The 140,433-nt window shown below is 36.9% G+C and overlaps 16 protein-coding genes across 39 annotated transcripts in view; 9 read left to right on the forward strand and 7 right to left on the reverse strand.

The window, feature by feature from the left end:
• Positions 1-7,809: 7,809 nt before the first annotated feature.
• Positions 7,810-24,766, forward strand: tsl (membrane-attack complex domain containing protein torso-like). Of its 4 annotated transcripts, none has more exons than XM_046632550.2 (3): positions 7,810-7,869; positions 21,980-22,624; positions 23,064-24,766. In XM_046632550.2, exons 2-3 carry the CDS (start codon positions 21,998-22,000, stop codon positions 23,460-23,462), a joined length of 1,026 nt encoding a protein of 341 aa, XP_046488506.1. In that variant the 5' UTR covers positions 7,810-7,869; positions 21,980-21,997; the 3' UTR covers positions 23,463-24,766. The 4 variants fall into 4 exon arrangements, with proteins under 4 accessions (XP_046488506.1, XP_046488505.1, XP_046488507.1 ...); XM_046632549.2 differs by having other exon boundaries at positions 7,814-8,225; positions 23,064-24,765; XM_046632551.2 differs by lacking the exon at positions 7,810-7,869 and adding an exon at positions 8,254-9,313 and having other exon boundaries at positions 23,064-24,765.
• Positions 24,767-24,791: 25 nt separating this feature from the next.
• Positions 24,792-29,771, reverse strand: LOC124222012 (tetratricopeptide repeat protein 5). The gene is made up of 8 exons (XM_046632546.2): positions 29,483-29,771; positions 28,977-29,327; positions 28,664-28,906; positions 28,469-28,522; positions 28,214-28,399; positions 27,893-28,065; positions 27,668-27,812; positions 24,792-27,574 (listed from the first exon to the last, which is right to left on the reverse strand). Exons 1-8 carry the CDS (start codon positions 29,564-29,566, stop codon positions 27,455-27,457), a joined length of 1,356 nt encoding a protein of 451 aa, XP_046488502.1. The 5' UTR covers positions 29,567-29,771; the 3' UTR covers positions 24,792-27,454.
• Positions 29,772-31,133: 1,362 nt separating this feature from the next.
• On the forward strand, positions 31,134-62,019 carry UBL3 (ubiquitin like 3). Of its 2 annotated transcripts, none has more exons than XM_046630978.2 (4): positions 31,134-31,540; positions 53,668-53,776; positions 54,047-54,211; positions 55,753-56,051. In XM_046630978.2, exons 1-4 carry the CDS (start codon positions 31,511-31,513, stop codon positions 55,827-55,829), a joined length of 381 nt encoding a protein of 126 aa, XP_046486934.1. In that variant the 5' UTR covers positions 31,134-31,510; the 3' UTR covers positions 55,830-56,051. The 2 variants fall into 2 exon arrangements, with proteins under 2 accessions (XP_046486934.1, XP_046486935.1); XM_046630979.2 differs by lacking the exon at positions 55,753-56,051 and adding an exon at positions 56,099-62,019 and having other exon boundaries at positions 31,138-31,540.
• A 3,924-nt stretch (positions 62,020-65,943) lies between these two features.
• Positions 65,944-74,580, forward strand: Cpsf6 (cleavage and polyadenylation specificity factor subunit 6). 4 transcript variants are annotated; one of them, XM_046630856.2, is made up of 11 exons: positions 65,944-66,093; positions 66,332-66,556; positions 67,755-67,982; positions 68,222-68,713; positions 68,821-68,947; positions 69,022-69,135; positions 69,579-69,880; positions 70,531-70,828; positions 70,938-71,202; positions 72,381-72,461; positions 72,872-74,580. In XM_046630856.2, exons 1-11 carry the CDS (start codon positions 66,037-66,039, stop codon positions 73,041-73,043), a joined length of 2,361 nt encoding a protein of 786 aa, XP_046486812.1. In that variant the 5' UTR covers positions 65,944-66,036; the 3' UTR covers positions 73,044-74,580. The 4 variants fall into 4 exon arrangements, with proteins under 4 accessions (XP_046486812.1, XP_046486814.1, XP_046486813.1 ...); XM_046630858.2 differs by having other exon boundaries at positions 72,893-74,580; XM_046630857.2 differs by having other exon boundaries at positions 69,591-69,880.
• A 4,952-nt stretch (positions 74,581-79,532) lies between these two features.
• Positions 79,533-83,585, reverse strand: pink (WD40 repeat domain-containing protein pink). Of its 2 annotated transcripts, XM_046630854.2 has the most exons (6): positions 83,091-83,585; positions 82,875-82,985; positions 82,524-82,763; positions 80,571-82,441; positions 80,369-80,492; positions 79,533-80,186 (listed from the first exon to the last, which is right to left on the reverse strand). In XM_046630854.2, exons 1-6 carry the CDS (start codon positions 83,202-83,204, stop codon positions 79,929-79,931), a joined length of 2,718 nt encoding a protein of 905 aa, XP_046486810.1. In that variant the 5' UTR covers positions 83,205-83,585; the 3' UTR covers positions 79,533-79,928. The 2 variants fall into 2 exon arrangements, with proteins under 2 accessions (XP_046486810.1, XP_046486811.1); XM_046630855.1 differs by lacking the exon at positions 83,091-83,585 and having other exon boundaries at positions 82,524-82,678; positions 82,875-82,978.
• Positions 83,586-83,869: 284 nt separating this feature from the next.
• Cyp301a1 (Probable cytochrome P450 301a1, mitochondrial) lies at positions 83,870-88,533 on the forward strand. Of its 3 annotated transcripts, none has more exons than XM_046631410.2 (10): positions 83,870-83,921; positions 85,618-86,062; positions 86,324-86,440; positions 86,531-86,607; positions 86,701-86,902; positions 87,019-87,181; positions 87,257-87,426; positions 87,514-87,592; positions 87,687-87,890; positions 88,245-88,533. In XM_046631410.2, exons 2-10 carry the CDS (start codon positions 85,629-85,631, stop codon positions 88,350-88,352), a joined length of 1,554 nt encoding a protein of 517 aa, XP_046487366.1. In that variant the 5' UTR covers positions 83,870-83,921; positions 85,618-85,628; the 3' UTR covers positions 88,353-88,533. The 3 variants fall into 3 exon arrangements, with proteins under 3 accessions (XP_046487366.1, XP_046487364.1, XP_046487363.1); XM_046631408.2 differs by lacking the exon at positions 83,870-83,921 and adding an exon at positions 84,784-84,906; XM_046631407.1 differs by lacking the exon at positions 83,870-83,921 and adding an exon at positions 84,795-85,040.
• On the reverse strand, positions 88,131-94,879 carry LOC124221423 (probable cytochrome P450 301a1, mitochondrial). Of its 4 annotated transcripts, XM_046631404.2 has the most exons (13): positions 94,727-94,879; positions 94,575-94,641; positions 93,493-93,717; positions 93,000-93,107; positions 91,844-92,090; positions 90,726-90,842; positions 90,577-90,653; positions 90,262-90,457; positions 89,957-90,125; positions 89,623-89,792; positions 89,388-89,466; positions 88,952-89,161; positions 88,131-88,841 (listed from the first exon to the last, which is right to left on the reverse strand). In XM_046631404.2, the coding sequence occupies exons 2-13, from the start codon at positions 94,600-94,602 to the stop codon at positions 88,734-88,736; spliced, it is 1,734 nt and encodes a 577-aa protein (XP_046487360.1). In that variant the 5' UTR covers positions 94,603-94,641; positions 94,727-94,879; the 3' UTR covers positions 88,131-88,733. The 4 variants fall into 4 exon arrangements, with proteins under 4 accessions (XP_046487360.1, XP_046487359.1, XP_068992927.1 ...); XM_046631403.2 differs by having other exon boundaries at positions 94,575-94,879; XM_069136826.1 differs by having other exon boundaries at positions 93,493-93,808; positions 94,575-94,879.
• A 2,392-nt stretch (positions 94,880-97,271) lies between these two features.
• Positions 97,272-101,213, reverse strand: LOC124221808 (RNA-binding protein 28). The gene is made up of 11 exons (XM_046632130.2): positions 100,726-101,213; positions 100,467-100,618; positions 100,211-100,379; positions 99,829-100,082; positions 99,372-99,739; positions 98,946-99,309; positions 98,699-98,867; positions 98,372-98,589; positions 98,136-98,285; positions 97,616-98,074; positions 97,272-97,504 (listed from the first exon to the last, which is right to left on the reverse strand). Exons 1-11 carry the CDS (start codon positions 100,742-100,744, stop codon positions 97,382-97,384), a joined length of 2,445 nt encoding a protein of 814 aa, XP_046488086.1. The 5' UTR covers positions 100,745-101,213; the 3' UTR covers positions 97,272-97,381.
• Positions 101,014-111,904, forward strand: LOC124221807 (uro-adherence factor A). 2 transcript variants are annotated; one of them, XM_046632128.2, is made up of 7 exons: positions 101,025-101,578; positions 102,014-102,120; positions 102,397-102,545; positions 102,719-104,327; positions 104,444-104,653; positions 104,744-104,814; positions 104,958-109,450. In XM_046632128.2, exons 1-7 carry the CDS (start codon positions 101,451-101,453, stop codon positions 105,153-105,155), a joined length of 2,472 nt encoding a protein of 823 aa, XP_046488084.1. In that variant the 5' UTR covers positions 101,025-101,450; the 3' UTR covers positions 105,156-109,450. The 2 variants fall into 2 exon arrangements, with proteins under 2 accessions (XP_046488085.1, XP_046488084.1); XM_046632129.2 differs by lacking the exons at positions 104,744-104,814; positions 104,958-109,450 and adding an exon at positions 111,522-111,904 and having other exon boundaries at positions 101,014-101,578.
• Positions 109,621-112,818, reverse strand: ktub (Tub domain-containing protein ktub). 3 transcript variants are annotated; one of them, XM_046632139.2, is made up of 8 exons: positions 112,613-112,818; positions 112,100-112,235; positions 111,788-111,880; positions 111,526-111,701; positions 111,235-111,402; positions 110,815-111,160; positions 110,548-110,700; positions 109,621-110,372 (listed from the first exon to the last, which is right to left on the reverse strand). In XM_046632139.2, the coding sequence occupies exons 1-8, from the start codon at positions 112,652-112,654 to the stop codon at positions 110,239-110,241; spliced, it is 1,248 nt and encodes a 415-aa protein (XP_046488095.1). In that variant the 5' UTR covers positions 112,655-112,818; the 3' UTR covers positions 109,621-110,238. The 3 variants fall into 3 exon arrangements, with proteins under 3 accessions (XP_046488095.1, XP_046488096.1, XP_068993347.1); XM_046632140.2 differs by lacking the exon at positions 112,613-112,818 and adding an exon at positions 112,407-112,481; XM_069137246.1 differs by lacking the exon at positions 112,100-112,235 and having other exon boundaries at positions 111,788-111,884.
• A 288-nt stretch (positions 112,819-113,106) lies between these two features.
• Positions 113,107-116,939, forward strand: Fkbp59 (FK506-binding protein 59kD). Of its 3 annotated transcripts, none has more exons than XM_046632136.2 (6): positions 113,107-113,236; positions 113,716-114,052; positions 114,144-114,264; positions 114,686-114,933; positions 115,048-115,560; positions 115,708-116,939. In XM_046632136.2, the coding sequence occupies exons 2-6, from the start codon at positions 113,717-113,719 to the stop codon at positions 115,873-115,875; spliced, it is 1,386 nt and encodes a 461-aa protein (XP_046488092.1). In that variant the 5' UTR covers positions 113,107-113,236; position 113,716; the 3' UTR covers positions 115,876-116,939. The 3 variants fall into 3 exon arrangements, with proteins under 3 accessions (XP_046488092.1, XP_068993346.1, XP_046488093.1); XM_069137245.1 differs by having other exon boundaries at positions 113,123-113,329; XM_046632137.2 differs by having other exon boundaries at positions 113,123-113,329; positions 115,697-115,836.
• A 97-nt stretch (positions 116,940-117,036) lies between these two features.
• Positions 117,037-119,740, forward strand: LOC124221811 (WD repeat-containing protein 55 homolog). The gene is made up of 8 exons (XM_046632138.2): positions 117,037-117,354; positions 117,501-117,659; positions 117,739-117,931; positions 118,044-118,226; positions 118,324-118,397; positions 118,488-118,654; positions 118,763-118,980; positions 119,121-119,740. The coding sequence occupies exons 1-8, from the start codon at positions 117,327-117,329 to the stop codon at positions 119,380-119,382; spliced, it is 1,284 nt and encodes a 427-aa protein (XP_046488094.1). The 5' UTR covers positions 117,037-117,326; the 3' UTR covers positions 119,383-119,740.
• On the reverse strand, positions 118,538-128,315 carry Sra-1 (Cytoplasmic FMR1-interacting protein Sra-1). Of its 2 annotated transcripts, XM_046632120.2 has the most exons (18): positions 127,211-128,315; positions 126,604-126,832; positions 126,343-126,522; positions 126,055-126,236; positions 125,422-125,946; positions 125,113-125,317; positions 124,642-124,987; positions 124,370-124,540; positions 124,180-124,262; positions 123,870-123,938; positions 123,193-123,266; positions 122,697-123,102; positions 122,416-122,615; positions 121,815-122,344; positions 121,619-121,713; positions 121,218-121,456; positions 120,924-121,071; positions 118,538-120,779 (listed from the first exon to the last, which is right to left on the reverse strand). In XM_046632120.2, the coding sequence occupies exons 2-18, from the start codon at positions 126,811-126,813 to the stop codon at positions 120,567-120,569; spliced, it is 3,876 nt and encodes a 1,291-aa protein (XP_046488076.1). In that variant the 5' UTR covers positions 126,814-126,832; positions 127,211-128,315; the 3' UTR covers positions 118,538-120,566. The 2 variants fall into 2 exon arrangements, with proteins under 2 accessions (XP_046488076.1, XP_046488077.1); XM_046632121.2 differs by lacking the exon at positions 123,870-123,938.
• Positions 128,316-128,460: 145 nt separating this feature from the next.
• On the reverse strand, positions 128,461-136,789 carry LOC124221804 (FHIP family protein GI14169). Of its 4 annotated transcripts, none has more exons than XM_046632122.2 (12): positions 136,333-136,789; positions 135,930-136,146; positions 135,616-135,854; positions 135,285-135,536; positions 134,879-135,029; positions 134,163-134,408; positions 133,441-133,488; positions 132,226-132,393; positions 130,793-132,097; positions 130,521-130,719; positions 130,114-130,270; positions 128,461-129,968 (listed from the first exon to the last, which is right to left on the reverse strand). In XM_046632122.2, the coding sequence occupies exons 2-12, from the start codon at positions 136,077-136,079 to the stop codon at positions 129,806-129,808; spliced, it is 3,078 nt and encodes a 1,025-aa protein (XP_046488078.1). In that variant the 5' UTR covers positions 136,080-136,146; positions 136,333-136,789; the 3' UTR covers positions 128,461-129,805. The 4 variants fall into 4 exon arrangements, with proteins under 4 accessions (XP_046488078.1, XP_046488079.1, XP_046488080.1 ...); XM_046632123.2 differs by having other exon boundaries at positions 135,616-135,827; positions 136,333-136,788; XM_046632124.2 differs by lacking the exon at positions 133,441-133,488.
• On the forward strand, positions 135,471-139,000 carry LOC124221813 (adenosine kinase). Of its 2 annotated transcripts, none has more exons than XM_069137247.1 (5): positions 135,471-136,308; positions 137,416-137,589; positions 137,703-137,973; positions 138,180-138,449; positions 138,585-139,000. In XM_069137247.1, the coding sequence occupies exons 1-5, from the start codon at positions 136,256-136,258 to the stop codon at positions 138,783-138,785; spliced, it is 969 nt and encodes a 322-aa protein (XP_068993348.1). In that variant the 5' UTR covers positions 135,471-136,255; the 3' UTR covers positions 138,786-139,000. The 2 variants fall into 2 exon arrangements, with proteins under 2 accessions (XP_068993348.1, XP_046488100.1); XM_046632144.2 differs by lacking the exon at positions 135,471-136,308 and adding an exon at positions 136,802-137,140.
• A 19-nt stretch (positions 139,001-139,019) lies between these two features.
• The window catches only part of LOC124221815 (zinc finger matrin-type protein 2), a 1,861-nt gene continuing 447 nt past the window's right edge, over positions 139,020-140,433 (forward strand). Inside the window, exons 1-5 of the mRNA XM_046632147.2 lie at positions 139,020-139,161; positions 139,371-139,591; positions 139,679-139,752; positions 139,887-140,032; positions 140,091-140,433. The exon at positions 140,091-140,433 is cut by the window's right edge and continues 447 nt beyond it. Coding sequence (XP_046488103.1) covers positions 139,150-139,161; positions 139,371-139,591; positions 139,679-139,752; positions 139,887-140,032; positions 140,091-140,234 — 597 coding nt within the window. The 5' untranslated portion in view covers positions 139,020-139,149 and the 3' untranslated portion in view covers positions 140,235-140,433. The remainder of the gene's footprint in view (positions 139,162-139,370; positions 139,592-139,678; positions 139,753-139,886; positions 140,033-140,090) is intronic.

The raw sequence follows: 140,433 nt of genomic DNA on the forward strand, positions 1-140,433 counted from the left end.
GCAACCGGTACAAGCATCAAATCTCCGTATAAGTTGTCAGTGAGGTAAGATTTACACTGACAGAACTCCCTTACCGTTTGTTGGTAAGACTCATATTATTAACTTCGAATTCCAGGAGCAATAAACTCTTCAATGAGATCGCCTCCTCGTCATGCGTAAGAAAAAATTATTTTTAGTTACGCTATTATTATTATTCATAACGTACTTGATATTTTCTTTCAAAATGTATGTATGTACACACACAGAGCCGCGATCCAATAAAAATTTTCTCACTTTGCAACGGTTCTTGGAGTAACAATGTTGAAATCACGCGGTTCCGGGTTCTCCGATAGTTTTAGGATTATTGAATCAAACTGAAGTGAAAGAAAAATTTGATACTGAAACAGAAAACCTTTTACCCACAGAGAGTATAATGATAATGATCGTGACGGCCGTTAGCTATACAGTAGAAAGCGTATGCAGATCAGGCTGCCTTGCGGATCGAGTAAATCATTATCTCTGAACGAATTCAGCGAAAAAGAGATGGAAAGTAGAACGGGGATAAACCAAAAAAAAAAAGTCACGATCATGACCAAAGTGTATAGAATAAGATTCGTGTCAAATTTACACAAGGCTTAATACGTATCAAAAATAAAGATTTCACATTTTAATTGATTACATGGACTAAAATCTGGAGCGGAAAAAACGGTTTCAAAATTACGAGAAACAATGCCGTTTCGGAAAAGTCTTGGCACCGTTTGGGATAGAGAAAAATAGAAACATCCAAATTTCGTTCGAGTTATGTAGAAATTCCGAAAGTACATGGTTTTTACAAAGAATTAGATTAACTACAAACGAGAAAAAAAATGATCTCATACCACTTCAGCGTTCTTGACTAGCGAATCTTCAGCACTCGTTGACTGATATATTCTTCAGTCAACGCAGCACTACAAGTTCTGCAGGTTTTTCCGAATACAAAGTGGAATGGCAACGACAAGACGAGAGGGTTTTTTTCTTCGTCTCTCCATCTCTACCGATTTGCATGCATTGAGTTATTACAGAGAGAATTGAAAAATGATTATCATTATACTTTTTCAATGTCAATCACGTGACTTTGCTACTGCACATCTTCGTTTAGAGCAAACCTTGTTTCCTTGCACCATGATTTCGTCCATGCGTTAAAGAACTGCACTCGGGCTGCGTATCCGCAGAATAAATTTAAGAATTGTACGTCTGGTATACGAAATACATATCGGCTCAAAACGGGGGAGGATCGGTTCTATACGAGAGTATCAGTCTTTCTACAGTCAGTTCTACAAGTTCGTTCCAACAAGTAGTGGTTCTAAAAGCTGATTTTTCCAGATTCGTTTGCGAGGGGTTGGTTCCTGCGAGCAGCGATCTTACAAGTTCGTTTCGAAGAAGGAGGATCGATTCTACGGGAATATTGTTCTACAGACTGTGTTTGTGACACAACGCACATTCAGAGTAATCATCGAATCGTAAAATAATTCGTGCATGATCATTTCTGATGTGAATATCGAATTCCTTGCTGTAGAAAAATGTTCTGTAGAAAAGTATTTCTGTAGAAACGAATCTGCACAACGTATTCTGTAGAATATTTACCGTGTAGAACTGATTTACGTAGAATGGATTCTCCTTCTTCGAAACGAATTTGGACTTCGACGTTTGGAAATATATACGTCAACGCCGAAATCGACCAGGGCAACCCCATAAATCTTCGGCTTTGGCTTCGCCTTCGGCCAAAAACTGACTTTCGATTAGACCTCTTCCCTCTAGCCCTCTTGCACTCAGACTGCGTTGCATTGGAAACGGTTCACGAGGAAATAGTGGAATGCGGGTTGTATTCACATCGATTGAATGATTTAATGATACCTTCCCTGCATCGTCATCACGCTGGGTAATAAATTGATAATCAACGTACTACCGATGTTCACCATTTCTATTTTAAAGTACGAGCAAAAATGACCTGTATACCAATCATTATTTCTCAACTTATCTTTTATGAATGTTATTTCCATTCTTGATTCAATCCAACTTCTGGTTACATCGAAAATAAGTTAATGGTTGTCGAAATAAAGAATCAGAGGTCTTCACCTCGCTTGATAACCTCAAATATCAGATCTCTGTTATCTGTATCTATTTCAGATATAAACAAATGTCTCTGACGAACAGTTGGACCGATCGACATTTCGTAACAACTTTGTTGTTTCGTTTCCGATGATCATGAAACGTACAATGATATAGCAAAGCTAGCAAAACGTTCTTTGAGTACTCCGGTAGGACTTGAAACATATTTCTCTTTCTACGTTTGGAGCTCAATGAACGATTAAATGCTCGCATACGTATTCCTGGATCCACGAACCCTTTTTCTCTGTTTTGAAAAACGAGGTTTTCCCGCAAAAAGCATATTAGTTCTGAGCCCTAGTTTGTCATAAATTTTTACAGTAAGTAATGATTTTTTTATCGCAACAGGCGAGCTGACGATCCTAGCTTTGGGCCCGCTGACGAACATTGCTCTAGCGATAAGGATGTATCCTCGATTCCTTGACGACGTACAACAGCCGATCATGATGGGTGGAAACGAAGGCAGGGTAAATAATTTACCGCTGGCTGAATTCAACTTCGCTTCCGACCCGATCGCGAGCTTCATTGTCTTCGACTCGTCAACGTCTAAACCGCGACTCTCGTACCCTTTGCAACAACGAACAGAGCGAGTGTGTCGATGGTAAGTCAGCCGGAAATAAGAAATTTTCTTACGAATTTTCTCGTGGACTAACAGCGATTCCAAGATGCGTTTAAGAAGTCGGTTTAAGAATTGACAGATCTGAGAAACGTGATAACGAATAGAAAGTACCAAGTTTAGGTAGCATTGTACAATTGGCATCGGTTTCTGAGGATTCTAGTATATTCATATGCCAGATCCAACCCGTTTAGAGAAACCTCAGGAGTATCCGACTATGCTTGAAGGTTTATCACTACGTTCGCAGAATCTGAAAACGACTAATTTGTTATAATTAACAATAAGTCCACCTCAATATACACCACTGCTATAACCACATAATATAAAAAACTAATCTTTGTCGTCTCATGTGTTTTTCTTTTTATCTTCACGCGTACAGTAATGTTCATAAATACCTTCCTCTTTCGGCTACCTTGTTTTCGATCCGAAACAAAATAATATTCTCCATTCTCTACGAATTATGTGACAACGACACCCGTCGCCAGTCATTGTTACAAAATTCGTATAGACTCGAGACTCGCATTTCGTTTCGGACCGCAAGCAAGGTAGCCGAAAGGAGGAAAGCATTAACGAACATTACCGTGCAAAAGAACTTCCAGGGCTAACAAACTTGTAGAATTGTTCACTTCTAGGACGAATTAGTGTAGGACCGATACCCTCTCATAAAAAGCCCAACCACAGCCCCGCAAATGAACGAAGGTACGGATAATATTCATGTATAAGGTAGGTGAATATCTAACGTAACTTAGCAAGCGCTACCGTCCAAAGTATACGTGTTATAGCCTGCGGCCGAAGACTTTCAATTTATTACGAAATACTCATCACTCGACGGCTCTGCACACAGAGGCAAACAAATCAATTTCTACGGTGGTCATATGCTGGCGGGTAGACGTGCATGCCTACTGTTAAAATCATCGATAACCTTCGTGGGTGAGGATAAAATTTCAAGGTCGTTTATAAAACGTGCGCCAATTCTTTTATGGGTGACCAATTTATTGACAGTGCTGCAGGCGGTCGGTATTCACCGCAAGAAACTCGCACCTTGCATTATTTTTATCTCGCAGGTTATCGTATCGCCACTTCAATGCAAGTGTCAACTCTCTTTTGCAGCTGAAAAAATTTGGCACAGTTAGTAGTGCCTTACTCCTCCTCTCGCGATTGCAGACAAGAACCAACCTTGCACGGTACGAACGTACGTACGACTTTAAAATATCCATTATGAACTCTTTATTGCACCGAAGAATTCGGCAGTGATTCACCTGGTTAATTATTGCCGGAGGATAGTAAAATTTTCATAGTTTTTATAAACCTGAAACGGTGCTCGCACTGTGTCTTCAAGTATGAAATACAAACTGTGTTACAATCAGCGGTAAAGAGTTGCGGAGTATAATTTATTTCTAATTGATTTCCGGCACTCAATTCTTGTGGGAAGTACAGGATTCCACGAACTTCATATGTGTGTAATACCTACCCACAGACTTAAATCGGTGATCCAAGATTCTGATCGCGTCGATGTATTCCTCCTTCTGTACTCCAGGACTATAATCTTCACCGGAATCCTTTCAAACGTTTGTGCAAACCTTGCCTTGAACGTTTTTTCTCTTATTACATGGACGAGGCGATGAAAACATTACGCATACCTTCAAATGTCATAGTTACTTCACTATCATTTCACGTGGCTTGAATAAGAGGGATCTCCTTTACGTTCCTGAGAACCAAACTGCTGTAGCTACGTATACAAGTTTCCGCGTTGAAGATTACATCACTGTACGCGGTTAGTTCGCAATTGTAAACTTCAACATTTGCTGTTTGCTTATACTTTGAAAGTTGTTTAAATAATTTATGCGTCAATTGTGACTTTCAACAGATTTCAATCCAGCCGAAATCTCACCAGGGATAATAAGCTGCACCTCTTTGATGAGGGCACGGTAATGCAAGTATAAGTTATATTCTTTGGTGAGTTTCACAGAAGTGGGAAACTTAATCCTTGCGATTCTGCTCTGTGTACGCAGAGGATCAATGTCGGTGCAATCAGGATTTCAGAGGTATTAACTGTCTTCTTCTTCTCCGCTTCATTCTCTTATCAGATGGCTTGAAGAATTGTCTTGAAGTTCGGAACACAAGTTCGTAAGTGAGTTCATGCCATGGAAATCTTGTCGCCTATTGATTTAGAGCGAAATCAACTCATCTTAGAGCCACTGCAGTGCATGAAGTAAACTCCAAGATAAGCGACTCCACTTCGGAACTTACATTGGATTCACTATTGAATTGTAACGAAGTCAGTACAAGACTAATCGACGAGTCACTGCTAAATTAGCTTCGAGTCACCTAGCAATGATATCAATTTATCGTCAAGTCACTACACGAGAATACAACTCATTGTCAGAGCTATTCATCTTGGAGTCACGGTAAAGCGATGTACCAAAGCCTTTACCCGAGACTATAATCGTAACTCGGAATTGGAAATATCGTTGCGTGTGCGTTAATTTCGATAAAGTGCGGTTTCTTTTAGATTCCAGATGTTTCGACGCACGTCAGTCTTTCCGTCCAGCTATCGCAGTGAACCAGAATCAAAACATATTCGTTCCTGGCTCCCTGACACAAATTAGTCCTTGGAAAACGTTTGGCTAAGGTGGACAACTTCGGCGTAACTTCCAGTTTTCTTACAGTGACGTTCTTCACCCGTGACTTTCAAATAATTCGCTCTGAATGTGCCAGTGTTCGACCGAGTATGTATAAGTGATTTCGAAAAGTTCAAACTTTCAAACGGCGCCATACGAATGACCTTACGAATACCGATTAATCGATTGTCCCGGCGATTCTATTCTTCCGAATCGAGCTCTGTAGCAATGTTCAAATCCGCCACTCCTCAGCCGGCCAAATAAATTCTCACCTCGCCTCATCCGATCTCGAATTAACAGGTCACTGCTGGTTCAGAAATGTCGAACCTACAGCGAGATCGTTCCGAATAATAATAGCGCTGTTTTCGACGGCGTGCTGTTGCGCACGGCGAAGGGTCAACGGTCACGGACACGGCTCTGTAAAGCATAAAACATCGAGTCACTGGGGTACTTACGGTACGATATCGTACCAGTACCAGAAACGTTAACGTTCCATCTATCAACTGCTCGGTGATATTCGTGACGATTTCGTCATCTGCAAAATTTTCCTGCAATTTGGAACCATGCCACACGGACCGTTGATTAGTTGTACCTTGCAAAATAACACACATGTAATTCTGTATGATTGCGAACCTGATTTTTGAGGTGGCATACGGACTCGCTGAACGGGTTTCCGGCGTCTCGTTCCACGCATGCATAAGATGAAGTCGTCCGAGTCAAAGGCGACGTTACGCCGAGTCTAAATTACCGTGGGCCGAACTTTGCACCGATTATTCCTGTTCCCGCGGCAACGGCACAACGCTCAAAAATACCGACGCCCGTATACGCGGTCCGAAAAAATTGTGTGCGTGCTATGCAGGTACGGTAACAAGGATGCAGCGGCAAATCTCTGCACAGATTGGGTCGCTTCGTCATTTAAATGCATCGCGGGGCCTCGCTATAAGGAAGGCGCCCGCATCCTGCTTACAATCAACACGGACGATAGTCAGCCCGGGAAGTACTTTACTGCCGAATGTGTTGGCCAATGATCGCTACGGGTGAACAACGTTCTCAGTGTCGGACCGACGCCGTGCCAAGGTCTTTGTAAGTTTTGCCATACGAGTACAGGTATAACGCACGATGCCTGGCCTACAAGTATTCGGCCTTGAAATCTATAATTCACCTATGACAGCATCGCGTTGTACGGCAGGGATCACGATTTTGCAGGATCCAAAGGTCGCCGATGTCGACGTCGTGTGATTTTTCATTTGCATGATCGTATTGTTGCAGTATTTTTACAGGAGCACCGGACAGCCATTTCTCTACCACAATCAGAGTTATTGCTGTGGAAGTGTGATTTAAAAAGGACTCACTAACACGCTGCCGTAAGCATTAATGAACTCGCCACCACAAAATGACCTTCTAAATTGAAAGAGTTAATCGTTCGAACAAGTTTACGAAATGTCTTGTATATTATATTATTATACGCCGACCGAACTTGTTCCAGATCCGTTTTACAACAACGGTGAGGAAACTCGAATAACTGTAGGTACGTAGTCGTTTGCAGTTTCTTTGTTACGGGAGATAGAAAACCAAGCAAAAATGTTCGTACAATTTATCGGCTTCGAATTAGCCATATTGTCCGTGTGCAAAGTGTGCAAGGAAAGTAAGTCGGAAATTCGTCAAAACGTGTATTTCCTTATTCTTCTTATCTAATCGTAAGCAGGAAAATTAAAAATAGGAACGAAACTTCGCAGCTGATCGAACGATCCAACAGGCAGCAAAAACAAACGATTAATGACTCAAGCGACAATATACTTCTACAAAAATGACGAAGAAGAAGGTTCGTGAAAGTAAGAAACTCGACACAATACCAGCCCTCACATGCAGTTTGTCCCCTCATAACAATTCTGTCCTAAAACATATTATTATTTATCAAACATTAAGCGTATTAAAAACGTGCCTAATATATGTACCTGACTGCTGACTTTGTCAATATCGTTGCATTTGTGTAAACAAGGTAAAAGGTGTATAAGGTATCCCCGCATGAGAAGGGGGTAAAACGGGGATGTGCGCAACACCTTAATATACCTACGGTATACGGCGCGTGCATACAAAGTCGGCATGTATGTGCCAACGTGCACGCAAGTATGGGATGTAACCGGCATACAACAACAATAATTCTTATCTCGCGTGTATCTCAAGTTCGGAAAAAAAGAACTCCCACGCATTCAAAAACTCCCCACCACTCACTTACGGAAAACAACTCGACTGTTTGAGCTCACCTGCATATGTATATAAATATATGTATATATATATATACATATATACCTATATGCATACATGCCGCGCGATACAAACGATCGCGGCGCGTACAGACCGAGGTCCTCTCGTCGATTACATACGGCGTATAGGTACTTACACAAGCTTATAAGCCAGCACATTCACGTCAATGGCGAGTGGCGCGGGAGACTTCTTGTAGTTTCGAGTCGCTCGTGCTATGCAGTCGTAGCCGGTCTGGCTAGCTCGGTAAGTCGAAGTCGCGAACCCGCCGATAAATCGCAACTGGATGGTTATATGTGTACCATTACTCACCTCACGTGCAGTGTCAGTCGCTAATGATTTAATTGCAAGTCTCTCTCTCTCTCTCTCTCTCTCTCTCTCTCTCTCTTTTTCTTCGACTAAAAATTCATTTCGATTCAACGATTTTCTTTCACACCTATTCATTTTTCCGTTACCGATCGTGACAGTCAATTTAATAAAGTGAAAATAATTATGAGTGAGGCGAACGTGTGACGTCGAAGAAGATAAAAGTGACCGACAACACAATTGGGAATTTGAAATCATCATGGGAAGAGGATAGCTTACGTCGAGTTTAATCTTCGGTAATGAAACAAGGAGGAAAAAACGAAAAACAAAAATATTCAGAGATAATATAATTGCGTTTGAAATTAAATTTCAGATGAATATTCATCGGTTATTGTTGGATCGTGTACGTAATTGCGTTGAAATCACACACGATCATCCACCGCATCCCAATTAACGTTATGTCATTTCGAGGACGACGAATTACTTGTAATTAACCGTATTTTTTCGGGCATCGTATGACGGTATGAATTTTATCTCCTCGCGGTGATGCAGGTATACCATGTGCATGAGCCGATGGATTTTCTTTCGCAACTCGCGGCAGTAACTCGATCTCTGAATTTACGTAATGTGCACACACAGTATAAGATACATCGGTAGATCGATGTAATAATACCGTGTGATAATAATATCAGCTTGTGAGAAAACAGTGCTCGATCTTATTTACGATATAATTCGATCATTGGAATACGTAAAAGGGAAAACTAATACCAAGTCAATTAAATTTTATGAATAATGAATAAGAAAGTCGAAATTTTCACCATTCAAAGGATTACATCAGTTCACAGTGAAACCGCGAGACGTTTTTCGCAATTTGAAAAATCTTACACGGGCGACGATCGCGCAATATTATAACGCGTCCCATACGATCCTGATCGATCAGCTGCGAGGGAACATTTCTGCAATACATATACATATATAACTTATAATCTCTAATTATGTCGTATCGTATTTTGTAACGCGCTTTATTATACGTATACTTTATGCCTATACGACGATTACTGCCACAGCAGCCAGAGTGATATTTTGTGAAAGGAAACAGTAGTGCAGATTGCACGGAGAAACAAAAGTTTGCGTCGTTACACCGGTTGACTAACGGCAAACGCCTTTTCTCTCTCTCTCTCTCTCTCTGTCTCGCTCTATCTTCGTCTCTCTTCCTTTGGCATTATCATCAAGTAATCAGAGAATTCACATTTCGCATGATCAACACGCGTTGCATGTACTGCGTTATTATCGTCTACACGCGAAATATATTCTGGGTCAGTAAGACGATCAGTGGACATTAGAAAATACACGAGGATAGTTTTCGGCACAGTAAACGTCTGCGGTAAGAATTAAAATCTTTTCTCATTAAGGAAATTCTCTGATGTAAATTTTATTGAGAAAACCAAGGCGAACGATTACAACTGGAACGAACAGAAATGTGTCGCGAGATTTGTGACGGTTGTAATGAAACCGCGATAGCGTAATCAAACAAGGAAAAGGGCAGTCGCGATGCGTGAAGAGTAATATAGTCGTAACGCGTCGGCTCGAATAACGTTGCAAGACACATTTCTCGAATTATTCAAAAGAAGCACAAGCTAATAAATTACCGTCATATTATACCCTGCAATTAGGGAATAACGTTGCAAAATTTCTCCTACAATTCGTAATAATTACGCATTTTTTTCCCGTATTCATTGTAGCAATCGGGTAAGCTCAACAACACCTTTCGGCGAGAAGATTTTTAAAGCGTCGAAACGCAGCGACAAAAACAACGTGCCAATATAACATCGAACATGATTAATGTCGAATAATATCGAAAACTGTCGCGAATAATCTCATTTTGTCTTGAATTTTGTAAAAGTGCTGTGAATGTAATGTAAAAAGATAAGAAGTAACGAATCCGCGAACTGGACGTAAGACGAAAGCGAGAAATAACCAAATTAGCAGAGATCATAGCGCCAAACTAAGAGATGAACTCCGGCCGGCTGAAAGTTGGGTTGCGCACTACTCCGCACTCCGCAGCCTTGAGCTCATTGCGTTATTCCTAAGCCTGCACGCGGAGGAGCCTCCGACCTGCAAATGGATAATCGTTGCCAGTCCTGCAGACGGTCGGTATCACCTGCCATCCATGCACTGTGCCAGAGAAACCTTGGCGAATTATGCAAGTCCCTTGCGGGATATATCACGAGATGTCGGTGCTTTCGCAGAGGCCGACGAGATATCTCTTATCGTTGGCAAATCTCGCCGCGAACAGAGAACGTTGTACACATGTATATATATACATATATGTAATGTACCTACTCGTAACGAGTATAAAGTACAGGTTGAATAGCGATATTCAAACGCAGGAGCAAATTGCCGGAGTGTTTAATCTCTTTCTGCCAATATTTTCCATTAAATTTTATAACCTGTATAAAGGCTGTCGTATTTTTCATTATATGCTGGTATATGTCTATCGAATCCAATTACACGGTCGTGAACACACTACCGTCGTTTCACAATTTCAATAACAGGAGGAAAACATGTAACATTTAATGCAAAGTGAATGAACGAAGTGGAAAAGATGATGCACGTAAATTTGAATATCAGAACAGCGCGGCAAGTGACGTTCGCTTTCAAAACTATTAACGATCGGTATCACAAGAATTAAGGCAAAGATTAACGAGCGCGGCATCGCGATACCTGCCTGTACTGTGTAGCAACAGGTGGCCTTAACTACACCTACAGCGTATTTATCGAACAGTAGGTACTTCCAATTAGATATTTTCGACGATAAAAATTCTAATTTACACAACGGTCACGCGCGCATCTATAAGTAAAACTTTCGCCCTGCATACTGCAACACCCCTGACGTGTGCACGTGTCGTACGGACATAACCGACGGTCTGTAACGAAGCACCGATGCAATCGAAGGTGAAGATTTGGTCGCACGTCGCGTCTTTCGACTTCGATTGAATTAAAATTTGTCGTTTTTCACCCACGCTTAACCGTTAAAGGAAAACTATACAAAGGTGACGACCATTAAACATTTCTTACCGAAACATTCCTTCGACCAAGCTTACACAAGGTAAACATTAAGGTTCTATCCATAACAGTTTATACCCTTCTCGTCTCGTTGTTCTACCTTACACTCGACGACTAACCCGACTGGCGACATAAAGAACGATTAAAAAGAGTTAATAACGTATGCACAGAGCGTGCTGTAAATTCGATGTCTGCATCCTTATAGACTCTTTGCTGACGGATACCGATGTGTTACGATATAGAGAGAAAACGGCTCTTTAACTAATCTAACCGCACCGGCATACACGTACGTATGTAGGCATGTGCTTACGGCCGCACATCGGTTACGGCAATAGAGACACACGTGCCCGATCCTTGCGCACCGCTGCAACAGAAGCAGCGGCAGCGTGGAGGAAGACACAATGGAATTCCCCGAGACTCGAGGAGCCGGCTTTAAAGTTAGCCTGGATTGCATGACTACTTGTACAGTGTAGGTAGGTAGGTAGATACTCCAGTGGATTGTGCGCCGTCAGCACTTCAGGTTCAATGCCTCACGGTTCGAAACACATTTCCCTCAGCCCCACGCGATCGCCGTGTAACGTAAATGGGACTAAACTAAACCCCTCCGCATCGCTTCCGCGAGTAACAATTTATCGCTTTATCACCTACGCGACGTCCTCTCCGAAGCCGGCTTTACACGGACGACCGTCGCGGCGTCGCTGGTGGACGGTCAGGAGCTGATTAATTTCCTCTAATCAACTACGAGCTGTACGTTCGGGTATACTTTACGATCCGCATTTCGATATGCACGTTTTATGTAATAGGGGTGTGCCAAAGTTCTCGGCGTTGCACGTAAACGACGATATCTAACGTTGATTCTAATCGAGACTTTGCTTTTCTATCTCAAGCATTTCTGTATTGTATAATTCTGAATAGCTTGTTCTTGTCGTGAAAGTTTATGCAAAAAAATGGAAATCGACAAAGTGCATATTCGACATTGAATGTTGTTCCAATTTAATCTCGGTAAAACAGCTGTGGAAGCAAAAATACTAATTTATTCTGCATATGGAGAATCTGCCGTGAATGAAAGTAATACGTGTCCATGGACAATATTTTCAAAAAGAATAACTGTTTTGTATTTTGAAAACCGGTAAAGATTCTCTATAAAAAGAAAAAAAAAACAAAAAAACGCCGAGAACTTTGCACACCCCCAATACTTGCACCACTATACTTGAGCACGGTTCAGGATCGGATGCGTTTACGTTGTATTTTATCGCGACTGACGACCAGGTGACATCCCGGTGAACAATTAATTCCGTACCGTAACCGAATGACCACGGTACTACGATGCTCGTGATGCGACACCGAGTTTCCCCCGATTAGCCTGATTTTCCGACAACGGTAATTAACAGGGCTGAAAATCGATGCAGCGGTACTTCGTAAACCAGCTCTTAGCAGGCAGTAATCACGGCACGCAGCTGAAGGCACGTTTAAAACGGATGATAGAATCTCCGTCGCGAGTTGTACTCTGACTAAAAATCGACTGGCCTAAAAGAACAAGCACTGGAATTTCCCGCTAATCCCGTTTTTTCGTCTTTGCGTAAATAAGAATTTTACAAAACAATATTTATACTTGCGGAAAATACTCAGAGACGCAACTTCGGCCGATTTTACCGAATGTCGAATTATCTGATCTGTTCTTGTAAGTTCAATGAAGAGGAAATAAATATGGATCAAATTCTATCCGAATCGGTTCATCAATTTTTTAATTATTTTACACAGGAACAGCTTGGTTCATCTCGATAAAAATCTACTCAACTCTGAGTTCATGGAGAAACGCGTCAATTGAGATGGGCGTAGCAAAAATCAGTTGGTTGAAAAAATTGATCAGAAATGATTCCCCGGGTCTCAAGACTTCGAGACACAAGTGAAAGCTCTGAGATTTATACTTTCGGTGCGGTGACATTCTCGATAACTTCCCCTCTTCTCTGTCAAGTACAAAGATTTCTGGTAAATTGAAAACGACCGAAACGGCACCTTGATATATATTTCTGTTAAATTAATCTGACCGTGTCACGTTTACAACGCTTACAGCAATTACAACGATAGCCGAGTGATTATACAACCCACGAAGAAAGGCAAAATATCCCGCTTCGACGGGAGATTTTCTTACATGTATGTCTTTATTATTACATTATTATTATACCGTTGCAGGCGTAATGTGCATAAGAGAAAATCATATCTGAAGCCGTTCAGCGCGTCATTACAGACACACGATGCTTACCTAACAGACGCACAAATGGATTGTACGTGTACCTTTCACAGTTCACTTTATATCTCACCTCGCCTTCGGTATTTCGTCTAGCTACTGTTATTTTCAGTCTGCCGCATTTATTACGACGTTACATCCGCCATTGATTTGGTCGATTCTTTCAATCGTTTAAAATACTTTCTGCCAACTCGGGATACGCTAAACCGCACTTTCGTGTGTTATATACGACTCGACGAGGGATCCACACGGCGGTTGAGTATCGGATCTATAATGGTTAATGTGTAAAGCCGAAGCGGTCAAACGAAGTCGAGGAAAAGTCACCGGACGGGTTCTTCCTTGATCGTGATCGTTTTTGATACATCTATCGCGCACAAGCGGACCGACAACAACAGACGCTAAACGACGAGACTCCGACATTACCAGAAATTTTATATACATCAAATTTACGTATACACGTAAAAAAGGTTTCTTTTTAGTCGAAGAAAGTTCAAAAAAAGTTTCAAATCTTTCGAGAACGTAGTTTTTGAGAAAATCGATTTTTGTAGGTTGTTAGTTAAATACAATGACTTACGATTTCTAGAAAATCCTGAAAAATTACTTTCAACAAATTCAGAAAAAGACACAACTTTTTCCCAAAACGCACAGTTTTCGAGTTATAGAGAATGAGATATAAAACACCTAGTTCTGAACGGCAGGTGAGGAAAATCTGAAAAAGTTAGAAAATGTATATTTGGTGGATTAGAAGTAGGATATAAATCGGTGACTAACTCGATGGGGCTCGGGATCAAACCTTGTTCACGTTCATTTCAATTGCCCCATGTACATGTGAAAATACTGTCCGTAGCCATAAACGCGCGTGTTATTAATAAGGCTTCACTCGCGTAATTTCCCTGCATTGCACGTCTCACCAGGCCAAAGAGTAAAAAACAATCTTACCGTCGGATCACTTACCGCGACAAAGCTGTCTAAATATTTTCGTAAACGAAAAATCCAACACGACGCTGGCGGATAAACAACGCCACGGTGTCGCAAATAGAATACCATATCAATACCTTGTAAGAAACGGTTGCATTCCTCAGTAAAGACGAAACAAGAGTACAAGAGTACAAGAGTTCAAGTTCACAGATCATTTACCGCATCCTTTACTTTCCTCTCGATTTCATAGGCAAGTACGTTCAAGTTTAAATTTGTTCTTCGGCACCTGTCACTTCAAAAACGGCGAAGATAATGGGACGTTAACTCTGCACATGCGGTGTTGAAAAGCTGATCAATTCTTATCACCGCCTGTTATTATCCTCTGTTAGATTTAAATTACCCGGCAATCTTTGAGTCAGTGACCTTTGCTCGATGGTACATACGCGCCGCGTGAATTGTTATATGGGGGAGAAGATTCGAAGCGTTTTGTTTTACAGGCAAGGGGGAACCTGATCAGACGGTATTACAACGGAAATGCAATGAAGTGGCGATTCCGGTACGGCGCAACTGTGGAGCCGACCGAAACTTTCTTTGAACCGCACGATCAATCGTCGGGGTCGTTATTCATCGTTATCAGCCGGCGCGGTTCGAATCGTGCTCCATTCTTTCAGGGCAACGGATTAATTTTGTATCAGGCACTTATAAGTCGGCCACACGTGGCGGAGGATGTACAGAGGTTGAAATCTGGGACCTATGGCAGTTTGGACTAGAATTTTGTCCGATCTCTGCCCCGAAACTCGGGTCGTGATCCTCGCCGTACGTGAACGAAATCCGGCAGGCACATCCTGTTTGTAAAAACTAAACCAGCCGAATAAACTTGTTCCGCACCGTGATATATAGATATATACCTACATGTAATAGAGACGTGCGTAATGTACGCGAGATTCGAGACGTCGGTAAAAGCTAACACACGCCTGACTGTAACACTTGTGTATGTATACACGTCGTACATAAATTCCTCGGCAAAAGACGTCGCAGGCAGTAATTTCGCGGATACGTAACGCATTTGCGTTTCTCGTATGTACACAACGTGCGCATGTGCGAGCACGCTTATACCGAGTTTGTAAATTCGAGCGATATCATCCGCGTATTCAGGCAGCGAGAGATTTGCTGTCACGTTTTATCCGCGTTTTAGCGAACGTCGACGATCCTTATCCTTCGTTTGTGATCCGGTCATGTAACTTGAAGCGCCGGTGTACGGATAATTGCACGGATAGAAAGAGCGACGATAGCAATATTTTTTCCTCGAAACATTCAATTATATCGTACGATAATTACAAAATTATCATTTTTCAGTAAATTTCTCTGATTCTGATTTCTTGCGAAACGATACAACGTATTATGTGTAAATACGTATAATAAGCATATATTTAAAAAATAAATCACAAGATTCTTGGTAAAGCCTTGACCCTGTTGACTAATGGTGGAACGGTATCGTGGAACGATAAGTTCTCAAATCATCTCGGGAGGAAAAAACTTACAGACGTGATTCTGAAATGTATATCGTTGTACGAAAACTGTGCGCAGCTTCTGCGGCTGGATTGATACGAAACGGTTTACTTTCCCGGATTCTTTGATATCTCGATTCGTTTGCATCAAAGTGTGGAACGTCTGTGTCTGTCGTACGTCTTCTAACAGTTGTTCGACGGTCTTCCGGTTCTCGAAAGCAGACAGACATTTCCCGGGTGTATAAATTTAGCCCACACTTCGACGGTGGATAAAAAAAGAACCCCCGTTTGTGAGGGCAAAGAGCCGATTCGGGGGAACGTTAAAAGGTAAAATAATAATAGAACAAAATAAATAAAAAGACGGAAATAAAGGAATGTATTATTGACTCGATAATGGATCAGCCGAGTTAAGCTTCCGTCATCTTCGATCGGTCACTGGCACTGTCCCGAGCTTTTCGACGAGCGATTATCCCGACGACAATCGGCCGGGGAATTGAAACAGGCGTAACGTAAATACTTAATAATATATAATACGAGAAGCGATTTTGAATCTACCGCGTGGGGGATAAATCTACGCAACTTGTATACGTTATGTATATCGCACCGTGCACCACGTGCCCCATTCTGATTATTACTATAAAAGCTCTGAATCTCAGTGGAGGCTGCGACCTTTGCTACTGACTGTCACAACGGTTCATAGACCGATAATGGAGCACTGTGTGCCTTACGAGGGTTACACGTACTATACTACTGCGACATTCATGCGTATCCACAGGAGTGTTAGGTGAGATAATTTCACGTATCGCTATTACGGTATTAAGCGGGTGAACGTCATTTAACCGCGCGTAAATCGCTCTACATTTTATTTTTCCTCCATTAACTTATCTCGATTAATGTTGATATTATTATTCTCATTTAGTCCAGAAAGAAAATGCATTTGATATTATAAATATGTATACTCTCTCACATTTATTGCGCACAAGTTTTAAATCTACGCTGTTAACCGCAAGCAAAAAAAAAAAAAAACAGAAAAAACACTGGCGTGTTATTTTTGGGGGAGTATTTTTTCCCTCGAGGTTTTAGCCCTAAAGAAACACGGACGTGTGGCTTGGGGTAAAATTATTTTTGAAACCAGTCCCACGTCCCCCTTTATATTTCTGTTGCTACCGTGATTACGTGGCGTGGGGTGATAAGTTGTGATTATTTTTTTATGGAAAAACTCGGGTATCTAGACCGGCGAAAAAAAAAGTGTAAGATATCGACGCGAAGCTCATGATTCCGACTCCACGAAATTCATTTTGTTTAAATTCAACGGTTTATTTTCATTATTATCATTATAACTGTTGTTATTATTATTATTATTATTATTAATATGCATCTCTTCGAAGAATAAAAATAACCTTTGTCACTTGGTTATAGTTTGACAGAATTATTTCTAACAACCGAAATCTATTTGGCAGAGCTAAAATTTTCGATGATTTCCCAGAAAATAATCGCAATGTGACTGAATTTGTATTTCCTAATTAGTCAAAGTTGACTCATGTTTCGGTTTGTTTAATAATTACCGAAACGGCAGCACCAGCACCAGCACCACCGGCACACGTGTTAAAACACACTTTACCTATCTGTAATCGGTTTGTACGTTAAATACATGTTATAAAAAGTGAACGTTGGGAAAATAAACGAGTATCTAACGCAACTGTCACGCGATCGATCGTCGTCGAGAATCTATAACCAAGAGGAATTTAACGAACCAACAAATAGGTATAAAATTTGCCACGAGTGCGAAATAAGAAAAAAGGGAATAACATATGTAATAAACAAATTATTTAAGTACGTTTGATTTAGAATACGAAACTGGGTTGCTGACGCGTCGAGTTTTGTTTTTTTCTTCAACGCCTGCACGCGATTTATCCTTGAAAAGAATATTTTCCCTCGTCCGCACGAACCGTTGAACAAATTGTCGATCAGGTATGTACGTACGATACATGATGCAATATGGGCGAATCCCAAAGCCACAACTAATCGAGGATATTCCGGGTGAATCAAGGACTCGATATTTTTTCGTTCAGTTTATTAAGAATTTTTCGCCCTTTGAGAGCATTTATTAAATTATTGTACTCCTGGAATATGACGTGATGATTTTTCTCCGAAAAAAAACAAAGTGAAATTGTAAAATTCTAAGCAATAGCTTGTACAGGGTACCGATGTTGAATTTCAAATTGCTTAAAAATCATCAAAGACGTAGAATATTCGTTTCACGCTACGACGGTTTATTTTATTCAAGACCATTTTCTATCACCGTCAAAACCTATCACGCTACTTTTTTTCCATCACGTTGATATCGTTAACTAGTAATTTTATAACATAGCATCGACATTGACTCTGATAAAAACATGCATACAACGTTGAATTTGATATTGAGAAAAAAATGTGTTTGACCGAATTTAAAGCAATGCATCATGGAGTAAAATTGAGGGCGTCATTTAAGTTTTTTACAATTTCGTGAAGGTGATTTAATAAGTTTAGTTATGAAATTATACTTTTCGCCTCGATTTTCGTATTGAAAATCATTATACTCAGACTACATTATAATGTATCAGTTTGATAAATATTCAACGTGCGACTATCTCGTAATAAAATTACCGAAAAGTATTCAGACTCGTGAAAATGTTTCCTCGATAGTTTAGTATTCGAGCTCACAATTTCTCTATCTATAAAAAAAATGTCACGTAAAAATATGGGGAATTCGAATTCTTTTAGCGGGTGAAACGACGTCTGTAACCCTGTACAAAATGCGCGCGAATATCAGAGACACGTAACAGGTGCCGATTGTGCCTAACGCGAGTATAAGGTGTAGATAAATACATGTCGTATATGTTAGAGGCGTTGCGTAGTACGTACGCATTTACGTTACACGCATCTGCGTACGTACGAATTCACCTGCAGGCTGCAATCCCAGCTGAATGAAGCTGTCGCGTACGTCGCATTACAGAGCTGGGAATAGATACACTTGTAAACCAATCGGCGAAAGTGGATTCCCGTTTGTGCCAACCGCTTCCTTCATCGACTAACGGATTTATACAAATCGTCTTTTTGTCAAACTCACGATCGTTGCAAATTTTCTGCATCGGAAAAAATACGCGCAGTACCGACCTACTGTTAGTATGAGTTTCTTGTTCTCGCCAGTTTTGTACGAATTTATACGTATTAGACTGTATTAGAAAGAAATCGACTAATTTTTTTTTTTCCAAAATTCAAGTCGAAAATATTGTTTCAACCGGCGAAACAAGAATGCTGTTCAAGTTTGAGCTCTTAATAATAATATTTAGAGATGAATCGTCGCGATTTTCTATTTCCCATTTAAATAACATGGGAAAACTTTGTTTTAAACTTTGCAATTTTATAACTCGTCAACGCATTAGTGTACTGCTAAGGTCAGAAGATATTTTTATAGGGAATTGAACGTTCTACAAAAGAGATCTCTCATCGTTTTATGATAAATCTACTCTTTATTCAAGGTCCTTTGTTGACTTTTGACATTGAATAACTTTTGAAAGAGTAGATCTATCATAAAACGATAAGAGACCTTTTCTGTAGCGTGTTCAATTCCCTGTTCGACGAGTTATAAAATTGCAAAGTTTAAAACAAAATTCTCCCATATTATTTAAATGGGACATAGAAAGTCGAAATGACTCTAAATATTAATATTAAGAGCCGAAACTTGAACAGTGTCTTTTTTTCGTCATTTCGTACAATTTTTTCAACTTGAGTTTTGAATAAAAAATGGTCAATCTTTTTTATAAAGTCCCATACTCGTCACTTGGTGAATTTGTATAACCTGCAGGAAGGTAATGCAAAATCGGATCGTTCAGCTGGTCTTCCGAATGGGGTGAAAATTCGACTTTCCTTCCCTAGTCTATTCTTCTCTGGGATAAAACGAGTACCCGTGTCGCCGCAGCATCTTCACCGGCCGCACGACACGGCGTGAAAGTATTGTGTACAATCAGCATCCCACTTTTGGAACGGTTTCGTAACCGCGGATAACGTACAAGTGTTCGGTTGTGTGTGACACCGATTGCACAACGGTGGTATACTCGGAATGCAAAGTAGTGATTCGGTGCGAAACGATTTGATCTGTTTATAATGTATCGGGGCTGCGGAGCGTGCAGCTTAAATTTAGAGCACCGTGGATTATTGCCGTAGTTAATTTCCAAGCCTAATCTCGAGGATCTATCCGCTTCGTTTCAATTCCCCAAAAACGTCACGGTTCTTTGTATTTCTTATTTTTTTTTTATTATCAGTTTTTTTCCACTTAGTAACGACTGTGATTAACATTCTTTCAATAAACTCAAAGACGAATCGCAAGGCCAGAGAAAGTGCGGGGGATTCCAAATATCACCGCGATTATACCATAGTAGATTGATGAGCATAAATTACTTTTATTATGTATATATATATATACATTTTATCGACGACGGCCGCGTGTTTTCGATTTAACTGGTAACAAAAGGTATTGTTGAGAAATTTCCGACTAAGGTAAAACCCGAACATTCATATTCCATTGATTTATTTATATAACAATCGCAATTATATACATATATATATATATATATATACATATATATATGTATAGCACGTGTGCGTCCCTCGGTTAATTTCAAGAGTACGTAACTTTACGCTTACTGCTGTGTAAACACATATAACGAGCACTAAAAATTCCGCGAACACTTGTGAAAGAATTAAACATTTCGCGTGTACCGCGTGTGTATGTTAATAATAAAACCTGTACACGATTTCGATTTGATTCAGGAAGTAAAACCGCAATTTCTCCACTTCCTACTTATCAACTCGAAACCTGAAATCCATGTTAATTCACCCAAAGCGAGGTGGCAAGGCGTGATGTGGCGGTCGGCATTGTAAATAACCGAATTCCAAAACCACTTCCGCGAAGAATTTCACACGCCCGTTAAAAGTTCGCCGTATTCACTATTGCTAGTGATTTTCTTACCGCGGGAAAAAATTTGTGCAAAATTAATACCAGATTGAAAAGAAATTCAGCATTGCAGTTTGATGACGCGAGGAAAACCGCGCCAAGAATCACGACTCAAAGTCTTTCATCCGAAGCGACAACGTTGTTCTCTAATGACCGCAGAATTATATACACCTATATAGGTGTACGTGTACGTATCTCTGTTATATACACACGACGTGAAATCACGATTGCGGTGTAATTTGACTTGCACTTTAAATATACGTGCACTTATGTCACGTGCGCAATTCTTCATCGGCAATCTCGCAACCTGCGCACTCACGTATCGCTCAACAGGCACTGCAAATGTTAAACAAAGGATAAGAGTGCACCACTGCAAACGTTGAAAGGAACCCGCAAAGGTCAAACAAAAATATACATCGGTTAAGGGGTGCGTCCTGGAATGCAAGGATCGCCATCGCATCGGGTCACTTGAGCAACCGAATAGCGGGAGTGTCGGAATTCCGATTCCATTCGTGCCCTATTCCGTAAATCGGTTTCTTTTTCTTTCGCCGATCCTTAACGTTACACGTTTGATCGCTCGTTTTCTGCAGCAGCGACAGTCATTGCCTCTCTCTTCTTGATCATCGATTCTCCATTTTTCAACAGATCTCCGAGTCCCGAGGGTAAAATGTTTGGAAAAAGACTCCGTGATCGTTTTAATAGAAATCAGTGTATTTACAGTCGGCGTTGGTTTTTAAAATTCATCGAATAGATTCCACGCGAGAAAGATATTGAGAGAATAATTCTCCGAACCCATCCCAGATACGTATGCCCGTTCCAGTCGCATTGATCGTTTGTACAACCATCCGAAGGCTTTTGAGATCGTCCAACGATCCACGATTTATGGTCACGGTTTGAGCGTTTGCATTTAGCATCTCGACGATGATCGGGAATCCAGTATTACCTTAACGCGTGTCTCGCGAACAGCGGGGCGAAGGCCATGGCGCCACACACCAGGCCGTGATGTAAAGTGTGTAAAGTAGAGAGACAGATGCGGTATCAAGAGCAGTATCAGGGGACCGGTACCTAGACCTACATAAAAGGAATTCTTACAAAACTATGCAAGCACTGCACGGTTCGATCGAGATATGATACGAGTACCGCAGACAGCGAATGTAACGTCGTCGCGCGTTTAGCCGCAGGATTGTCCGAAGGTCCGCGAACCTTGGCTCGCGTCGTGAGGGGTATTCACGGTATCCAATGGTCCTGGAAACGATGTCCTTGAATTTTATTATCGTATCGTTGGATCGTACGACGTATGGAATATGCTTTCAGGTACCTTCCGCGTCCAGGATGCGAGTGCTAGGACGAGTGGTGGCGGTACTGGCGTGGATGGTGTTCAGGACGCACCTTGTATCGGCGCAGTCGCCGCACCTTGGTGGAGCCGTGAACGTCTTCAGCAGGTACGGTTACCTGAGCATAAGCATGAGGGTGGTGCCGAGGAACGACACGGAGAGTTGGATATTCCGCGAGCCGACGTTGGACGTCTTCCTGAACCCGGTTGCGGCGCCGCCGCGTCCGCAGGACAAAAACGCGGTGCTTAAGGGCGACTTTCACATGGAGTTTTGCGACAACATAAGACAGCTACTCCAGGCCTACTTCAGGGACTTTACGTTCGAGAGACTGGACAGACCCTGGCGAGCCTTCACCGCGAGTTGGTCGAGGACGGCGATAGCCAGGCACCTTGGTATAAACGCGTCGTTCGCGACCGGGGACCATTGTTACGTCCTCGTTCGCGTTGCCAGATTCAGGGAAAGCCAGCGGCTCAACGCACCCGTGGATTCTCTCAATCTCGACGAGGCGATAGCGCGGGAAGTCGAAAACGTCACGATCGGGGATTACGGAAGCGTAATTAGATTCGTGAGAAACTTCGGATCGCACTACGTGTCGTCCTACGTGACGGGAAATTCACTCTATCAGGCAAGTTGCACATTATCGTCGAAGGAGTAATATCCTCAGGCGTTTCTCTTTTCTTGTCGAGTTTCAATACACGCGTATACAATAAATAACGTACCTACCGCAACGAGGTGAGACCAATGACCGACCTTAGCGGCCTTCTGCCCTTTCGTATACCAATTTTTCACCAAGTCACACGCTTTCGCGATTTTACCAGCAGACGTTTATCGCCGAATACGAACCAGCCAAAGCTATAATAAGGTAGGTATAAGGTACACGTGTGTAGCGCGACGATCGTAGTGGAGCATGTAATTGCGTACCTTGGAATGGATAAAATTCCTCGGCAATTATGCCGCCACGCGTGTAACGGACGCAAACATAGACAGACGGACAGACGCGCGCGGTAGCCGAGAAATCATATCGGTTCTGTTGTCTCTAATTAAGGCCACGTGCATTGTTTCAGGTGTTCGTGTACACGCCGCAGGTGTATTCGCGTATAAAAGGAAGACTGAAGTCCCGTGGCGTTGGTGAACTCTCCACGTCCGAGCTGAACAATTTCTTTTCGCCATGGTACGCGGAGCACATGGGGGCCATACAATCGGCCAGTGGAAACAGATCTGTCGAGGCGTGGGCGGTCGACCGACTGCGAGTGCAATACTACATATTCACCTACGCGAGTTTGTTGAAACTTCACGGCGACGTGCCGCTGCTACGTCAGCTGGATTCCCTCCTCGGCAACGAGGCCCTGCTTCAGCTTCAGCTCCGGACCCTGGAGCCACTCTTCAAGAATCATCCGGCGCGACTCGCGTGGTTTCGCGAAATAATTGACAATTTTTTCAAACTCTGCGAAGTGAACGTGTGAACAGAGAGATTTTCTAGATCAATCGAATTACGACATGATAACATGATATGTAGGGAAGACAGTGATGTAAACTTTGTATGTACGATACGGATAGAGAGATGATCCGTAAAGAACGTTGGCGATGTACGTACGTACGCACACGTATGTATGTACGGACAGAAATCGACGTCAAGATCGTCAAGTGCCTTTTGCGATGTTTCATTATACACGTATTATATTATACAATGTACTGTACAGTTTCTATGAGAAATGGTCATTTTCGTTTCTTTTTTGGAAAATCGGTCGTTTCAACGATGCGATTGAGATATGTAACCATCTTCGGTGCATCGTGATATGAACATGTTCAACTTTCCGCATGTAATAACTTTTATAAGTATACATATTTATTAGGGTACTTCACCCGAGAAAATTAATTTTTTGTTTTATCAGAAAACTGTTGTTTATGATGAAAAACAAACTCCTTGCAAATTTGAGCTCGATCGGATAAGATTTAGAGGTCCCGCTTTCGAGCTTTCGTTTTTATATATTAAAATGACACGTAAAAAACTGCTTAGCTGAAAATATTCGACGAAAACGAAAAATAATAAAAACTTTTATTTTCTTTGAATTTAATACGATTATTTTTCATTATTCGTTTTTTTTCATTTTAATCGAATAAAATATCGACGTAGAAGCGTTTTTTGTACCAAATATTCTTGCCTACAAAAAAGGTCTCTTGATATTTTTCATTTTCGTCTATATTTTCACGCGATATCGACGGTGAGTTGAGTCGAGCTTTTTTTTACGTGTCATTTCAATGTAAAAACGAAAACTTAAAATCGCGAGCCCTAAATATTATCTAATCGAGCTCAAATTTGCAGGGGATTTGTTTTTCATAATAAACAACAGTTTTATGAAGAAGCAGCACAGAAGAGATATAATTTTTTTTTTTTGTGAACCACCCTAATAAATATGTATACCATCTATATCAGATTTACACGTATGTACGTACGATTGATATGAATTTGAGATAAAGAAACTGAAAAAACAAGCAACAACGTGTGTATACATACATAGGTGCTCAAAAGTGATCTTGAATTGACTATTGCGTTAATAACCGCTGTATAACGTTCCTCGCGATCGTGAGATCGTTCACATTTAAAAACAGACTGATTAATTATTTATACACACGCATTTGTCAACCTAAGCGAAGAGGTATACGTATGTATATGAATACATATTACACGTATGCATATGCATATACTGAAAACACGAAATATAATCACTGTTATTGTTATAAATAAGTATTTATTATATAATAGTTAATACAAAAACATTTTATACAAACGCTTCTTTTTATTTTTTTAATTATCGTTTTTTTTTTAAATTTTTTTTTTTTTTTTTTTTTATATTCTACCTATGTCACCGGCATTATTCTCACTGTTCTATTAGCCTAGATATACGGTATACGATTCGGTGACCTTGGAAGAAGATACCGATCGATATTACTGACGAACAATTCAATTCCAGTATTTCTTTAGCATTACAAAAAGAAGAGGTATTAATAAAAATTGAAATCAGTCTACTGTGATCGTGACAGTTTCATGAAACTGTACGTCCGTAAGCGAACGTTGATTCGTCAAGCCAGCTTGCCCATTAAAAAGTCTTTCGAATTTTTCCAAAAGACTTTGTAATAAAATTCATAAAGACTTTGTAAGAAACGATGTGACGGTAATATTGGCGATGAACAAATGCTGATCATTGGTAAAATTAGTAATTGAATAAAGCCGAATCGTGATCTGTTTACTTACATTGCATATGAGCAGTTAAGTGCTGAGAACAAGCTTAATAAGAGAGACATCGTTATTAAATATTGATAAGCGAACAATATTCGTACCAATGGTACGAAGGAGGCACACGCTCGTTTCAAATTGTAAAGGCCCGTAATTCTATCTTGTTGCTGGTTGCAGCCCACGATTGGTCTGCAGAACCATCGATATAATCCGCAAATCAAGAATCAAGTCAAAAATTAGCTGCACTAGTAACGATTTCCACACTTTTCGGATAGAATTCCTTCCTGTTGATTCTTCAAGTGATTCGTGTCGGTCGATATGGAATATATACCATTCGTGTCTCTTATTAGTCTTGTTGTACCAATAAACTCACCGTCTTCGGCCTGTTACCACTTAACGAGGACCTCACTGCATTATTTGAATTATGATTCTACTTCATTAAATAACTATTTTGATCAATGGTCAGGATTTGTTAAATCATGATATTGCCATTGCCTTTATTTATTTCTATTAAACTTCTCTTTCACAGTGTGAAGTTACGCTCAGTTGTGAGATTAGACAAATTTAAACCATTTAATGGTAACCTGACGCAATTACCAATATTCAGAGTTTACACTGAGGTTCAATAAGACAGCTGGACAAAAGATTTGGCACACGCGCAACTCGAGTGTATAGATTTTTTGGAGGATTTATATCTAGGAAATTTTATTTGAATGCCTGGCAAGAGGTATTTGTTTTGAAATTTAGCTCGATAGAAAAACGTGGATTCTTCAAATATCATTTTCATTCATTTAGGGAAAATTTGTATATTTTCGTTTTTTAATCCATATATTTTCAGGTGCTCTATACAACTAGAATATTCTCACTATACGAATTCGAGACACCCGGAACAATTGGGAAAATTTCTATTTGGGTTGGAATTATACTAAATATTTACACTTCTCGGCTTTTCAAATTGAGTGGTAATAATATTACAATAGGCAGCGGTATAAATTTTTACTACAGGCCTAACAATAATATTGTGATTTTTCGGCGTCGTAAGAATTAATCAGTCATATCTATGCCAAGGACCCATAAACATCGTTATTGTCAAAAATTAACAATGATAGTCACAGTACGTATTACGTATGCGTGCTACATATATGCAAGCACAATCGATGTGCGCCGCAAATTCCTTCCACTACGGTATGATTCGTTCGATTTAGTGTAAGACCTAAAACGATGCGTACATAGGTGACACGACGGAATATATTTCGCAATCGGAACACGGTGAGTATAAAAAAGAACAATTATGTGATGTTATTAGGTGAAAAAGAGTGAAAACAATGTTATAAACTAATTGAGTATTAATTAGTAACCAAGCATTACGGTTGAAATAAACATTTCACTTCTATTAACAAATCAATGCTTTCATCTATCGTATAATATTATGGCAATAGGCTGCCGCCAGCGGTATATTAGTCATTCTGTGATGCAACCAATCGTATATCAAATTTACGTACGAATGAAATTTTAATATTTCTCCTGTGGAAATAATTAAAAGTGAACTGAATTTCTTCTGCCTTGTTCTTAACCCCGTTCAATTTTTCTCAAGAATAATTTTATTCTTGGGTATAATGGAATAGGCTTGATATTTCAAAAAAAGCCGAGTAATTAGAACCCGACTTGAATAGCATGATCAGATTGTCTGAGTCGATAGAAATTAGACTATAATGCTGTAGGCAGTTCCGTTATAAGAATACCTGTTTCCAAATATCGGCAATCATTGTGTAACAGAAAATCCACATACTAAATGTGATAATGGTAAAAAAAAAAACGTATACTATTACCACGTGAGTCCTATGAAGCGATGCATAATATGTATGACACAAAAATGCAAGTGAGATTGCAAATACATTTTTGAGGTGAAAATAATTCCGTATGCCCATGGCGTTTGGGTAAGAAAAAAATCTTGTTGATAATCTCGACAAAATTTATGTCAAGGATTTATATTGAAACAGTGACGGGTTACTTGCAAGCGATGTGGTAATATGGTAATTTATGAATAGATGTTTCAATGTATGGACGCATTTCTTACATAAAGAACCTCGACATGATTGAATATCATGTATAAAGATAAAAGATAAATTCGCATTAGAAGTGGGGATTGCTTATTCGACACAAACAAAAAGTGGAATGGAAATCTTCGCGATTCCCTTTTACGAAGATTGAATGGAATACCTAATCCGTCTTCTTAAACGTTGATAATTTTGCACTAGCTTGTTGGTCACGGCCCAATTTCTTCCCATTGACGACTAATATGATAGGTGTTTCGACTCGTATTGATTTAAAATCAAAATTCTACAAGGACACAGAAAAAAAGTTACACATTAACTAGTTACAGCCACCAATTCGGAACAAATAATATTTCAATAAGAAGTGTGGGTAACTAACGTTTTCGAGGAAAGAGAAATTGTGATGCGTCAAAAAGGGTTCTGGAATAACGACCGTATCAGCAACAGTAACACCCCGTCCTCTTGCCAAATTATATACGGTGACAGAATAACAGCTTTTGTCAGCATCCATCAAGCAAAAAGTACTATTTGAAAAACAACATTTGGTTATAAAGAATGATATTCTTTACAAATACGCAAGTCGACTTGATTGCGCGTAACTTACAAAGGTACGCAGTCTGGATCTTGGATCCAGCAGACAACTTTCCCATAAACGACTTTTTCTACATTCACACCAGGCGTCAGATCTTTCATCGAAACTAAATCCAGTTTCACTGATTTATCCCCTAAGGTATAGGAGCCACCCTTGTATGGACCCAAATGTTTCGTATCCAGACCCTGAGCAATAAATACAAAGAGTTGAGTAGAAGCGATACTAGATCTTTCTCAGAAACACTGGAATAAGCGATACTTGATCGATGTGATCTAATTGTATTAGATTTTTTTATTGAGCACGTAACGTATCAATTTTGTAAATGCTTTATACCTGCACAAGCTGATGAAGTTTTTTGGCTTTTAATCGGCCCTTGGTGGTAGTCAAGTCTTGTACATCCTTGAGATACTTCAAAAGTTGTTGCTGCTTAATACGAGGAGTTTCCCAAATTGGATCTAACAGCATTGATTGATTAAATGCTTCCAAAGCTAGTTTGTATTCCTCCTCGTACTTTAGAGCCTGATCAACGAGAGGGGATTGAGTAACCAACAAAACTTTTTACGATTCAATTTGTATACTAATACTCACAATTGCTTTGTTGTAAAATAAATCAGGGTTGCTTCTCGCAATAATATCTTTTTCCTGGAGAAAAAAAGTAAATCACCCAACAATCTTTTTTATTCCCTGTCAAGGAGCCAAAATTCTATCAATCATAAAATAATGGAAACCAGAAAACTGAACAATCTCAACTCAAAAGTATCAAACAACAATGAGTTCACTTACGGCTTGTGAATAAGCGGACATACATTGCCGGAGAGTTTTTGGATTTTGATTGATTGCAAAGAACGAAGAGAGGTGTGCATTTCCAAGAATTGCCCACGAAGTACCGTCTGAAGTATCTAAGCTAACGGCTTCTTTTGCATATTCCAAGCCTAGCTGTACGTTGTTTATTCTCTGCTCGTAACTGGAGGTAGGTTCTTGTCTTAGAACCATGGACAAATTGCGAAGCGATATTTTATTTCTTCCCTGTGAACGAATCGTTTATACTTCAACTATGTAACCCATTTCTACAATACTAGATCGAATTGAAACGCACGTGAGGTAGAGCGCCGATGAAACAATTTTTAGCTTGTTGAATGTCGTCATTTTTCCAGTAGCACTCGCCAAGCTCATTCCAAGCTTCAACCAATTTTGGCTCCAGTTTAACCGCTTTACTCAATAACTCTTCGGCCTGAGGCATAAAGCGATCTACCACATTCAGACATCGTCCTTTGAGGTAGTAATATTTGGCCCGAGCCCCGTCGATTTCATAACCTTTATAATCGTCAAACTTACTCAGAGCATTTTTCATCTCTTTTTCAACATCGCCACTCTTTTCAATGGCACGATCGATTGAGTTGTTAACGAAGTAATGGTCTCTGAATAAGTAAAGCGATTGTACTCGTTCCTGAAGGAGAAGGAAAAACGACTTGTCAGAATTGGTAGTTGACTCGTTTGTATACAGAAGTTACGTGTCAAAAGATATTTTGGGTGTTCCGTTAACCGAAGGTAATCCGGATGCGTTAGTGGATATTAAAGCTTAAAAATTTATGGGATATTTACTGTCAATACGACGATGGGATCTTCCTTGACAGCAGCCGGACTTTTCGCCCCCGCAACGACTTTTTCATCGATTATTTCGGACATTATTTATTTTCATTTATTCATTCATATAAATTAGCCAACCCATGTCCTTCAATGTACTCGGCAATGCATATGAAACATTGAACCGGTTTTAGATTAGATTACTTCCTGTTGCTTGAAATCTACCAAATAATATGAATTCGAGGTTATGGATAACATCAAAACTGGTACCACACGGATGGAACTGTCAGCGAGATCGATTGCTAAAAGTCAACGATGGTTACAACAAATCTAGAGAAAGGCGAAGAGTACAAATATTCGAGAGTTACAGCTTGTGATGAAAATTATGAGACACGTGTATCCTCGGAATAAAGAAGTAGCAAGTCCACGCTCAAAATGCGCGGTCAGACTTGAAACACAATTTTGGGTGCAATAGTTTGGATGAAGATAAAAAATTATAATACCTATTTTAAAGTATCGTTTTTATAGCAAGCGCATAAAGGTGCTAAGCAAAAGCCGCCATTTTTACCCTAAAATCAAATGCGTGTAGTAATTGTTCGAGATTCATTTTATTTCGATCTGAGATATCTGTGGCCACCTATAGTACACACACAACTTTCACTTTGCATCATCAACCACGTCATTATTCACGAAGCCAAATAGCAAAGCGTTGAAAAAATACACAGCAATGAAGAGACTCACCCATAGCTGAAAGCTTGCAGGTTGTCAGGAAGGCGATCGTCGCAGCTTTTTGCCTGATCATGAACTGCGACATGCAGCGACGTAAAAATTATTTCACCACACTGTTCCATCTGGAAGATAAAAATAGTCTGATTTACTGCGTATATCACTATGGTTCAGGGATTATTAACCTCCGAGGTTGACTTAATTGTTTACTTTATATCTTGAAAAAACGGTTGAACACTCTATCTCGCCAACGAATATGTTTATTTGGTAAAAAAAGGAGATATACCGGTATATGACATCAGATACATTTATATCGTATTTACAAAAATGATAACGACGTAACTACGCAACAAATATTGAAACCGAAACATTTACCGATTAACCTTGTAATAATACGTTACAACCTCACGATACGCTGTCGTTGCTTCCCTGTACATCAACGGATTAAGCAACAATCATGTCTACTCACAACAGCCGAATAAGTTACTGACAAAACAGTTCAACGATTCAAAAACTTGAACACACCGTAAAACCCATAAGCCGCGTCAAACACGTCCGAACTCGTTGACCACTTCTGCACCACATTCCGTAGTGGTTGCACCACGAATTTGTATAAGAATCGATATTTATGTTCACACTGTTCACTGCAGTTCACACAGGATGCAAAACTCGCGCGCCATGAGAATACGTAACTTTTATTGGTTCACCCACGCCCAACGAAGGTAGGAAACTCCAGTAATCTCAGGCCATCGCAACAGTCGAACACGGCCCTTAGGCGATAGCGCCGTCTTTGTCGTCTTTGTCAATATGCCTTAATCGCGCAGGTTAGGAAGAGGGGGGCGTGTTCGCGGGCGTGACGTCAAGGTGGCTGAGAAGTGTCGGCACCAAGCGGAGGTCAGCCTAACTAATCGAGGAGAGAGATCACGGATCAAGTTTCCCAGGATGCAGTGCGAGGATTGACATCGCCATTTTATGTGTTTGGCTCTGACGCAGGTAGAGTGGAAGTGGTGCGTGGGGTGGTGAGAAAATCTGGCGAAGTATATAACGTTATTCGCAAAATGTTGCTCAAATACTTAATCCCCGACATGAGTAAGTAACGTTAATCGAGAACGGGTTGCGCGGGTGGTGTAATCCGGGTATCAGTATAATCTGGCCGAAATGGTGTAGTGGAGTTGTGCGTGCGTGTGTTTTCATCGAGTGTTTCAACACTAGTTTTAACTGCTGTCACACGCTCTGTTATTCTGTGCTATCGAGTTATTGGTGTTGGCTCATATCACGCGCAGCCTCCGGATTTTATTTACGATTTTCTCATCGGTTACAATGAGTTCGAGAAATATTCCCTCAGACAAGGTGAGTCTCATCAATTTTTCTTCACCCGACTTTCTTTTCTTTCCTCACCTCACCTTTCCTTTCCACCGCTTTCTCTCTCCCTCCCTCTTTCTCTCTCTCTCTCTCTCTCTCTCTTTCCTCTTTCTCGCTCTATTCTTTCGTCGGTTTCTGTTTTTTTTTTTTTTTCATAGCTTTTTTCTCTACCCGTTCGTAATACGTCTACCGCACCCTTCTTCGATTCCATCTCGCCTCCTTGTTTCCCCCCGACCTAGTTAGCCACCCAGTCATCTTCACTTCTGTCGCTTCCCTTAATATTTTATCACCTTTATATACCGTACGACATGTCGTGCGAACTTGACATCCAGGTTCCTCGCTGGTATAACTTCGATTAATAATCATACCGTCTTTGCCCCGCGTTATACCGTCGCAATTATCGCAAATAATTCATAACAATTATATCACCTACACGGAATTTATACATACTCACTTAACGACGAAGCGTCGATCTATACCCTCAGAAATTATGCATTGTTCTTTTAAAAAATTGGACGGTGTGTCGATGATTGTTTCATTGTCAAACAAAAGCCAACGTGCGAAACGTTGTATCATACTCGATGGGTATCTTATTCATTTAAACCGCAGGAATCGCTTTCTGCTGGAAGTTGGCCTTTTCCATTTAAATCGAAGAGAGAAATCGCTTTGGGGAAAGGAGCGACATAAAAATATAGACCAAGAAAAATGAAAACACCGTTCACTAGGAACGTCGCGACATTGTTCCGTAGACGAATTTCAGATATTTGATAATCCACTTTATTCGCGAGCGTCTTTGCAGAGCTAGGTTTTTCTTTCTTTTTCGTGTACGTACATGTGTTTTAAGGTACGTAAATCAGCAGTGTACAGGCAGCGGTTACCCGTGAAACTGTGCTTAGAGAAAATGAAAAAAGAAAAAAAAAGAAAAAAATAGGATCCATTTATTCGGTGAAAGTCATCGAGGAATTATAAATAAATATTATAATACATCTGCGTGAACCGATAGTCGGTCCTTAAGAGGAAAAAAGAAAAATAATGATGATTTTTTTGCTACGTGATACGTGGTAGAGAAACCACGAGTAGATGTGTCTTTTCTTTTTCTCCTGCCTGTTTTTTTTTATTATTTTGCTATACGGTATTACACTAATATAAAATAGAAAGCTGGGATCCCGCAGCTATCTATCGCTATAATTAGTTACACGTTAAATCGTGTGCATACTTGCGCTGATGGAAACAAATTTTCTGTGAATTGACGAGCAGGTAGATTTGATTTTTAAGTAAAATGTGTTATTGCAACGTTACACGTTTTTGGCAAAAATCCGTTATGTCGCAACTTCAGAACCGTCTGCAATTCAGTAAACCGCAATATTCAAACTAACTGAGTTACTAACTTGAACATCACCACGGAAAGTGATTCCACCATTCCGCGTTGAATATAGATTTGATTAATCATCGTGTCAAGGAACTTATACATATATCGTAAATTTCTACGGCGGCGAACGTTAATCCTGTTTATTTTCATTATCGTAAATTCATCAAGTTACGATCAGATTCGAGTTTACTGCAATAACAACAAATTCGGAAAACCATATCGATAATGAATTATTCATACCGCTTGTTCAAAGGTACGTGCTGTTATTCGATTGAAAAGAACGCTACCGTACAGAGAATAATTTGTTAACCGGATGAACTGTGCGAGAAAAAATGTAAATACCTTCGAAATAAATAATGTGGATAAAAGCTCTTTTTTATTTCCATATCACCGTTCTACTGAATTATTTGTATTCTCATAGAATAAGTTTAAATGTATACATTGAACCGTAACCTTTTGCTTTTTCCCACCATTTAGTCAATTATTCTAACTTATAGACAATTTTTATTTCACGTGAACAACATAATATTGTCGCTGCCAAAAACTAGCGGAAAACGTTTCCGCAATGTTGCTAAAAATATGAGAATAGAATAGAATATCTTTTATTATACAATGGTTTGGAGATGGGCCAAAGGGCAATGAGAAGGAAGGAGAGAGAGAGAGAGAGAGATAGAGAGAGAGCGTAACAGAAGTCGTATTAATAAGACACGTGTAAGGAAAGCATTCAAGTAGTCCAAGTCTGAAAGTACGAGATAGATCTATACAAATGTCAAAGCCGACCAATAAAAACAGAAAAGAAAAAAAGTATAATATGTATAATAATATAAAATAAATTAAAACAATACAAAACAAGAAACAAGCAGAGTACAGCAGAATGTAAAAAGTGAGTAGAAGCCGGCAAAATAGATTGTACAGAGTGGTAATGGCTAAAGAATCTGGAAACCGAAACTTGTAATCTTGTTGTTTTCACGGATTTATATTTATTCGTGGCATATAGCGATGATTTTTCTTACCTACTTATATATATGTATATTTGAATTAGAAGCTGGCCGTTTATTATCGGAATTTTAATTCGTAGATTCATGCAAGGGCCATACAGACCTTACGGACTGGCCGTATAATTTTCATCTCTCCCCGTCTAATTACGCTCCGAATTTCAATTGGACATCAAAGCGGAATTGTTGTTGTTTTTAAACATCCGTGCAATTTCTCAAAACTCGACGATCAATCAGCAATCTAACCGGTTTACGTAGAAGCGCCGCACCGCTAAACTATACCTTACGCAATCTCTGCTCGATTTGTACCTTGTATACCGCAATGCCGCCCAGGAACTTTTGTGTGCAGTCGGTATATAAATGTTCGTAATTACGAAATCCCATAGTTAACTCAGCAACAAAAGTCTCGCAATTTGAAAAACCGTGCTCGTAGTGTTACAACGACGAACGAATTGAAAGAACGATTTGCGGGCCAATTTGAATTTTAGACCATCATCATCATCATCATCATCATCATCATCATCATCATTATCATCAGGGACGATAAATCGATCGGATCGAGTCCCGTTTTACGTGCCACTTAATTATTGCAAAGGCAAAAATTAGATCTCGTTATTTCGCAGTCTGAGATCAACTCGCGATTTGCGTCATCGACTGATTCGTCTATACGACTATTAATAATCTAGGGAAAATTTTTTCTTCGTAAAGCGACAAAATAGATGGAGATAAATATTTGATGACGCAGAGAACGTGCGGAGACTCCGAATTTTCTTCCCGCAGGATTTAAAATCCTCCCCGATTTTATTACACTCCTATATATTTCTTCCTCTCCCAAGTATATAACACAGGTACATATACGTACATAAGGTTACACCTCGAGGCGAGCAGTCTGCAGGTAACCGAAATTAAGGAAATGAAAGAAGTCAATCTTTCAACCCCGCCAGCGACTTCCTTTTTCCTACGGACGGAGGGAGGCGATAAATTTCCGCGGAGCGGCTCGCAGGGAAAGGAAAGAATTATTTGATCGGTGACGCTCGATACTCGATACGTCGTTTCGACTGATCCAACGGCGTGCTAATCCGCGTGGCCTCTTAAAAAGAAGCCGCATAAAATTCAGAGAGCGGTTCCTTTGCAGGTCAGTTTGCGCGGTTAATTTCAGGAGCAATCATTCCGTGATTAAAAGTCGACCGTCGAGCAACCCGAGCTAAGCTTCGTTGAAGCGAATCTCGGGGCTTCAAGGTAATTGAATAAAAAAACGGAATTAAAAAAAGAGAAGGTTTTCGCACCGAATCGCTTCCGGGTCGCGGAAATGGCTTTTAAATTCACACGCTGAGAATAACAAATCTTACTTCGCTTATAAATTCGTATATTGTATTCGGGTACCGGATTCAACGACGATACGATCTTCACTTTCATGAAAATTTTATTTAATAGAAATTATTTGGTATCTTTACTTGTATTTTGTACCGTATGAAACGAAAATTTATTCATTAGGATTAGGAATATTTGAGTCGGTATAATGAAATGAATTATATTCATTACGGGCTGTCAATTTAATATTTGGTCCGTTTTGCCTTGTTATATTATTATGTACGTTGAATTCATAGAATTATATAATTCACCTAGTTTCAATAAGCGTTCATTGTTTCAAGTAAATTACATTTCGTTCCACTAAATTTACGATTCATTTCCTATGAAATGTTACGTTAACAAACTGCAATTATAATTCGTTTCTCAATTTTTTCATTCCTAATTGTACCAAATAATTTATTATCCCGTAGTTACGATTAGCATAAAAAATACTATTCGTAAAATAAAATAAGCCTTCTTATTTTAAAATTTATAACATTTCGTGAAATTAAATAAATATGAATTATTATATACTATTTCGTAGTTACAATGCGAAAATATTTCGTCATCGTGCATCCTTGGTTCGAAGTGTACTATAAATCACGTGAAATCAAGTAAAATAATAAATTTCAATGGTTAACTATTTCTCGAAATCTAACGAATTTATTTTCTCACTGAAACAGCGACGATTGCAGCTTCGTTAACGGAGTTTAGATTAACATCCGCAGTATCGCGGGTACTGTTGTCTATAACCCAGCTACAATAACGTGAGAGAAAGTCGCCTCCTATTTCCTAGCGGAGGCTAATCGTCGGTTGTTGTTCTCTTCTTATTGTGAAATCTAAATTCACTTTTGGCGCCCGGTTGATTACACGATAAGTTTCAGGGGCCGGAAGTGACGAGTCTCTCGATTTATTATTCCACGCGTGTAAAGACACGCATATGTATATCTTTCTCTCTCTCTCTCTCTCTCTGTATATATCGTGTACATACCGGCGGTTCCAGACACGTGAGGTCGAATTTCTGTAAAAGCGAGAGCATTCGAGGGGGAAAAAAAAACGTGCAGGTACCTTATACTCGACGACGGGGCGGCGTTCCCGTAAACAGAGACTCGTCGCTTTAATTTTCTTAATTGCGTGACTTCGGGACGAGGCAAGAAACGCCCGCACCGGCTAGCCGAGTTTAAATGAGGAGACCCGAGGACTCCGGAGAGAAAGAGAGAGAAAGAGAAAAGAGTCACTCGACTTATCCGCTAGACTACAATTAGCTGCGTCTACTCTCGTTGTTGCCTTTTACGCTTTTTGTTACTCGGTTATCTCGATGCTTCCTTTCTTTTTTTTTTCTCTCTTTCTTCCCCTATTTTCTCTTCTACCGCAGATTTTCTTCTTCGCATTGTTGCCGTTGTTGTTCTATCCTCCTTCAACTCTATGCGCGTATACATATGTTACATAATATCGTTCTGCATAATATACACAACAAACATGTCAAGCTGGACCACGAGATTAACAATATTAGTTGGTTGAATAAATTCATACGAATATCCGTGGTCGTCGTCTGCATACGACGAAAAGATATGGCGGAATACAAGAAACCAATAACCTCGGTCGGTGGTTTTTATCGCACCTATATGCATCTTCGATCGAGACCACGCTTCGATTACGCGTTACTTATGTATACGTATAATAAATACGTATACCTATTGGAAAATATTTCCAATAACGCGCGCGACGGTGATAACTTTTCCACACTCTGTATTATCACTCGTCATACCATTGAGAAACAATTTTACCCCACGTTTCTTATCAGATCTCTCTTACAATTAGTTTAACGCATTCTCGAAATATTCATATATCTGCGTGTAATTTGGTTTGCTTGAAACTCGTAAACACGAACAATAATACCGTTAATAATAATAAGTGCGTAATACAAAGAAAAAATAAATGAATAAATATCGAAAAAAAAAAAAAATAAAAAATTCTCAACAGATGGGCGAGGCGTTAATTAATATTATTATTGTGTCAACTCGTTTCATTAAAGTTTCAATTATAAACTCTCCCCCGTTCTGGTTCAGGCGGCTATACGTAATTCCGAGACACACGTCATAAACAAACTTGTTGAGCAGATCGTGTTAATACATGCGTATTGAATTACGTTCGCTCGATTCGAGGCAGCATTTATGCTATCTAAACGCATGCATATGTATATACATATATGCGAATATATGTGTGTGCGTATGTACGTATGGCAAACACAATAATGAAATCCGCAATGACGGAAAAGAGGAGAAGAATATCATCAATCTCTGTACGAGCTGCTGCTGCTGCTGCTGCCCTCCTCGTAAAAATACCGTTCACGTATCCGCCGTGACATGTGTATTATACGATTAAGATCTATTGTTTCCCGTTAGAATCGGCAAAACAGCGTGAAATCGTTCAATTGTGATTCACTGAACGGATGATGGGCGGATGGATAAGGCCTTTGAAACAAGGGCTACGTATACGTTATCACTTTGAAAAAAACAAATCAACATCGTCAGCGAATTATTGTTATTATTTATTTTGTAGTATTCTATATGTAATATTTCTACACGATATAAAGATTGACGTTGCGTTCTTTATTCGCCGTCGTTTCGGTCGATATACATGCGTCGTTAATTTTATTTTATCCGTTCTCGACCGCTTCCTTTTTCCGCCTTCAGCGACTGTAACAATTACTTTATATTTTTCTGATCATCGACGAATTCCGTGTACCTACTTAACTTTCCTTGTAATTTCCATTCCTTACTTCAAGGTAAATATTATAGCGTTGTGAAATATATATATATATATTTTTTTTACCCCCCCCCCCCCCCCGGTATTAGCGTATAATGTAGAACTTTTATTGTGTTGTACCAACAGAGCGAGAGAGAAGGAATAGAGTTTCGGTTACGAAATTTTCACCCGAGTCGACTGCTAATTAGATGTGTGTATACAAGTAGGCAGGCACGGTTTAATGCCATAAACTTAGAGTAGACTAAAAATGGCCCCATATATACGCGAGGGTGATGAAATTTTCAACACCACCTCGGACTGCAGTCCTCCTCCTTCTCCTCCCTCTCGTGAAGCCTATCTCGGAAATCAGGATTGCGAAAACGGGGATCGTCGTCGCTGTTCGTTACAAATTTACACGCGCAAATGTACGTGTAACAAAGCAATTCCACCGTACGTCTGTAATAACAACGCGCAACGCAACGCGACGCGATTGACTCTCTCGGTATGTACGTACATTGCATGCATATATGCATGCCGATAAACTGCAGGAAGAAAGAAGACAATGGAACGTTTATCCTCCTTGACTTTTTGTATCACGTGCGTAAGAAAAAGGGAAAAAACGCGGTATCCCGCAGATCGCATAGGATATCGCCGATGTACGAGGTTGATATCCTTTTTAAAAAAAACTCAACGATTTCAAGAAGGCTAACCATTGCACGGAAAGTGTGATAAGGAAATGTAGGAAGACACGGTTTACGTGAAAAATGTCTACGCGTATAGTACATAATACATTGTAATCCCAACCGTATTGCATACGTTTTTACACTTGTTCACATTTAACGAAATCTCATCATTCAGTTTTACTGTTTATTATATACATATATAATAGGTATTTGGACGGTGTACGCAATTATTTAATTATCAAACAAAGTTACACGTTCAAAATTTCATAAAATGTCGATTTTCGACAATTGATTTTGGTAATTGAATACGTTAGAAGGACGTCTAGTACGTACCCTGCGACCGGATGAGGTGGAAGTTGGTAACGTTAACGTAACGAAACGTCATTGCGAGGAGAAATCACTATTTTGCAAGTTTGTAGTGACTGATGTGGTTGAGTTTTCAAAATATGAATACATATGCCTTAGTATGATATTACCGAATTTTAAACATTCCTGCAATTGTGAAATAATGATTTTTTTCATATGTTAATAATCACAATAACGCTTCTAACCTCAGTCTCATGCAGCTGGTTAAACTTCTCTAAAATATCATGAGGCTAAAGTTAGCGACCCTATCGTGATGATTAACGGTTCGGACAAACCGTTGTTTCGCAATTGCGGTAATTAAAAAATAAAAATCCAGTGAATCGTAATAAGGCAGAAACATTGGGAAAGAAATCACAATTTTCCTTATTTTACAATGACTTTGAAGAAACTACGTTCTTGAAATATAAGTATGGTTTCTTTTATTACGGTTTAGTGAATTTTAGACAATTCCAAAATCGCTAAATAAAGGTTTTTCCTGAGCACGAATCGTTACGACAACCTTACCAACTTGAATACGATGAAAACACGAGCTTCAAAGTCACTATAAACTTGAAAAATAGTAATTTTTCATTACTTTAACGTAACTAACTTCTCGTAAGCCTTGTAAAATATCGCTAGGTGTACACACCGGTCTCATATATACGGATCGACCTGCAGTGCAGCATGCGTGTTTTGCGTTCATCCTCGCGCGGAGATCCCGAAACTCCGCGACAGTACGGTGAAAGTTTTCAGTTTTAATATAACAGGCGCGTTATACGTGTGTACATATACGTACAGAGCACACATCGACTAGATGCATGTACAACTGTATAAGTGTATGATACCTACACCTACATCTGTATTGCGTATACAGTAGATACCAAACGAACGCTAATGGCGTGACGTAGGACTGCGCAGTTTATCTCTATAATATTATAAATATTCCATTATACGGTATACATGCTTAGGGTGTTTCGAAACAGAAAATTTTACAGGAAACCGTCGCCGGGTACGACTTGTAAATCTCGAAATGAATATTCCCGACTTTCTCACATTTTCAAAATTGATATGCGGTAAATATGTCTACGAAATTCTGCAAGGTATCATTTTTCATCGTCGCTTTATCATTTCTTTTTCCCATACGTTGAATCGAACAATCATTTATCTATCAAAAATCGACGTCAGTCGAGAGTGTATCTGTCGACACTTGACTCGGGAAAAAGTTTGGTTCGCTCATTCGAACAAAGTTTATTCAATCGTGAATGAAATTTTCATTGAATTGGTATATAAAGAAAAAAAAAAAGAAAGAAAACTTTTCTCGATTATTCCGTGAGTGTTTTTCCAACATTTATCTCAAAATCTTACACGGATTTAAAAACGAACTTTATTCCGTTGAAATAATTCTCCCTTCTCGGAGGGTAAAGAAAAAATAAATCTACGCATACACGTATGTTTGTTTGGTTTTATGTATTATTACACATTCGTACGAGTGCGAGAAGAATAACCTAACGTATAACCTGAAAATTGTAACTTTCGGTAAACCCCAGTGCGAAGTTTACGAGTTGCCTGAGCGAGTGTATACGTACTACACGCACCTATAAATTACGTACAGATACTTTTTGTCCTTGAAAGGCAAAAGTCCCTGTACCCCGCGTAAGAAAGAAAAGAGAAAAGAAAATTCCCTGATCTCTACCCTCGGTAATATTCGGTTTCACCCGGTGTACGTATAACAATATTCCATGATATAAAAAAAAAAATGGGTCACGCATCTCCGCGGAAGTAAAACAAAACATCGCGGTGTAAACGGGGAATAATAAATTCCGAAATTCTATCCTCCTCGCATCCCCGTATCGAACGAGATCCGAAATTCGATTCTCTCCGTGTCTGTACACAAGTCTGCAATCAGACGGATTCCCGAATCCCATAAAAAAAAAAAAAATAATAGAATAGAATAAAATAAAATAAAAACAAACAAACAAATCCCCGCTCGGCAGATTCGCTCTCATCGACAGGAACGAAGAAGAAGAACCGAGATCCGGTGTTTAGAGGTGAGAAGCGAGGTAGAGTCGGATTCGGCATCTTTCTTCCCGTGCTGCCCTCTTTCTCTCTCATCCCTCGTCAGCGGCCGGGTACCGAATGGCGAATGACAAGGTTATCCTCATCGTCTCACCATCAGCCTCAGCCTCCGCGATCCGGAGTCTCGCTGCCTCCTCTTCGGCCAGACGACCCAACGAACGAAGCGCGCTGCATGCGGCTCAGAAAGAGCGAGAGAGAGAGAGGGAGGGAGTGGGAGAGAGAGATGTGGGGCGGGAGGGGGAGGAGGCATCAGCGAGTTACTCCCCGTAGACCGATCGATCGATCCCTCGCCCTGTAGGACTCGAGAGAGTCCCGACTGTTCCCGGCACCCGCGCACTGAATGGACGTCGACGACGACGACGCTCCCTCTACACGTATATCTACTCCTAGGCAGGCACTACGGGTATACCTATACTACATATGTATACCTACACACACGCCTATGCCTTCATACGTAGGTGTACGTATGCATACGCGCGCACCCCTGTAGAGGAGCTCCTCTCTCGCTGATAGATGCGAAAGCAAGGAAGGACGGAGATGCGAGGGGTGTACGCCCGACCTCGAATCCTCCCACCTCCTACTACGCCGAAACCCCCGCATATATCCACCCCCGCAATATCGCGTCCGTTGCTGCATGTACGTTGTACGCATGGGGTATTAATGCCTGGGTGCACTGGATTAACGCCGGATTAACGGATGTGTGCGTTCGGATTACGTGCCCCTGAACTTTTATAAATTTAAAATTTGTTTTTTTTTTTTCGTTTCGCATAGTTTCTTCACACCGTCTTTTCAAATTTACTCGTAATATATCGAATCGCTTGTATCAGATCAGTATTTTTTTTTTTGTTTTTTTTAATGGATATGTTATCGTAACTTTTAACGATTTGCGATGTAAATAATAAGGGTAAGTTTTTGCTAATTGAGAAAAGGAATTACCTTCGTTCTGGATTTCTTTACTTTCTGTTTTTGAATTACATTGTACACTGTACATTTATAGTATTGTATATGACTCGACGCGAGGATTTTTAATTAAATTCAATTTCAACAATTGATCATTATTTCTGTAAGCGATAATATATTCGTGTGATGTTATTAATTGATAAAAATATTTTCATTTCCGCCTTTAAATCGTGATGTATACAGTATAAAGGAACTTTTCCTAGATTAAAAAAAAAAATTTTTCTCTTTTACCTCGTCTCAACAATTTTTCATGCATTATCCGCTCCATTAGTTCGTTTTTAAAAATTTTCGGTGCATTTACTCGGAAACACTCTTCACTCATTAATTTTTTTTCTCATCGTGTACACCCGGGCTTTTATATTATATCTATGTAGAACATCGGTGTTATGTGGTATATTCTGAAAAAGTTAGGCTTCGCAAAGTGCTGTTAAAAATGTATTATATGTATATTATATAGGTAGGTGGTATACATGTATTACAAACGATTTATATAAAACTGCCGAATTTTCTGCAAATCTGCATTTGTACATCATCATCTTCGTCATATACACATATATACACACATTGCGATGAATAATTTTTCTCAGAATATACCTCGTGCGAAAAGTTGGCTTGAAACGCGAATACGAGATCGGGATAGGAAATATAAAGGCGAGTTGCCAAATGAGCTTCTTCGTTAGCAAAGCAGACCGACCTTGAGGCGTGACGTAGGTGCACAGAAGTAATCTCTGATCTTGGTGAGATACGAAACTTTCTCTGGTATATTGTAATAATACAGGTCGCAATGCGATTGCACGCAGTCGCCGTTTTTTACGTACAGTAGAACCTTGCTAATTCGAAATATGCCATGGACCGAATATAACAATAGATTTTCGCGTGAGAACGAGTATAAATGATTGTACTTATTTTCCGTCATTAACAAACTGACTTGTGTGTTTTCACGTAACACAAATGAGTCAAACAACGACTAAAAATACAATTATATATTATATTACCTATTTAGGAAAAACAGGAGGGCATAACAAAAGTAAAGTTTGACTGTAGCAGACGTAGGCTTGTATCGGGAGTTGAAAAGAGGAGATATTTTTGTCTGTCGCAGACGAGACGAGATCGAATGTTGTACGTACCGGCACAATATCCTCCGCAAGTATACGCGACTAGTTTTGAAATAATTTCTGTATCATACTGACATGACGGCGGATGTGTTTTGTAATTTTTTAAAGCACGATACTTAACTCCGTACTATTTTTCGTTCGTCTACCTGCAGGCAATGCTTTATATGTAATATTAATAACATATTTCGACGTTATGTATTTACGTCGGATAAATTTCAGCAGCAAACAACTCGCGCACTGCAGATTCGTTCCTTGTACAATATTGTATAACTATACATTCAGATTGCACATAACACGCTGCACTCGATATGATGCAAATCTCTCGGGAGAATCGCTCGCTTGTTCGTTCATTCGTGCTCCATTCCTCCGAAGAACCGATAATCGAGGATTTAGAACAAAGTGGATATATGTATAGGTCGGTACGAGAATTTAGTCGGTTGCCGGAGAAAGAAGGAGGGGGAGGGATTCCGTTCAACTAGGTCAGCAAAGTGATTTCAGAAGCAGCAGCAGCAGCTTGCAGAGTTGCGGCTTGCACTTTTTTTCCCTTATATCACTCGCTTCGGATGCAGCAAGCAGCCTTGACCCTCGTTTCGTTGGACCAGCTTTTCTCTCCCTTCGACCCGGCCAATATTGATTCGACATATCAGTTGTATGTACGCCGATAAAAATCTTTGAACTCTTCGAATAAATCTCTACGGAGCATTCCGCGTCAAATTTGCAACCCATGTACCTCACCCCCCTCGATTTTGATAATTTATTAGTTTCACGTTGCAACCAGCCCAAAACGGTCTCGGAATTTTTTTTTAGATTTTTTTTTTTTCAACCACCAGCGACATGTTACACAAAAATGTGAAAAAATCAAATGAGCCCGATCTTTCACACGTAACGTAGAACGCTTGTATTTTGACAGAATCTTTCTTTCGACCTAAAAAAAAACTTTTCAGGCGGTGCCACGGTGGAAAATCGCTGATTATTTTTTTCTGAAACACCCTAACGCAGTACATTTACACTGTACGTACCATCGCAGTCTGTAAATTATATGTGTATCGACCAATCCAATTAAACTATTAAATACAGTTCATATATTATCGAGTTCCGATGCACTTCCGTGGCTTCGACATCATATATATATATATATATATAGATATACAGAGTGCATGCATATACCTATGTACCGCTATATATAATGATACCTGTATATATATATATACATATACACACTCGAGTTACGTAAGCCTTTTGCTTTCTCCCGCATCTAGAGACACTGCAGCATTTTTTTCAACATTAAGATCATGTGTCGCCCATTTCCGGCCAGCGAAGATAATCATCGAAAATATACACTTACAAGGCGATCTTTTTGTTTGTTATACAAAACAGGCGGCTGTAATCTCGTTCTCACCTTTTTACACTCGAACGCATTGTTTCTTCATGTATCGTAATCATTATTATTATTATTATTGTTGTTTTAATTAGCATTTTCTTTCCCTTCCATGATTTCACGTAGCTGCCGCGTGATTCGTTGCATTTATACTTTATTCGAATAGTAACGCAGCGAGCGGCAGGATCGAAAGTACATCATACGTCTGCACTTGCATTATGCCAATCAAGAAGGACTCGCGCATATATCGGCACACGCGTGACCATCGTCTTATGTACGTATGCACATGTACATATGTAACGCCTGATAATGTCCGGAACTTTAATTAATTCGGAATTTAATTATTCTCGAACCTCGCGCATATTATGCGCCGGTGTAGCGTACAAAGGGAAGAAATTCTCAAATTTAATTTACATCGGAATACGACGTGCGGCCATTACTACCGGAGACCCATGGCTGTCTTGTCTTCTCCCTCCTCCTCCTCCTCCTCCTCCTCCTCCTCCTCCTCCTCCTTCGCTCGAAGAGCATGCACACTTGCCTCCTTGCAAAAGTCTCTTTCTCTTTCCGAACAGCGACGACCGGTATCGAGCTTTTCTCCCCCCCAAAGTCCAACCTCTTCTTCTTTCCACCCCGCATTCACCCGATCGCCATGCTCTACGTTCGAACATCCTGTCTGTAGATAAATCCTCCGGCGAATCTTTGCACTCGGAAGTCACGTATTGCCGTCCGTCGCGTCGTCTTTTCTCGCCTTCCAGCTTGTACCATGAAAATTCACATCGCGTATAGGCGCAGCGCAGGAATCTGCTTAGACGTTCACACACGACAGACACACACACACACCGTATATGGGTATTTACTAATATCTGCAGGAGGTTGCGTTATACATTATACATATAACACAACTACTCAAGCACCGTGTGCATTTCATATACTGCGGTATGCGAACGTATACCTAAGAGTGAAAAACAAATAATATTTTTCATCTCCAAGTAAGCGATCGCCATGACTATTGGCTGGGTATAATATTATACATGTATATTATATACCTATGTATAATATGCATAATGCAATGAATTGGATGTCAAATTTATGTAGCATTTACATTACGAAAATAAAGGCTACTCGATTCTACGCCGTACGTGTATGTAGTATAATATATACCTATGTTCGGATGAGTGAGAATTTATTCGATATCAATGAATTATCTTACATGTAATCGCTGATGCACGAAAAATTAATCGTTTTCTTGGATTGGATAAATTTTCTATTTCAGTTTATCGACACCCGTCGTGTGGGCGGTTTAAATAAGCACTATACGTTTGTGTATACGTATACGTATGCCGTTGGTATGCTTAATAGCATCAGTAGGAGGATGATAAAAATAAGACGTCTGCTATTTAACCCGTGGGGTCAGTTCATAATTGGACTAATTGTCACCACCATCACTGCGACGTGCGGTCTTCAACTAACAATAAGATGAAAATTAATACTGTCAAGATACTTTGTCGAGACACGTTATTGTACTCTAGATGTGAATGCCCTGTTGGATACGTGTTTATAGTTAGATATATGCGTCCAGGGTTCCTCGTGCAGACTTATCTGGACAGATTAGAAAACTGGAAAAAGTCGAGATATTTTCCGGGAAGTTTGGAATTTCTTACATGCAGGCTACACAGTGGCTCCCCTATTTTACCGGAAGTACTCTACTTTGTTGTTTCCCTATAAGCACTCTAAAACTGAAACTTGCCCCTAAATGTACCCTTAAGCAGTTAATTTTCTCCTTAAACCTCCCTAAGTATTTTTTCCAGTCAGTTACTTTTTTTTTCATAACTTGAAACGGACTGAAAAAGCCAATTCCATTCTTTAGAACAATGTTTATACTTTCAATTTAACGTAGGAACAAAAGAATACAAATTTTTATACTGACAGGGAATTACTTTTTCCTACAATACGAAGAAAATTTGGAATGCGATCGAAAAAAATTCAATACGACCAAAATAAGGGACACCGTAATGTGTTTCTAATTTTCCTCTATTTGGTCACTACTATAAAAAAAATATTTGATCCCTAATACTCAGCTATTTTCACAAAACTTTCCCCTAAAATAAGTTGGCTTGAACACTGTGAATCCTGTAAGTATATAATATAAAGGTTGTACTCGTTATACATTTTTTAAACTTTGCGCCTTAGGTATTGCTTTATCGTGCGATTTATAAATATCTTTTAGAACGGCGATGACGACGGGAACGTTAAATAAAAATGAACATTTTTATAGCAGCCCTGGACGCGGTTTTCGGAGTTCCTGTTATTTTATCGTTTATAAACGTGCAACATATCAGTTTTACCAGTGATAGAACAGACGGTTGGTCATCGAATGTCGCTGAACGCTCGATGCGATGTTTTCGCACCAAACGGAGGTGGAAACAGCTGAAATAACCTCCGGAGACGCGAGACGTGCTCAACAAAAAATTTTGGAATTTCAATCAGCTGTTGCACTTTCTGCGTTTCCTATCGAGCGCTTACTTAGTCGCGTGATAATTGTATCGTCGCTAAGGAAGTGAATCTCGTACACTGAGAGAAGGGTTTACTTACAGTTAAAAACGTTCATTTTAATATGGCGAAATGGATCATTCATTTGTAATTAGCAAATTTATATAGGTTGAGCTAAATATTGATGAGTCAACTCGTCTATTATTCGACTCAGCTCATATTTGTTGACATATCCAATGTTGTTGTTCAAATATTCAACGGTGAAATTGTAATTAAGACAATGTATATAAAGCGACTCGAAGTGTAATTTATAATCATAATTCAGCGATTGGTCCTGGATTCTACTCGTTTCGGTTCCTAAATTCGTGCCTTGTGTTCAACAGACCGATCGAAATATGTCAAAACAACTCGCAAAACAATGTTTCGTCGTCGTATAGTTAACCATCGGAAAGTTTCAATTGAAAACACTGCGATAGTGCATCCGTTACGTTAAAATACGTTCGGTCAGAAATTTTCACAGACAAGTCTGACTAGAATAAATAAATGAATAAGCAAACTAAAAATAAGGTATTTCACATTGCACGATGTTCAGGGAAAATCGTGAAAGGATTTTCGTTGGCAAATAACCAACTTGTACCGAGTATTATCGAGCTTAAATAGTATGATTCAGGTATTATATGTATTAAATACTAGTGTTTTTCTTCTTCTTGTTCTGATATTTGACAATATTCGTAGTAAAAATAGTTGAAATTTTTATAATTCACGAATCTCGCTAGAATTAAAGTTGATATATCTACTCATGGCCTCCGGTACGTACATCAATAATAATTTTTTGACGTTTCGAAGAGGCCGGAATAACGTCACCGGTCAACTTGGGTGGGTGTCATCGATCATACACGTCATGCCATTTTCTTGCCTCGAGAGTAATGCGCCTACATACCCGCCATACACGTATCTATACATCTTCCCGGCCTGCACCACCACCACCACCACCCCCCACGTTTCCACCACACACCGGTAATTGAAGTATACATACGGAGACGAGTTACTGTTAGTGCCGCACCGCACGTAAGTGTGATATACAACACACGTGGGCAGAGCCGTGCCTCCATCCATCCCTCTGGTATCGTACACCCAACATGCCTGCACCGTATTAGGTACACCGACGTTGTAGGAAATAGAGGCAAAAACGCGGCTAACAGGACTCGGGGATAGTGGAACGCCGCTCTCCGGTAATCTTGGCGTGGGTATGTGTATATATATATATACGGAGATATGCTGGATATGACTATAAATGTCGGAAGTTCTGCGGCCACTGCTTGCCGAGCGTAAGCCTTGCCTAACCGCTGCCTATGCCGGCTAGAAGAACCGTATGAGAATTAAGAACCGTAAATAACTGGCGCAGGAATAGAAACTACTACTCATCGTCAGGCTTCAGTCCGCCGCACCATCCTGCGATCTATGGATCTTTGACATCATCGCGCGCCTATGTATGCACGTAATTCCAAACATGCAGCGCCAACCCCCCCGAATTGTAACTATGTATACGCAAACTTATCTGTTTCCCTTTCCAGTAGGGAAGAAATGGGGGGAGAGATGTGAAAAGATCGGAAAACAGTACGCGATAACGATCGATTCTCAAGGACGCGAAGACTTTTTTTTTTTTTTTTTTATTATTTTACACAACTTTTAACATGTTTGGAAAGTCGAGGTAGGTATAATAATAGAAGAGTCAAAGTTGTAGAAAGTCGTAATATAGACATGGATGGATGTAAAAATGATGACAGATCAGAAAATAGAAGGGTCATAATATATAGAATTCTTAAAATGGAGAAAGTCGAAGTATAAAAAATTCAAACTGTAGAAAGGTCGAAGTATAGAAAGGCGTAGCACAGAAACGTCGGAATGGTTTAACCAGATGTAACAGAATCTCGACGATTCTGTTTTGTTTTTCTGTACTTTGTTATAACTTTCTAAATTTTATCTTTACTATATTTTGACAATCTGTAATTTGAAAATTGTTTAACATAAATTATCGACTATTTAATACAGTTCGATAATCTGATCCTTCTGTGTAAAATAAATTTTGATTACCCATCACTTCTCTCTGTCTCTCTCTTTCTCTTTTGCCGTCTCGCCTTGCTCGCTTTTCTACGACTTATGTGTACAAACGCTCAAAATCGTGGTGATTTTTTATGTTTTGTTTTTGTGTAATAAAGTCGTTTTAATGTAAAAAAAATTTTTTGTCGTCAGCGCACACGTATGACAAACAGAACACAATTTTCTTTATTTCAAGATTCGACTTTGTACATCGTTTGCAGCCCGTTTCTTGCGCAAATACTACGTTCATTGGCAACTAATGGAGTAACGATCCCAGGGTAAAATATCTATACATACATATAATAAAAGCCTGCGATGTGACACGAGAATCCCCAAATTACACATCGCTTGTGCCCCAAATGCCTGCCAATTATCCGTCTGGGTGTACACTCGGTATAATGTTTAGTTTTTACGACCAAAGTTTCGTTACCGTGGGTAAATTTTAAGGTTAATATACACGACTCACCCAAGTGAACGTTGCATGTCTACGCAACCAAAGAAACTACTCGAATTATTTTCCACAATAGGCATTCTCATAGTTTTTAAATCTACGAAAGATTCTGCTGAGTATACGAAATGATTCTTCGATTTTTTAATCAAAAAATTTTATCCTTTTAAAACGATTGCAATTAGTATCGAGTCGATATTGTCAATTCTTCGAAAGATATCACTTGAATAAATGTGGATAATTGTTGTATTTTTCTAGCTGTTGATACTGTGATGTTCGGGCTGTATTTTTTCAAATTCTGAAAGTCAAATTAGTCGAGAGAGGTGGCTACACACCAATTCTGAGACAAAAAGTTTGTCCATCGGAAAAAAAAAAAAAAAAACAATTGCAAAAATACCTGAACCTGACTAAAAATGAGGGATCGAACCACGTGACGTAAAATGCGTGTAGTTTGATGTGTGTGATAAATTTTTGTTTTCAACATCAAGCTTCAGAAAAACGAAAAACTTATAGGTACGTTACGCGTCGAAGAGTAGGTACGTTACATACGAGATTGAAGTCGGTAACGCGTTATCGTAACGAAGCATTCATGGAAAAAGATCACTGTTTTCTTATTTCTACAACGATTTTGAATTAACGAAGATTTCAAAATTTGATAAGCATCGTTCGGTGTACCGTACTATCAAACGATTCCAAAATCGCGAAGTAACGGTTTTTCCTCAGCACGAATCGCTACGATAACGTTACTGACTTCAACGCGGTGCTGCATGTATGAGGTTACAGTATGATATCTGCACTGCAGAACGGCGGCGCCGTGCCAAGCCGGCCGTGCCGGTGGTCGAGCAAAAGGCATTATTATACACGTTGCGGTGAAGGAAAGACGGCAAAAAACAAAGTAAATAAAAAAAAAAAAAAAGGAGGAGAGAAGGTGGAAGAACGCGGACGGGGTCTGCGATGAGATGTTCTCAGTTTCTCGTCCGCCGCTTACCATCCGCTCTACCACACGAGGTTCCAACAATGAAACTTGCAGGACTTCGGGAAGGCAACTTGCGTGTTATTACATACCTATAGCTGTACGGCAAAGAGAAGAAGCGAAGAAGCGGAGAAGCTAAGCGAACCGAAGCGAACCGAAGCGAAGCGTCTTGGAAAGGAAGAACCCCAAAAGTGCGATTTTGAATACACGCCCAGCTCCCGGCTTCTTCTCTTCTCTATAATGCTCTCCTCCACCTTCCGACCTTTATTTATTTATTTTTCTTCTCTCTATACCTGAGACCCGACCCACCGACGCCTCAGCTTCTCATTCTTCGCCTCGTTCAAATTACTCCGAAGCGATACTTTACGTCGGCGTAGCATATGGGCCGTCACTGTATGTATATGTACGGTTATTAACGTCACGGTACAATTTTATATAGAGAAAAAATGTTATTCCCATTTGTTTAAAATTAGTACTCGGTTTGAAAAGATTTTTCAGTCGCCAAATAGAACGAATTCATTTCGTGGAATCAAGGAATCTGCACGTTTATCAATACCGTTCGCGGTACGTATCGAAGAAATATTTTTTCACAACGCATCTACCCTATTGATAAAACGAATCTGAGTCTCGTCGACGTTTCGTTTCTTTGCGATTCTTCATTACTTTTATAATACACTACAGGGTCGCAATTTCGTAGCCACTTTATATCCTAATACCAACGGCGTATCAAAATACGCGCACTTGTGAGTTGGCTTGTGTATTATTACTTTTTGTTAATCACGAAAGAGACTGTTTTGCACGATGCACGCGAGTCGACTGTATGCAACATATACTGTACGTCATAAAACTTTCAAACGTTTATTATAGGTGTATTACGATAGTTTACTACGTAGCTGCGGAAGACTAATTATCGCGATACGTGTATAAAACCCTGTCAAAGAGTCGGGGGTGAGTATATTGCGTCACTGTTCCAACGCAGGATTTATACAGCCTATGATAATTTATATTGCACATGGATTATTCTTCGCCCAATGCCAATCAACTTTGTAAGACATTAAGCTTGGCGCTATTGCGAATTATCATTTCTTATGTTAATTATTATTATTTATTATATATATATATATACACGTAATGTAATGCAATGTAATACGAAAGACGAGGAGTAGGGTTGTAGGCGAGTTTCGAGAGCCAAGGGTGTGTGTGAGACACTAGACTGCAATAAGATCCGGTGTGATATTCGATAGCAAATTGCTATCGCATGATTTAACGCCCTAGAAAATCTTGCAGCGTCGCTTCGCTTCGGTGCAGGACGTGAAAATCGATGACATTACTGTTTATCATCTCGCCTTTCGTATTTGTATACGTTTGAGGCAATAAATCGCGAATCGCAAATCACATAAATTATTATACAGCGCGGCTTTCAGTCTTACTGCCATTTTTCCTATTTATTATTTGCGTATATGTATATAATATCGTGGGATATCTCCGGGAAAAATATGGGCAATGCTTATACGCACCCATTTTCGCATCAGAGGTCTTCGATTTATCTCCCACGCTCTGTATAAGATACGCAGGTCTCGGAGTATTGTGTAAATCAGTTGTCTGAGAATTTCAATATCGAAGATACTCGCACGGGTTTGAATATTGCAAAAATTGGTGAAAAAGTAGAATGTAGAAAATATTCAGTCGTGCAGCAATTATTTGTTTTTTTCAAATACTAAATTGTTTCGCGAGACGCACAAATCAGATCACCGATAGGTATAAACAAAGTCTCAAGCTTTGTTAATCTTGGATGAGTTTGTTGGTAGTTGTTAGAAAATAAGCTCTATGCATCGTATACGACGAAGTAAAAATTGCAGCAGGATTTTGTTTTTCTTGAAAATAAACTTAATTTTGTTGTCTAGGATAATATATAAAAGCTTATTTTCGGCAAACATCTGAATATAAACTATATCTATCCATGCTGAGTCGTTTGTTAATTTCAACGAAACTATATTCTTGATCAATAATTTCTGACGGTGATTACATAATAGTAAGTAAAAACGAGTTTCAGAAATCATTTAGCGGAAGAGCCGGATCTACGTGAATGATTTGTTTTATCGTTCTAAGAAGTTGTGTTGACAAAAAATGGTGGGTTTTTGTTTTTTTTTTTTTTTTTGTTTTTTTTAGTTTTTATCCCACCAACGAGCGAGTCCGTGTTTTTATCGTTTACCAAAGTTCACCCATTAAGTAGGTAGATTCAATTAATCGTAAGTGCCGCGGATAGACTGAATACATATTAGATTTAATCGCTATTATACTACTCGTGCCTCTCATGTCATCACATTACACTTGTACTATTTATACCCACGCATGTTCGCTCTACATAAATCGTTGAAACGCCACGACGTTTCAATATTAATTACAATTCCATCCTATAATAATGGGTCTTTTTTATTTTCACCGCGGCAAGCACGTGCAGGCAGACGTCATTGACATTCTCTTGCGCCAAAGTCGTCAATAATTATCATTGCCTCGTGTTAATAGAGGAGTGCGATAAGACGTTTAAACTTTCCTTTCAACCAAGGATCGTAAGTACGTCTCTGACTACTCTGACACGTGCACCTGTCTTCTCTATTCTCGCCTCGAAAACTCCGACGGAGTAACTTTAACGTCATGCAGCGGTAGCCCCTATTTGCTTCTGACTGATGACTATGATGACGATGATGACGATGATGACGATGATTATGCCAGAATATCTGGATGTGCCCGCTGTACGCACATATGCCTAGTTTGTCCTGGTTTCTGCCCTGGTAACCTGGTTAGCTATACTATAGCAAGGCTATTTAGAGCGCGTATTAGCGAAGTCAAGGTAAGAATCACTCGCTCTGGCGTTACAAGGTTCCCCGCGTATCTTACCGCTATCGTTGACCCTCTTATTTTTCGACAATTTTCGACGCACAAACTCCACGGCGAAACACGTGTAATATAAATTTCACCGCCTTTCGCATCGTCGATTGAAAATTTCACACGATTGTGTAATACACGTGCCTTGTACACTGCAGTCGCTTTTTTATAATATTTTCAATTTTTTACTTTGTTACAGATAAACCTACGCCTAATACTTGTCAGCGGTAAAACAAAAGAGTTCCTATTTAGTCCGAGCGATTCTGCTGGTGACATAGCACACCATGTGTTTGAAAACTGGCCTGAAGGTGAGAAATTTTTACACATGACACACATTTCTAGCCCGCATGAATACAGATCGATGAATTTTTATTCTCTTTTTTTTTTCTCGTCTCTTTCTCTCTCTCTCACTCTCTGTATCCGTACGCAAGAGGTCGAAGAAAAGTTTCGTAAAAAAAAGTCGTCCGGAACGGTGAAAGCAATTTGAATATACGGTAATTTTAATCAACGGTATATACCGTGTCAGCGTAGTATAGGTAGAAGATAAAGCGAAAAACTCAACGATGGATTGATTTCAGATTGGGCGGAAGAAGCGGTCGCGAAGGCGGAAATTTTACGACTAATTTACCAGGGTCGTTTTCTACACAGCAACGTTACCTTAGGTGCGCTCGGTCTCCCCTTCGGTAAAACAATAGTAATGCATCTTGTCCCACGCGAGAACCTCCCCGAGCCTAATTCTCAAGGTGAGTTTAATCGATGTGATTAATGATTCAATTACTCCTTATCGATATTTTTGTTACGATTGTACAAGTATTAATTGACGGTAATATTGTACCTGTGGAAGGTGAGTGTACCAATCATTGACCTTTTTTGGTTTAATCTGTTTGATCCTTAGTTACAAGTGTACCAAAAAAATGTATTTATAGTGTCTAAACTCTCTAGCAATTGGTCTTGGTAACCGAGAAATTCATAATTTGTGCCGTCAGTTTATAATTTTGGATAATAAAAAATAAAAGGTTCGATAATTGGGTCTAGACGTGTCGGTAACTGGTACACTTACCTTAGGTATACTTGATAAAATATATTTAATGAAAATACACGTATAAGTTATGAAAGAAATAATGTTATATCTACAACGGTGAATTCAACCGAGAATATCTTGTTTCTTTTTCAATTCACGGTCGTTCGCGGTTTGTGATGCTGTCGCTCCTGTTGGTCATGCTCTGATGATCAATGCGCTCAACGATTGCATAATTTAGTCCGAATGCCTCCGTATCCTGTCTAGGACAATGTCGTATTTCTAATTCAATTGACAATTGTGCAAAATACGTGAATGTCATGATCGTTTCCTACCCCCATCCCCTTCTCCATCCTTTCAGGCATTCTTCCTAACGGCGAATACATGTTCGTACAACAAGACGATGTTGATATAAGCTATAACGAAGATAGATAACCAAGTTCTTATCGCGATAAATAGGCAAAAGTAAGTTCTCTTCGATTCATCGCTTTCCCTACGTTAGGTGTATTCCATTGAAATTCCAACTTGCAACGTATCTTGGACTTTTTCTCCTATCTGTATCTTTTTCTTTTTCTCTTTCCCTTTAATTTTTGTCAGTCGCACTCTTTCGCTTCCTTTCACACTGTGTATATGTATATGTGTTTATATATATATCGAACAGCTCGTAACGTTTGGCGAGATTTTCACCGTATATTTAATCGCGTATTTAAAAACTAGAAATATCACATGTAGCAGCATGACCAAGAGCGGTAACAGGATGCAGGTATCAACAACTCATTCTTAATTCGCGTAATTGCATCAATGCATAGCATATGTGATGAGCGATAAGGTGTTACAAATATTCGTTATAAATTGTACTGGCAACGAAGAAGTCGGCGAGATATGTCAAAAGTCTCAAAGTATATGTTAACACAACGTCTACTGATTACTCGTATTTCGGGTTCAAATTATATATTCGAAACACCGCGAGATTGTAAAACTGCACGGATATCGTTATCCTTGAAAATTCTTTGCTGCGTAATTGATGCGTTGATATGGAAGTTTCCACGTGTTTCACCATTTGTAATTATCATGATACATACGGTACATATTGTCAGTAATTGATGATTCTAAACTTTCACTCTCCTATCGTGCAACAACGTCTTACTTCGTAAACATGTGTATGTATATTTTTTCCTTCCTTCCTTCTCGACAAGCGTAATACCCGGTGCAACTAATCATTTCCACACATCACGTGCTGCTTCACCTTACTCAATGTATTCGTAGGTCTTCAGCCGCATCGAAAAGCGGACAGCCCGCTGTTAGCCGGCCATGAAATCACGAGTTATACAAGTCTATTGTAATGCCTGTAACGTACAATAATCTACTTTTGATCGAGGACAATCTCACTGTTTTTCATACGTTATTATAAATTCACGCTTTGTATTCCTTTATAACTTCAATAATAAAGAAAGCCCTCCAAGTTTACACAAATTGAACTGCATTTGAACGTGAAGTTAATCAGAGTTGTAATTATTATTGTATATTTGTGTATATCATAGTTATAATATTATCGTATGCGTAAGTTATATTATACGCCCAGCAGTGGTTGAATAAAATGCTTCTGTTACAGACCAGAGACAAAAGAGTAAAGGCGGCGGAAGCAGTTGCTGCTCAGCCTCCTGTTGCATACTTTAAATATTGGCTACCCTGGATATAAGGGCTGCTTGAAGCGAGTCGACGCTACATCCAGGCTGGGCCATGGTTTCTAAGGTTTTATGCTGATGTATAATTGTTAGTGGCTGAGTTCGCAAGCAGCGTAGTGTAGTAAGAATGGTTACACGCAACGATTGTTAATGATTTTAATGAAATATAATCAACCTTTTATTTACCGCTATAAGGAAAGAAAGAAAGAAAGAAAAAAAAAAAAAAAAAGAACAGATACGGTGTTTGTGTATATTACAATTTGGTATTATTGTTTCATTTTATTTCTTAACAGTCTCAATTGTGTAACTGGAGCAAGACGATCTTCGCTATGAATTTTCTCACACTCGCCGGTATCGCTACGTTTAAAATAAAATTTACCAGCCAGAGTTAAAGCCGAACCGTAATCTGTGCCGACTCAATTTTACCATTTGTATAAGCAGGATTCAGAAAAGGTGGTAATAACAGAAGCGGAGGGTGGGCATATTAATTGCTTACGCAAAACCCAACCCCGAGTCAAGATTACATCAAGTATTTTGAGCCGACGCTACTGTGCTTTGAAGCTCAACCACTATCTTACACCACCGCAGCGTTTAAATTTCATAGACGGAGAATAAGTGTGCGAATGATATATATAATGATTAACTCGAGTGACTGTTTATGTTTGAGCAAATGCGAAAAGGAGTAAAAAATTTATGTTGTGATAATGCAGGTAGTGAATATATTATTATATATACATACTATTATTAAAATTATATATTATATATATATATATGGATATATATAATATGTTCTCATGTATTTGTGTATGTATATATATATATTATATACACGCGTGTGAAAGCAAGGTGAAAAAGAGAAATATATATGTACATAAATATATGTATACGTATGAAAAACAGTATGAGAAGAGTTGACCCAGAGTTGAAACTCTCATACCATAGACTTTATTATCACAAATTTAAAATAATAATAATATTATTAATAATAACGATAATATTACGACGCCACTTTGAGAGTTTAGTATCCACAATTTAAGATTACGAGACAACCTTGGATCTCTACTTAACGGTAGTTTTGACGGAACGGGATAACGAGGTTAAAAGAAAAAAAAAAAAAAAAAAAACAAAGTGATGAAAAAATAAACCGGAATAAAAAATTAAAATTGTCAAACAAAATCAAATATATTCTCTGTTTGCTCCTGCCCTTACACGAAGATCGTTAAAGGGCCCTTAGTCTAACTCCTAGATCCGATGACCCAGTGCTACGGGTTCAAACCCACACATAAATAGAATAATTATTATAGTTAGGTCCAACGAAACCGTAATAATATGTTGTAGCCCTATTCTATACATACTCTACCTATACTAACTGTACTGTACTGTATTACGATTCTTAAACGATACATAACAATGTGTATATATATATATTGTCTTCTTGTGTAGTGAGAAAAGAGAGAGAGAAAAAAAAAAAAAAAGTGTCGCGACACAAAGGAAAATTCATCAAAATTTCACGATTACGGACAGCATTGTTTCATATCAAAACTCAGTCCAGTCTTCATCCTTTATTTAAATTCATTACATACGCCGTATCATATGTATTACACCCCATAATAATTAGTACCCGTTGAATTTAGAAACTACCGCCACTGCACCATGACCTATCTATTGATTTACATTAAACGCTCAACACTAATCGCTCATAGTTTTATGAAATTTAATTATGTAAAGAGAAATTCAAGTACACTCCAGCTTTACATAAGAAAAATATGTAAATCGAAAGTTTGAAATATCGACATTCTTCGTCGCATGTATGTTGAACAAAAATTAACTTTATGTATTAAAGAAAGAAAGAAAGGAAGAAAGAAAGAAAAAAAAAAAAAAAACATAATCGAGATGAATTAATATTAATCGACAAAATTTAGCAGTCTCATCGCATATGGAATAAGTACAGAGTTTGTAACCGAAATGCTATATAACGTTGTTAAAGTGTCGTAGTGTTTAATTAACGAGTTATCTCAATTACCTGACTAATCGTTTATTGATCAGTTTGTTAGTCAAATATCTTACGGATCGTATCCATTCCCGAATTGTTCAGATCGAAACGCTTTCCTATAATACTGTATTCAACGTTACGTGTGTAATTGTTTGAAAAATGGAATCCTTTCGAAGGATTCAATTAGTTTTTGCTTCAAACACAAAGGTCCAGTGCAGTTCTTCATAGAGCACAATCGTGCAGTTATCAATTATTTTTTTAATTAAATTCAATGATTGTGACTTATGAACGACTCGGCTACAAACCCTGGCTACAATTATTACATTGGTTCTACAAGACTCGTAGAGTAGTCTGACACATGCGTGGTCACCACCCTGTGTTCACGACAGTTATTTATTTAGTCTGAATTTCGTTCGTTTTATTATTGTATTGAATTTTTCTTGTTTTTATTGCTTCTTCCTGTTAAATTCTTAATAATTGCAGCTGCTCAAGAATTAGATCAATTGATGCTCATTGTATTTTATTTATTCCGCATAATTTCTTTGATGCTCAAAGTAAACTTTGCCAATCCTGTAACAGTTATCGATATAAATTAAATCTGATTTTTTTTTTTTTTTATTTCTGTCGTGTCGCTTTACTTAAAACACCTATATAATTCATTGCTCCGGTAAATTACCTAAGCCTGTGTGCAACGGTGATTCAGTTCATTTTATTTCCTGACCTGGCTTTCAAAGTTTTTATCAGAATCAATGTGTAGCAGCAAAAAACGTAAAATAGCCTCATACATTTGCTATTAAACACGAATTGTTAACTAATTCCATATGTCATTGTATTTCATACTTTAGCCCTAATTTTGGCAGAAGCAACAAATCTTAAATATTGCGATTCTGAAACGATTTGGATGTTAATGAAACTACTAATTCTGTAAGAAGAATTCTTTTATTACTTAAATTTGTTTTTCGAGTTAATTTGAAGTATTGTAACTTGTACTAAAAATTAGGATACATTTTTGAATGTAGTCGTCTATTCTGGATGCAAGTACATCAATGATGCTTGTTGTTATTATTATTATTATTATTGGTTTTTTTAACAGATGTTAGGAGATGATCGTCGAGCTTGTTATACCCAGACTACGCGACGCAGGTGAAATGTTTCTTTTTTTTTTTTTTTCTTTGTTCGTTTTTATTTAACTCGACGTAGCATAATAATATTCAAGAGAGCAACAATATTTGACATATTACGAGCACAGTTCCGCTACTTACTCTGGTTGTAAAATATGTTTAATTAATGTCGAAGATATTGGATGTTTGATTATTTGCATAATTAAATTAATGTTACATATTAATAAAATAGCCTTAATCGATTTCTTGTACACGTTTTCTTTTCCTCTTTTTTTGTTTTTTTTTTCTCTATATTGTTTTGATTATATCGTTATAATTTAAGGTCGTTCACGAATTGAACACGCGAAAATAGAGATTCAATGTTTAATCTAGTTACGAATAACAACGATTACAGAGGCTTACGATGAATTTTGACATTCTGCAGATGCCATTTGATTTCGTTGACTAGCAACTATTTTATGAAAAAATTATGCAGAAAGTGCTAAGAGACTCTCGATAACTGCAACTACTACAAAGAGAATAAATAATCATTCGTTATTAGCAAAATAAGTGACTCTGAAGTGAAATGATTGATTGATATATATATATATATATATCGGGACTACGAAACACGTTGTAATGGCAAGCTTATTCATTCCATGCTATTTGAACTTATGTCAGTAATGGTGCTAGCGTAGAATGACATCTGAGCTTTAAGAATTCTGTAATATAGAATATTGTACCGTTTCATAAATCATTCGACGAGTCAGTTACGAATAGTTAAAATAATGTCAAATCATTTCAGCATATACAGCTAAGTTGTGCTTGATCTTATTGTACAATAAAATCGGAATAAAATATTGGTTCTTTTTTTTTTTCTTTATCTTCTCCATTCGATGATATTTTTTTATGAAGCAAAATTTTGTGAACGACCTATATCGATGCCCACGAACGCTGAACGATCTTGTAAATAGCTCAAAATTTTTGGCAAAATTAACGCGACTACATATCAATTGGATTGTAGAGCATTTAAATGTTTAAGTCTCAGATTTTTGTGAATGGTAACGAACATAGCAGAAGGTGTGCGTTGCTTATGCCTTGGCTTGTTCCAAATTCTGCAGTTATTCGAAATGACACCCTTACCTCAGGAATAATATTGAAATCATTTGAATAAGTTAATTCAGTTGGAATGTTGATGTAAATTATTGGATAGCAAAATTTTGTGCATTGATCTTGAGCATTTACAAAGATAATTGATAAAAATATAGATATACATAAATTACAGATGAACATAAGCATATTTTAGAAAAGCCTAATTATTATTGTTATCATCGTCATTTGAAAGAAGGGTCCTTTTTTTTTAAATATGATTTTATGAAAATTTGTAGCATGGCCTACATTCTAGCCATTTTAAGTACAGACTTAGAAAACATTATATCGCATGTGTGTAGAAAAATAATTAATGTATCATGAAACTATACAATACTATGAACTACTCGAGGCGTAATTAAAAATACACAAAAATAAGAATTGTCCATGGTGAAAATAGTTATTCGATGAAGAGATTATAAAATAATGAATATTGTATCAGATTATATGAATATATATTGTTAGGTGATTGTGCATAGGTATGAATAATTTTTTTAAAATTATCTTCTTTGGAAACGCGTTAGTGAAATTTTAAAAATTTTAAAAGTAAAATAAAAATATTAAGAATAATAATAATGATAATAACTATAAATCCACTACGAAAATTATTCTGCTTTCATATTACATTATTTTGTTTAGAATAATATGAAATCATTAATAATTTCTATGAAAAAAGTATATGTTTCTTAATTCCTACAATATACATACATTATGTTTCTCAATGCTACTAGATTTTAGATAATATTCATCTGTAAATAGAACAATTGATATTTCAAGTAATAGTAAATGTTTTAGAATATTTTCAAGGAAACTATCAATTCCAAAATAACAATAAACCAATTTGTTTGTTATTATTTTCAACACGGTATGCAAGTAAATGAAATTAGTTTATTGCAAATACGAACAAAAGAGATGATAACTGGGTTTTGCTAGTCCATCAATCTGGCTCCGATTGCTAAATACGTTGAACAAGTATTTGAGGCCATTGACGTTTGTTTGCCAAATTCGTGCATGGTTTCCTCTATTTTACATTTTGTTTCTACGATTTATACCCACTTGTTTATACGGGGTACACGTTTCGTTGAATGGCGAAATATGCGCAACTACAGTTTGTTAAGTTATCTTTGAAATGTTCCCTTATTTATTAAGACTAGTGGATTGTTACCATTGCCTCAAATTTTATAGTAAATGCTCGTTAATATATTCGAAGTAATCGCAGGGTAACCAGTAGTTACCAGTTCGTTTATTGTTACAATGCCGGATAAACAACAATTGACATCAACTTCGTCCGCCTATCAGTAATTACAGTGACAACAGATTTCCTTGAACTATTGCTGCATTTCACTGCCACTGGCCTAGTTTTTATTAAATAAAAATTGGTGTATAACAATACGTATTTTACGTTCTTAGCATTGATTTTGAGCCCTTTTTTTGAAACGTCATTCGACCCAATGGATGGAGGATTTCAATAATACGGTTCATCTAATATAAGTTATTTTTCGCTAAACCTGAATATCTAATCTATAATGTCACCAGGCAAACAATAAAAAAAAAAAAAAATGTAATATTTAAATGACATGCCTCTTCTGTGCGTATTTGCAATTAACATCCAGCAACTGATTTTTGCAGAGTTACGATTAAGCTTATGTTACACACCTAATTTGTAAATATTAGATCATATTTTTGTCTTTAATGTAAAATCAACGAGGAGCTCTTAGACTAAAGAAAATAAAGTTGAAAACGTAATGGGAAAACTTTTTGTCCGTTATTCTACTTCGGTCCCGTGAACAAATTTACAGTAATAAAATTGTTAATCATCCAACGTACACGAGTTTCAGCAGCAAAATTTGAATAAAACTAGCTAGTCTCCAAATTAGGCTGTGAAACTGATTGAAGAAAATTTCCATCCTCGCTGTACCCTCGATCTGTATTATAACTATCAAACTGCTTCCGAACTCATGAGAATGTAATTTATCATCGTTTTCAGTCAATTGGATTGGTGTGGCCGAACTATATATACATATTCTATTAAAATACTATCTGTTCTTATCAAATAGGTCACCCTACGAGTATTACAACCAGTAATTTGTAACACGTGAATACAGGTGGTTAGGCAATGCAAATTGAAAAGTTTCGACATTGAAAACTGTCTCTATGAATTGAACCATATCCAGCATGTATCAATATGGAGATTAACTGCTCTTTCATTGCGAACTTTTTAGCAGTGTCTCAATTATGCTGCTCCATCCGTTTGATGGAAATTGAGGCAATTCCACATTTTTAACAACATTGCATACGACTACGTGAACAGATCGTTGAAGAAAAGAGAAAATCACTATTTTGTTGCTCTACTGCAGTTGATTCGACATGGCGTTGGTTTAAAATTTTTTATATTATGCCCTTAACTACTAGATTACTGTAAACTTTAAATTCAGCTCGTCCAGACCAAATTTAACTCCCTGAACGTTAGTTTTCCGAAAGTACCGATTGTTACTTTTAACTAAAAACTTTTATAAACTTATCATTGCGCAATTTACAAGCCCGCTCGGATAGAATTGTGAATACGGTTGCCTATACTTAGGCGGATTATACCCAAAGTCTTATACCCGTATACATAGACCTTCCTTGAGGAACAAGGATTCCTTGTTCTCATTTCACGTTACATGAACAAGGAATCCTTGTTCCTCAAGGAAGGACTATGAATACGGGTGATGGTGTTGTAATTCACAATTCTGTGTATTTAGAAAGTATCGTATCGAATTATTGCCAATTAGAACGTCACAAGGTGAGTACCAAGCTATTTTTCATCACATATCAGGTTCGTTATGAATATGTTGATGAATACCATGTTCATTGGCTATACCTATAATACTCAGGTTCACCTAACAATAAGTTTTCAATACATTGCGTTATTATATTGTCATAACTGATCAAATTAAACGATTTCACTGAATCATTGGAATAAAATAATATGACATCTAATATCCCACCCTAACAACAGCTTCATTTGTTTTGAACTATTAGGCTCGTTTGGTCTATACTTTAGATGACTTATATTGAAATTGAGAGATAATAATCATTCGGAGGATGCAACAGTCGACTTTACGCCACCAGAGCGTCTTTAATCGTAAGCAATTCAGAGCACAAGACCACTCTGAGCAGATCCGAGTTTCGCATCGGGCTAGATTTTCACGGGCAGCAAAATATTGCGGCAGCATTTTGCACGGTCTAATTGTAAGAATGGGGGGAATGAATACTATTTAGTGAAAGGAAATTTTCTATGTCCGCGATCGTGATACCAGGGATGTCAAGTGAGATTACGAATGGAGGGACTAGTCAGGCACGTAGGGTCGTGTGTTTCAGTGGGAATTTAAAAAATAATCATAGGAATATGTTACATACCTGATAAAATTCAGCAACCAGTTCGGGCTAATCCAGAAGGCAGTCTCATCCCAATTGCGTATTTATTTTCACAGACACTTTGAACACTGCACGAAACTGTGAGAAATGAATCGTTTTATATTCCTTACACTTCCTGCTTCCATGAATGATTCAATTGCTTTTAAATTATTATTAATAATTTATAACCATGAAGAATAACAGTATTTTTATTTGGTCTCGTTGTGTCGGTCATTGAGACATCTTCTCTAGTCGATATTGTTCCAATTTGCGATCGCCGACGGGTAAGTGAAAATATTGATCGATGATTACTCGGTAGTGCTGCGTTCTCTATCCTTTTTTAACGCGCCGCGAACATGGAAAGACGAGAGTGACAGAGTATACAGAGTCGGTACGTCAGTTGACGATGATGACACTACCAAATGCAGAAAAACTGACTCATCGTACTGACGTCGATAAATCGCTATTCAATTTTTCTGATATGCGGACCTTAGTGAAATATGTAGAGGAACCTGGGGCAAAGTGAACCATCGCGGAAAAATGGACCGCCGTTGAAATAGTCGAAAATCGGGCGAAAATAACCCGCTCGGGCAAAATGGACCTTTGATACAAGGTGTGTTCCGAAATTAGGTGGCAGCGCTAAGAACTCCCTAGGACAGAGGCAGAGCTAATTCCGAACTTGGTAGCGCAAAAGAGATAAAAGATTGCTGACATCGCTGGGAGATAATATCGGAACGCACCTGTAGTAGGAGACCAGACCGGATATAGAGCACCTTAGGAATATTTATAAAATTATATTTCAACCTTCAGTGTACAAAGTGTGAACACACAATGCTGAAACTTGATACCGAGATGTCCATCATCATAATCTTGCAATATTGCTTTAATGAATTGTCAATTTGACCTGTTTCAATATGTGAAATAAAACCGATTTTTTTCAAATAATCTGCTAATCCTACCTTAACTTAGCGAGGTAAGCCTACCAAGGTTTTAGGACAAGAAGAAAAGACAAAATAAACGTAAATACGACATTTTTTCATGCGCTCCATTTTTCCCCGGATTTTAGGCAAATGACTACTCGTGGCCCAGTAAATTTCAATCAAATTGTTTTCTGCGTGAAAAATTAATAAAAAATCGTATATTGCAGACCTAGAAGGTATATTTCCTTAGGGGGTCCATTTTTCCCGGGCACTCTTGATAAAAATCGTGCGACTTAGTAACGCTGCATCGTGACAATCAGCTCAGCGTTGATATCCGGTAGAACTCCATTTCGAAATTACTGATGAAATTTTACTCGAGCTCAGGGTCGTAAGAAGCGAAACTTTAACCGATGGATTTTATTCGCTCAAACGCCTTCGCGATGTCACTTCAACGATTATAGCACACGAAGATTCGACCGTTAAATTAACATTCAATTGTTTAGATGGTAGCGCCTCGGTTGTTTGTCGATTGTTTATGCTACGCGGCCACCACCGCCCCCCGCCAAAATCCGTTGGCAAAAAATTGATGATGAATAGCTACTAACTGTTTCAGAAAAAAATTCCTTTGAAATCTTCCGAAAAGTTTGTCGACCCGATTTATATGTTAAACTAATGATTAATGAATACAAATTTACACTCCAATTATTATACCAATGGCGGAGAACTGCCAAACTGCGTAATTATACCAACTGATTTTTTCCTCAATTCCGTTGAGTTGCACTCGCGAAATGTCCGCAAATGCCGGTTTTACGTTCGGACCTCTATGATCCGAAGCTAACTTCTCATAGCTGCTAACGTCATACCGATCACTGATTATTGTCATCTCTTTTATAGAAATGATTTTGTCTTTGTACATGAATAATTAATGATTAAACGTATCTACTTGAAACATGCTCCTCTAATCGCTAAAACGTTCCTTTGATCGCCACAACTGATTAAAACGAACCGTTAAACTTTAATTTGCATCGTCGAGTCAAAGTATCGAACATACAATGTATAAACCGGAACATGAAATGCGATAAATCGAAAACGGAAACAATTGAATCTTACGACATTCCCATATACATATACATGTATTGCGCGGCTACTAGCGCCATCACTGAACGCCGTCAAGTCCAGATTCCGAAAAGCGGTACTACAGTCAGAGCGTCAGTAATGGCGGATAGTCGGCTATCTACAATACGATAGTCGGAAAGTTGGCGTGGGTCCTGTGTCGGCCGAAGCCAGCGTCGGTGTTCTGTAAAATGGCTGACGGTGACATTGATTTGTACGCCGACGATCTCGAGCAAGATTTCGCACAGGTAAGTCGAATTGTCATCGAAATCCCTAGACGTCGTCCCCCGCGTAATTACTTTACCTAAATCTCTCAAAAACTCTGTATTCGGCCTAGTATTTGGCCAGGAGAATGTTCTATTCGCTTCCGGCGTCATGGTCCGGATAACGATCGTGTATTATTCGATACCTAAGCGCTATCAAATTATCTGTAGATTTACCCCGATTCACGTGTAAACTACTATGCATACTCATTTTACAAACCAGGACGAATTTGCTGGGGAAGGTGTTGACCTGTACGACGACGTGATCGCAGCACCTCCAGGTGGGAATAGTGGAGGGGCAAATTCTGGTGGCGGAGCAGGCGATGGCGATACAACCTCAACTAACGAGGAGACTAACGGTAGCGCTCCTTATCATCAATTGGGCAATAACATTCAGCCCAACCAAATTGGAAGACGCCACCAACTTTACGTGGGAAACTTGACCTGGGTAAAGCATAATTATGACAATTATTTGTTCGAGCCATTCTTTGCTCATCTACGCTGATTGGAGTCTGAGTCCAATTCGTCGAGTTAGCTTTGCACGGTGATTCAATTGATCATGACAAATTGCTTCTTATCCTAAGGCTCAATACAAACTTCAATCAAGCTCCAGCTTTAGCTTACATTCAAGTTTGAAAGTTAGCATGCCAAAGTTTTTAGTGCTTTGCCAATTCGTGTTACACATCTGTTCTCATTATTTTTGTAGATTTTAAATAATTTCAATATATTTTAACATTGCCTGATTTATTAAAACATAAATTGTTCCAACAAATGGCTGCCTATAAGTTATGTGTTAGGTTGTTAATTCCAAAAATTTGTTGATTCTTTGAAAATTTAATTATTACACTAGTAATCGAATTCAGTATTAACAAAAAATTTATCAGATGCTTACTTCAATAGATCACTTAGCTCGCTCACAGAAGTGAACTGTGATTCTTCACAAACTTTTTATTTAAAACATCTGTTCTCGGTGTTTCATTACAGGTAACATATGAATCAATTGTTCACTATTATTACATTTTTTCTCGGTCCGCTCCCAATAAATGTCATGTACTGTAAAATGCTTTTCTGTTCTGTCAGAAACATACGTATACTTGATGTACTTACGGTATCCTTGTCTTATGAGGAAAAAGTGATGATTAAATATTTTGCATAAGTTTTTAGAATCTCTGAAATAAATTAATAAGGCTTTAAAAAGACAAAAGCTTTAGTGATTTCTACACTCACGTGGTTTTTATGTATCCATGTAAAATTTTTGAAGATGACTACGATACTCCCTCTGAGTCACTACACAGTTTTATTTATGAATTTCTTTTTAGGGAATGCTTTCTTATTCTGTACTTTAGTAACATACGCAATTGAAACACAGAGTGTGTTTGACATGAAGCACACTGATTCTCCATCATAAATTGTACTTTACATAATGCATGAACAAAAATAATTAATTCAAGTACTGGTAATAATATGCATAACAATGAAACACTCAAGTGTTTGGAATTTTTTGCCGCTTGATACTAATTAAAATAATCGAATTGTGTTTGGATAATGTTACAACGAAGCCATTCAAGGAGATTTTTCAACTGTCTTAGATAAAATTGACGAGGATCTGTATAAATATTAATTTATCGAATGATGTTATTTTCTAGTGGACGAGTGATCAGGATATAACTGATGCGGTTCAAAGTATCGGTGTTCCTGATTTTGTTGAAGTGAAATTTTTTGAAAATCGTGCTAACGGACAGTCAAAAGGCTTCTGTGTCATATCCCTCGGTTCTGAACAAAGTATGAGAATATGCATGGAACGGCTTCCTAAGAAAGAACTGCATGGACAGAGCCCAGTTGTGACATTTCCAACCAAGCAGGCACTTAATCAGGTAACACATTATTTTGATGATATTAAAAGTAACAGTAATTATTCCGGTCTTGGGAATTAAAAAATTTCAGATCACTAAGACAACAACCGTTATTGCCCTATCTGCACTGATATTTAAAACATCTTTGAATTCTCTCGGCAAGAAATTTGTGAAGATATATATGTTTGGAATTTTTGTGATTTTTTGACCGCAACACACGTTGAAATCTTCATGAGTTAAGTAACGGTATTTGTCCTTAGTTTGAGTCTCAATGTAAGACTCGACCAGCTCCAGCTCCTCAACAAAGTCAAAATCAACGCCCACACAATCCTCATCAGCATCAAACATCCTTACCTCCTCATCAACAACATCCCCAGCATTCACCACATCCCCAACATCCTCAACACCCGCAACAAAACCACGGCCCCAGAATGATGATGGGACCGCCGCAAGGCGTGCGGAATCAACGTATGCCTTTGCCTGGCATGGGACCTCCTGGGCCTGGAGGACCTGGACAACAGGGCCCTCCAAGAATGCACGGGCCACCCATGGGCCCTGGTGGGCCTCACCATCCTTTACCTGGTCATCCTAATCAGGGTCCACCACCACCAGGCTATCAGCAAGGTCCTTGGAACGGACCAAGACCCAATGGTCCACCCGGACCACCGCGAGGGCCTGGCGGACCTGGTGGCCCTCCACAGCAAGGACCACCAGGATCAGGACCTGGACCGCAACATCGGCCGCCCGGAATGGTACTTGCATGTACCTACTTAGACAAATCCTCGTGAACTTTCATTTTACACTGTCTCAATTTTACTTAACTTTCTACTTTATAAACCATAACTTTCTCAATGCACAGCAATTTCACGGCGGACCACCTGGACCTCCGGGACAAGGGCCGCCTCGTGGACCACCTGGTCATCCTGGAGGACCGCCTGGTGATCCTAGAGGAGCCCCACCTCGTCCAGACTGGAATAGACCTCCGGGTAAGTATTGATTTACATTGTTCTTTTCTCTTTCTGTCAATATACCTACTAAGGAGAGTATTCATTGTGCATAGGGATGCATCATGGACCTCAGGGACCACCAGGTTTCCCTCAACATCAACACATGCAAGGTCCGCAACCAGGTCAAGGCCCCCCGCAAAGAGGACCTCCTCCAGGTTCAATGGGTGGTGAGAGATTTAATACATTGATTAGCGTCGCGTTTTTGCGAACATAAAAAATATTGTTTTCTAAATACCAATGTAGGTACATATAGCTCGACAGTACTTTAATTTCTAATGAGTCAATAAAACGTTCATAGTAAATATTTCTTCACACATGTGGGTGCAGACATGTAATTTTTATGGGAATATGAAGCTTAATGAGATTTACTGCAAATCTAGATTTTGATAAGTTGATAACTACTCCAATTAACTGTATATTTCTGACAAAAATTAAGACTAGAATGTTCTCTTACAAGACAGATAGGAGAATCTGCGAAACATGGCCAGTAACTGAAAAATCTATCCAATTCGAAAATATGTCCTGATAATAACGTTTCTACTATTGGGATCTATATAAAATACCAGACCGCAAATTTGACTATGTGTATCCTAATGTGAAAAATGATCAGCAATGTTACCAGGTCCAGGTGGACCTCCACCAGGACATGGTGGGCCACCTCAAGGTCCACCACAAGGTCCGCCAGGGGGACCCGCTCCTCACGTGAATCCAGCATTCTTTCCGCAAGGTCCGCCACATCAACATCCCGGACAGCATCCTGGTGGGCCCCCGGGACCTCCTGGTCCACCTCATGGGCCACCTCACGGACCACCACACGGACCTCCGCATGGCCCACCTCATGGTCCACCGCATAATCAACCACATGGACCTCCACATGTACCTCCGCATCCCTATGGACCACCTGCTGTACAGGTATATGATTTAAAAAACGTATTTTTTTGAAGCTATATACCATCTAAGTTTTTCATCGTGGATTCATTACTTCGCTGATTTTTGCTACTTTCTGTTGAATATCAAAGTTTGATCGATTATTCAGAGAAGGTCACATCACAATTTATACCTTACAGTGAGGTATTGACGTATAAGTACATGAAACATGTTTATGACTCATGTGAGGAATTTCTAATATAGGTGGATTTACAAATTCTTTATGAATGACTAACGATCGAATTGGCTAGATTTTAAGTCTCTTGATAGCAACTAAATGTTTTTTTTTTTTTTTGCAAGTACTCGATTTGCTTTAACCAATAGATTAAATTTTACATATTTTTTTTCGCATATGAGCAAATTGTAATACCATCTTCAAAAGATTGTTGCGCATACTGGTGTCGATAAAATTCTTAACCAAACTGTACACTAGGTATTTCTCTCTGTTTATTACGTGATATAATGTCAATTTGATTACCTTCTAAAAATTAATTACACATACTTGGGTAATTGGAGATTGCTGTAATTATTTTATGGAGTACCGACAAAATGGGTCCATATAAATTTGGCTACTTAACAACAAGGAAAACAACTACTTATTCTCATATTGTGATAAATTAAAATTTGTTTTTTAGCCTCCATATGGAGCTCCAGGTCCGGATCACAGGCCTGAAGGACCACCGCCACTCACTGAACAAGAATTTGAAGAAATCATGGGTCGAAACCGCACGGTATCATCTTCGGCGATAGCTCGTGCTGTATCGGATGCAGCTGCAGGAGAATATGCTAGTGCCATTGAAACCTTGGTTACGGCTATATCCCTCATAAAACAATCAAAAGTGGCAGCTGATGATCGTTGCAAGATTTTGATAAGTTCACTGCAAGACACTCTACGTGGGGTGGAGACGAAAAGCTATGGATCCGCACGCAGAGGTGAATAATTTATTCTTATACGACTATGTCGTGATCTGTTTGATACACTAGTGCGTATGCATTAACGCTTTTCAAAACTTTGGTCAACAAAATCATCTTTTTGTTCTAGAACGGTCACGCTCGCGTGACCGCGAAAGGAGCCACCGAAGGCGAAGAGATCGTTCAAGGAGTCGCGATAGAGAATATAGAGAGCGTAGCAGGGACAGAGACCGGGACAGAGATAGGGAACGTGACCGTGAAAGGGAACGTGATCGTGATCGCGACAGGGAACGCTACTACAGCGAACCTTATCCTAGAGAGAGATCACGCAGCAGGGAGAGAGAGCGTGAACGTGAACGAGAACGTGAATACAGGGAACGTAGCAGAGAAGAAAGGTGAGCAGAATATTAACTTCTTGCATGAAGCTGGTTTGCTATAATTATGCAACTTTAAATCAGAATTGGAGAAAATCAAAAATGCTCATGTTTCAAAGTTTTACTTTGAAGTCATAAACGGCTTTTGTATGTCAAATGTTAACCAAATCATGAAGTATAGATGAAGAATTGGAAAATTAAAATGTCCACGAAATTGGCCTCAATGATCACATCGACTCATTGTAAATTTTAGGCACAAGCATGCGGGTGCACTGCACATTAGTATTTTTTTATTTTTTTATATAATTCAAAATTCTATCGGTATTTTATTTGTATTTCTATTCTGTGTATACGGTGAATTTATTAACTCGATATTGCGGAATAACACGTACTCTAAATGGTTTAGGCTGATTCTACGTTTACACTGTATTCTTATGGTTAAATTTGGGAAATTCTAATGTCACATTAACGTGCAATTTTGTAATGTAAATATCCAATGTACAATACCAAATTATTCTATGCATTATGAGAATGCAAACAAAAAGCTTGAATCTGTGTCCAGATGTATTTCATAGTTAGTTGCTTATTTTTTCAAAAAAAGGATAAGTGATCGACAGTTTTATTGCGCAATAGCCAACAGTCTCGCATTGAAGTACGGATGAAAATTTTCTCTGCAATAGTTTATCAAAGTCATAGTAATGTAATTAAATGAATGTACAGATCAGTTTTAGAAGCTTCAATTGGTGCATCGGAATTCAATCATGAATCAGTGACAAATAATTAGGACATAGGTGTAGTTTGTACCATTAGGCACGTATTAATGGGACTAATGTATAGTTGTTTCATGTTTCAACTAAAATTTAGAAACCAAAACATACGAAATTGGCTCACACATACTTAACAAAATTGAATGAAAATGAAGAACTAAGAGAAAGTATGAATATAATTTGTAAAAAATCTTAGCACATTTCTTTATGCTACTGCATTTGTATATTGGCTTCCAATATATTTTCAGAATCTATATACCTGAATCACATTGAGCTATCTCTTAGATTTTATGTTTTCTATTAGTTTCGTGCAAACTGCTTGTAAATTCGGATACAAACAGACCTGGTCCTAAAGAAATGATTTTTGTATCTAATTAACTTGGAAGTATTAAAACCGGTAAGTCATGTAACAATCCGTCCATTTTTCATTAGTACAACACGTCAGGCAGCCAGGCCGCGAGTTAAGGAAGAACCTCCAGAGGCGGCGCCTGTACCATCATCCAAGTCGTCTAGGTAATTTACTTTTGTACATTATAAGGAAACGTGAGTAGATGGAACAGGGTTGTGATCAGGACTTTGATTGGTCAGTCTATTCATTTATGTTACATGCGAACGAGTCTAAACCGAATGCATCAATTACTACTTATGTAAGATGTCACTATATTGTTCTTATATACTTATATAATCATGAATTTTTACTAAGATGAAATGAAACTAATTGACTACTAAGTACAATGGGAAATTTTTTTGTTGTATAAAATAGGAACAACTTAAAATGGTTTTTAAAATTAAGAAACCGTATAAAATACGCATATCATTGATAATTTGAATTAGTTTGTTCAGAATACAGCAATTGTGGTTAAATTCGTTATGCGTATAAATTCATATCAAAGTGAGACAATTGGCTGATATCTACTGCGTAGGTATTATGACGATCGCTACAGAGAACGTGGTGAACGTGAAAGGGAGCGAGAACGAGAATCGAGCAGAAGACCGGCGGAGCGTGAACGAGAGCCGGAACGTGAACGCGAGAGAGAACGGGAACGGGATCGGCGCGACGAGAGAGGCGACTCTTCACATCGTTCAAGACATTGAATAACCTCGGGACACGCCGATGCACCAGATTGACATCCGCAATACTATGCAGACCGTCGTCGTCCAGTTCGTCTTCTTCATCTTCTTCGAGTTGATGCTTATCATTATCATGGACATACTTCCTTTTACTCTCCATAGGATTTTATGACTGGGTGTTTAACATAAAGAATAATTACAGATGCAATCGAGTGATAAAGTTGTGGCAGATTGATACAATATTTTCTTCTTTTTTTTTCTTTTTTTTTTTAATCATGAATCGATTCTTATAACCGGTACAAAAAATATGTTGATAGCATACGCTCTTTCATGCTAGTTGGTTTTACAATGTAAACACATTCTATAGAGTTAACTAACATTTCCACATTTCAATGTTTCCTAACATATAAATATTGTGTAACGATAGCATAGGTATATTCATACACATATGTAAACAGCATAATCGTAATTAAGAAGATTTTACTTGTTTGAATATGCTGACACTTAGAGAGTAGGTACAAATGTTAGTTTCTAAAGTAATGTTCATGTAAAACGACACACTGTTTTTGACTTTTGCTGTAACTAATAGTAATTAAGACAGAAATATGACGAAGAAACGAATATGGATTAAATACTTGAAGAATCTTGAAAACGAACAATCACAATAACGGATATTACAACGTATTCAAGAGGAATGAAGACATCTATACAAAATTCAACAATCATCATACCTCCACAACGATGCCAAGATTGTATCTTAATCTAATACAAATATTCGCTTTCAAAATATACATGTAAAACATGATTTTACTTTATTCATCTGTGCAACACAATATCCTTGAATTGTTAATTTACTTTAATAGATATGAAATTTTATTTCATTCAGTCAATCGATTAGTATAAATTAATAGTTTAGTCCCAATGTTTAGTACGGTGAAGTCATTTTCACTTTAAACATTCAATAATTCCAAAATTAGACCTAGAGTTAAACATCTTTCCTAATGTTACAATCATTGTTCACTGTAATACTGCATTTCAATTGAAATTCGCATGGCGATACATGTGCCTGTGCATAAAGTGTTTCGATGTACTCTGAAATGACTTCGAACTGTTGTTTTCATCAAAGTTTTGATCAAAGTTTGAGTTATCACCTATTTGAAAACAGTAAATCGCGCAATCTTGTTTTGTATACGTTTCATTGTAGGTATGAAATATTGTTGACATTGATAAAAAATTTGATGAAATAACAGTAAACAAGTACATGATTGAAAACAATTTTTAAGAGAGATCTTAGTTCAATTTTATGTGAATGAATTATTTTTTCCCCAAGTTGATGCCTCGGCGAGAATTAACCGGTGGAAAGAATTTATGTAATGAACTCGAGACTTCAAAAATATCACATTTTTTTACAAAACGAAATTGTAGTCGACCAAGCAAACAATTCTCTAATATGACTTTAAAATTCGCCAATGGGAGACTAGCCAGCAATAACCATCATAAACTCAATTTGAGTGTTCCTGAAATTAAATCGCGTGTAAAAAAATATTGAGCGATGAACTGAGCTGTGTGAAATACTTCATTCTTTAATTTATGCCTAATACGTTCCTAATTAAAATTCATATAAATGTTTTGATTTCATTTACTCCAAATTGGGAATATTTTTATTTGAATATATTAACGTAGCATTATTATGCATATTCTCAAATGGTGTAGGAGTACTATCGTAAATCCCAAGCTTAAGTTCTACCTAATAATTCTCCCTTGCAAACTTTTACTACATCTGTACTTCACAGAGTAATCCTTTAGAAACTCCAAAATACCTTGACACTTATATTTTACGTTTACTTTAAGTGTAAATTATTGATTGCATGGTAGTTCTATGTTCACATATAAATTTCACAAAGAAATTACTGGTTCATAAGAACTTAAAGATATATCCCGGTATTCTTTGAATCGTACTTACTTTCTACTATGATAGTCTGTTACAAGACACTAGTTATCTTCATGGTAATACAATTGTTGGTGAACGAAATGTAAAAAACGTCTAAAGTGTTATTCATTATTCAAAAAACAAAAAAAAAATGGCAAGTTTATCGGAATATTTTTACGCTTCATAGTTATTGTTCTATTTCAATGTCTCAGTTCACCAGTTACTTGCTCACTGTACTGCACAGTTGATTTCCGATAACTATACATATGCATGAATAGCTTATATTGTTACCGTACACTGTCAAAAGATATTCATCAGCACAGCGTTAGGCTACAAGCATATTACTTCAAAATTCCTACTCACCATGTTTTTATATGAATGCCCCGAGACTTACATATCTGCTTTTTTGTAAAAACATATTGTCAAACAAATTGGTTACCTTTGAGCTGTAGGACATACATTACCGTCTAACAGCACATTTCGTACCATATATGTATGAATTATGGATATGCTAATCATTGAAATATTCTACAAATATCTCAGTTTGAGATGAAAATGATCGATCTTTCAAATCACTTTAAAGAGAGCATCAGAGAAATAATTTCTTTAATGAGATGGTGACACGAATAGAAAGCAATCTATCTCTGATTGTAAATAATTTTACCTTCGATATGGTATCTGTTTTTTAAACAGCTGTATATTTCAAGTACCTGATAGAATTTTTGTTACAGTCATATTTGATATTTTCATTACCTTATCTTGGGATTCGACGCTCACCAATCCAAGTGTTAGACTGTCATAATGGAAGTGACCCAAATATCACAAGCTGATTGGGAATATAATTATAAGTTTTTTTTGTACATCGACGATAGGGTTTGATCAACATGAATTTGACAACGTAAGGTACAGAATTCATGAATATACCAAAGTCACAGTAAACTTAATTTTTGCAAACTCGTGATTTCTCAACTTTTTCAGTTAATGTGAAACTGAAAATATTATTTAAGCCAAAGTTATCTAACAGTGTTTAGATTTTTTCAAAGTGCCACCAATGCGACAAGCCCTTTGTTATTTCAAAGAATTAGTTACCAGTGCAACAGATTAGCACAAATGAAAAGTAATGAATTAGTACATTGAATCAAAAAATATAACTCGCGATTTTTGCTACTGGTTATGAGAGGTGGCATCATGTGTAAATACAAATTATCTGTGCAATCATCGCCTCCTCTAATATTCCATTTTAACTGCCAACTAAAAATTAATTATAAGAGAATTCGTAGAATCATTATACTGGCGTAAATTATTTCGAAAAAGAAATTATTACATATTTTAACTTATGATGAAGATTTTACAAAGTATATAAACAATTTACTTTATAGCTGGTGATCTTTTGTATGAGTGAATGAATTTTACTAGTCAGTGATTTCGTCTTTGATACTATTTTCAAAGATTCGTTGATCTTTATTTTAATTTTACAACTGATAAATATCGTAATTTTACCCGTATCATAAGGCTTTACAAGTAACTAACTTGGGTGGAAGAACACGAGTTAAAATTTTAAAAAGTCTTCAACAAAACAGCGTTCGTTTGCAGTAGTCGTAAAAACTAGTTTAATTTGATTTTTTTTTTATCATTTTCATTCTATTTGGCGTTTAGTTTATTACATTATAAATAATTAATAATTTTAAAGGAACTTTAATTTATTTAATTTACTCTGCGTCATACGTATTACCTGATTACTGAAGTATTGCGCAAACTATGTCTTGGACATAATCATGTGATTTTACAGGGTAAGTGTTCATAATACACAGCTATATTTACATGTATAGCAGTAATGTACTTATATGGTAGTTTGTAAATGATGTGAATAGATAATCGGCCAAATAATCAACTTACATGTTACTGTAAATTATTATTTCTAATAATTTACGCAAAAAACTAAGCCTACAGTGCCAAAGAATTGAATTGAGTAATAGTTAAGTAATGCGAATAATTTTGCTCGAATGTTATTCTTTTTCATGCAGCCGATTTTAAAGTTAACATTCGCATGTAAATATCAGTAAGGAATTGCAATTTTCCTTACAGTATCAAAAATACTGATATATCTTTTTAAAATAGTGTATTTGCAACTATTATTTATGCATTTGATGAGAAAAAACACATTGGATATATCAATTAAATGGCAAAAATGATCAATATTTAACATTGTGTGAAACATCAACATTATATGTCGCCTCAGTATGCATGTTTATCGCACGGATTCTCACACTTGTAAACAATTATTTAATTTAATATTCAGAAATCTATATCACATCCAAAGTTATTCATGAATTTGTTGATTTTTCTTTATTCATCATCTGGCTAAAGCATCTAAAACTATTAAACGTGCAAAAGTGCTCACTCAAATCAAATAGGTAGTCATTAATATTTTCACTTCAATTTTTATTTATTACAAACTTTCGTTAAAAATAATGAACTCCATCGAATGAAACAGACATTTTTCAATAAGAACAGTTAACATATGCAATAACTACGTGTACAAATTCTTAGCAAACGTTTGTTTAACTGTACCAAAGTTAAACCACGAATTATTCGTATTTCAAAAAAGTAACAATAACAATGGGAACATGTGTTTTGTAATACAATTCATGTTTTTGTATCAAATTGAAACATTCCAACGTTAAACCTAGGGATGCAAAGGTACAATTTTGATCGATATTCCCAGCACATCAATGAAACAGTGACTGTTATTCTACTTATGTAAGCTTGCATGCTGCTCATCTCATGTTTTTAAGTTTTTTTTTTTTTTTTTCTTGAGCCGTATTTTTTAAAGTATTTCATTAGAAAAGTTTTTTAACGACCATACCATACTAAATTTCTATTGCTTATTGTTCGCCTTTCTTTTGTATTACATTTAAAAATGAGTTCAGTATTTACTTACAGAATTTCTCTTTTAACTGTAAACGTTACAACTTATCAGTCTTCAACGACCTTAGATCTAAAACAGTATTAAGAGAGGTGCTAAACTATGAAACTCATGCGGCAACAGAATTACAATTTTCATTTTTAGCTTAAACTGAGCTACATAATATTAGGCCATAATCTTGCCTGCCTATATATAATTTCATTATACCGTTAAGTATTGTATAAATATTTTATGTGTCATTAAATCTAATGCAAGCTCTGACAATTCGAAAATGCCCTTTAGCTATCTATGAAGAGTAAAAGATCTGCTAAACAGCGCTTGGTCTGTGATAGTAATTTTAAGGATACTTTGAGGCATACTATTCAAACAAATTTAATGTTTCGAATATAGAGGGTAAGGGACTAACAACGACCTTTTAGTTTTTTGTCATATTTTCTTACTTTTATATTTTTACTATCATAAACTTGATCATTAGGCTTTTATCAATCTTAGATCTGAAACTGTTACAATATAATGTGCATGGTGTAAGGTGAGTGTGAGTATAATAAGCCGTTGTAATCAAATTGCAGCTACATTCCTGCATATGTACCAAGTCAGAGTATCATACATCTCCGTGTAAGATAATTTAGTAAGAAAACTCAGTAGCAAGAAATAATTCTTGGAAGGTTCCACAAACAAGTTTACTTGCGTTGCACCATACTAGAGAAATGTGATAGCTATAAACTCTCATTTACCCTGGGTCTGAAATATACTTGTTAAATCAAATTTATTTTACATAAAATCGCGTCTATTATACTTGAAGTAACTCAATTGTATTATTTTAGAGATGTTCATTTTATTTCGAAATCTCCAGGCTCACTGGTGGATATACAATGCTACACAATGAACACAAAACATTCATACATAGCTGCACGTTATAATTGAAAACAAGTTCATATCCAAATGACCTATTCAAATATTCGTAAATACAAAATTATCCGTTACCAAACCTTAATTGTACACACTACACATTGCCAGCTGTTAAAAATATTGGAAGCGATAGATGATTTTTAATCCATTAGCCCTAAATGTGCTATTCTAAGACGATTGTCTCATATTAGGCATCATTCTTACGAAGACTGGAACCTACTCATAAGAATTTCAAGCACTTTCTGCAATATTGACCATAGTTGCTAACTCATCTATTTTTCGCCAATATCATAGCATCATAGAATATTTTATTTTTATGCCGCGCAATATTCATGCTAATTTAGCATGTATAATTTTCTAACGAAACTACTGAGATTCATGAAAGGGAATATCACTATTCTTTTCCTTCTCAATTACATTTCAACACTATACCATGTGATGATACTAATCAGCCGTAAAATTTTTACATGCACATGAAATTTGCAACCTTCTAAGTGTAGACGATGCTGATAAACTTGCTCTATAATTTTAGGAACTGTAATTCTGTAATTAGTATTCGATTTCTTTGAACCTATTACTACAATTGAGTTCGTATTTGTGGATTTTAAACAGGGAAGCTTTTGTTGAAAGCAATCTAAAAATTCCATTACTCTTATAAATTTGAAGAGAAGAAAAAAAATGTGAAGGCAGTTACTGTATTCCCTTTTGTAAATCTTGAGGTAAGAAGGTGAAATTAAAACGAATCATCTTTATATTAAATAGATTTTTATTTATTATTTCGAAATGCTCAAACACTTGAAAACTAGCTGTGATAAAACTACTGTAAAATTCATAATAAATATGATAATTAAAGATGTTCAACATACATTATTAACATAGGTATTCGTTTATAGTTTAAAGCCTATCTATAAATCTGATCAGCAAATTTTTATCTCAAAATTAGTGATTATCCACCGTGCATTAGTTCGCGTATAATATCAAAAACATTTCCTTATATCTTACATTCAATATTGTTCTTTTCAGGATTTTGAGTTTAATTCAATTTGCTCATTATCTCCATCGAAATTTATATGATCGTCACAATTACCGTCGTTACGGAATCATTTAAAAAAAAATAATTGACTTTACTTAATCCTAACAATGATCAATTATTATGCAAATTACATTTCAGGACTCTTTTCTGTATCAAGCAGTTGACATGATAAGAATGACCACATGGAAACAGCGATAAGCCGTTATTGTCTAGAAGTACTGGGGTTTTTAGAGGCAAGGTACAGCAGGGACATATTGATTTAGCTGGTTTATGGTGCATTCCCCAGTGATGAGCCTGAGTTCCAAACACGTGCCTATCCATTGGCCTCTGGAGGTCTTTCTGCAGGGTATGTAGTAATTGCGTTTGGATCTAAACAAAATAAAATTCATCACAGCATGTACAATTACGAATCGTACCTGCGAATCAGTTATAATTTAAATAATGGGTAATCAGGGATGAAAATTACAGCTATTCTTACAGCACTAAAAATATTTCACGATGCTCGAAAATTAAATGAAGTCAAAATGCCAAAGGATCAATTATACATTTACCTTTGGACAACACAGCAAACTATATGGGTCATAAGGAGTTTCATTGAGTATCTGATCGAAGTCCATAGGCTGTTCGAATTCATGATGTTTCAAAATTTTCGTAAAGATGAGAGATTGAAATAAACTGCGAACGGAGTAAATAAAATTAGTTATCAACTGTCTTAATCTTCTCTCTGAATACGTGAAAATTAACTTTTCATACTTTCTACTGAATGAGACAGACGGTAATATTGTTGCTATTGTTGTCAAAAAATTAACACTGACGTCAGGTCCTTCTCTCTTCATTATTTCATGAGCTATATTATTCCAATTTATAGACAAATCATTCTGCGTGTTTGTTGCAGTAATAGGCCCATTGCAACCGAGGCACTTTTTTAATTGCAGATTACTGATAGCTTTCATTGCAAACTTCCATTGTTCTCCATTTAGTGGTAGTAATAGAAACGAAAGAACTAGATCATCTCGCGTTTGTAAACAATGAACAAATGTTGTTTCTTCAAAAAAATCCTCTTGCTTAGAATAAATGTTAACATAAGGCCGCCACATATAAGGCACCTTTTTGCATAAATTAATGCAAGTCTCTTTGCTGATCTCGGAGTATTTTTGCAAAATAACAATTCCTATCTTAGAAAATTTTGGCTCTTCTGGCTGCTTGGTCAGGTAGGGAAAGCCACACTCGCATTCTACCTGATGTAATACATTAATTTCTAAGAAGGAACTCATCGCTTCATTGAGTATATTTTCATTTTTAGTCTCAATTAATCGGTCTTTGTTCAGTCTTGATAAAAAAATATGTCTATAATACTGCTCAATAGTGTTAATTGCTTTCAAAACACTTGGTTTTGGCTCAGTTAATTTCTCACACGATTCCTTTATGCACTTTATACTTTCTCGTACTGTGCATAAAATTTTATCAATTTCATCATCAGACATTATGCTATCTAAACTGTTTACTAGTGAGTAAATAACTTGCACATCATCCATTACATTTCTAATTTCATCTTTGGTAGTGCCTAGATTTTCTTCTATATTCATTGTTTCTTCAACTCCTACATGTTTTTGTGACGGACCATTTTTGAGTTCCTTATCGATATCTATGTACTCTGCATCGAGCCTTACTATGTCATTAAATTCATTTTTTTGATCTTCTTTCGTATTGCGTGCTATGAGATTCTGACTATTCAAAACACTTAATTCACATTTGTTCAACTCCTTCCTAAACTCAACTGGCAGTTTATTGTTGCTATCACATTTCTTCTCTACTTCAGATATTTCTTCATTTTTTGTATATTTCAGAAGCTTAGAGTTTTTATTATTCACAACTACTATACCCGAATCTAATTTACTGCCTTTTTCAATTTGATTTGACATGGACGAAGGAGTTGGCGTAAGTTCTAGGCAGTGAAAATCACCAGAATTTGTCATGACATAAATCTGATTATCTACAACATTTGCTGCAGCAACATCTGTGTACTCATTACACCATAAAATAACCGCGGAATTTACAGGGTCAAAAACATAGAGAGCATTCGAATTATATGTGAGTAAATATTTGCTGGCTATGATATGAAGAGGTGAAAATTTCAGCGATTGAGGTGACCAATCGCAGTTGGATGATTCTGCACAAGTCATCTTTGATCCGATCGACTTGTGTACAGTAGATGGGGGGATAGCTAAAGCCTCTTTAAAGTTATGAGTTTTAACAATCTTCCCATTTGACTCTGCTTCCCACAACCTAGAGCCAGGTCTAGCGCAATAAATTTTTGGATACTGTTGATTCTTTTTGTCAATCTTTGTGCTTTTGAACTCCTTATTGGTGGAAGGTGAATGCTTCTGTTGTGTTGCTGAAAAATCCGCTTCTCTTATGGTACTTGGATTATAAAAACAAGCACCAAATTCTCCCTGTCTTGTTCTCAATCCAACTTTCTCGTACTGTCCTTCAACAGTGTCGCATATGTAGCAGTTTGATATTGTCGATATGAGAAGAAGCGGCGAACAAAAGTCCATTTGAACAATTTTATAATTCAATCCCATAATAGGACAAGCAGGATCTTGGAAGATTCCTCTCTTGACCTGTTCGTACAGTTTAAGTCAAGTGTAAATATAAAATTTATATCTTTGCTGAAAGCGTGAACTTTGCTGATATATTACTTACAGTAAACATAGATAGACCCATAACATGAACCGTCCCATTTTCATCCCCGATGTACAACTCAGTGCTGTTGTCATTCCAACATAATGCCGTAACGCATTCGCCATTCCGTTCACTTTTTGTTGATATCATAGCCTCTTTCACAGTGGGTTTTAAAACTATAAGGCAGACATTTCCATCTACAGTTGATAGTGCTACTACCTTTTGATCTGGTGATATTAGGATGTGAGCTACAGCTCCATTCTGTTTTGTACAAAGATAAAGTTTAACATTGGTTTCTAACATGAAACTTAGTTTTGGAACATGTTCATGTTATTTTTTCTATACACATTCAGGGAGCGCAGATATACGTACTGAGAGGGGTATGAGCTGCTGAAAAATGCAGGTGTCTCTGGCAAACAAATATATGCTTCCGCTCGTCGAGCCAAGCGCGATAAAGTTTGATGAGACGTCAAAGCATGTGTACTGTAATTAATGACAACAGAAATTAATAGTGAGTCAATTTTCAGAAAGTTGTCAAATAGTATTGAGCATAGATACAATCAAAAGTTTAATGTCTTTTTTTTATACCTTTATACGTCTTTTATCCTTGATGGGTTTTTGTAAGAGCGTTGTTATTTCTTTATATTCGGAAAGCATCAGATCCTTGGCTTCAGTCATAACCCAAGTTACGTCTTGAGCCATCTTTTAGCTCGAATCGCTTTCACACTTTCTTAGATTTTGTAACTGTCATTCCTCCGCCAAATGGTTCTAAAATTCAAAACGTTTGTACAAACGAACTCTCGGGAAAGAATTGTCAGAACCTTCACTATATACACGATAACGGAGCGACAATAACAATAAAAAACTGCGCCGAAGCCGCTGATGGTGATTTAATTACTAAACAAGGGGGCGGTAGTGTCGACGTTGACTCTTAAAATACAACTCTGCTCTAAAGTATGTATATGTATATCTTCGGCCACTGAATCAGTCATTCAGTCAACGGTGAATCGAGCTACATAGGTATGTCTGATTCGAAAGAAGAATCATGACCACAGACAACTTATACTTTATAAGCCTATGATATTGTCTTCACTAATCTTCATTAACCCTTCAACCGTTGACAAACTATTCTTCAGTCAACGAGTGTATTCAGTAGTCAAGTTGATCTTTTCAAATCTGTTCGGCTGAACCTCCTCCCCCCCAGAGATGTGTCGCATCGTTTACGCTTCAGATAGCGGTTAGTGTATACCTTGTAGCATGCGTTTTCATGGATGCGCAACAGGTGACCCCTAATTATAGGCAATTCATGATACAATTCCACTCCGAGCACCTCCGAGTTTCGCATCAGCCGCGTGCTAACGAATTAATAGCGAAGTTGCTCAGAGTGGACCTCACGGTGCGCATCCACGAAAATTCGCGGTAGGTATATTTTATATTGAAAAAGAATTTCCACTTGGATAGACGGAATCCGCGATTGTTCAGAGCGTTCCTACCGACGACTTCGAAATTGAGTATATTCTTTTCTATTTTCGGCATCCGCAATTTCGCATTACACGTAATTTCAATTCCGTCGAGATGTCGTTTTGCATAATTACCTCTGCGTATCGAATTTCAATATAAAATCGACCGTAGACAGGCTAATTTTTGCAAAGCTCCTTTTGTTATTTTTACGTGACCCTGACGTTTGGGAATAATTCTGTAGGAAAAAAAACTGACACGGTTGTAAGAGAAACATTGGTTTTTCGATTTTGAAAATATACAACTAGTCATTATAACAACGTTGGATTCAAATTCTTTACGTTCAAAGGACGAAGCGTACAATATACATATTTGCGCTATAATCGAAAAATACGTTATCGGTTCGAGGGTTTCAGGATTATGTCGTTTGAGAGAAATTCATTCTGAGGAAAAATTATTCTTTTTCCTAGTTGCAGCTATCTTCAAAGTATTCGAATCGGTCGATACGTTTCAGTTTACGTGTAGATACGTATCTTTGATCTTTCACTATTCTTCAGTCAATCAAAATCATTTCTCAATCAATCAACGATCTCAAAACATACGAAAATGTAATAATGCAAAAAACGAAGAATGTAGAATATGTTCCTCAGGCTACTGCGTGATGGATCAATGGATTCGTTCGTATCATAGTTGTACGCAGAGTTGAGCAGGATGTGATATGTGTACAAACATTTACAGTTGGCTATAGACACGTTCGGATTCACGTAATGTGAACAGTGTTTTACTGGAGGTGGAGGACATTCTTTGCTGCGAGTAATCGTGCTACTTCCGTCGAGTCTCGAGTGGGAGACCAACCGCGAAACAGGAGAGAGCTTGATCGTCGAGCTTATACACGTAGTGTCTGCTACTTCGAAGTGCCAGTTTTAAACCCAGTGTGTCAGCTTAGGTCAGTGTATTCGCTAAAAAGATTCATCCGTGAATTATAACAGTAAATTATTAAACGTATGAAGATTAGGCAAAGCTGACTTGATTACTGTCCGTTATTTTAACTCATCATTATACGCTGATCTTTAAAAAAAAGTACGTCAAATTACGGGTATAGAATTCTAATGACTTTGGCAATCATAATTTTACCTGTAGCATGTAAAGAATCGCAGTGTAACATTCCGTACGGTGCTTCACAACTGACTTAGTTTCATGATATTGTAGTACATTTGCGTGAACTGTTTTGCGTATACCCGGCAGGGTACGTCTCCTGTGACGGAAATTGTGAAAAAACAGTTCTGCAACGAGATTGTCACAGTCAAGTGTCCGTTTGAAGTGAAAGTAGCTCGCGTATCATCTCGCGGTAGCCGACGCAACCGTTGACATAGTTAGGATTGTTAGGATTGATCCGACTCATTTTGAGCACTGGTCTCATGTCTGATTCTCCACGTAGTATGGAATTCGTGCTTTTTTGGCCATTAGCTAATACTAATAATTCGTAAGGAACATGCTGCTAGGTCACAATGATTCATGACATCAAATTTACCGTAATGTCAAATATCGACTGATACACAATGCCATACGATGTAATACTTTCACTCACTCCGCAATCTGCTTCATCGTATTTCTCGTTAAATGCAATATACAATGATCAGTTTTCATTTTTTATTAGCCGCACTCGATATGGGAAGGCTCTTCAGATGGAAGCCGATGGTTCTTCGAACGTTATGCACCGACGCAACCAGCATTAGCAAAACTGTCGCAGCATCCCAATCTCCGGATATAAGCGATGCTTTACCTTACGAGACAATTCCGGGACCCAAGCCGCTGCCAATACTCGGAAACACATGGAGACTCTTACCAGTTATCGGCCAGTACAAAATATCGGACGTTGCAAAAATTTCCGAATTATTTCACCAACATTACGGAAAGATTGTGAGGCTGACTGGCCTCATTGGGAGACCGGATCTTCTTTTCGTCTACGACGCTGATGAGATAGAAAAAGTCTATCGCCACGAGGGACCGACTCCCTTCAGACCCTCCATGCCCTGTCTCGTCCACTATAAAGGCACTGTACGCAAGGAATTCTTTGGTGACTTACCAGGAGTCGTTGGCGTGTAAGGAACAGCTTTCTTGATCAATAACTACGTAATCGTTACGTAAATTACGCAGAATCACACCCACTTACATAACTGCCACAGTTGAATTTGTATTCCTTCGGCATTGACATTCGTTTACAGGCGTCTTACGATATCGATAAAATTATTACGAACTCGTTGAATCATCGATTAATATCGTTATAAATTAAACTTAAGTGTCAAAATTCTTGGGAAAATCATCAGATTGTAAACTAACGGATTTTTATTCTGATATTGAAGACATGGTGAACCTTGGAGAGAATTTCGCACACGTGTGCAGAAGCCAGTTTTACAACCCTTAACGGTCAGAAAGTACATTCAACCCATTGGAGTCGTGACTGATGACTTCATCCAGAGGTAGACGGCCCTATGCGCTATACAATGCGGTAAACGAAACTGAAGTCTATACGAAGCAAGAGCGGTAATCTAATCACGCTCAAATTTCAGAATGGATGAAATCAAGAGAGACGATGGAGAATTACCAGCTGACTTCGATAATGAAATTCACAAATGGGCTCTTGAATGTAGGTATAGCTTTCAAAAAAAAAAAAAACATTGCGAATTCATTTGGCTCTTTGAATACCGCATTTCTTCACATTGATCTTCCTCGTCTATAGGCATCGGGAGAGTTGCCCTTGACGTAAGGTTGGGCTGCCTTGGAGCAAATTTGGCGCCCGATTCCGAGCCTCAAAAAATAATTGACGCAGCTAAATATGCGCTGAGGAATGTGGCTGTCTTGGAGTTGAAAGCACCCTTCTGGAGGTACATTCCAACTCCGCTCTGGACTCGCTATGTTCGTAACATGGACTATTTCATAAAGTAAGCATTGTCACAAACCGTCCGTAATCATTAACCGATACCGTATTGGTACGTGGACTATAAGCGAACCACACTTGCAACCACGAAAGTAACGTAAAGTCTTTTCGTCCCATCAGGATATGCATGAAGCACATCGACGAAGCAATGGAAAGGCTGAAAACTAAAACATCTGTTAGCGAGACCGACTTGTCACTAGTGGAAAGAATCTTGGCCAAAGAAACTGATCCGAAAATGGCGTATATTCTTGCCTTGGATCTTATTCTAGTCGGCATTGATACGGTAAGTTCTTAAACGTAAAGGATGGAAACACCGCTTGACAGATTTTTAAATACTATGGGATGTTTCATAATCCAGATCTCGATGGCAGTTTGCTCGATTCTCTATCAACTAGCGACGAGACCTGAAATACAGGAAAAAATGTATCAAGAACTGTTGAAAATCCTGCCGGATCCTAATGTACCCATCACTACTCAACATCTGGACCAGGCTGTCTACATGAAGGCATTCATCCGTGAAGTGTTTCGGTGAGTTGAAGATCGACAGCAAGGGTAAAATGTACTCGTTTACAATTTAAGGAATCATATGCAAGTTTGTCGGCTTCCTTGTTACAGAGTTTATTCTACAGTGATTGGAAACGGAAGAACACTCCAAAACGACACTGTGATCTGCGGTTACAAAGTACCCAAGGGGGTGAGTTCTGTCTCCAAAAGTTTTTGGATAAAACAAGTTTGAAGAATATCGACGAATAAAATATTCGGAAATATTTTCCCTGCTTCTCGTCCAGGTTCAAGTAGTATTTCCCACTCTGGTCACGGGCAACATGGAGGAATATGTGGCTGACGCAAAATCGTTCAAACCTGAAAGATGGCTGAAGGAATCCGCTACTGAAAAATTGCACCCATTCGCGTCGCTTCCCTACGGTTACGGGGCTCGCATGTGTCTCGGAAGAAGATTTGCTGACTTGGAAATGCAGGTTCTTCTAACGAAGGTATGTTGAATTCGTCAAACGTCTCTCGTTTTCTAGGAACTTTCGGCAGAAGTTACTTAACATTCGTTGAGAGACTACAAAAACGTCTATATGTTAAAATATGTAAATCAGCGAGGTCATTGCCCGAGAAGCCACGAAATACTTTTTCGATTTCCAGAGAAACATCAGAATTGTTCCCGGTGATTATCATAATATTTATCCTGTGATTAATTTTCTAATACGAGAAACTTGCTGAAAAAATTCTACGGACATATCCATATTTATTGTTTTCACAGATAATTGAAATCCAAGCGAAAAGTGGTTACAGCATAAACATTTATAAAATTAACACTTCATACTCGTTTTATCTTCCAGCTTATTCGCTCTTATAAATTAGAGTATCATCACGAGCCTTTGAAGTACAAAGTAACCTTTATGTACGCACCTGATGGTGAACTCAAGTTCAAGATGCTGAAGAGATAAAACGATGCGGGTGATTGAAAGGGCTGGAATGGATCCCATACAAAGTGAAATGAATTTCCAGTATTCATAGGCGAAATTAATGTTTTATATTTAATTTGTACATATAAATAACGAGATCATTATTAATCTCGACGATTATCTAAACGTTGTACCAGTAAAGAATCACTCCTATTTAATCTCACTTTATTTTCCACTGCAGTGAACACCCTTAATCTACAACTTGTCATTTAAATAACTAAATGTGTTCCAAATACAAAAGCTCTATTCTTTGTTGAACTCTTAATCAGTAGGAAATTTCAACTTTCTACATATGTATAGCCGCACTTTTTTCGTTCAAAGTAGGTTGAACGCTACCTACTTAGTACAGGCATAATTTATTGATTACCTGTCGATCATCTTAATTCTAAGTGGCCCGTTCGGTGTGTACATTGGATCAATGTGATAATCTAGTTTATCGTAGTGGTATTCAAGCTTGAATGATTGGATGACCTGGAAGAAAAAATTGGATTTAAATTTATACTCGGGTGCCAAAGTTTCATTCGAGAAATTCTAACTATATTTCCTATTAAATATTGAGAATGAAACTTTTTTTTACGCACCTTAGCAAGAACAATAATCATTTCCAACTCCGCAAATCGCCTTCCCAAACACATTCGACGTCCGTAACCAAACGGCAAAGAAGCGAAGGCGTGTTTTACTCCGTGATTAAAATCACGTCCTGTCATCCATCTCTCAGGAAGAAATTCTTCACTTCCGGGAAAATATTTATCCTGATTGCTGATCACGTAATGTTGAAATACTATTTGGACCTGAAAGTATACCAATACGGTAACTGTCGAGTCTGGGATGTTGGGCGAACCGTTTATTTAATGAGTCGTCATAATGTGTGTTACGTACGAACTTCGGATTGCAACGGTGGCGGACCGATATTAAGGATCGATATCGATCTTACGCATTCATGGAATGCGTAACACAGATATCTATCCGAATTGGATCGAGACCATAAATACAGCGCTCGAATTTATGTAAACTTACACCTTCTGGTATTTGGTAACCCCCGATCACGGTATCTTTTGTCATGCATCGTCCGTTCCCGATAACAACTGGATACATTCTGCAGAAAAAAATGTCGTGAAAAATAGTATTACAATTATTTAGATCCTTTGCGAAATTATCTGTACAATCGTACATCCATTATTAAGAAGAAGGTGATTTCCAATCACCGTAAGAAAATTACATCGACAGGATTATTCCTATGATATGCGTATACCTCAGGGTTTCTTTGATGCAGGCCTTCAGGTATTTCATCTCTTCCACGTGTTTAGCCTCAATTGGTTTTCCCGGGGGAGGCAGAACCGTTGAAACTTCTTCATAAAGTTTTCTCTGCTTCTCCGGGTGTAATGCGAGCTGGTAAATAACGGATGCGACCGCGTTTGAAGTCTGCGAAGAAACGTCGGGTGATCGTTAGCATTTCTCATTACAGTTACGATGTATGAATTGACTTTTTTCTCTTTTTTTTTCAAACTAATGGTATAAAAATTACTGGTTAGGAAAAGTCAGGCTACCAGAGTCCGACTTCACGACCTATCATCAAAACCACTCACCGTGTCTATTCCTACTAAGAATAGATCCAGAGCTAGAATGGTCGCGATTTTAACCCCCGTATCCATGGCCAGCAATCTTTCCAGTAACGAAGGTTCACTTTTCGCATCCCTCGTGATTTCTTTCGTTTTCGTTCTTGCCAGCGCGGCATTGGTGTGCTTCGAGGTAATTCTGCAACATGGAAACACGATGAATTCACGAAGGTTTGAAGAAACAAATTTATATTCGTGACAAAAAAGAGTATGTCAGTCTAAAATTTTATTCGGTTGCGGAAAAGGAATCGAATGGGGATGTTAATGTTTCGCACTCGACTATCGTATCCAGGGCTTTTACGTATTTTAGCCAGGTAGGAGTGTTGAATAGTTTCCAAAATGGGACCTTCAGCTCGAGAACACCGACGTTTTTGAAAAATACATTCACCGCGTCGATCAGCTCCTGCGTCTCCAGGGGCGCGTCGTCGTCCAGGCACCCCAATCTTACGTCCAAAGCCACACGAGCTATAGCTGCAACGAATAAAGTTATTGAGATTTCCAAAAAATTCACGACAATGAATATGCCCTAGCATACATAATAAATGAAAGTCATGCGACATTCCCTCGAGTTATAATAATCCAATACTCACACTCCAAGGACCATTTGTGAATTTCGTTTAGAAAATGGTCGGGCGTTTCATCCTTGTAATTTCGTACTTTTTTCACTCTGAAAGGGGATAGAAAATATGATTTATAATTCCTTGATGGTTTTGAATAATTGGTACGGTCGGAATTGAACCTTTGAACAAAAGCTTCGCTTGCTTCTTGGACTGCACCGATGTAAAGTTTAGCAGTTCGCGGCTGTAGCATAACCTGCTGCACCTTGCTCCGAAAATTATACCAACTCTCGCCGTGCCTGAAACGTTATGGATACATTAATTCACGAATTTTTTAATTCAGGTCATAATTTGCAAGGTAGTTAAATTAGTCATCCTGATTCGGCCGACCTTGCCGGGGAATCGTGGCCGTTCGAATGTCTTCAGCGTAATATATTCGAATGTTTCTATAATCTTAACTGTGTCTGCAATCAATTTGAATTAATTGAATTCGTAGTCACAGTATAACAAATCCTGCCTAGGTGTGTATCATTATGAATACGAATACGTAATGCAGACTTTCGAATGATACGTGTAATCGGAAATGTGATAAAATCGTAAATTGAGCTATAAAACTTTCTAATCATTCGAAATGATTGTTGTGTATGTGAAGGAGAATTGAATACCGTTGGCAAATTGTTCGGATCTCAAGTTCGTTGAGACAGCCGCCGAAGATTCAACCGCGGAATTGTGTCTAATTTCAAAAGACACAAAGAAGAGTTTCAACATCGATGGGTTGGCTTCTATTCGTGCACTCTCTCCGTAAAGAACGTCACAAGAACCCGTTATAATTATATGTATCAGTAACAATCTCGTACACATATATGACCGCACTAATTTTTAACTGAGAAAGTACGTGTGGTAAATGCGGTAGTTCAAAAGCCACAGTGAAACAGTTGCTCTAGAATAATTTCGAAGCTTTCATATTACCTCAGTTCGATACATCGGTGAAATACGCAATTTCACCCCTCGTGTTCTTTAATCTTTTACTGTCTAGAATCAAGCTTTGAATCGAATCAGTAATTTTCCGTTTATACTCCATGCAGGACACGCGTGATGAAATGACATTGAAAGTAGAACAAAAGATCAGAGAAAACACCGGCCACTTATCTTGAACGTCGCTGCGAAATCATTAGTTGCGGTTGGGAGGAGTCTAATTAATGTTCGCGAAGCGGAAAGTGCTCCGCGTTATTGCATCGAACATCAGAATACAGGTGAAATGACACTCTCGAGTATAATCGGAGGAAAGTTTCTTGCTCACACTGCAATGACCCCGGCATCTTCGCCGAAGAAATCCTTGCGCAAGACGTGTTTGTAGTAGTTTAAGGAAGGCATGGACGGGCGATGAGGCATTTTTTCCTCGCTGCGAAAAACCCGCTCAATTTCATCAGCGTCGTACAAAAAAACCATGTCCGGCCGACCCAGAAGACCCCCGATTTTTACCACATTACCGTATTTTTTATGCAGGCGTTTCGAAACCTTGTCGACCTCCTCGATTTTAAAATCGCCTGCGGGGCCCAAAATACATGCGTTATTAATGATTTTGCGATTCCGCTTGGTCGAAGAAATTCACTGCACTGCCGGAGTGAAAGTAGGTAACTATCTAATTACTCTAAATTCGGGTATCTACGTCAAGTATATAAATTTCCGTGCATGATTATTGTACTTTAATTAGGGTGAAGTATTAAGATAAGATGCATTTATTGGAAGAATATCGTAACATTTTTAACAATTTCTATGAGAGAATAAACTTGGTTGTGAATATTCCTTGAACTCTGGATTATATAACTTAGTATCAAAAACGATTTGAAAAACTTTCATTTTCATGTAAAATATGCGGAAACAAAAACTGTCGAAAAGCAGCATCTCTTCCTCACTCGGTGATACTTCACGATTTCGAACCCATTTTTACGGCTTCCGTGCGGCCACGATCGGTTTACAATGCAAAAGGATGCTAAATCGATTTTTGTCGATTGATAGAATTGGGTTTATACCTTTGCTTTTAAAGTATTCAGCTGAAGATACTTTTTTTTGCTACAGTTATCAAACTTACAGTCAATATAAGTACATTAATTTAGTTTGATCATTTTTTCGTTTTCGATTATTCCGTTTACTTTGGAGCACTGCTTTTTTTTTTAAAAAAAAAGAGTGTTTCTAAATTGTTGAAAATTGCAGCTGATTGTTTTTCTCTTGTGTTGGGTATTGTGATGCGGGGAACAAGGGACGATTCATGCAGAGATTTAGAAGGACTAAAAGTTGAATCGATCATTTCTTCCGATCAACATATTAATACGTCATTTACTGTTGATGAAATTAAAAAAACACTATTGACGTATGAAAAAAAAATGGTATTTCACCATAGTGAGCGATTCTCAGTATTATAACACAATAAGTTATTTTATTATTGTCAACCGTACCAATACACTGCGGTATCTTTCCAAAAGTGTAGTTGTCAGTGGTTTTACATGGTGGCCAGAGGTCAAGGAAAACCCGGGAAGTCAGAGAAAAGTCATTTAATCTTGTGGCTATATGGAAAGAGAAAGTATAAATTGTCCCTCGCGAGACACTGAAATTATAAGAGTAATTTTTATTCACGTCCTCGGTTCCATGACCGTCAAATAAATCATAAGCATATTTTTGAATATAGATATTGATTCGGAGCTTTACTTATTAGATGCTCGAATCGACACTATGAATCCGGATTTTAGTTAGTGAATAATTACAATTTGGTAAAGCCCGGGGGATTTCTTCCAACTATTTTTAATATCTCTCTCTATTTCACTGTTCATTATTAGTGAAATATATATATATATCGCCACTCGCTTAATCGTTCAACTCAACCTCCAGCATTATTTAAAACGACTTTCCAAAATTAATTCTAATATTAATTACAGCTGCACCATCACTCACCTATGTAAGGTAAAAATCGCCATGTATTGCCAAGAAACGGCACAGGCTTTGGCCCAGGAATTTCCGTGTAAGGCTTGGCATCGTTCCATTCAAAGTCCGGCGTAACATCCGCAAAATTTTCTAACGATCTGGTAAGGATTTGGGTTGCTTCTGTCGAAAATCTACATAGAATTTTCGACACACCAAATATTCCGCCATGCCTCAAGTGTGCCATCGCAGTTTCACCTACCACGAAAAATATCGGTCAGCCTGTAGCATCTGTATCTGTATACATGTGATGCATAACAGTTCACACTCTACCGTACGCAGTATCAATCTATCCAGAAACAATTCATCTCTCAATTTATTTTGCGCCATTCAATTCCGCAGAGGATGGTCACCATGTTATAATTCCCGTAATTACCCTTGTCTCCTTGTGTGTACTTTGTACTCCATGTTCTATATTTTTTACATATCGTTCCACGTAACGCACCTGTGATTGTCTGACATTTTTTTTTTTTTTAGCGACATAATGTCAGCGTACTTTACAGGTATACATATAGTCGACAGGAAGTGAGTTTCGTTATTATGAAAAGCAAGTTACGCTGTCAGCTATTGTACAAACTCACACTGAATGAATGTCGTCCAGAGATGTTTATTTCAAGTTTATCACAACGATTTTTTTTTTTTTTAGTTCGTTGAACATTGGAGTTTTTAGTTCTGGAACATGACGGGGCTGTATCCAAAGTTCAAAATGTCACGACTTCATTATTTGATTGTCCCGTCCTTAGCGATTTGAATCGAATTAATATCAACGGCTCACGTCATGTCAAAAAGCGAAAGTTATGGAGAGCCTTAAATTACTCTATGGGTATAGCTATAGGCTGCAGGCGAAATTTGGTCCATCGGAGATTAAGGAACGGCTTAGGATACAACTTAGGCTCCGTAACCCACTTATCCCTGAAGGCACGTGTGTTTCTATTCTCTCGCATCCCACGCATCTCAAAATTATTACAATACTATCCCACATGATTTATTACCATCATATTTGAAGTTGCAAAACTATAACGTAGGTGTGAAAAATTCAATGGTGAAATATTTACCCAAAGTTGTGCGGTACAAGTCAAGCATTCATCTTGAAGACAGGATTTAATTTTTATTTCACAAAACCTGTAGACCGAAAAATCACCTGCTGATTAATAACACGGCTGCTACTCAAAGTACGAATGAATCACTGAATTTTGTCCGAAAATACCTCACTCCACTGTTTCAATTTTCTAAATTAAATTGCAAATAAAATGCTCGAAAATTGAGTATTTTATCACGGGAGGAATAACAAAAATCTTTCTTGTTGTCAGCGCGATTCTGTTTCGTATCCATACAGACAGTACACTGAATGCGATATTAGGCAGGAGTTGTACTCGAGACCCTCGATCGTGACCGAGGAAGCTACATGGGGATAGCGATAGAAGGGGTTTTGGAACTCGGGACCACTTTTATAAAACATACGCCGCCATCAAGCGTAGCTTTAGAATTATATATGCAGCGACCCTTATCGGTCATGCGACGAGACGTGTAGCGAAATTTAAAGCTATTGTAGTGTTTCGGTCGCGCAGAAATATGTGGTATTTAGATATTTGATGATGTGAAGTTTGTAAAAATAATATACGTGCACTTGCTGATAATGTCAACTGAATTTGAAAAATATCGTATTAAATTCTTTAATCATAGTCGTTTGTTAAAAGACTTTCGGAGTTTTTTGTAGATGATTGTTGCTCTTTCACGCTCTGGCACGTTGTACCTGTAGTATATGTAATTAACGATAATCAGAAATAGTCATTGAAATCAAATCAAGATATTAAATGACTATGCTCACTTCCTCGTTGTCAGAATCATGAATAATAAAGTAGATCAGTACCTTATTCTATTATAGTCATATAACGCGGTTATTTTGTAATCAAATTATATTTTCTTTTATTTCCACCATTTGCTATAAAGATTACGAAGTTGTATAATCGTATTGAAATAAGCAAATCGAAAATATAAAAGCAAAAGATCAAGATTTTACCCCCCGTTAATTTATTTATTTTTTTTCTTAGGAAGTTTCGAAATAATATCGTATATGTTACACTGCAATTAAAAACTTTTACTTATAATTTTCTTCAATTTTAGATTCAAACATTTTCCTACGTAGTACCACGTTCATCGTGTAAACAGAAAGCCAAAGAAAGTGTATGATCATTCAACTTTTTACATGACAAAAGGTCGTATATTATCGCTCGTAAATAAAATGCTCCAATTTCTCTACTACAGGTTCATTTTCCTTATATAACTGGGGAAACTGTGACCCTTTACTAAGTGGATAAGAAATAAGGGAAGGAAAAAGAAGGATGCGGCATAGCGAGTGGAATGGTAACTTTTTATTATTTCATTGTTGCACAATGAGTTGCTAAGGCAATTTACCAACATCGCAAGTCGCTCAACCTGTGCAGCGCCCACGTTATACGATCGCAGAAACTAGTTCTGGGATTTTTGCAACCGATCCTCTTGTCATTCGCATCTCCGTTGGTCATGGTTACTTTGCAAGTAAATCTATGCCGTTCGGCACATCAGTATTATTCGAGCGCTCGGCGTCGTCTTATATGCCGATTCCTGTAACCGGGCGATCATATTTATTGGCGGTGCCTAAGTTTCACGTTGATATTCACCGAAGTAAGTAAACTAATTGGCGTGGCTATTTCCACTCAAGGATACTACTAGACAGATATATGTATTCTCACATCCGCTCTTATACATTTTATTTTTATACCGGTTATTGACGTAACCCACCTGTACCTACAATCTCTCGCATGTTTGACCATTGACCTTTGAAACTGGTGCTCCTTGACGACTAAAACGGCCGCGGCTTCGTAGCATAAAGCGTGTGAATTTTATTCCGGGTTTTTGACGAGACCGCAAAAAGCGGCATCAAGACTATCATCGCCGTCAGTCGAACCGACTTTCGGAATTCATCTGCCTAGAGCCGTGTTCCGTCTTATCTGATGCCCCCTTATCCGCGCTCCCTCATCTCAATACTAGACATTTTTTCACCAGTGATGTTCTCACTGCCCAATCCAGTTTAAAGTATTCGCATGCATACGTCCAATTAGGTTCACCGCTGGTTATTCGAAACCCCTTTCTCGACTCTCAAACTGGATGTCCTAATTCTCCTAACCAGTTACAACGCAACAGTATTATGAACCCGGACTTCGAATGAATTTTTGACCTTTCGCAAAGATTTCTTTTATTTAGTTTTTATTAGTTCGGTTATAGATTCTGTTAACGGAACTTTCGAGGATTTTTTTCGTTCATTTGTTATCACTTCTTAAACAATGGTTTGACTGTAGTATCCGTAATAATGGGGCTTACGCGGCGACGATTTCAGATGTCATAGAATAAAAAGGGTCAACATAATGTTCGCTTTTTAACGTATAAAAATTTGAACAATACTGGTACGCGTACACCAAATATTATAATGGTTCAAATTTATTGTGACGTTTTAAGGGAAAAAATCTGTCACCTACGAATCAAAGGCGATCATTTCCTGGCGTTTTAAATACAGTAAATTCAAACTGGCGCGGCGCCGTGAACATGAAAAATGAAAAGTAGATTGCCCATAATAAGGCGCGCTGGATCATTAATTTGGCTGGGCAATTGGATTATTTTACATAAATAAGCGGTATTATTGATCTATATAATTGTTGTTTGGGAGCGTCAAGGTTGTCGAATTAATTACATAAGCACAATACACTTCCGTGAAATAAAAGTCTTTAATTTTCAATTTAAAAAAAATTTACAATTCAAAGTCTAACGCAAAAAAAAAAAATACTTTATATACATGGCGCAATCCTAATTTTTCAAATATAAGTTATTATGTTTCGTACCACTTGGATTTTTCCTTAGACGTTGCCATTAATTTATTCTTATAATTGTTCACCAATTTGCTGAAATTTATATCTTCTTTGTTCACTTTTTTCTTTGAACCCTGTTTCGGCTGTTGATGAAATTAATAAAATTAGAGTTAGCCAACGATTAATCTAATAAGGTCGTTTAAAAAACAAAGTCACAAATTTTATGTGAATGGGGAGGTATAATTAAGACTTACCCTTATTTCTTTTTGAGAGATCCGTTGTTCCTTTTTCGTCTGCTGAATTTTCGCTTTAGACTTTTTATTTTTTAATTCTCGTTTCATAGTTTGTTTATGTAAAATAGCTTGAGACTTGAGATTGAATCTTGATCGCATTTTTCTCTCTCCTGGTTTACTCGTTACACCAGAATATGGCTGAACATCACCCTCGTCATTACCATTTTCCAATCTAGGATGCTTCGCAGGCCGACGATCCTTGTTTCTATTATTGACAGTCGGCCTACCAATACTGTTCGTTTTCTTGTCATCCGAATATTTGCCATCTTCGTGTTTTCTCTTATTTGTCATGGGCCGGTCATTCTTAGTTTTTAGATTACTTCCTGTCCACAGAGGATTGCGCTCTCGACTTTTTTCTACTCGTTTTTTAATGGCATTCACCATTACTCTGTTTTCGATTGAAAACGCGACAATAGGCCTCTGAAAATAAGAAGTTTGGATAATTATTTATTCAAGATCCTGTCAGATATAAATTAATTACCTTGGTGGTGCCGAAGATTTTTGGATTGTTATTTATACTTCTCAACGCTTTCAGCGCATCTTCGTGGCTTGTAAAGGCAACGAAACCGTATTCTTTAGACCTGCCAATTCCATTGGCCTCAATGTTTCGTAAATCCCGCATCACTCGGGCCTGAAAGAAATAAAACCAATATGAACATGCGTCATAAGTAAATAGAGATATTTAAAATTAACTCCTGACCGAAAAGTGGTTATAACCTCTCTTATAACTGCTTTTGGCCCAGAATGGTTCTGGAAAATTTCTCGCAGCTTTTTGTCATCCACTGAAACGGGTAAATTATGCACAACCAGACGGACCCTTGAAACGAACATATTTAAATTTCGTAGCATTTGCGATTTCCATTGTTCTAATTGCAAACGACGAGCCATGTCCCCTGCAGATACTCCTACTGCAGCTGGACTACCAGCCAGTATCACTGTAAGGAATTAATCCATCGTTCACGTGTTGTTACGCACAAACCAAATAACAAATGAATGACCATGTAGCACAACAATCCAATCTATATAAATTTCATATTATCTTACCTCCTTCTTTGACAAGGTACAAGTTTCTAGAATCAGTTGCTTTTTGTTTTTTCAGCTCTGATTTATCTTGCACTTCATTTCTGTTCAGTGCTTTATGAGGATCTAGAGTTTGATCATGTATACGTAGCTCAGTTCCAGCGGATAAACATTTCTCTGCATCCTCCACGTGCTGTAAACGGTATTAAACCGGTTTATTTATGAACATCAATTTTCATCACTTAATAAAATATTACAGTGTACAACTTACTTGAAATTTAACAAATGCTGTTCCTTTTGAATGCTCTGTAAGGGGGTCCATACAAACAAGAGCATAATAGACTGGACCAAACTGTTCCATGCATTTCCTAAGATCGTCATTGGTCGCAGAAAAGGGAATATTTTTAAGGAACACTGTTTTTCCCTCGTTAACGTCATTCGAAATTCGGCGTGGTCGAGAAGCCTCATTCTCGTCAAATTTTTCATTCTTGACTTCATCTGGTGAGATCTTAACTTCCACTTTATCCTCATATTCGTCTTCGTCTTCGTCTTCGTCCTCATCATCATCTTCATCTTCTTTGTCATCAATTTCATCCTCGATACTTGCACCAATAGGTTTTTCATCCTTACTCTCCCTGCAAAAAAAAAAGATATGATTAATGGAACTTGGTCATGATTAATAAAAGCTTGAACTTGCCTGTCATTAGATTGATCCTCTTCCAGTTTTAAAGATGAGTCACTTTGGTCTGGGTCTTCATCCAAGCCTGAATCATCTCCATCGGGTTCTTCCTTTTTTAATTCAACTTCTTCTATTGCCGCTTCATTTGGGTCCTTCTGTTCATCGGCCTTACCAAACTTTGTTTTTGGTACAGCCCAATCAACCACTATTGGTCGACCCAACAGAGGTTTTAAATTTAAATGATGTATCGCCTTAGCTGCACTCTGAACATTATTGTATTGAACAAATCCACAACCAACAAGTTTTCCATCTGGTCTAGTTAGGATCGTGACTTCTTCTACATTGCCAAACGGTGCAAAGTGTTCTTTCAATAAATCATCAGTTATCTAAAATCATGAAATTTCATTAAGACTTAATACGAAAATGTCTTCCTAACAATCAATAAAATCAAATAAGAGTATATTTTCATCCTCACATTAAATGATAGATTTCGAACTATAATCCTTGCTCGTTTCTGAATGTGTTTCAGCCTATCTTTGTCTTTTTTTTTCCTCTTTAGATTTTTTTTCAACTGAGTTTTTGACAGACAGGTAGACTCTTCATTTTGGGTATCAACTTCTATGTTGCTTTCTGTTTTATCAGTTAGATCCTCAGTCTTGTCAACATCGTCCTTAATACCTTCGGCAAATTTGTATTTTGGTATTGCCCAATCTGAAGTGATGATTCTTCCTAAAATTTGATTAAAAATAATGTAAATGTACAATTCATATTCATTGATAGTGCAATTGGTTGGAGGACTTAAATTTACTGAACAATGAAACCAGAAAAACACTGTCCTTTTTTTTGTTCAGTCTTACCGAGCAATTCTTTTTTATTTGTGTTGAATATCGCCTTTGAAGCTTGTTCTACTTTTTTAAATTGAACGAAACCACAACCCACCAGTTTACCACCTGGGTGACGTAGTAGATTTATTTCTTCAATTTCACCATACGGTGCATAATGTTTTTTAATGTCATCCTCAGTAACCTGAAAATATCCATTTAGTGATAAGTTATTACACATTGATGACTTTTTTATCTTAAATGAAAAAAACTTTACCAAAGAGAGTTTTACCTTGAATGGAAGATTACGAAGCACAATTCGAGCCTTTTTATTTTGGACTTGTACGTTTGTGGTATCCTCAGGAGCTTCTTCAGCACGTTTGTTTTTCAAAATTCTTTTTTTGTTCCGATAAGCCCAGGATAATTTTTTTTCTCGTCCATTACCTGAAATTGATAGATCGAGTATTATGAATATTAATCGAGGCAATTTAGTTAATTTTAATCGATTAATATACAAAAAAAATTAATTAATTTAACAACAAATTCCTCACCACGATCTGATTTCTGCATAGTGGTTGATATGACTGTCCAAGTATAATAGAAGCAGCTGAATTAAATAAATTTCAATGAAATCAAAGACGTTAATCTCATAAACAATCTCAATCTGTAATATCTTTAAGACGTCCACATTCTTTCATATGACTGTTTATATTGTGAGCAGAGAGAAACCTTTGTGAGGTTATATTGCAGCGTGTCCGACACTCACGTAAAAATGTCAATGGCGACGGTTGAGAACCACTTTGAGAACTGAATTTCTATATTTCCCTGTAGAGCCTGAAGATGTCGTTAAAAAGAAAGATTTTTCCTATCTTTGTCTACTTCGGGTACTTTGTGAATGGATCCGCGAAATAAGTAGATTGGTATTACTGGTTAAGACTTAAGATTTCCAATTTCACGTTGGACAGTTTTCTTTATTTACTTAACAGGGTGCAAGGTTCTGTTGTGTTGGTGGAATTATTTCTTTATATCCCGCCCGTGGTTATGTTTTTTGTCTTTTGTATCGTCTCCTCGGAATCTCTTTTCAAAGGCATCAAAGACTTTATTAATAAACAGATAATAATTGTCAATTAAAGGTTTTGTTGATCATTTTGTGCGCGAGTGCCTGCAGACACATTCCATTCGGGGCTTCACACCATCCGTCGTATCGCTTATGTATCATTTACAACGGTAGAATGAAGTGTCTTGTATCTACGTGTTATTAAAACGTTAAACGTACATGTCGGAGCGACAGATTAATACGGCAGAAAATATGTCGAACTCTTATTGTGTCGATGAAGTGCAACCTCTTGATGTAAGCGATATCATCGATGTTTCGGCCTTTGACTTCTCGGACGATGAGAGATGGTAAGTTTATTAATCCCTGTTGTTAACAACTTTTTGGTTTTCGAACACCATATCCCGTTTATAAAAACCCAACAAAATACATCAACATCATTATCAAATTAAGCGTAGTAAACAGGTTATTCCATCTTTCGCTTTTACGAAACAGAACGTATGTATGTGTACATGCTAGTTGAATCACCTCATCACTGATGTGTATACTCATTTCTGTCAATGACTCACAGCTTGTGTATTATTGTATATTTACTGTTTACCCAAGTTTGAAAATCAATGGCATCTTACGCCTAACTAAAGTACAGTTGTTTAAACAAAAAGGTTTTTCTGATTAGAAACTGATCATAACTGTCCCAGTGTCTGACTATTATAACAAAACATTTATGAAGACTTATAGGTTTTATGCTTTTTGTTACGGATACTATAAATAACACCTTGTTTCAGGCTTCATGTATGTGCAAATTGTTCGACGGAGGGCAATGTCCAAGATCTAAACAGCTGGTTAGGAGATGGACCGGAATTGGATTTAGAGGAAAATGAAGCTCTGAATGGTTTGTCTTCTTTTCATTCCTACTTACCCACGCACACAGTTCCCGGTTAAACCTTATAGTAGGAAAGATGATCTCATTTTATGAGGTGAAGCAATATAGTTGCCTTTTCATACATAACCATTTATGTATTTCCTAATATAGTCTGATAAATTAAACACCAGTCTGACTATTTTGCTGGTTTCACTTGTTGAATAATGTAAAGTATCATCTTTCATTTTTTCTATTTTTTTTTTTTCTTGAACTTTAACGAGTTTCGTGATTTTTATGTTTTTTCAGGCACAAGGCGCTCTATCGATACGAGAACGTTCACAAGACACAAAAAGCGTAACAACAGACTGAGTTTTGAATCTATAATAGAAGCATTGTCGCCACCAGCTTCCAATGTATGGAAGAGGTCTCCAGCACTAGCAGGCACTAATGTCAATGTAAGTATTCTTTGGAAATCAAACTTAAATAGACTTGACACAAATTTTGATAGGCTTCTCCTTGAACCAGTTATTAGTTTTTAATGCTACGTTAACACCGACCTTTTGCTATTTTAAAATTGTGAACTAACGAAAAGTATTCACACCTGAGATATTATAAAATTTTGAAATAGATGGACAAAGAAAATAGTTTCACAAATAGCGAAAAGGAATCCGTACCAGCTATGTTAAATCCAACATCAAACCAAGTTAGATCAGGTATCCTTGGTTCATCTGGACAAGAAAGTATGGAAGCATTCCTGAATTTGTCACAATCTAAAGGAATTGATTCGTTCATAAATTTAACCGAACCAGAGTTTGCGGATCCATTGATGAATGTGTCGCAGCCTTCTGAATTGGGCTGTTCCCTGATGAACATGTCGAAAGAATCTCTATCACACCAAGAAAGTATTGTAGATTCACAGATACTGACGAATTCAATGATGAAGACAAGCATGTTTGGCGACATATCGGATATAAATGATTTTAATGATGAAACATTTTTAAAAGAATTCGAGAACAATGTCACGATAAAAAATCGTAATGCATGTGGAGACAATACTTTTACCACCAACTACCAATCACTGGAAAAAGAAAACGAAAAAAGTTTATTCAACACATTTACACGAAGATCTGCAACATCGTTACCTAGGCATTCGTTACCTATAGAAATAAACAAACAGACAATAAATACAATTTTCACGTCATCACCCGTTGAGAATATTGATTTGGACGAAACGTTGACCAACATTCAAAGTCATGATAGTAAATTACCAAATGGATTGAACAGTACTTTTTTGTCTCAAAAACAAACGTTAGAAACGGTTAATATTACCCTTAATTTAAACCATGATTTTACCAATCATACGTCCAGTGGTGATCAAGATTTAAGGAGTGATTTTTCGTCGGATGATAATATCCATTGCAACAGAGCATTATCTCTGGGAACAATAAATTCAACATTTAATGGACCAACTGATTTAAGAAGAGAACTATTAGAACAAGTTCAACGTAGTACCGAGCAGAATTTAGATTCTACATACAGCCACATCACAGAAGTTCCTAGCGAAGATATATCTGCTATTAATCATAACAACACCTACAGAAAAAAATCTCCTAAACTTTGTGTAAGCCAAAATGAATCAGCAAGTCCGGATATACCCACTCGTCAAAATAGTGACAAAAAATATTACACCTTCACTAAAAAGACGAATATGGCTGATTTAAAAGCAAAAATTGAAAATGAACCATCCCCCGAAAGGTTGGACAGTACGTTTGCTAAACCTCCAATTTCAAATTACCAAAAAAAATTACAAGCTCCTCGAGTCTTATCAAAACTACCACAATTGTTTCAAAAATCAAATCCAAACTTGGCTACAAATAGTATGAGAACTTTTGATATGCATAGATATTCTAACGTACCAAATTCAAAGCACGCAAGACCATGTCAACCAAGTATTCCAAGAAACGTCGAGGGATCTCTGGTAAATAAATTAATGCCTTTGGGCAGATTGAAAAGTGGATCAGAACAAAGATTGCTGGAAGTAGGTGGAAATGTAAAGGAATTCCGAAGCAAAGGTGCTTCCGGATCCACTGAAAGCATTGAGAGTACGCAAAGTGCTCACAGCGCTCCCGATCTTGATGACCGACTAAGCATCTGTTCTGATAGCAGTCATACTTCTTATAATTTGCAGCTCATAAATTCTGCGCAATTACATTACATTGCTGGGTTGCAAGAGCAAAGTAAGTAATCTGATATTGAAATTGCTTATGATTAGTCTTTAGAATGAAATCTCAAATAAATACTGTTCAATTTCGTTTACGTCTGAATTTCTTTAAATAAAGCATGATTTTCCTAGGCTTAAAGCAAATATCGACACCAAAACCGAACAGAAGAGTATTGGAAAATAATTGGATGGAGGCCGAAAAGGACTTACCGTCTCCAATATTGAAGGGTGCATGTCAGGAAAATGAGCACAGCTCCTCACAAACCGTAACTCGTGCCGTTAAAAATAGTTCCCCATTGTTGGAGCCTGTCGGTTCATCACTCGAAGCAATAGGAACAAGTGGTGAGTTTAATGCGTGTAAACTGGTAGGCATCTTTAGAGGCGCTTGCTTTCCATGCTTTGCTCATTCGTTTTCTGTCCTGCTTTCCTCAGAAAATCATATCAACGATGTACCATGTGTTACAACATATCAAGGACAAAATAATTTATCAAAAAAACCAGAGGTGAGCCATATAATTCTCTTAGTACAATGTAGGTTTTTATTACGAACTGTTGACTCAATATATTGTACATTCAAAATTAGGTCTTCTACCTCCAACTTCGAATTACATATCTATCGGCCAATCAATTTGTAACCCCATTTCAGATGCTGGTTAGGCCAATGAAACATGCAGCAATAGAAAATAAAACAAGGTTAAGAGCCCCGACTAATTGGGGTGCCCCTAACAGAACATCTAGCGTTGGAAGTGGAATACCACGTCCAGCATCGCGTATTCCAGCGCCAAGATTTTCTCGACCAAGTTATGCAAATAATCAGACAGAGTGGAAGAAAGGATGTTCGTAGAGTCATTTGATGCTGAACAATATTACAATACACTTGTGTTGTAAATACAATATTGTAATAAACTTCCGCTAAACAGAGGTGACTTAATCTCGATGCTTGATAGTTATTTTATATTATACTACGTAATATGTATATACAATTCTTGCTGCAGTTCTCATCAGTATCATATAGCTATAACTTGAATTATAAGTCAGTATTAAAAATTATTCTGAAATATCAATGCTCGTTACTGTAACGAACCACGTTCGCTCATTTTTTGATTACCTGCAATAAATATCATCAGTATTTTTATTTATTTATTTTTTTTTTTTTCAAATTGAACACTGTGTCTCAAGAAAATTAACCATTCAAATTTCATATCAACTTCCGATTATAAATATATATATTCGAAACTAATGAGAACTTATTGGATCTGAAATTATTGTAAATAAATTGGAATTAGGTATTGTCATATCGATAATGCATCGTTAATATATTAGAATTTGACATGTAGTCTTAAAAGATATTCAATTAAATTATGTAGTGGTCACAACCAACCGATATAAGAGTATTACCCAAGTGCACTAGAGACCATTATTTCGTTACTATTTTAAAAGCATTTGAATACAGATATTATCAAATCTGGCTGAACTCTCACAATAGTTCGAATATTGAATTTTACCATCGAGTTATTTACAGGTAGACTAGATTCAAATGATGTACAAAAATTTTGATATGTATTTTCCCTACAAACTGAATTCACAGAAAGTTTTCACACAAAGAATTCACACTTCACAAATAGTAAAGTAAACAATAATATCACTGGAAAATAATTGTCATAAAAAAAACTTATAATAATAATTTCGAAGGTTTTGCACTAGTATGTGTCTCTCGAATTTGTAAATTTTTTATAAAGTTCTTCTCTAGGCTCAAAAATTATATAAAACGAAACTTGTGAATCCGAATCTATACGTGTCAAAATAAAAAGACTGAAACCATAATAACGGTGGTATTGAAAATATTAAAGCAATTTCTTTGCTTGTTTATATATCAATTGTTATGTCATATTTATGTGTCCGTCCATTTGTGGCGTCATCCCGAAATCACACTAAGCATACGCATCATTAAAAAATTCAGTGAACAGCTTATTAAACTCTTTACAGCTTATAATTTGTGCAGTTTAAATTCAAATGATAATAGAAATATCGTGTTAGGTTGTGTAAACTATAAAAAATAATTTTAGCTATACTGGTTCTCTTTGTTAATATTGAACAGTAAAAAATTGTTCATCACAGCCTTATATTTCGAGATTTTGAGAATGAAATAAATAAATAAATAAAATTAGCTAATATTGAAGTAATTGGGTGAGCCTTTAAATAATGAGGAAAAGCAACTTATGTTGGTCAATTGGTACTACTATAAAGGTTTTCAAGTTTGATTTCCCTATTCTTTAATTTTTAGTCGTATTCGAAATATCATGATTAGTATGTGTTACAAAAAGTGCTTTTCCAGACTACCACTAGAATTCAAACCCAACAGATTTTATTTTTTCCATTGAATAATTGTCAATGAACGCATTCTTGTTACTGTATGTTATTTAGCGAATATTTAATATGTTATTCGTATAAAACTGCTAACGTTATTCATAATTTTGTACTCCTTCAAATTATAGGTGGATGGAATTGTACGTACGTTTAGTTCAATATATATAACACTCATCCGTGTTAAAACTTTTTATACACCGTTTACTAATACTATTGTACTATGCTCTTTACCTTGAGTGCCTTCAGCTGTATTTCATCAAGACTTACTCCTAGGTATATAATTATTACCAAGAATGGTGTATTTATATAATTATGTGTACACTACTAACTACTGCCATTTATTGTGCGAAAAATATTGTCTCAATATACACATATTATAATTATATTATAAATTATTATCATGATTTCTACTGACTGATTAATCACCATCACTTTTCAAACGTCTTGCAATTCAAATACATACCTGCTTGATATTCCTAATGATGGGATAGTGAAAATGCTAAATAAATTGCAAATTACGTGACAATGACAAATTACAAATCACTATTAGAAGTATTTTTCTGCCTTTAGCTATAGTTATGGTAAAATAATATAATTCCGATACATCGTAGGCTACACATATCACAGTACTTCTGTATGTTGTAAATGAAATCAATTACTGTGCCAAAAGTTAGAAAAAAAATTAAATTATCGCTTTTCATTCATTTTTGATGTGAAAACATAGGTAGTGAAGATATTCTCCAACACAATTTCTTTATTTTTTACTTAGGATATAAGGTCGATACATTGACATTTCCAGTCACTATAGTGAACATGAAAACTAACACGACGGTAGACTAGACAATATTCTTTATGGAAAGTAAGTATATTTAAAGTAATACCTTTGGAAACTTTATATTAAGTTGTGGAGTGTAGAATGAACCATTATACTTATATGCACACGTGATCAAACAGCCTGTTGTATGTAATACTGTGTATTTATCAATTGAAATGTACAGAATAATCAGCTTATCAATAATAGAATTAGTTTGACACATGCAGGGTCATTTATGCATTGCTGAACAAGAGTGTAGCTGGCGCAGCTTTTTGACCCAGCACCTGCATACGCGGCTCTCCCTTCCTCGAGTCGCACTCAGCAACGAATGAATGACTGTAGGTCAACTGCTTAGGAAATTTTTGTATACAGTTATTTTTCATTACACAAGTAATTCATGCAAGTAATGGAAACACTTTAGCTCAAGGAATAGTATAACAAATATAAGTAATAAAAATCACATTCTTTAAGTAATTATTCACTCAGAGGAGAGTTTCTTGTCAAAGAAAGTGATGCGTATGATATTGCTTTTATTAATTGATATTTCAACAGGTACAAAGTTATTGATACCTCATTTACGATAAATGTTAGTTCAGAATGTCACAATGATTTAGTTTTAGAATCTTGAAACTTAGTTTGGTGAAAATTTACAATCCACGCAACATATTTGTGGTCTGTTTGTATTGCATCCTACATTTATTACCGTATTCATAGTATCCACTTTTCTAATGTGGGCACAAAAAGTAGACAATGTATCGTTATAGTCTATCCCGAAACAAATATGTTATGAAAAATATTCAGTAAATGAATACCTGCAGTGAATACATATGTCATGTGTGAGGAAATCATGTACATAACACACTACTTAATACAGACATAGAATCGTTGAGATATTATATATTTTTCGATTACCTATATTCATAAAAAAAAAAAGTATATCATTTAGTTTTAAAGTTGAATTATGGTGTATATTATCCTAAAGCACCCTTGGTTTGATTATTATTAGGTATACTACAGCATACATGCAGAAGACGAGTGCATACAATACAAATAGATCTACAATAAATTATACTTCGATAGAAAATTCTATACGCCTGTACAACTTGCTGAAATATATTTAAAACATACATACACATATATATTGTTGTACAACCATCAAGGCATAGTAATAAATATATCGTGAAATCTTCAATTGTGAGAAAAATTAGCCTCTTAAAACAGGTTCGTCAAGATAATTATACAAGCCACCGATGTTATGAATATTTAAATATTTAATACAAAGTACATGAAAGTCCTTCACAAAGGCACATATTAAAATCATCTAGAGACACGGATTATAGTTCAACCTTGGGTTCAAATAATTCATACAATTAATAGAAATTCCTCAGATGCCCTTATCATGATTTCAACTCTTCATAATCCAGGACAATTTCTGGTTACTTGATCCCACAGTACATCAAGGCAAGCAGGTTTCACTTGTCCTTTTTGACCAGTGTTAATGAACATACTGTATTACCGTAACAAATGTGCCGAACCTTACATTTCATACTATAATTACCTACAAAAAATCACTCCGAAAATTGATAGCTAGATCTTGGTGCAAGTATAAAATATGAGAACTAAAGTAATCGTTAGAAATGAAAAAATGTTACATTAACTCTATAAGAATGTTAGTAAAATAATATAACTAGAAATCTCTATCCTAAACGATAATAATAAATTCATCTTTCGTAAGACTCCTTACTTTCAACTGAAATTCTATACAACTCTGCAAACTATTATACGGGCAGTTTTTCGATAAATCTTTATTCAGACCCTGTTTTAATCTATGCTAACATTATTTTGACTTTTATACAATAAGTTACTCGCTTCCTTATAATATAATATGCGCACCAATAAGTACAATATAATAATTAATAGTCTCTCATGAGGATAATTTCAATCATTAAATAGATCGATACACGCTGAAAAATATTTACACTGGGTCCCTATAATTCCAACTCTGGACAAGAATTGCCTGCTCAGATAATAAAAACAGTGTAAAAGTTATGAAACGAGACACTAACAATTGTTTTCATTAGCTTTTTCGTACGGAATTCATAATCTTTTTTTTCACCTCATTAGATGCGTATGATACGACTTTGATATGAGTGTTGTTTTTTTTTTTTTTTTTTTCATATACATATAATTGTAGCTGCAATTTTATTTCGTATCATGTAACATTGAAGTCTAATCCAAAATCTGACGTGCAATTACTAGTTCAAACTTGACAAACTTGATGAATGTTAGCAATTTGATACGTGTATCAAAATGCATTCTACAATAATCTAAAAATTATCATTCAACGTGGTAGTATGCGTATAACTGCAGTAACATCCGGCTGGCATTTTTTTTTTTTCGAAAACTTCATCAAATTTTGTAAAGCACTCGGAATGAAAGATAAATAATCGATTTTTACAGAACGTACACGAGTCTGAAACTTATTCGTCTCAGCTTTCTAAAAGTTTATACTAAAGATAGGAATTATGTAAATATTATCTCTATTGGAATGTGAACACATATTATTATAGTTATTATTGTGGCTCTAAGGTTTAACGAGAGTGAACATTCTAAAAATTTCATCTCATTACTCAGTAAATCGTTTTATACTTAAATTGGAATTGATTGTCCGTTTCCTAGCCTTTTGATTATATGTGAGCAGTGGCATTGCAATATACAGTTCCTATAATTTATACGTACAAACAAATCACTCACAGGCTAATTTGTTATCAAAACTGCTTAATGCAATTGCAAAAGCTTGGAGTGCGCATAGTGGAAAACGGTAATCCATTGTGAAAACGTCCTCAGCTACGCGACCAAATTGCATCACAACGTAATCCACTGCAATATACACAGATAATATAATCAATTATTAATTCGAAAGGTTTAGCACTGTGAAAACGGTAAGCATGTTTAAAATCGTTTCATCGTAAAATCAAAAAATTGCATGCAAAATAACTTTGGATTTTTGATTTACAATAATGTGATTATATATAGGTATGTAAATTGTGATTACCATCACTGTCGTGAACAACTTGGAAATTTTTCACTGAAGCCTGTGTAACACGTCCATGGAAATTTAGTACATAGGACTGTGTGTCATCGTTCCAAGCTGGTGTTTTGTTATGCAATTCTATCAAGTTATCCATATTCTTCATTTTCCAACACTCTGTAATTCAGACCTTACATTGAACTAAAGTAAACGCATTAATCATAAAAAAAAAATATAGGAATTTACAAGCGATAACCGAAGACTCAAAAAATCAATTACTAGTTTACCCACCTAACAATGTTTCTGTATCATCTCGAGGACAAATCTGTACTCTTTGCTGATCTGAAGTCATTCCAGGTATGATTACAGTCATTTTTCGTGGCCCTTTGAAACCCAAAACATTAGTATCGTAAACAACTGCGGCTAGTTCTTGCCTGGGATTAGTTCGCTCTTCTCTCTTTTCACTCTTCATCAAGGAATATCCATTATCATATACGGTAAACTGAGTGCCCAATAGATTAGATCTTAATTTTCCAACATAAGATTCGGCTCCTCTTGAAAGATCGGTTGGGTCAGACGAAATTAAATAATTACTTGTAGTGCTCTTTTTTCGTTTCCGTCCAGCTAGTAAAAAAACCTTTCCGAATAGGAAACTGATTATTATCAACTGAATAATTATAAAGAGATTCAACTAAGAGAATTTGAGCGAACCTTTTTTCCATAGTCACGTTCTAGATGCAAAAAGTAAGTTGGATATAAACCACGATCCATGCCTTTTCTATCACGTGTTATTCTACACTTATAATGCATTTTTTTATTGGCTGGTTGCAGAACAAATTGTTCTATATTACCCTCAACATTTCCCTCCAATTCCGGGCTCTGCAAATGAATAATGATTAGTAATTTGTTTGCACATCTGTATCATGTGAATTTGGCTAATTATTGAACTGAAACAATTGAATGTCATTTATACATGTAAATGTTTACTCAAATTACAGTTACCGAGGAATGATTTTCGCCATTGATCGCATTAATTGACCCATCAACAGGAGCTACTCTAAGAGGTGATTGACTGTGAAGTGCTTCAGATGGTGATCTCAAATCCACCGGGGATGATTCTTCATCTGCGCCGTCACCACGTTCAGTCCCATCATAAAATCCACTTTCTGTTCTGATGTCTGAAAGAAAAATGACTAAATGTTTCAACGAAATTCATTCATAATCGTAACAGATTGCATTTGATATCCATCGAAATTCTGGTTACCTGTTACTTCTGACTCTATAGTTTTATTTTCCTGTGATACTCCCATGTCAGGATTACTGGGTGACATTGTGAACTGCATAGGTCCGTCATAGCCTACCTCAGAATTAAAGCAAAAGTGAAGAAACTTTATTGATCTGAGTTGATTAAATAAAAATAATTAAAACTGAAATCCAAGAATAGTATTCTAATATTTGAGAATAATATGTGAATTTCAATGAAAGAGTTCAAGATATTTTATGGCTGATTCATTATGAGGTTATTGATTATATTATATCAGATGATAAGAATGTAGAGGCAGTCACACCACTTTACCATGAAGCTCTCTGTTTGGATTTAACCATTTTGTAGAATGGCTGCTATATTGCGAACTAGAGATATTTGATGCCTGTACCATGCCGCCAGCGCCGCTTTGTCGTTTCTGTTTCATTTTCTGCGCTATTATTTGCCTCTGGAATATTAGATGATATACGCATGATGAATTACTCAAGCGTTAGGAGCAAATATTTGATTGGGAAATAATGTTGGACCTAGCCATCATAGGTTGAGAAGAAATAAAATGCCGAAAAAATTGTTTAATTCAAGCAATGAATCTAAATTCTAATTTAAAAAGAGTGAATACCTATAATTACATGTAACGTGCACTCGTCGCGCAATGATAGTGTAAGATAAGTATCAACACGTGTATTCTGGGAGACTACGCTGATGTATGAAACGAATTAAGTATTAAAAGGTCCGATAATTAAAAAGGTTAGACTCAACTCAACGTTCAACGCCCAAACATTCATTTTCGTTAACATATAATAAATAACTGTTGGTCTTGCTAACCTGTTGCTCGAGTTTCTGTTGTCTCAGATCTAAAGATGTCATTTTTAATGTATTTATTTTTATTTATTATAAGAGCGACTAACCGTGGCTGTCAAATTATTACAAAATGGATTTGTTTACATCACGTACAAATTCCCCGTTGCCTGGGCTGCCTAGGCAACCGTTTTGCACTTTCGTAATATAAGGGATGTTGAACTGGGATATGGCGACAGCGTCTACATACTTTTCTTCTACCACTGCCATTACAAATTCCCTAGAAGATTCAATCGAGGAATAGACAACTCGATCAATTCGAATTTATAATATGCAAGTATTTCATTTTAGATAGCACGTAATATATACGGCGACTTATATGATATTGCACTTCAATCAATGCTAAGAATTTAAATCAAATTATAAAATTTAATGCTCACATTCCGTTAGACGATTGAAATTGTACAGTAAACGTTCAGGAAGCGCCAGAGATAACAGCACTTGTCCATCTAGGTAGCTTTTTCATGCCCCAAGTTCTTGGATGAAATTTGCATGATCTTTTGGACGCTGGCTGCAAAACGTTCTAGCAAATTCTACGGAATCGATTGAACTCACAGTAGTTATAAAGGAATACTTGACATATAAGCGAAAGTTAGTACATTCAGCTCTCGAAACGATCCGTGATATCTCAACGCTTAATTTTCTTTTTCAATTCAACGTTATAATTCATTTATAGGTACCAATGTAAGTTCCAATAACCTATAATTATTGACGGATATTTGAATTTTTTATTTGGGCTGTGAGGACTAACGTATTTTTTTTACGGTTATCCTTCCGTTATAATTTCAAAATAATTATATACAAGTTTTGTTGCCTTTAGCGATTCTAAAAACCCCAAATCGAATACATAAACGTTGACATAAATTACTATATCATTCTAGTTTAATATATTCTCAACGTACGTATTCTTTTTTAATTCACACACAAACTGCATTCTATTTCTTTCATTGTATGCCTTCTAAGCTTTCCAACAGCTAGTCACCTTAATGAGATAGATTAGGGCAAAGTTAATTCGATTAAGGTGCTCAATATTTTCCCTCATTGGTATGAAACTTTATTTTCCTGTTAAGAATGGCTGCAGTTGATATTTCCCCAAAGAAGGATGGTGGAGTATTGAAAGAGATCATCAAGGAAGGAATTGGTGAGGAAACTCCAGCTGCAGGATGCAAAGTCAAAGTACATTATACCGGGACTCTTATGGATGGCACAAAGTTCGACTCAAGCAAAGATCGAAATGAACCATTTGAGTTTGACTTGGGTAAAAAGAGTGTTATCAAGGCTTGGGACATTGGTGTTGCTACCATGAAGCGAGGAGAAGTTGCTATTTTGACTTGTGCACCTGACTATGCCTATCGTGCTGCTGGTAGCCCTCCCACGATCCCTCCAAATGCCACATTAAAGTTTGAGGTATAGCGCTTAAGTACAGTACTTATTTTCCTTGCCATAGAATATTTTGTTTATAAAATGCGACGATAATCAGAACATACTTTATTAATAGATTGAAATGATTGACTGGAAAGGGGCAGATTTAAGCCCAGAACAAGACAATAGCATTGAGAAATTCCAAATAGTCACTGGATCTGGATATATTACTCCAAATGAAGGAGCTCTGGTTGATGGTAAGTGCTGCATCATCAGGAATTTTATGCATGTAATAAGTGCTTCACAGGAGAAATTTAATGTACAAATTTTACTTCGTTCAAGAGTACACGATAGATTATCTCCCACATATATGCGAATATTTTCTGAGAATATGAATTTGAATGCAAAATTAAAATTGGTTTATCTTATATCATTCAAAACTTTTTAATGTTTTAAATAGTTATCATTACTTTGACTGCATTTCAGCGTGACAGGCAAAATGCCACTTACTTCATCGCTTGTCCTATTCTGTAATTTTATTTTATATTCAGATAGTAGTGGAAAAATAACTTTTCAGAAATTGCTCCAGGTACCCTAATCAGCAAAAAAAATATCTGTTACAATCCAACAAACTTCATTTGTTGTTGTAATGTAAAATTTGTTCGTATTTTATTTCAGTACATTTGGTTGGCTCTTATGACGGTAAAGTATTTGAAGAAAAGGATGTTCAGTTCAATTTAGGTGAAGGAGAAGATGTGGGTATTATTGATGGAGTTGAAATAGCCTTAAGAACTTTCAAAATGGGTGAAAAATCAAGACTGAAAATAAAGAGTAAACATGCGTACAAAAACATTGGTGAGCCGAAGTTCGGAATTCCGCCAAATGCAGACCTAGAGTATACTGTTGAGTTGAAGAACTTTGAGAAGGTATATTATTAAATTTTTCTGATAATTATATTTTTAAATATTATTTCCACGTGTTAATTCCCTTAATTGCATATGCAAAGTCGATTATATTTAACTATTGTATTTGGCTTAAAGGCTTCTGAAAGCTGGATGATACCTGGTCCAGACCAGATAAAGCAGTTGACACTGTTTAAAGAAAAGGGAACTGCCTACTTTAAAGAAGGGAAACTTGGACTTGCCACAAAATTCTACAACAAGATTATTACTGCTTTTAAAGACTCTCCCAGCAGTGATGAGGAAGAAGAGGAAACTGAGGCAAAAGATCTCCGTTTGTCAGTAAACTTGAATCTTGCTTTGTGCTATCTAAAATCGAACAAAAGTATAGAAGCCAGAGATGCCTGCACAGAAGCTTTAGCGATTAATCCAAATAATGAAAAGGCACTGTTTAGAAGAGGTCAAGCAAACATTTTACTTGCTGCTCCTGAACTTGCACTGAAAGACTTTGAAGAAGTTCTGAAAATCAATCCAAAGAACACAGCTGCTGCCAATCAAATAATAGCATGTAAGAAACTGCACAAAGAACAACTAGCCAGGGAGAAGAAAATTTATGCAAATATGTTTGACAAGTTTGCTCTGCAGGACAAGCAGGTTAGTAAGAAATTACGTGCAGGCATTACAACTGTTTCTTCCTAAAGCGTCGTACATGAAATTTTTATGGTGAAGGCAGGCAATAACATTCAAAACCTGAAAGAATAGCACCTTACTTTTGACCTTAAACTGTTAGTAATGTTACAGAAGGAAGAAGAGAAGCTGCGCGGGCAACCAGACGTGATGCGTGGCGTTCTAGGAGAGTGGGGGCAAGAAGAAAGACCTGGTGGTAGGGACGCCACAGCGTTTGAGAAAGAAAATCCAAATATTCTCATGCTTAATGCGAATGGTACCGGTGAATTTAAAAATATGTGAAATGATCTACTTGTCAATGAATCTTTTTTTACGACACCGCTGGTATTGGTGCAATAAATTCTTAGATCACAGTGAGACAAAATTCACCTTAATACCACACTCAGGCAAATTTCATAGCCATTTGTGACAAAAATGACGGTTCTGAATTCCTGTAAGTTGAGTCTGATTATTACGCACAGGTGTGATGTGAATGTTGTTGTTTTAATGAACAATGAACGTCTTTCACCTTCATAAAGCAGATGAAAAATTATTTTCACCATGGCAGTGGTGATCCTAATTTCTAGCTAAATTTTTATTCTAAATCTTATGATAGTCTCAGGTTATACTGTGATACTTTTAACTCTTGAAATGTTATAAAAAATTTTTAGTACCGTCTGTATTAAAATCTTGAAGATCTATAAAATAATTGAGCCCAATATTATATTTGTACAAGAATTACATCAGCTGTGAATCACCACTGCAATTATGACGATGAGTTATTGTTACAATGGTTTCATCGAAATATTTATTCTATTGAATTGTGCTGAATCAATATATTGACTGCCATAAACATTTCATTATCTTATATACATGTAAATTTAACGTTTGTGTATAGATTTTTAGTAACTATCAGCTAATTATTATATTATATCACCTAGCCTGAATGTGTTTAGCCTATTTTTGTTATTTAAAGGCTTGAACCTGACTTAAATTCATCAAAGACTATGAGAATTAAAATTCAAATGATTATTTGTAAATTTCGTACTGTATTCCCCATGTGTCGACTTTAATATTCATTTACAAGAGACTCAAACAAAGGATCATCTTTATCTGGTTGCCCACTGCTCAATTTTACGTATTCCAATTCTACATGTATCATTCTTATGCTGAACATATGAATTAATTGCATTTAGTGAAAAATAATTGATTGGTTGATTATATTTCTTTGGCACATATATAAACACAATTGCTGTACTTGTAAACATTATAAGTATCATTCACTTTCTTAATAATTCCATATTTTCATTATTGATTGATGTATTTTTCAAACAAATTTTAAATAAAGTCTAGCTAGAAAGAACGTTTCCCCAGCTATTTGCCCTTCGTTACATATTACATATATGTACCTTACATATTTTACTCGTCTTCCGATCTGTCTCACAGGAATTATTACATTTGCTTGGTTCGTGCAAGCTATACTTTCTGCAGTTTCACAATATACTCACACGAAGATGTGAAAAGTATAGAAAGTGTAGCTAGCACGACAAACCCACTGACGTTGCGGGCCATTTCACACTTCGAAACATATTCGAGACGTGCGGATAAGCCATTCTTCCATTCGCCAATCTATCGAATCGTGTTTGCTCATGTTGAGGTTATGTGCGAACTCGTGCATAGCATCAGAATAACCGACAGAATCTGGATTTATTGTAAACTTTTTACGAACACTCAAGAGTAACTAATTTCGAAGTATGATTGTCAAAATGGGTCGACTTAAAGGTGAGTGAAATATTGAATTTATGACAATAGTGTGAAACTATCGTTTCCAGGTTATGATTTCTAACCTCATCTGGAAAATAATAGTAAAGCGTGCTCAATCCGCTAAAATGTCTTAGCAGAAATCTGACTCCTTGTATTTTATGCAGATGATTTTCTGGGTGGTGATGAGAGTAACAGCGATGACAGTGACAGTAGCTTCAGCGATATGGATGATAGCAGCGACAACAGTGGGTTTGATCTCGACGATTCCGATTCAAACGATGAAGCAAATGATGCAGGACCAAGTGCATCTGTTAATATACCGGGTAAAGGAAATACATATAACGAATGGAATATTTTGCAATATTTATCTAAAACAGAAAAGTACAAGACTACTTCTTATAGGTGGAAGCGGAGACGTCCTGGCATTGAACGAGGATGACGAAGAAGATGAAGTTGTCAAAGCTATATTAAGATCTAGACAGCCAAATAAAGATCATCCTCCAGACATAAGGCTGGAGGATTTCATTGCTGACATATCTTTTCATCCTGCAAACAACTTGATAGCATTAGCTTGCATGTCGGGTGATGTACTTCTGTTCGTAATTTACTTCAATACTTACAAATTTTGAGATTCTTAGCAGGAAAAAGTTTAAGTTTTATCACTTCATTGGCACATTTAAACTTACGACTTTATTTCTGATTTGTAGGTATAGATATACTAACGAAGCTACTGATTTAGTCTCTACATTGGAATTACATATAAAGGCTTGCCGCGATGTTGAGTTCAGTGAGGATGGTAAAATTCTCCTGTCTACTGCAAAAGATAAATCTATCCTCCTCACAGATGTAGAAACTGAAAATCTTACCAGGCTTTATGAAAATAGCCACGAGTACGTTGATTAGAAACTTTTTACTTTAGTTATTCATTTGTAACTGTAAATATTGTATATCACAGGATTCTAATAATAGAGTTCAATTGTATTCTAGGGATCCCGTGTCCACATTGACTGTAATTGATGAGAATCTATTTGCCACTGGTGATGATAATGGGACAGTAAAATGTAGACATAATTATTTATTCATTTTAATGAAACTTAGCATGTTTTTTTGTACTTATCAAATTTGCTTATTTACCTAACCCGATTTTCAAGTATGGGATATGAGGCAAAAAGGGGATTTGCCATTATTTTCCTTAAAGGAAATGGAAGATTACGTCAGCGCCATGGTTACAACTAGCGAAAAAAAGTATCTTGCTTGTGCTAGCGGAGATGGTTCCCTGACGACACTGAATATGACTGCTAGGAGAATGCATGTTCAGGTACAGAAAATGTTTCAGTTCATTACAAATTTATCTAAAATTGCTGTTTGAATTAACATCTATTTTATAATAAAGTAAAATAACGCATTACAATGCTTTTGATTCTAGTCCGAAGAGTATGAGCAGGAGCTAACATGTCTTGGTCTGTTTAAATCAGAGACTAAGTTGCTGGCTGGCGACAGTAAAGGCAGAATGTATGTATTCAAGTGGGGTGAGTTTGGACTGCACTCAGACGAGTTTCCTAGCGTGACTAAAAAGTCAATGAACTGCATGGTTCCCTTAACTGAAAACATTGTTGTCACTGCTGGTGAAGATGGCATACTCAGGTTAGTAAGATTGAAAAGTAAACATAATTCCAGAATTGAAAATATGAAGATGGATACTTACAATTATTATAAACATAAGGAATCTACTGATTATGCAATTAATGCAATAGACGTTACATTATTTAATGTTCAATTACTAGAGCGACGAATTTGTTTCCTTATCATCATTTGGGAATTGTCGGACAACACAGTATGTCTGTGGAGGGAACAGATATAAGTAACGATGGAACACTCATCGCATCTACCTCATATGACAATGATGTTAAGTTTTGGAATGTCGAGTACTTCGAAACATTAAATAATGAAATGTCAAAGAAAGGCAGTGGAAAAAAACAATTAAAGCATAATTTACCAAGCAGTAAAGTCAATAATGCATCAGACTTTTTTTCTGGCTTGTGTTGAATCTGTTAATATCAACGGAGTTTCGAGAAAAGGTATTCAATGATTTTTCCTTCACATATCTCTTAAATGAAAAGTAGTCAAAATATATTCTTATGATCATTTTATTATGTACTTGCGTATACGTTTATAATATTGTAAAAATGTTTGCCAAGCTACTATCGTTTTCAATATAATGGGCTACTTCTTTTATTAAAAATTTCTGATATCCTAATTATTGGAAATTTCTATTTTATAAAAATATTTAAAACTCAATTACGTAATTAACATCAATTATTTTCTTTAATTGTCAGCTCAGATCGCATCAAAGTCGTCTGTAATATTTTCACAAATCTTGTACAATATGAATTCAGAACATAAATTAATGAAAAAATATGTACTGATTTGTAGACTGAAAATGAACGACTCAATGTACAAAAACTCAAATGCAAAGTTGAACGTGTATAAACCATAATATAAATAAATATAAACGACAGAATATCGAAAACATCCTTCATACGATTATTTTAATGCAACATATTCGGAACTCGATATTTTACCGGTCTTTTCGAGACATTGAATTAGTGACAATCAACATCTAAGTATTTGCAACATCAAGTAAATCAGCCATAATCAATGTACCAATTTGTTTTTGGATTTATATAATAGTTTAATATGCTAATTTAGCTAGATTTTCCAACAGTAATTTTTATTATATTTTAAAGATATTTTTCTAACATTACGATTAAATCTTGCAACTCAGATTTAGGGTACTCATACGCAGTCATGCGGAATAAATTGAAGTAAGCTGCAGCTTTCGAGGTTTCTTGATTCTGTGCTGAGTAAACTGAAGCAAACTGTTTTATGTTAATCAAATATTCCATATATCTAGAGACTTATACATCTGCTACATTTATTGGTCGCTATATGATAACTCAATTGCTTTGTGGTGGTCCGTATGGTGGGTTAAATTATTCATCTTAAATTATAACGGCACAGCGTAATAATCTGCTATTCGACGAGCTACATAATCTTTGCAATTTTTTCTTTGTGCATCAACTGTGGTTGATGATAGTTTAGCTAATGGAATTCATTTTCTAAACCAGTAATACTAAATTAAAATATTTTATATTAGTTATATAATAATACCATATCTAAATAAAAGTAGATTTTTGTGGATGATTTTCTTATATCATTCAGACGGTATATTACTGGTGATTCATCTGGCGTAAATATTCCGGGGCATGATAATGTTGCTGGGTATGTGCAAGGGATGGATGTATCGGTGGTGGAAAGCATCGGACATGTTCTACACTAGTTGCGTCACTGTCACCACTCTTAAGGTACTTATTTAGCACTGCGAAAATTTGAGAGTTCAATACTTGAAACCGTCTGATGCGATCCACCATTCTCTTCAAGTGCTGCAAGAGACAGTCGATGTCAATATGATAGTAAAGTACCCTCGTTTTTATATTCTAATTTAATTGCCAGTGTAATATTGGATTTAGAGTGTGTAAAAGTTTGACCTTTCACTTAAAAATTACAGATGCCAACAAAATACTCACAATGCCCTTGACATTTTCATCTTTCCCGTCGACACGTTGAACTCGTAGAATATGGTAGCAGAAATCTAAAGCTTCAAATCTCCTTTGTTGACCCAGAAGGATTATCATAGCACATCCAGCCCAGTGTAAACCTTCCCCGAAGAGTTCCCTGTGCAATTAATCATTTATGAATTTGGGTAGTTGAGGTAGGCCTAACTATTTATAATTTGCAAATATCTCTGTTTACTACAATTATGTCGAAAGAATAGATCTTTAAATTGTTTGCATATTTTTAGATTTTCAATTGCTACGTACTCCACTGTAAATTCTGTTTCTCCAACTGGAATGCAGTACACAAACTGTAAGGCACTCCAAAGTCTGTGGAATTCAGTACATTCATCTACATTCATCACTCCGTTTGCAGGTGGAGGTCCTACCCAAATAGGATCATCCAGAAAGCTGCGTAGTCGACTAAGAACCACCTCAAAAATTGACAAACCGCAACAAAGTCGCTCCCTTGTTAGTAAATCCCCTTCTTTCGCAATCATCGCTTGCTGTAACATTAAAAGATAGAGTTACCTTTCATGGCTATTGTCTTTGGTTACGTTAGCAACTGTCTGCAGATGCATGTTAAAGTAAGCCACTCAAAATACTAGTTTATTATCCGCTGTACGCGAGTTTACGTTTCTTTACTAAAGATACCAGTATGTTCGAACCTTAGCAGTTCCAAGCTCTTCAACGTTAGGGACAATTTGTAAAGCTGCATACTTTGCTTCCAAACGTTTTTGTTTAGTTTCTGGTTTTTCACCATCTGAAATAACGTGAGAAAAAAATCAGACGCGAGCAAATGGAGTTTACAATACACATTTACTATTAGTCCTTAAAAATCAGATTCAAACATATATACTCTACCTTTGCAATAAGGGCGAGGTAATATGTTCTGAAATGGTGCTGCATGGAGCAAGTCGCAAACTTCTTCTTGTGACAAAGCTTGCTCCATTAATAGACAGAATAATATAGTGTTGCCAAATTCGCGAAAGTTGTGAAACAGTTCAGTCTTTGCATCAGGATACTGAACAATGTCGTTCAACTGGGCATGGTAGTAGCCTAAAACACCTGGAGATCCGTAATCATATCTCGGGAGTTTACACACTTTTGGCATTGCTTCCATTAGGGTCTTAGTAAACTGCAGGAGGTTTCCTTGGATGAGAGATTTCACTATTTTTAATAATTCTTCCATGACTACAGCAATCCCTTGATATCCAAGAAGTTTGCACATTGTACGGAAGTGGTATGAGCCAACAAAGCCCGTGTATTGACCATACTGAGTGCTATATGCAAGATTTAATTGTTTACTGCCCCATAAATAATGGTAAGACATCATAGGTGGCTTATCTCTGTGCACCGGTTGTGCAAATTGAAGACCTCGACATTTGACAAATCTGTTGAAGGAAATACGAAATAATGACAACATGTTCGTAAGGTAATATTCGCAACATTGATATGAATATACCTATTTGTGGCAGCATTGTAACAGTAATTTGGCAAGAAGTCATAATTTAGCTCCCAAAATACGTGAAGAGTAATTCTACCATATGGGGCAAGAACGTTGTGATTAGCTTCTCTGAACATTGCATCATATTCATCCAATGCCAACCATTTGCTCAAAAGTTTATGAGTGAGGCGGTTGACTTGTAGCAAACCTTCTAATTCCTACACAATAAAAAGTTTGGTATAAAGAGCAGTCGATCAGCTAGAAAAATGTGATAATTGACTCGCAAAACTTTAGCTTACCACAACACCTGTAATATCACCAGATTCGAATTTGCTAACAGCCAAATCCAAAGATTTTTGCATATCAGCATTGATTCGTTGTGTGATCAACTTATTGAGATCAATGCTTCTTCCTAACAGTTGTACATGCCGTTGTTTTAATAATGTTTCATATCTGTTTGCTCGAGGATATGGCAGTAAGTAAGCCCCAAGAGCAACGCATTCAACGCGAAATCTCTTATCAAGCAAAATGCTGGCTGCCAATTGCTTGTAATGAGCGAAAATTTGTTCACTTAGCTTGTAGACGAATTGGTCAAAGCATAGGTTTACTTCTGCCTCAACTTCATCATAAAGGAATTGCTTTCGAAATATTGTTAACGCGTATAATGCACTGTCGTTGTACAGATCCAAAGGGTACAATACGAATCTGGAATTTAAAAGCATGAACAGTTGACGTAGGTCAATGATTAATTTCAAAGACAAAATCTACCGGAAATTTTACAGTAATCTCACTCACTCCATCATTGAAGGTTCTTTGCTTCTAAGAATATGGTCAGTCAGGATCCATGGCATCGACATTTCAATCGGGAACTGGAACATAAAAATTCATTTAATTTAACTTTAAATGGTGTTTCTAATCCAATGTTAGTAACATTTTGCACACAAAATAAAAGAAAGATTAATTTATAGTGGCAAAGACAGCACAGCAACCAACACGAAATGATGCAAGCTAAAAAATCAAGATCTACGTCCAAGAATTATTGTGTAGAGCCTTGGCACAGTACGTATTATCATTTCATTTAAAATCACTGTACATTATAATATTTAATGTATGTATACGGAGTTGCAGATGAGTATTCAAATTAATCTATTTTTAAAATCATCCACTTCGTTATACCTACTATTACCTCAAATAGCATAACAATCACATTACTTGTTTGGATAATTCTTCTTGCAGTAAACTTTTGTTAATAGAAATAAGATACCATGAACGCATGTACGAAGCAGAAAATTTGATCAAGCAATCACCCATTTTGAGTCAGAGGTATAATAATTGGTTTATTCAAATTAAATTACTATTACTTATGGTATTTCCCAGTGAGGCGTGCAATTCCAACAAAAAACGGTACTAGAAAACGAACGCAACAATAACAATAACGTAGCTACAACAGATGGTGGTTACTTGGTGTGTACCTGAATGCGTTTCTCCATGGTGATCAAGTCGCTGCATTCTTCATTATGCTGATGACGCACTTGGCATTTCTATTCATGAAATCAATTACACACGGTTCTATTTGTCTGATATAGTGAAGGTCATGAACATCTACTAACATTGAATATATTGTGTAGGTCTAGTGAATCGATACCAGTATTTTATCAACTATAATTAAACAGAATGGTGACTGACTCGTTAAAAATAGTCAATTATGGCACGTCGGCTTTCAAATCGCGTGATTAATTATTAGGTCTTGTTATATAGTAGTTTTCTAATATTTATGTTTACCTGAATCCTCCGGCCCATGGTCATCTCAAGGTAGAATTCACGGTACCAGAGTTGTGATAGATCACAGCAGTTCTGCAATGACTCTGGAATAAGAGTTATTAATTGACAGTAAAAAGGTAAAATGATAACAATATACGTTTTGTAGTTCAAAATATGAAATGATACAGCATTGTATATACGAGTGACTTACCGCTAAAACTAAGCAAGTAATTCCAGTAAAAACTTGTTTTATGAAATTGATCAATCTGCACGAGATATTGCCCATCTATATCCTTTCTCAGCGTTCTCTTACCTCCGCTCTTATCTGCAATTAGTGACTCCAACATCGTACGTACCATGTACAATTGAGTCGATGATGGACCTTCAAACAATTCGGAATAAATCTCATTAGGTGTACAATGGCCACGAATCAATATCTTAGTAATATTTATAATTGCAAAAAAATGTGTGAATCAAACTTACCAACATTTCTTCTTGGAACTTTAATGACAAAACCATTGTCTGGATCTTTTTTGCCCTTTAAAGCTGGGTCAGCTACAGGTTCAACGCCTTTTTGCCAATCTGCACAAGTCTCTCGGACCGATACAATTATACTTCGAATCAAATCTTTTTTATTCTTGGTAGCCTTTCTGAGTGGTTCTCTTAAAATCAATTGTACAAAGTCCTGTAGTTCAGCGTAAATGTTTCTGCGTATAGCATCGATAAAGACAGTTTCCATGCGAGCCATCAGAACTTGCAGGCCCTTGATCATAGCTATAACTTCAATCAGAGCAAACTTTTCTTCATCTGTGTAATTGTATCGGGTTGCCTACAGAAATTGAACTTGTTATTCATTGACCTTGCTTGGATTGCAGGTAGTCGATTAATTATTAATACGACGGTTGGCTAAGAATGTGAAACATATTATCAATTTAATTTTAGAACTTTACCAACCCGTTCATACTCTTCAGCTTCTTGCGGACATTCTTTATTCATGTGATGGTCCGTAGGATGAAGTAATTTCCAGCTATACAGTTCTGTAACAACGCTGGTCCACTGCGATAACAGTTGTAATCCTCGCAATGCCAATTCAGCTGTTTCTCTATTTTCCCCATCACTTCCACACTCCTTATACGTTGTTGTTACTTCATTACTGTACCTGAACAGAAAGTTAAATGGATTATTATAAATACAAACGTAAGTATGAAGACTTTCCAAAATTGAATAATCGTGTATGTTCAGTGTTGATATTATGAGTAATACCTCGCCAATTCGCTGATGTATTTGACGTGATCTTCTCTGATTTGAGGAAGGTGTACCATAAGATCTGCTTGTGGACTCATACTGTTAGAAGAAGATGAAAGTGGCCATTTTGAAGAGTCGAAGTGCTTCGACCGTTTGATGTAATTGAAGGGAGCAATTTGCATATCTCCAAACAGTGGTACGACCTCCAAGTTTTTAAATATTCTATCAATCCTGTCTAGTTTCAACTTCTTTTTTTGATCCAACTTATTAATGTTACACAAGTCACTGTCCATCAGAAATAACCCAAAGCCCATGACCTTAACAAGCATGTGCTTTTCATTTGGTGTTAAATACATCTTCGTTTCGAACATGTGTACACAAATATTAACTACATCTGCTAGAAGCTCTTCATACCCAGCAATTTTCTCTAGATTTTCTTTTACGGTGTCACGAATTTTATTTTGCGTTGCCAGAAACAATGACAAATTCTGAGACTCTTGAAGAGTTTGCGAATCAGTCATTACTTTCAAAAACTGAGCAGCTCTGAAATAAAATAATGTAGTTGGTGATGCAAATAAATTGTTAATATTGATTAGAGATTGTTCTCAACTTTTAACTGTTTACTTTTGCTTAAAGTATATATACCCATACCTTCTGTACGTTGAATAATCATTCTTAACACTCGATTTCATATTTTTTAATTCATCGAGAACAGCAAACATATTAATGAATTTTCCAAGAGTTAGTAGGTATGCTTCAGAGACAAAATCCTTTCGCTTCTCATGGTGACACAAGCGCTTAACTTCAGCAGAAAACCTTTCAATAGCTTTTCTCTAATTTAACAAAGATAAATATGATTATAACTATTTTCCATTTTCATTTATGATGTATATTAAATTTGTAGCTTCTGTATTTTAGTTAGGATAAAAAATCACCCACTTGAAAATACATAAAGTTCAGCAACTTGTTCACTTCAGGTGCTAAGACCTCAACTGTTTTCTCATATATTTCAACACGATTTGGCTGCTCATTGGATTTTGGTTGAGGAATTGCTCGAGAACAACATCTCCAGGTATATAACATTACCGCATGCTCTAGACCTTCTTCGAGTAGTTCGTTCTGTAGGTAAAAAATAAAGAAAATAACAGTAATTATCCAACTATTATAGGGTTGATCATAATGTGAACTGAATAAATTTACCAAACTAGCGTGTACAGTTGCCTCTTCAATGTACTTGGCAATACCAGTGACAAACCCATTTCTATCTTCAAAATTTGTATCAAAATTAGCTTGATAAACAACGGAGCACGGTTGGGCTTCAATGCAAGGCTGCTCATCAGGCAGGGTAAATTCGTCGAGTACATCGACATTTGATAAAGCATCAGCCAATGTTACCTTATCGGTAGCCATTGCTGTGTTTTGCTATAGTCTAAAATTGAATTATAAAATAGGTGTAAAGCGTCAAATCGAAGGATTTAATATGTGTAAAGATTGCAGCTAAAGATTGCGCACATACAATTTCGGAAAAGTAGACTACATAAAATTTAGGTAGAACGTAGAGATTATTGTATTTTTTAATAGCAAGTTTGAAATACACTCGAATTATTTAACAGACGATCTCTGTTTACTCTTGGGAAGTTCAGTAAATGTCCTCTTTGTTGTCGAGGTTATATTTATAAGATGAGTAATCAAACAAGGAAATGAAAGTGGGAAATAATCATTTGGTTAACGTGATTAAAGACAAGCCAGTGTCAGGTATGTGAAATTTTTTATTTAATATTTCACGAATTTTATTCATAAGACATACCTTCACAATAATTTGTCACAGTTGAAAAAATTGACAACAAACGTCACCCGACAACTCCACCCCAAGGTAAAGAGTACTCAAGCGACTTCTGGGAAAAGTCATTGTTCCATGGGAATTTATCATTCCTACCAAACCCTGAAAAAAAAAGGCCCACGCGTAGCTGCATGGTGAAATGTAATTTAAACAGAGCAGCAGGAAGCAGTTCTACACGGACCGTTGGTGAGTATTGAAATACAGCTAATGATAAATATGGCACGGGAAGGAGGAAATTGATAAACCAGAACCTAGAGTTGGGTAAATTTTAAAATTTATTCGAAAGTCTTTTAGACGGATAATTAGATCTATATGTATAATAATAAACCTCTATTCTATATTACAAATAATTTACAATATGGATGACAATATAATTTTACAATTTTCAAAAAATTGCACATATTTTTTCATTTTTTTTTTTACCTGGCTCGGTTTCGATAGAGAATTCTATTGACTATTCATTCATTCTCGCACCAACAAATTAAATAGCAATAACAATTACGTTGAAATAATAATATAAAAGAAAAGTTGAAATTAATAGAATCTACAATGTTCAGGGATATCTCCAAATTTGTTATCTACAACTCGCTATATAAATATATATGTGTACTGCAGTTATCAAATTAATATGAAATTGTGTGCGCATATTAAATGATGAGGTAAATTAAAAAGTGAGAATATTTTCCAATAGCGTGAAAATTAAAAGAATCAAAAGTAATAAATTAGGAATAGAGAAAATTAGAAATAAACGTATATTCAAATCAATAATAAATGAATTCATTAATTAATTACTATTAAAATGTGCAACCTTAATAATATCACATTGAGAAACGTTACATGTGTGTAATTATAATAATAAAATGCGAGAGATAAAAGCGTTCCAAAAATATGGCTTTGATATCATCAAAGTAAATTTAAAACTAAGACCATGTTTTTCAAATTTCACACACCACAGGTCATGATGCTCATAGACTCATGAATTGCCCAATCAATATCGTAGATATATGCCCTACAATTTTCATGTATCTAAAAAAAGCATTGAATCTCTTTTAATTGTAATGTTCAAACTCAACGACTAAGTCTCATTTTTAGGATCTATTAGATTATCTTGGCCACGTGTGTTTATTCTTGCTTTACTAAATATAACTTTCTTGTTTGGTTTTCAACTACTCAATGAACATTGCTACGCAATCACCAACTGGTACACAGATAGAATCAAAATTTCACCAATGTACCTTGTTTAGCTCTACTGCTGGTATCTCAGAATTGATACCCACACGATAAACTGTTTTTTTTTTTTTACAAAACTACTATGATCAGTAGTTCAAAATATGAAACATACAGACACGTGTTCATGTTTCAAACTTTCGTAATTAATTACATTCGTGATGGTTGTCATATAGTTCGATCCGTTGCACTTCTGGATATTTTTTCTATATACTGTCTAGTGTTAATAGCGGTTTATAATGCGTACCATCGGCCTCTATTCACACATCACACAATTAATGGCTAAAAAACTATTATTATCAACTATAGACAAAACCTAGTACACTCTGCAAACTATAAGTACAAATATTTGAATAACAACAAACAGTGTTGGAACAATATATCTCACACCCCTTGCACGTGCGTGGAAACAAAATAAACGAAATCAAACGAACCAGCAGCATGGTTTCAAAGTTGTATGTACACATTATTTTCTATAAGTGTATGTAGACGGATAATTGTTAATTAGGTTCTGAATGATTTTCGTTGCAATGCACAACAAAAAATTTTCCTGAAAATTTATTCCGAATAAAATCAACAAAAACTGTTCTATATTTGCGTTACATTCCCCAGATATGGTCGAAAAATATCGCGATAAATGGCAAGAATCGTTAATAGGTACATCAAAGTAGATTTTTTAGTAACGATCACACTGTCACTACTGAAAACTGTAATATTATAAAAATGATTCTGCTTAGGTGATATGGTTTTCGACTAAAAATATTAGATATAGTGGCTTGAATTTGGCTCTTTAGTTTTATGAATTCTCTGTTGTGATCCGTTCGTGAATAAAATATACAAAAAAACAGTTTTACTGTACTTTCCGGAAAATTGTTTCAAATGAAAAAATTTACTGCTTGCATTTTTCGAGTGAATTTCTGTACTAAATGATTCCACAATTTCGTCTATAAAAAATTATCAGTAGCTAAGGCTCATGCAATGTATCAGTTGCATCCACATTTGGCTGAACAGATCGGAGCAGGAAATTCATTTATACTATTATCACCTATCTTAGGTGCTTACTTTCTACAGGGAAAACAATCAAATATACGATTTGGAGAATTTCCGATACTTAGGAATCAGAGCAATAAGCTTTACACCCACACCATAGAGTAACGCGATTATGTCCGACGTGAAAATTCGATCTTAAATTACTTTTAAATAATCAGTGCGTCACATACATACAAGTATACCGTAACCCTGTTCGTGAGAAAAAAAAATATATGTAATGAGCATGTATCGTTATTGCATCGTTATCAGAATATGGAGCTTGAGTTATAGTTCAAGTTAATCATTTCATAGCCTGAACTCTGGACCATTGGTTAAAGAAGCTATTGCATGCTCCTGAGTAATTGCTGCTAACTCTTTTAGCCACTCGTCTAGTATCACTGCACACAGAACAATATTCTGTACTGGACTTATGTCTTTCGGCGACTCCCATGATATCTTTGTATGGTATCTGCAGAGAAAAGAATAATGAATTTCATACTTTCATTTGTGACTGATAGTGAATATAGAAAATAACATTTTTACCGCACGTAGATTCAGCATGACTTATTTTTTACCTTTTATGTACCAAATATAATGATTATCTCATAACATACCTGGGCCCAGAGTTGTCACCGGAAATTTCCAATTGGTCCTCTGAAATGCTAGATGGCTGACTGATAGAACCAGATAAACTACTCGGTCCAGAATTCCCACTTGAACGTTTGAATATTTGTGACAAGGATAAGGTCAAACTCCTCCGTTTTGGTTCACCTTTTGAAGATAAATAAATCAAATATTTATTTCTTATCCTATTTTTTAATAGAGATATGGGTGGTTACATTTTTATCATCAATCATGACCTGATGCTTGAGTAAAGCTTGTAGAAGTATCGTGCAAACTAATTTACATACATTTGAAGACTTACATATGACAATACAAAATATTTTATAGAAAATGAACAACATGCAAATTCAAAACTAATTATTTCCGAAATGCGAATGGAATGCTTGAAAAATCTGACCTCGTGTGAATGGTTCACTCGCAAAGGAGTTTCGTCTAGGAGTAGGAGCCTGAGCAGAGGCTTCCAACGCATTCTTTCGAGCATTCACCAATCTGTCTTCTCGTCCAATTAAAAATGTTCGAGCTTGCTCAACCAATTGGTGAATATCGTGGTAGCGAGAGAGAAACTGGTCAATTTTATGTTTCAGTGTTGCAAGAACCTAGAATTTAAAATACCTTTACAGTTCTCTGAGGAATATCAATGGCTACATCAAAATGAAAGTAGCTACAAACCTGTAATAATGATCGAATACTAGGCTGGAATACAAGGGAGTGATTCAGTAAGAAAGAACGTAACAATGGCTGTGGATAAATTGCGAGCCTGCTCAGAAGCCCAGTTAAATGTAAATTTACGTATACACTGTTATTTGTCATGCATTCTAGTTTTCGTAAAACGACGTCCAAGAATATTCCAACGTTTGGTTGCCCATTAAAAATATCCTGGTGATATGTTGAGCTATCCTTACTTTGTTTGCTTGAAATTGATCCCTCGTTAGTTACATGGTTTATATTTGTTATGCCGTGCAGCTGTACAGAAGGTTCTATGCTCGATATGGTTTCAATTTCTTCATGTTCACTTATCCTGTCTTCACTAGGTTCATTGTCTGGTGTTGATTCTGAGGAACCTTTAAATGCAAAGCTTTCGTAACCACTGCTTTCACCTAAAGATAAAAGTGAATTCATTGCGGTATTTGACTCATCAATTCCACTATCTGAACCTTTTTTGTCCAACTGTAATGTATCGTCAGTATGTTCTTCAATCATTCCAACATCCTCATTTAATAACTCGGCAATATCAGCATCCAGTTTAGCTTGTTCTTCAAACGAAAGTGTTAAATTAACATTATCGAGTTTTTCTTCAATAGTCGGTTCACTAATATCTTCTTTGCATACAGTGACATCTTCTCCAGTGAGCAGTGATTCAATATGATCCAAAATAATTTGAACTGAAGAATCTTTGCATATGTTGCTTTGTACTGTCGTATTCTCAACCGAATCCGCTGGCAATTCTTGATTACTTTCAATTCGTTCAACTGTTCGTTCGATTAGAGTGTTTTCCTCAGGTAAAATTGTTGCACTACTGGTATTACTCTCATTCAAAGTTTCCCCATCATATTGCGACGACCAATTAGAGCATGCTCTCTGACAATTGGCTATTTTCTGTCTAGCATCACATAAATAAGCGTGATAGTTTCCATATAAGCTCTCTGACAATCTGGCTCCATAATTAATTGGTACTGGCAAAGATTTAAAACTCTCTGGACCGGAGGTTGAATTATTTAGGTGAGAGATTCCTGCTACATTGGGTAAGGAATTTGGAGATGAAGATGTAGCGCTACCTGTGGTACAACAATTTGGTGTGAGACTTAGAAATTTTTCTGCTGCTCGACCAAATGGATCTATATCTCGTAATCTTCTTCGTTGTGATATCATTATGTGAGAACATGGAGTTAGCGCTCCAAGGCACAATTCTAGCATAACGTCTTCGCAATTCAGCTCAACCAATGTTTCAAATAGAGCCAAAGTGACTATGCACAGCTGTAAAATAAAAATGTCATATGTAAAATAGTTATTTTTTTTTCATTTTTGCGATTACAGTGTATGTAAGTTGATCAAATTCGTGGCAACAGTGGCATTGTTTAAACGTTACTGATTGCAACTCTTACCCGTGATCTTGAAGATATCCTTTGAATCAGACTATCTAATATTCGACATTCATCATAATTATCTTCCAGTAAAAACCTGATCAAAGACCGCAGTAAACCTGGTTCAGTGACTGATCGTAAAAATAAATCAAAGTAAGCTGTTGCTGCAACCAGTTCATCCACAGCAGTCTATAAAAATAACATATTACATTTACATGCAGAGTAATTTTTCTTCAAGAATCTTTACAGTAAATTTCAATATTAGTTGAATGTTTCGGGAATTACACAATGAACCTCAGTAAAAATATAAAAGTATATCACAATCCACTCATCATTTCGTATTTTGGAAACTGGTATGAAATAGGATTTTCAAAATATTTTCATTTAAAAAAAGCTGTGGAATTTATGTGGTAAAAGAAGGGTTGCGAAGAACTCACATACAAAACTTGATACAAAATTCTGATCATTGATATGTTTACCACGCAATAACTCTTATGTGGTACACAAATTGTAAAAGCACAAACAGCATTCGGACAAAACAATAGGGCAACAATTTGTGCCTCTAAAGCTCTAGAATTATGATGTGAAAGTACATTTTTCATGGGTGTATGAGATGAGTGTATTATAAACACGTCTTGTTATTAACTAGAACTGAAGGAATAAATAAGTGAATGAATGGAATCAAACATGAAACTGAATTTAGCAGCCTGAATGGGCACGCAAATATGAAAAACTTCTTTGCAATAGGAAGTAGTTTTACATACAGTATAGTTTCAAGTCTATGATTCAGTAAAAGTATTAGATTCTCGGAAACGAGATTTCACAAAATCTTGATCGTTGGGCTCCACTGCCTCATTTGTATCAACATTAGCACATTAGGCTGCCAAGTCTCGCAGCTAGCTTCAGTTACGCAAATGAAATTCATTCATCTTACTGCAAATATTCTACTTACAAGCCGCATAGTAATAAAAATGGATGTGACATTTTCAAAAATTTCATTACATACGGAATAGTAAATACATCACATAAAAGAACGTGCAAGAACTCATAGTGTAAAAGCAAAGCATGTGATACATCAAGTGTTAATAATTGAGTATAGTTACAACTGTAATATCTTTGAACAAATCAACATGATGTATTAGGTACATGTGATTGCGATTTGTAAGTTTAGTCACTGGTACTTAAGGTCAAAAAGAATAGGTGATTTAGTGTTCGAAGTGAGTTGTTGGTACTAACCCAGTGTTGCGGTGCATCTAGCTGTTCTATGGTCAAGCCGAGAGATTCCTATGAGCACCCAAATAAGAGTCACCAGATAGCCACCGACAATCACAAGCCAATACATGAATTAATTCACCATTCTAAGCATTTATTAAAAGTACCGTCCACTATTTACTATTTACAACGCACGCACCTCCACCACCACAATCACTATTATGTTTGGTGACAGATTCAATATCACAAAATTCTCAGCATATTTATTTTCGTTTCCGTTGGATATATATATATATATATATATATATCGTATATATAAATAAATAACGACATACAACAGTAGTGGTGCTTTCAAACTACTTTGTGGTTTATGGCAGCTACGAGGACTTTCAAGCGTGTGAAAAAATGCCAGGTTTCAATGCAATGCGATTTTAATTTCATACAAGCTTCGATATTCGTTATTGTCTTCTTTTACCACAAACATTGGCTGCGGTTCTTCAATGCAAAGAATTTACAGTTACTTTAATAATGTTAGAAAGCATTATCATAATATTTACAAAACTTGTAATATCTGAAACCAGTTAGTTCAGGTTTGAAGTCCTCTATGGATCTGATGACTGCAATTCACATAAATTTTATTGATACAACAAGTGCAAACATTTGAGCACAATGATTACTGTTGTGCATGTAGAATTTACAGAACTGATTTATTTTTTCAACTTTGAAATGCACTATTATATGCGTACCTGCAGTAACGCTGGCCCCATTACAGGTAGAAGGAATCCTTGGTAAAGGAATTCAAGTATTTGTTTCTGTACTACGGGGTGAGCTACTTGTGCGACAGCATTGCAAAATTCTAACGAATTCATCAGCTGCATCAATGCTGGCATATCATTAACATCGTCTGGTGTTAGTCTGTGCCAATCCTCAGTCTCGATATCCAATTTTCTGGGTAACAATGAATATAAACCACTCAACCCTGTGGCTAGTACCTATAAAATTAAAAATATAATGATATTAACAGAAATTGATCATTTATCATGTTACAGGAAAGAAATTTCTTTATAGTATACAGATTTATTCATGTAAAGAAAATATTTCCGTTCAAGGTTGCTTTGAATTTTCTCATGGTCTTGGATAGTAATTGTCATGAGGTTTAGGCTTGAAGACATATTTTGCATAATACCCGTATTATTTTCGCGTCTGTATCTCTTACACCTAGCGACATGGTTTCAGATAACTGCATTAAAAAGATAAGTGCACGCGACCACCTGTTACCTTGACAAACGACAATGAGTTGTATTTGTAATGTATGCCCGGTAATGGTGTCAACTACATGTATCATCGTCACTGCTTGTTAACACCAAGGGCAATTATCAAATATAATGGTTGGGCATGATTGTAGTGAAAAGTTTTATGCTATTGTTATTGCAAAGTTATCACAGTTTTTTAAACAACTCACAGGACAGACATTAGAGTGATCGGCAATGTAGAATCCCACTTCATCATTCTTCTTGGAAAGAGACATACAGAGTAACATTGCATCTCTTGCCTGTTGACCAACACCACCTTCCTTATGAATGTGTGGGATCAGTAGTGTAAAAATGATGAATCTGAAAATTAAGGTTGATGTGAGAATTAATGAGCAAAATCCTGCCTTATTTTATATTCATCATATTTTGAGTCCATATCAGTTTAATCAATTTTTCCTGTTCTGCAACATCAATTAGCTGATAAGAAATAATACCACATCGATGAAATTGAATTTGGGGAGTTTGTAACAGTCCATTATATGACTGCATTGTAATGATTAGCGAAGTTTGAAATCAAGCGTAATGAAATAGAAATTTTTTAAGTTTTTTACTCACTTGCTTTTTCCATTGGAAGATGGATGAAAGAAAAGATCTAGTAATGCCATATTTTGCATCAGCGCTATGCATAATTGGTTCAATAATACTACTAATTTTTTTTCTACTTCCGGCAGCATCACATCATCTGCACATTGTTCCAACAATCGTAATAATGGTCTTGCCACAGGCTCGTGTGCCAAAAGTGCTCCACTGTGCGATACCAGTAGCTCATAAAGCTTAAGTTGCTCTAGCCAAACTGCATTGTTGAATCTAACGAAGAAAAACAAAATACCAAAAAGATAGAAGCAACGAATTTATAGTTCTATGAATCTCTCATAAGTATATCTACCTTCCTGTGTGCAAACTCCACTCGTAAAGCTTGTCAAGTAAGTTTTCGTTCAGCAGATGTTCAAGGCATGGTGAATGTGTAGGAGTAGCTGTGCGTCTGTGTTCGTTAGGTGGAGTGGCATTGCGAAGTTCGAGCAGCAAAAGTGTGACCATCTGATCGACATGATTGACAACTCCGCGAACATCGTCATGACTCGGGATTCCAGTGGGCGGCTGCAAAACGAAACATGATGTAACTAACTACAACAAAGAGAGGGAGTCGTTAAATTTTCTCACATCTATACTACGATTGTTTTAATCTTATTCCTAGCTTACCTTTGTCTGTAAAATTATGTCATGAGTCTGTTGCCAGTGTTTGCGAAAACTGTCGTAACAAGCTGTAGGATCAGCATCCTTTGGGGGAGAATCCCTTGATCGCTGCCTGCTGAAGTTAGTCCTCAGAGGACTGTTTCTCAACCAACTCATCACGCGGATTAAATTCCCATTTCAACTCAGAAGCATGACAGCTGGTTTTCAGACCTCTAAGTGCTGCCTGAAGTGGGATATATAAACCTGATGTGAGGCTTGCATGCTTTGTTGGTTAAATAATTGATGGATTTTTTTCTCGACTATGGTTGTCCTACTTACGAAACTAAGGAAATATGCATAAATATCTACGCACATGTAGACAGGTATACGTGGGTGATAAAAAAAGGTGGGACGATAAAGTAATACTTACATATTCGTTTTACCCGTAATATCTTCGACTCTATACACCTATACAGGTTTCGGTACATTTAAACTTTCGAAATCTCGAATCCTTCGTTCGATTATAATTTTAAGTGGAAATAATGGATTGTCGTATTGCCTCTGCGTCTCGCAACTATTTTTACGAATCCGCCATGATTGTTTCTTCTGTTGAGAATATTTTAATCGTCGTCATTCATATCATCCTCGATTCTTGTTTGTCCCCTACTCGTTCACAACGATCACTCTCATTCATTCTTCTGTTTTCTTCCGATTATTTTCTTTCACGATCGGTGATTAATACTCTATTTGTTATCCTGAAAGCAGCCGCTTGAGCAACATACAGGAACTGACGAATGGTCGGTACAAACGTCAAATATCATCGTACGGTTATCGCAGGAAACCAGGAATATCATTTCTATTTGCACACACAGTCACGTCAGTTTAGGTAAAGCTAGGGTACAGCTAGAGGTTAGGTTGGGCTAAACTGACTGCTGAATCTGTTAAAGTATCATTCGACCTAACCTCACCCAAGCAATCCTAATCGCATTACGTGTCCTGCTTGCAGTGTACCCGTTGATTTACTGTAAATTATTACAAATGAGTGACGAACGATTACTGGCCGAGGCCATTCGATCTTTGAAAACCCCGGCTATCGCAGGCTTCGGCAATCCGTTGTTGGACATATTTGTAACATTGAACAGCGATGATATGTTGAATAAATATAGCCTAAAAGTCGACGGAGAGGAAGAACTACCCGCAGACAAAATACAACAACTTATCAATGAACTTCCTTCAGAGTTAATGACTATCTCAATACGAAATAAATGGAAAAGAAACAGACACATACAGCATCTGCACTCAATTTCTTTCATTTTCATTACTCACATATCTTTCACCCTAGTAGAATGAATACTAGTGCTCTTTTAGTTTTCAAGATCAAAACAGTGAAATGAGTACGAATTGAACTATTTTTCAATTGTTCGATGTAATGTCTAACATTCAAATCATTTACGTGAAATAACCACATAGAAATAACTCTTCGAATATTCAGTATTTAATTATTAAATTACAGATCAGAGCAAAATATCAGTCCTGGAGGCTGTGCTCAGAATACAATCAGAGTTATTCAATGGTTGTGTGGTGGACAGAGTGGACCGCAACTGGGATTGTTCTGTGGAGGACTTGGAAATGATTCTCGGGGGAAAATACTCCAAGACATGGTTCGAGCAATAGGAATTGATGCTCGGTATTTTTTTTATCTATGGCATACGACCAGACTTAAATTTATGAATTGCAGAATACATCTAACAGTCTGATTTATACTAAGGTTCTAATGCCTGATTCTTAATTTCCTCCTAGCTATGCAATTCACCCTGATCTACCAACTGGTGTTTGCGTATCAATGGTAAAGAGACCATGGCGGAGCCTCGTAGCAAATTTAGGTGCTGCTAGTGTGTATACTTTGGATAATCTGGCGCAGCATGATTTGCCGTTAAATTCACTGAAAATAATTTATATCGAAGGATTCTTTATAACGCATAGTTTTGACGTTGCTTTGGAGTTGGTAAAATTGGCTCGAGATAAGGGTATTACTGTAGCATTCAATATCAGTGGCGAATATATCTTCCAGGTTACGTTTCTATACTTGAATAATGTGAAAAATTCTATTAATTTTGTTGCTAACCTACTAACAATACATTTTATTCCATTGGAAATCTTTTCGACAAAGCCTAAATTAACTTGGAACTTGTTGTAAATAGTTTTGTACTGATATAAAATTACAAAAAATATAGTATATACTATTCTCAAGACATTCAAACTTCTATATTCTTTCAGGAGCATCAAGTTGCCATTTGTGATATGGTTGGTTTGTCCGGAATTGTATTTGGTAATGCCAGAGAGATGACAGCTTTGGCTCGCGTATTAAATCTCCAGTTCAACAATGTTCAGGAGATCCCATTCCTTCTAAATAATTTGAAAAGGGTCACAGTTGGTGCATCTAGTAAGAATGATGGCAACTGGTTGTCAGATGAGGGTATCATTGTGATGACTCAAGGTGGAAAATCTCCTGCCATCGTCGTTTGGGGAGAGGGTGAATCTGCACAGGTACAAATTGAGGATTTTAATCCTGAATGATAAATGAAAGAATTTGCAATAGCGATGTAATAAATTTCAATCTTAGAATAGTGAAATTACAGGTAAATGAATACAGCTTGGGTTAATATCTAGATAACGTTTCAGGTTCTACCCGAAATTCCTGAAAACCCTGTATTGGATACAACAGGTGCGGGTGACTCATTGGTGGCTGGTTTTCTGCTCGGTGCTTTAGTTGGACGTAGTCCAAAGGCATGCTTGAAATTGGGCTGTAAAGTAGCAAGCATGATCGTTACTAGAGTTGGCGTAACCTTTCCAGAATCAATACCGGCCCATTTACTACAATAAATATACAATACAAAATTGGAATCTCTTCAAAGCTATTTGAACTTTCATCTAACAAAATAAATAGATCTAGTTAATTTAAAAATTTTTGACTTCATTTTTAAATTAATTGCCTGTGTGTCAGTCGATAATAATTCCGTGATACATACCTCGTGCTCTAAGGGGGTATATCACTTGGTGTTTTTCTTTTATCAACGCAGTTATGAGTTTATCTCTCGTTCTGTAGATGGCGTTACAACTAAATTGGCTTTAGCTATACTAGTGGAAAGTGAGGAAACATCAAACAGAAGTGAACAGAAGTTTGGGTAGGAGCCTTAGCTGCAGGATTATTTACGTGCGTAATAAACGTTCAGCACTTATCGTCACAATGTCCTCTACGGTGAGTAAAATACAAATATTTAATAATAAAACGCAGAAAATTAATCGTACACACATTTTTGATGGTATTCTCTTACAATGAACGATCGTAACCTCAAAATTCGACAAACAACCTACGAAGGGTATGATAGTTTGTTAAAATTGTGAACTTTACTGTATTTTGATGTAGTATATCGCTTCATGGAATATTCCATAATTTTTTTATTTCAGCGTCCTGACGATCATCGTCGGAAGTGGAATAGGGAGGAATATGAACGTATTGCGCTACAAAGGCTTCAAGATGAGATTGCCGAAGAGGACTTGGGTATTCCTAAACAGCCAGCGGTTAAAAGAGAGCTGCTCAAACAGCGTGATTACAAGGTTGATCTTGAATCAAAACTTGGAAAAAGTGTTGTCATCAATAAAAATACACCATCATCGCAGACTGGAGGGTAAATTTTTCAAATCTATTTGAAAACTTTTGGCGATTTATCACAGTAAATATTTTTAGTTCTTAACATGCTTTTTCCTTTTTATAGATATTATTGCAATGTCTGCGACTGTGTCGTTAAAGACTCCATCAACTTTTTGGATCACATTAATGGCACGAAACGTAAGTTTACAAATTTTCATTTATTATGATAAAAGATCTTCTCAATTTGTCGACCTACATTTTAATCAACATATGTCCATTATTCCATCTTATTTCCCTTCATGCGTAACTAATAATGTAACTCCCACTTACAGATCAACGTAACTTGGGAATGTCCATGAAAATTGAACGCTCATCATTGGATCAAGTTAAAGCGAGGTTCGCTCACAACAAAAAGAAATTGGAAGAAAAAAAGAAAGATTACGACCTTGAACAGAGAGTAAAGGAATTGAAAGAAGAGGTAATTATTGTTTTGAAAAAGTCGTTATCGGTCAATAACAGATTATGTTTGTTCTCAGGAAGAAAAAATCAAGGAATATCGAAAAGAGAAGAGGAAAGATCGGAAGCGGAAGTTAGACGAGGCCAATGAGGACGACGCAGGACCTTCTGATGAAATGGCTGCAGTTATGGGATTTTCTGGCTTTGGCTCAAAAAAAAAGTGAGATAAAAATAGTGAAATTGATATGTTTCATTCTCTACTTGATGCGCGTGTAATGAACATGTTCCCAAAGTGTACACGGACGACTAAGATGAGTTTGACATCTTCAAGTGCAATTGTGATAACTCAATTGTCATGTTTCTGTTGGATGCTCATAGGATGAAAATCTGCGTTTGTTTGACCAGGTAAATTACATTGATTAT

Source organism: Neodiprion pinetum, chromosome 6, assembly GCF_021155775.2.
Source record: "Neodiprion pinetum isolate iyNeoPine1 chromosome 6, iyNeoPine1.2, whole genome shotgun sequence".
In the NCBI taxonomy this organism is placed as follows: domain Eukaryota; kingdom Metazoa; phylum Arthropoda; class Insecta; order Hymenoptera; family Diprionidae; genus Neodiprion; species Neodiprion pinetum.

Bases quoted from the DNA above. Each gene is read 5' to 3' on its own strand.
- LOC124221804 (XM_046632122.2), bottom strand. From the start codon at position 136,079: ATGAGTTGGTTGAGAAACAGTCCTCTGAGGACTAACTTCAGCAGGCAG. The intron at 132,098-132,225 runs GTAAGAGTTGCA...TTTATTTTACAG, and splicing joins GGATATCTTCAAGATCACGG to CTGTGCATAGTCACTTTGGC. The intron at 130,720-130,792 runs GTTTGTAGCTAC...TTTAAATTCTAG, and splicing joins GTATTCGATCATTATTACAG to GTTCTTGCAACACTGAAACA.
- Cpsf6 (XM_046630856.2), top strand. From the start codon at position 66,037: ATGGCTGACGGTGACATTGATTTGTACGCCGACGATCTCGAGCAAGAT. The intron at 66,094-66,331 runs GTAAGTCGAATT...TTTACAAACCAG, and splicing joins TCGAGCAAGATTTCGCACAG to GACGAATTTGCTGGGGAAGG. The intron at 68,714-68,820 runs GTACTTGCATGT...CTCAATGCACAG, and splicing joins AACATCGGCCGCCCGGAATG to CAATTTCACGGCGGACCACC.
- LOC124221813 (XM_046632144.2), top strand. From the start codon at position 136,941: ATGAGTGACGAACGATTACTGGCCGAGGCCATTCGATCTTTGAAAACC. The intron at 137,141-137,415 runs GTTAATGACTAT...ATTAAATTACAG, and splicing joins ATCAATGAACTTCCTTCAGA to ATCAGAGCAAAATATCAGTC. The intron at 138,450-138,584 runs GTACAAATTGAG...ATAACGTTTCAG, and splicing joins GAGAGGGTGAATCTGCACAG to GTTCTACCCGAAATTCCTGA.
- ktub (XM_046632139.2), bottom strand. From the start codon at position 112,654: ATGACATCTTTAGATCTGAGACAACAGAAACTCGAGCAACAG. The intron at 111,702-111,787 runs GTAACCAGAATT...TTTTTCTTTCAG, and splicing joins TATAGAGTCAGAAGTAACAG to ACATCAGAACAGAAAGTGGA. The intron at 111,403-111,525 runs GTAACTGTAATT...ATTCATTTGCAG, and splicing joins ATGGCGAAAATCATTCCTCG to AGCCCGGAATTGGAGGGAAA.
- Fkbp59 (XM_046632136.2), top strand. From the start codon at position 113,717: ATGGCTGCAGTTGATATTTCCCCAAAGAAGGATGGTGGAGTATTGAAA. The intron at 114,265-114,685 runs GTAAGTGCTGCA...ATTTTATTTCAG, and splicing joins TGAAGGAGCTCTGGTTGATG to TACATTTGGTTGGCTCTTAT. The intron at 115,561-115,707 runs GTTAGTAAGAAA...GTAATGTTACAG, and splicing joins TTGCTCTGCAGGACAAGCAG to AAGGAAGAAGAGAAGCTGCG.
- LOC124221808 (XM_046632130.2), bottom strand. The intron at 98,286-98,371 runs GTTATAACCACT...TATTTCTTTCAG, and splicing joins CAAAAGCAGTTATAAGAGAG to GCCCGAGTGATGCGGGATTT. The intron at 97,505-97,615 runs GTAAGTCTTAAT...TTTCATCAACAG, and splicing joins TCTCTCAAAAAGAAATAAGG to CCGAAACAGGGTTCAAAGAA.
- LOC124221811 (XM_046632138.2), top strand. From the start codon at position 117,327: ATGATTGTCAAAATGGGTCGACTTAAAG. The intron at 117,932-118,043 runs GTTCGTAATTTA...TCTGATTTGTAG, and splicing joins ATGTCGGGTGATGTACTTCT to GTATAGATATACTAACGAAG. The intron at 118,981-119,120 runs GTTAGTAAGATT...TTCAATTACTAG, and splicing joins GGTGAAGATGGCATACTCAG to AGCGACGAATTTGTTTCCTT.
- tsl (XM_046632550.2), top strand. From the start codon at position 21,998: ATGCGAGTGCTAGGACGAGTGGTGGCGGTACTGGCGTGGATGGTGTTC. The intron at 22,625-23,063 runs GCAAGTTGCACA...GCATTGTTTCAG, and splicing joins CGGGAAATTCACTCTATCAG to GTGTTCGTGTACACGCCGCA.
- LOC124222012 (XM_046632546.2), bottom strand. From the start codon at position 29,566: ATGTCCGAAATAATCGATGAAAAAGTCGTTGCGGGGGCGAAAAGTCCG. The intron at 28,066-28,213 runs GTATAAAGCATT...TTTATTGCTCAG, and splicing joins AACTTCATCAGCTTGTGCAG to GGTCTGGATACGAAACATTT. The intron at 27,813-27,892 runs GTAAGTTACGCG...TTTTTCAAATAG, and splicing joins GATCCAGACTGCGTACCTTT to TACTTTTTGCTTGATGGATG.
- LOC124221807 (XM_046632128.2), top strand. From the start codon at position 101,451: ATGTCGGAGCGACAGATTAATACGGCAGAAAATATGTCGAACTCTTAT. The intron at 102,121-102,396 runs GTTTGTCTTCTT...ATGTTTTTTCAG, and splicing joins GGAAAATGAAGCTCTGAATG to GCACAAGGCGCTCTATCGAT. The intron at 104,815-104,957 runs GTGAGCCATATA...ACCCCATTTCAG, and splicing joins ATTTATCAAAAAAACCAGAG to ATGCTGGTTAGGCCAATGAA.
- LOC124221423 (XM_046631404.2), bottom strand. From the start codon at position 94,602: ATGCTTGACTTGTACCGCACAACTTTGG. The intron at 90,843-91,843 runs GTGAGCAAGAAA...ATAACGTTTCAG, and splicing joins GATGCCGGGGTCATTGCAGT to GCACGGCGAGAGTTGGTATA. The intron at 89,467-89,622 runs GTATACGCATAT...TTTTTTCTGCAG, and splicing joins TGCATCAAAGAAACCCTGAG to AATGTATCCAGTTGTTATCG.
- Cyp301a1 (XM_046631410.2), top strand. From the start codon at position 85,629: ATGGGAAGGCTCTTCAGATGGAAGCCGATGGTTCTTCGAACGTTATGC. The intron at 86,441-86,530 runs GTAGACGGCCCT...CTCAAATTTCAG, and splicing joins ACTGATGACTTCATCCAGAG to AATGGATGAAATCAAGAGAG. The intron at 86,903-87,018 runs GTAAGCATTGTC...TCGTCCCATCAG, and splicing joins AACATGGACTATTTCATAAA to GATATGCATGAAGCACATCG.
- UBL3 (XM_046630978.2), top strand. From the start codon at position 31,511: ATGAGTTCGAGAAATATTCCCTCAGACAAG. The intron at 31,541-53,667 runs GTGAGTCTCATC...ACTTTGTTACAG, and splicing joins GAAATATTCCCTCAGACAAG to ATAAACCTACGCCTAATACT. The intron at 54,212-55,752 runs GTGAGTTTAATC...ATGTATTCGTAG, and splicing joins CCCCGAGCCTAATTCTCAAG to GTCTTCAGCCGCATCGAAAA.
- Sra-1 (XM_046632120.2), bottom strand. From the start codon at position 126,813: ATGGCTACCGATAAGGTAACATTGGCTGATGCTTTATCAAATGTCGAT. The intron at 124,263-124,369 runs GTAAGTCACTCG...CTCTTATTCCAG, and splicing joins TTACTTGCTTAGTTTTAGCG to AGTCATTGCAGAACTGCTGT. The intron at 121,072-121,217 runs GTACGTAGCAAT...TTAATTGCACAG, and splicing joins GAAACAGAATTTACAGTGGA to GGAACTCTTCGGGGAAGGTT.
- pink (XM_046630854.2), bottom strand. From the start codon at position 83,204: ATGGCTCAAGACGTAACTTGGGTTATGACTGAAGCCAAGGATCTGATG. The intron at 82,986-83,090 runs GTATAAAAAAAA...CATTAATTACAG, and splicing joins AGGATAAAAGACGTATAAAG to TACACATGCTTTGACGTCTC. The intron at 82,442-82,523 runs GTAAGTAATATA...CTGTACGAACAG, and splicing joins TGGGTCTATCTATGTTTACT to GTCAAGAGAGGAATCTTCCA.